The sequence below is a fragment of the Salvelinus fontinalis genome, chromosome 32 (genome assembly GCF_029448725.1).
Source record: "Salvelinus fontinalis isolate EN_2023a chromosome 32, ASM2944872v1, whole genome shotgun sequence".
NCBI lineage: Eukaryota > Metazoa > Chordata > Actinopteri > Salmoniformes > Salmonidae > Salvelinus > Salvelinus fontinalis.
Window position 1 is genome coordinate 36,936,664 of NC_074696.1, and position 121,896 is coordinate 37,058,559.

Genomic DNA, 121,896 nt, shown 5'->3' on the forward strand with positions numbered 1-121,896 from the left:
AAGTAACCCAGTAAAATACTACTTGAGTAGAAGTCTAAAAGTACCTGGTTTTAAATATACTTAAATATACTTATTGTTGTACTTATTAATTGTATGTAGTGTTTTTGTGGTGTGGTTTTCATACAAGCCTTTGGGCTTCCAACCACACCTGCACATCGTAGTATAATGTTTTATTTAATTAGTTTTTTTCTGTATTGTTGTCTATCACTTGTTTTCTTGAATAAAAAAAATAAAATTAAAATAAACATTAATTCCACCCAAAAACTATATTTTGGTATTTGTTTCATTAGTGTTCAAAATACAGAAATCATCACCGTATGATGCATTTTGCATTATATGCTGGGATGATTTCTGTATTTTGAATGTCTACACATGTGAAACGACGTGTTTCTATGATCTATGGCACAGGTGTCAAACTCATTCCACGGAGGGCCGAGTGTCTGCGGGTTTTCGTTCCTCCCTTGTACTTGATTGATGAATTAACATCACTAATTAGTTAGGAACTCCCCACACCTGGTTGTCTAGGGCTTTATTGAAAGGAAAAACCAAAAACCTGCAGACACAAGGCCCTCCGTGGAATGAGTTTGACACCCCTGATCTATGGTTAAAAAGATAAAAAGAAAGGTCCTAAAAAATGCTTTTCAATGAAAAGTGAAAAAAATTGTTATTTTCAAAACCTGAAATGAGTTTCTAGCCAGAGGCAGAAGTAGGTAGTAACGCACTGAAAGTAACACATTACATGTACTTAAGTACATTTTTGGAAGAACTATACTGAACAAAAATAAAAACGCAACATGCAACAATTTCAAAGATTTCAACGATTTTACTGCGTTGCAGTACATATAAGGAAATCAGTCAATTGAAATAAATAAATTAGGCCCTAATCTATGGATTTCATATGACTGGGCAGGGGTGCAGCCATGGGTTGGCATGGGAGGGCATAGGCCTACTCACTTGGGCGCCAGGCCCACCCACTGGGGAGCCAGGCCCAGGCAATCAGAATGAGTTTTTCCCCACAAAATGGCTTTATTACAGACAGAAATACTCCTTAGTTTAATAAGCTGTCTGGGTGGCAGGTCTCAGACAATCCCACAGGTGAGAAAGCTGGATGTGGAGGTCCTGGGCTAGCGTGGTTACACGTGGTCTGCGGTTGTGAGGCCGGTTGGCTGTACTGCCAAATTCTCTAAAACAACGTTTTTTTTGGTAGATAAATTAACATTAAATTCTCTGGCAACAGCTCTGGCGGACATTCCTACAGTCAGCATGCCAATTGCACGCTCCATCAAAACTTGAGACATCTGTGGCATTGTATTGTGTGACAAAATTGCACATTTAAGAGTAACCTTTTATTGTCCCCAGCACAAGGTGCACCTGTGTAATGATCATGCTGTTTAATCAGCTTCTTGATATGCAACACATGTCAGGTGGATGGATTATCTTGGCAAAGGTCAAATGCTCACTAACAGGGATGTAAACAAATTTGTGCACCACATTTGAGATAAAGCATTTTGTGCATATGGAAAAGTTCTGGGATCATGAAACATGGGACCAACACTTTACATGTTGTGTTTATATTTTTTTTAGTATTGTACTTTTCTAGTTACTCTCTGTAGTTACTCTCTGTATTCTTACTCAAGTAATTTCTGAAGGAAGTAACTTACTTTTTAACAGTTACATTTTACCAAATAACTTCAGTGACATAGAATTCTATTATTATATCTTCACTCTTGGGTGAAAACCTTGTAACTCCAAATGTGGAGATATTTTTTATTGGTCACATACACGTGTTTAGCAGATGTTATTGCGGGTGTAGCGAAATGCTTGTGTTTCTAGCTCCAACAGTGCAGTAAAATCTAACATGAATGGAATTTAATAATAAGTGATTTTAAGTCTATGTATATAGGGCATCAGCCTCTAAAGTGCTAGTGATGGCTATTTAACAGTCTGATGGCCTTGAGATAGAAGCTGTTTTTCAGTCTCTCGGTCCCAGCTTTGACAAACCTGTACTGACCTGTGAACAGGCATTGGCTCTGGTGTTTGTTGTCCTTGATGATCTTTTTGGCCTTCCTGTGACATCGGGTGCTATAGGTGTCCTGGAGGGCATGTAGTTTGCCCCCGGTGATGCGTTGGGCAGACCGCACCATCCTCTGGAGAGCCCTGCGGTTGCAGATGGTGCAGTTGCCGTACCAGGCGGTGATACAGCCCGACATGATGCTCTCAATTGTGCATCTGTAAAAGTTTGTGAGGGTTTTAGGTGCTAAGCCAAATTTCTTCAGCCTCTTGAGGTTGAAGAGGCGCCGTTGCACCTTCTTCACCACACTGTCTGTGTGGGTGGACCATTTCAGTGAGTCTGTGATGTGTACGTAGAGGAACTTTCCACCTTCTCCACTGTGGTCCCGTCGATGTGGATAGGGGGGCGCTCCCTTTGCTGTTTCCTGAAGTCCACGATCAACTCCTTTGTTTTGTTGACATTGAGTGAGGTTATTTTCCTGGCACTACACTCCCATGGCCCTCACTTCCTCCCTGTAGGCTGTCTCTTCATTGTTGTTAATCAAGCCTACTACTATTGTGTCATCTGCAAACTTGATGATTGTGTTGGAGGCGTGCGTGGCCACGCAGTCATTGGTGAACAGGGAGTACAGGATGGGGCCAAGCACGCACCCTTGTGGGGCTCCAGTGTTGATAATCAGCGAAGTGGTGGTGTTGTTTTCTACCGTCACCACCTGGAGGTGGCCCGTCAGGAAGTCCAGGACCCAATTGCATAGGGCGGGGTTCAGACCCAGGGCCTCGAGCTTAATGATGAGCTTGGATGGTACTATAGTGTTGAATGCTGAGCTATAGTCAATGAACAGCATTCTTACATAGGTATTCCTCTTGTCCAGATGGGATAGGGCAGTGTGCAGTGCGATGATGATTGCATCGTCTGTGGATCTATTGGGGCGGTAAGCAAATTGAAGTGAGTCTAGGGTGTCAGGTAAGGTAGAGATGGTTCCTAATCAGAGGCAGCTGTTTATCGTTGTCTCTGATTGGGGATCATATTTAGGTTGCCATTTCCCTTTTAGTTTTGTGGGTTCTTATTCTATGTTTAGTTGCCTGTCTGCACTAGCCATATTAGCTTCACGGTTTGTTTTGTTATTTTGTTTGTTTTGTTCAGTGTTCATTCTTTAAATAAAGAAGAATGTACGCTGATCACGCTGCGCCTTGGTCTCCTCCCTACGACGGCCGTGACAGATCAACAACCAATTTGAGAGAGCTCGAAGAATTCTGAAAAGAATAATGAGCAAATGTTGAACAATCCAGGTGCAGAATGCTCTTAGAGACTTACCCAGAAAGACTCACAGCTGCAATCGCTGCATATACAAAGTATTGACTCAGTGGTGTGAATACTTATGTAAATATTATATTTCTGTATTCCATTTTCAATACATTTGCCTAAATGTCTAAAAACAGGTTTACACATGGCCATTTTAGGGTATTGTGTGTAGATGGGTGAGATTACTATTTTTTAAATCCATTTTTAATTCAGACTGTACACAACAAAATGTGGAATAAACAAAGGGGTATGAATACTGAAGGCACGGTACACCCAAAAGTACTCATAAATGTTTTTATGCTTAGCAGGACATGCAAATGGTCTAATTCACTCACTTATCAAGAGAACACATGGTTGTCACTACTGCCTCTGATCTGGTGGACTCACTAAACAAAAAGGCTTTATATGTGAATGATGTCAAAAAAATGCTGGGTTAAAAACAAACAGATGAGGGTTTTTCATCATTATTCTTGTTCTGGAGGCAGCTCTGCAGTATGGTCACTAGCTGGCACAGCCACCAAGTCATACAATCTGTTATTAAACCTAACCCTAACCATAATAACTCATAATGACAAAGCGAAAACAGGTTTGTATAATTTTTTGCAAATGAATATAAAAAAACTGAAATATCACATTTACATAAGTATTCAGATCCTTTACTCAGTACTTTGTTGAAGGACCTTTGGCAGCGATTACAGCCTCAAGTCTTCTTGGGTGTGACGTTACTGTAACGGTCCTGACCTGTTTTATGTTGTTTTTTGTATGTGTTTAGGTCAGGGCATGTGTTTTGGGTGGGCAGTCTATGTTATCTGTTTCTATGTTGGTTTTGGTTGCCTGGTATGGCTCTTAATTAGAGGCAGGTGTTTTGCGTTCTCCTCTAATTAAGAGTCATATTTAGGTAGGGTGTTCTCACTGTTTGTTTGTGGGTGATTGTCTCCTGTGTCGTCGAATGTATGTACCATACGGGACTGTTTGGCTGTTCGTTTATTTTGATGTCGTCTGTTTCCTGTCCGTGAGTTTACGTTTAGTTATGTAAGATTATGTTCAGGTTTCGTCAACGTCGTTTTCTTGTTTTGTATATTTGAAAGTGTTTTGTTTTTCGTGTTGCCATCGTCGTTGTAAATAAAAAGATGGCTTATTTCCCGAAAGCTGCATTTTGGTCTGATGATCCTTCTCTCCTCTCCTCGTCCGAGGATGAGGAGAGAGACAGCCCTAACAGAATCACCCACCACGCTAAGACCAAGCGGCAAGGGAATGCTCAACAGAGCAACAAGGACTCCTGGACTTGGGAGGAGATCCTGGATGGTAGAGGACCTTGGGCTCAGCCAGGGGAATATCGCCGTCCCAAGGAGGAGTTGGAAGCAGCGAAGGCTGAGAGGCGCTGGTATGAGGAGGCAGCGCGGCGACGCGGTTGGGAGCCCGTGAGTCAGACCCAAAAATTTCTTGGGGGGAGGCACACGAGGAGTGTGGCAAAGCCGGGTAGGATACCCGAGCCAACTCCCCGTGCTTACCGTGGAGGTAGAAGGCGTCGTACTGGTAAGACACCGTGTTATGCGGTAAAGCGCACGGTGTCCCCAGTACGCGTGCTTAGCCCAGTGCGGGCTATTCCACCTTGCCGCACTGGGAGGGCTAAGTTGGGCATCGAGCCGGATGTCATGAAGCCGGCCCAACGTATCTGGCCTCCAGTACGTCTCCTCGGGCCGGCGTACATGGCACCAGCCTTACAGGTGGTGTCCCCGGTTCGCCTGCATAGCCCAGTGCGGGCTATTCCACCTCGCCGCACTGGCAGGGCTACGGGGACCATTCAACCTGGTGGGGTTGGGGAGGCTCGGTGCTCAAGAGCACGTGTCCTCCTTCACGGTCCGGTAGACCCGGTGCCACCTCCATGTACCAGTCCTCCGGTGGCAGCCCCCCGTACCAGGCTGTCTCTCCGGGTTCTCTCTCCTGCTGTTTCCTCCTCTCCAGCGCAGCCAGTGCCTAGACCACGCACCAGGCTGTCTCTCCTTCTCCTCCCTACAGAGCCGTCCTGCCATGACCAGCCAGAGCCGTCCTGCCATGACCAGCCAGAGCCGTCCTGCCAGGGCCTGCCAGAGCCGTCCAGCCAGGACCTGCCAGAGCCGTCCAGCCAGGACCTGCCAGAGCCGTCCAGCCAGGACCTGCCAGAGCCGTCCAGCCAGGACCTGCCAGAGCCGTCCAGCCAGGACCTGCCAGAGCCGTCCAGCCAGGACCTGCCAGAGCCGTCCAGCCAGGACCTGCCAGAGCCGTCCAGCCAGGATCTGCCAGAGTCCCTCAGCCAGGATCTGCCAGAGTCCCTCAGCCAGGATCTGCCAGAGTCCCTCAGCCAGGATCTGCCAGAGTCCCTCAGCCAGGATCTGCCAGAGTCCCTCAGCCAGGATCTGCCAGAGTCCCTCAGCCAGGATCTGCCAGAGTATATCAGCCGGGACCTGCCCCTTGTCCCGGTGTTGCCCCTTGTCCCGGTGCTGCCCCTTGTCCCGGTGCTGCCCCTTGTCCCGGTGCTGCCCCTTGTCCCGGTGCTGCCCCTTGTCCCGGTGCTGCCCCTTGTCCCGGTGCTGGCCATTCATTTAGGGGATGTTAGTTTTAGGGTGGTCATTGGGAGGGGAAGACAGAAGCGGGGAGTGACTATGGTGGTGTGGGGACAGCGTCCAGAGCCGGAGCCACCACCGTGGTCAACTGCCCACCCAGACCCTCCCCTGGACTTTGTGCTGGTGCGCCCGGCGTTCGCACCTTGAGGGGGGGGTTCTGTAACGGTCCTGACCTGTTTTATGTTGTTTTTTGTATGTGTTTAGGTCAGGGCATGTGTTTTGGGTGGGCAGTCTATGTTATCTGTTTCTATGTTGGTTTTGGTTGCCTGGTATGGCTCTTAATTAGAGGCAGGTGTTTTGCGTTCTCCTCTAAGAGTCATATTTAGGTAGGGTGTTCTCACTGTTTGTTTGTGGGTGATTGTCTCCTGTGTCGTCGAATGTATGTACCATACGGGACTGTTTGGCTGTTCGTTTATTTTGATGTCGTCTGTTTCCTGTCCGTGAGTTTACGTTTAGTTATGTAAGTTTATGTTCAGGTTTCGTCAACGTCGTTTTCTTGTTTTGTATATTTGAAAGTGTTTTGTTTTTCGTGTTGCCATCGTCGTTGTAAATAAAAAGATGGCTTATTTCCCGAAAGCTGCATTTTGGTCTGATGATCCTTCTCTCCTCTCCTCGTCCGAGGATGAGGAGAGAGACAGCCCTAACAGTTACTAGCTTGGCACACCTGTATTTGGGGAGTTTCTCCCATTCTTCTATGAAGATCCTCTTAAGCTCTGTCAGGTTGGATGGGAAGCATTGCTGCACAGCTATTTTCAGGTCTCTCTAGAGATGGTCCATCGGGTTCAAGTCCGGCCTCTGGCTGGGCCACTCAAGGACATTCAGAGACTTGTCCCGAAGCCATTCCTGCGCTGTCTTGGCTGTATGCTTAGGGTCGTTGTACCGTTGGAAGGTGAATCTTCACCCCCCCAGTCTGATGTCCTGGGTGCTCAGGAGCAGGTTTTCATCAAGAATCTCTCTGTACTTTGCTCCATTAATCTTTCCCTCGATCCTGACTAGTCTCCCAGTCTCTCCGGCTGAAAAACATATCCACAGCATGGTGCTGCCAACACCATGTTTTACTGTAGGGATGGTGCCAGGTTTCCTCCAGACAGAAGTAATGGCATTCAGGCCAAAGAGTTCAATCTTGGTTTCAATTTTTTTGTTGCCTTTTGGTAAACTCTAAGCGGGCTTTCATGTGCCTTTTACTGAGGAGTGGCTTCGGTCTGGCCACTCTACCATAAAGGCCTAATTGGTGGAGTGCTGCATAGATGGTTGTCCTTCTGGAAGGTTCTCTCCCGATTGCTCAGTTTGGCTGGGCTGCCAGCTCTAGGAAGAGTGTTGGTGGTTCCAAACTTCTTCCATTTAAGAATGATGGAGGCCACTGTGTTCTTGAGGACCTTCAATGCTGCAGAAATGTTTTGGTACCCTTCCCCAGATGTGTGCCTTGACACAATCCGGAGCTCTACCACAGGTGGACTCAGTTCAAGTTGTAGAAACATTTCAAGGATGATCAATGGAAACACGATGAATCTGAGCTCAATTTCGAGTCCCATAGCAAAGGGTCTGAATACTTCTGTAAATAAAGTATTTCAGTTTTTTATTTTGAATACATTTCAAACATTTCTAAACACCTGTTTTCCCTTTGTCATTTATGGGGTATTGTGTGTAGATTGATGAGGAAAAATGTGTATTTAATACATTTTCAATTAAGGCTGTGTACATATTTTTTTTGTTGAAAAAGTCAAGGAGTCTGAATACTTTCCGAATCCACTGCACTTACATGATATATAAATATGATATACATAAAAAAACATATTCCACCACTTGAATATTATTATTATTATTTTTTTTTTAATTTTATCCCCTTTTCTCCCCAATTTTCGTGGTATCCAATCGCTAGTAATTACTATCTTGTCTCATCGCTACAACTCCCGTACGGGCTCGGGAGAGACGAAGGTCGAAAGCCATGCGTCCTCCGAAGCACAACCCAACCTAGCCGCACTGCTTCTTTAACACAGCGCGCCTCCAACCCGGAAGCCAGCCGCACCAATGTGTCAGAGGAAACACTGTGCACCTGGCCCCCTTGGTTAGCGCGCACTGCGCCCAGCCCGCCACAGGAGGACGCTAGCCCAATTGTGCTTCGCCCCACGGACCTCCCGGTCGCGGCCGGCTGCGACAGAGCCTGGGCGCGAACCCAGAGACTCTGGTGGCGCAGTTAGCACTGCGATGCAGTGCCCTAGACCACTGCGCCACCCGGGAGGCCCCCACTTGAATATTGATGCCCCTATTAACATCGAGTAAAACTGAAAAGATTACCATACAACGAAATCTTAAATTAAATAAATTAAATTAGTGTTTGCAATTGCATTGACCTTTAAGATATGAAGGTAGGTTTTTAAATGCATGATAGTATCAAGTTTAGAAAATTAGTTACAAAGAACTCCAGCAAATTTTTCCTGCTCTGTTAAAATAAATTAACATTGCTACGGGTTATTCATAAGAAATAGAAAAGCAATGTGATCTGCTGTCACCAGCACAAACCATGTGTCATTTGTGTCTATGTCTTAAAATTGATAAATGTTTTACATACCGTGTATATCTATGTTTTTAGGGCTGCATTTTCCTAAAATCCCAACAGTTCTGTCTGTTGTATGTTGCTTTAACACACACTTTTGTATCATTCCCACCATTGAAAATTAATCGGTGAGATCCAAATTAGAATAAACATTTTTCTTCATCTGTGAAATCACTGAAAAAGAACCTCTGAAAATTATTTGGAGGTGAAAAGCTTCAATTTCAAGACAGTCATATCTAGTCCAAAGGGTGACAAAACTGTGAGAAGTGAAAAGAGCGGTGCATATTATTACGGGCAAGGGCAGGAATGGGCAGGCCGCAGACAGACAGAGAAAAGGACATTTACCTTGAACTCTGGCTGCTCTTTCTCTAGGGCGGGGTCAACAATTGTGCTAGGGTCTTACAGGGTCAGGGGGAGGGAGGAACCAGGGACAGAGGCCGCCCTGGGATCGTGGGGGCTACCCGGGGGTCAGGGGGGCTGGGGGGGGGGGGGGGGGGGGGGGTATTGGCAGATTTGAGGGACAGATGTCTAATCGAATTGTGGAATGTTAAATTGGTCCCCCTGATTTGCATCAATACAATAGGTTTCCCTTCGTGCCTTGGGCTTAGGGGTCAACCGTGTTCCCTTGTATTGAATAAGCATCATCTGAAAAGGTGTGAACTTTATATAGCAAGCAGACTGCATTGATGGGAATACACAAAATTATATATACAGTGCCTTTCGGAAAGTATTCAGACCCCTTGACTTTTTCCCCATTTGTTACTTTAATGCCTTATTCTAAAATGTATTACATTGTTTTTTCCCTCATCAATCTAGTTTCCTCATCAATCTACACACAATACCTCATAATGCCAAAGCAAAAACAGTTTTTTAAAAATGTTTTGCTCATTTATAAAACCAAAAAAAAGAAATTTCACATTTACATAAGTTATTCAGACTCTTTACTCAGTACTTTGTTGAAGCACCATTGGCATCGATTACAGCCTAGAGTCTTCTTGGGTATGATGCACAGCTGTATTTGCGCAGTTTCTCCCATTATTCTAGGCAGATCCTCTCAAGCTCTATCAGGTTGGATGTGGAGCGTTGCTGCCCCGCTATTTTTTGGTCTCTCCAGAGATGTTAGATCGGGTTCAAGTCCGGCCTCTGGCTGGGCCCCTCAAGGACATTCAGAGACTTGTCCCGAAGCCACTCCTGCATTGTCTTGGCTGTGTGCTTAGGGTCATTGTCATGTTGGAAGGTGAACCTTCACCCCAGTCTGAGGTCCTGAGCGCTCTGGAACAGGTTTTCATCAAGGATCTCCCTGTACTTTGCTCCATTAATCTTTGCCTCAATCCTGAATAGTCTCCCAGTCCCTGCCGCTGATAAACATCCTCACAGTATGATGCTGCCTCCACCATGCTTCACTGTAGGGATGGTGCCAGGTTTCCTCCAGGTGTGGCATTTGGCATTCAGGCCATTCAATCGTGGTTTTATCAGACCAGAGAATCTTGTTTCTCATGGTCTGAGAGTCTTTAGGTGCGTTTTGGCAAACTCCAAGCGGGCTGTCATGTGCCTTTTAGTGAGGAGTGGCTTCCGTATGGCCACTCTACCATAAAGGCCTGATTGGTGGAGTGCTGCAGAGATGTTTATCCTTCTGGAAGGTTCTCCCATCTCCACAGAGGAACTCTAGCGCTCTGTCAGAGTGACCATCGGGTTCTTGGTCACCTCCCTGACCAAGGCCCTTCACCCCCGATTGCTCAGTTTGGCCGGGAAGTCAGGTCAGAAATGTTTGCGTACCCTTCCCCAGATCTGTGCCTCGACACAATCCTGACTTGGAGCTCTACGGACAATTCCTTCAACCTCATTACTTGGTTTATAAACAGGTGTGTACCTTTCCAAATCATGTCCAATCAATTGAATTTACCACAGGTGGACTCCAATCATGTTGAAGAAACATCTCAAAGATGATCAATGGAATACTTATGTAAATCGGGTATTTCTGGTTTTTATTTTTAATACATTTGTAAATATTTCTAAAAACCTGTTTTCACTTTGTCATTATGGGGTATTGTGTGTAGATTGTTGAGGATTTTAGAAAATGTAATCAATTTTAGAATAAGGCTTTAACGTTAACAAAATGTGGAAAAGTTCAAGGGGTCTGAACACTTTCTGAAGGCACTGTACATGGGGATATACTTCCTATATATGTAATATCTGTATCTCTATTCTTATATATATTTCCACATTATGAGTTTGGAATAATATTATGAAATTGTAAAAATGATTTTACTGCCTTTTTAGTGTAAGAACTGCATGAAAAGACCGCCTGAATTGTCACCTAGACCACTCACAGACAGTCCTATCTAAATTATTTATTGAGAAATTGCTCTTTGCTAAGAAGCTATTTTTGTTTCTTTTTTTAACCATTTTAATTGAAAATAATTACAGTAAGGTGCTAAGAAATAATTTGATATTGAGATTTTTTTTAAACGGCTGCAATTGGCCTTTAAATTGTGCTGGAGATGGGTCATTCTGCCATTTCAGTGCCTTTTGATTGAGAAGTGTAACTTCATCTAATTTGAACACATTCTGTCATAAAGAGCACATGTTCAACTTCATAAAAAACAAGTTTTCCCATCTCAAGAGGTTAAATTTAAAAAAATACAATATTAAGTGTCTATTAAGCACCGAATGAAGTAACAGTGTTGACCATAACAGGTTTGACGATTTCATCTTAAATCAGCCATAAATCACCTTTTGATTGGGGGAATGGAAGCTTGTTGTGTGCAACAGGAAGTGACAATTTTGCTTCACAAAAAAAACATTTGTTTAAAGATTTCTATGGGTAACAGGGTTGACGTGTTATGCTCGACCAGCTCAGTTTCCCAACATAAAACACCAGAAAATTGCCAAAAAGTGTAGAACAAGCTCACCTGCTTTTACACAATGATTTGACTATTAGATGTTCAATGTTTCTTTTGAAAAATATTTTTAAAGGAATAGTTTCATCATATTAAAACGAGAGCTCCGTTCATGTAACAGGGTTGACCTTCAAATGAGGGACAGACATAAATGAATCACTAATCATACTAAATAAATAATAATCTTCAGCATTGACTTTATCGAAACAACAAAATATCTAGGGCTTTACAATGAAGGTGAAAACTTGGGAGAAATGTGAGGGTTAAGTGGGTTAAAATCTTTCTAGAAGTGACAGAGGGTGCACAGAGGGACATGTCAAAAGGATGGATTTTGGCACTTTAGCAAGTCTTCATTCATATAAAAAATCTGATTTGTTTAATTATCCATGTGGTCTATATTAAAGGGCACTTAACTTAATATAACAGGCTTTTAAAATGCAATATTGGTGCACAATTTCTACTTTAAATATCAAAGGGATGCAAAAGGGGCACTCTTTTAGTGGAACGACCCAGCTATCCGGAGCCAGACTCCTGCATCTTGGGTCAAAGGGAGAGCCAGGCAGAGCTGAGTTCCAGCACCTTATAGGTCCAAAGAAAAAAGTAGGATAAAAGTGTGACAAACCAAGATTAGGGTTAGGGTTGAACATAAGGCTAGGGCTAAGTTTAGGGTTATTGCTAGGGTTCAGGTTAGGGTTGAGCCAGGGTGTGGACATTAAACTAGGGTTAGGGTTATGGCTAGGGTCAGGGTTGAGCCAGGGTGTGGACATTAAACTAGGGTTAGGGTTATGGCTAGGGTCAGGGTTGAGCCAAGGTGTGGACATTAAACTAGGGTTAGGGTTATGGCTAGGGTCAGGGTTGAGCCAAGGTGTGGACATTCGGGGACAAGAGGAAAGTGTGTAGAGACATGGCAGATGACAGTGAGCATGGCTAACCCGCTTTTTCTCTGTCCCCGAATAGAGCAACACAGTATTTCCATCCCGTCTCACTATACGTTTTGTTAGTTGGAATTCCATTGCTTTTCATAGAGAAACTTCATCATCAAATTCAGTAGTCCTGTCCTGATCTTGTGAAATATAGTACATGTGTAAAAAGGTAGTCTAGAGCCCTTCATTTAATTAGGACTACATTTTTCCATTCTTTGTGTGGATTCTCTGAGAGCAATACATGGAAATACATTAAGACTTTAATAGTTTCCTAAACACCCACAACACACTCTCAGTTGAAAGTAAACCTCCCCTAAATGAGATAATTCCATTATTGGTCATTGCCTTTGCCAAAGTAATCTGTGCAATGATTTCCCTGAAAAGAATAGTAGTCAAAGAGAGTCCACCAGAGACGGAAGACGAAGCGAGACATCCCACTCCCTATTTTTTTCTGGTTCATATACAGTCAATGAACTAAGCAGAACAGACCCAGCTGCTAATGCATTGGTGTCTATGGAAGAGCCACCCCCTTAAGATGACCGGAATTTTGAACATTACTGCCACCAGCTGGACGAGGTACTGAACGAGAAAATAAAAATCCATTGTAGGAAAGGGGGGAAAACATAAAAAATACCCAAAAAAAGACACGTCAACAAACAAAACCCATCCCACTTATTCAATCACAGTCCATTCCAAAATACATTCCTACACAGGCTAAGGGGGAACATTCACCGACAGGATTTCTTGCAAGGCCTCGGCTGTGAAATCACGAAGACCCAATAAACGTTCAGCTGCATTCAGAATGATTCCAATGTTCTCAAACTTCTTTTCCGCTTGTGCTGTACAGTTTATGACCATTGCAATAAAAAATACAAAGTCCACTTTTTAATAACGCGACATTTCACAATCCCTCGGTTGATGAGAAACCTTCACTGGTCGTGGTACCTCGACTACCATCTTCCCCAACACTCATAGGACACGCCAGGAATTCTGGTGCATGTTTGCCTCCACAATTGCAGCATTTCACTTCACCTGTTCGGGCGGCGTTCAGCGGTCGAGGTCACCGGCTTTCTAGTCGCCACCGATCCATGTTTCATTTTCATTTGGTTTTGTCTTCATTATTACACACCTGATTTCTATTCCATTAATTATGTTCCTTATTTAACCCCTGGCTTCCCTCTCTGTTTAGTGCGTTATTGTTTGTCATGTGGGTTTGTGTTATTTGTGCTTTGGAGTTTGTGTTCCGTGTTGGAACATTGTTCTTCATTTATGAGTAAACTGTCGGACTATACTCATCTGTGTCCTGAGCCTGACTCCACCTTTCTCCATTCAACCAACACCCTCACACCCATCCCTCAGCTTTTTACCAAAACAGAGGCGGGGTGTCTGTTTTGTTATTGTTTCATCTGTGGATTTGCCCTTTAAACAGCTCAAGATATCAAAGTGTCACCAACTAAAAGGTAAACAATAGACCTATATAAAATGCAGCATATGGCATTCATTTTTCACATGTAAATAGCACTTTTCAGTAGTACTTAAAGCATACCATTCCGTGAACTCAGAATTTATTTTTCAACTAGAATCAATGAGGCCAATCAGTCCTCCGTGATAACAAAATCATAATCAACAGAATAGGGCTGGCTAATAAATCTTTCGTTTTGGGGTTATGCTCAGGTAAAACAATTTGGCTAACCTATACTTCTATATTTCAAAGTCCTATTCTTGAAGATCAAATCAAATCAAATCAAATTGATTTGTCACATACACATGGTTAGCAGATGTTAATGCGAGTGTAGCGAAATGCTTGTGCTTCTAGTTCCGACGATGCAGTAATAACCAACAAGTAATCTAACCTAACAATTCCACAACTACTACCTTATACACACAAGTGTAAAGGGATAAAGAATATATATATATGGCCCATAAAGATATATGAATGAGTGATGGTACAGAACGGCATAGGCAAGATGCAGTAGATGGTATAGTGTACAGTCTATACATATGAGATGAGTAATGTAGGGTATGTAAACATAAAGTGGCATAGTTTAAAGTGGCTAGTGATACATGTATTACATAAAGATGGCAAGATGCAGTAGATGATATAGAGTAGAGTATATACATATACATATGAGATGAGTAATCTAGGGTATGTAAACATTATATTAAGTGGCATTGTTTAAAGTGGCTAGTGATACATTTTTACATAATTTCCATCAATTCCCATTATTAAAGTGGCTGGAGTTGAGTCAGTATGTTGGCAGTGGCCACTAAATGTTAGTGGTAGCTGTTTAATAGTCTGATGGCCTTGAGATAGAAGCTGTTTTTCAGTCTCTCGGTCCCTGCTTTGATGCACCTGTACTGACCTCGCCTTCTGGATGATAGCGGGGTTAACAGGCAGTGGCATGGGTGGTTGGTGTCCTTGATGATCTTTATGGCCTTCCTGTGACATCGGGTGGTGTAGGTGTCCTGGAGGGCAGGTAGTTTGCCCCCGGGGGTGCGTTGTGCAGACCTCCCTACCCTCTGGAGAGCCTTACGGTTGTGGGCGGAGAAGATGCCGTACCAGGCGGTGATACAGCCCGACAGGATGCTCTCGATTGTGCATCTGTAGAAGTTTGTGAGTGCTTTTGGTGACAAGCCAAATTTCTTCAGCCTCCTGAGGTTGAAGAGGCGCTGCTGCGCCTTCTTCACAACGCTGTCTGTGTGGGTGGACCAATTCAGTTTGTCCGTGATGTGTACACCGAGGAACTTAAAACTTTCCACCTTCTCCACTACTGTCCCGTCGATGTGGATAGGGGGGTGCTCCCTCTGCTGTTTCCTGATCAAGGGGTATAACATTTATTTGAATGACTGGAATTCTGATAGACTTTGGTTTTTAACATAAATATATATTTTAATATTATTACTATTATAGAAGAAAGCGATTGGTTAGAAAAGTCTACATAACCAACCCATAAAGTAAAATGTTACATACATATATGGTCAGCTATGTAAACTTTAACATTGATTTATCCTGCAATAGATGTCGTTCAATTGGTGACATACATGTTGTCTTCTTCTAATGCCTCTTAAGGGGAAAGTAATCTAAAAGTAACAGAGTGTAATCAGATTACGTTCCTCAGTTTGGGTAATCCAAAAGTTACGTTACTGATTACAATTTTGGACAGGTAACTAGTAACTGTAACAGATTACATTTAGAAAGTGACCTACCCAACCCTGATTAAGAAGAACCAGTTCTTTCCCTTCAGACTAACAGAACACCGTTGGTCTCACCTGTCAGCTCTTGGCTGTGTCCCAAGAACATAATGGGACATATTTATGCTACACACACAAAACAGTTACAACAGGAATATACTAATGCACACACAATTCCATCTCATAGGATCTTGTTTCTTTAACAATCTCAACCTTAATGCCTAAGAAACTAGGCTTCAGGAAACATTTTCTAGCACACAAGCATCAGTAAGGTTTAACAGAAATTTCCCTCACAACTATCACACCTTTATTACTTTTTCTAATCTGTCAAACAGTCAATTTTAGAATAGATTTTAAAATTGTATCAAAATCCGTATAGGTTTGAAGAATACAAGCTACAACAATTGATCACACATGTCTGCACATGTATATTCGGATGGGATTCGTTTTTCTGGGGAGGTTGGTAAATGTAATTATGTGCACAAAACACCACATCTGTAATTTTAGTCACGTCCGAATCTGCCATGTCAGTAATTTATACATGGCATTAGAGTAACAATTCCAACCAGAATAACCTACTGTTTGCTCGCGGTTTGAGCAAAAAAAACAATAACTGATTGGATAAATTGAATGAAGTGGTGCGCATAAGCTATAAATGAATGGCCTACATGTACTGTATCAACTTTCACAGTGAATGTCTTTGTTCATGGTTGATTTTGAAAATACGGGCACTTTTGGATGTTAAAGGTTTTTGAAAATGGAACCTCTTGAAACTGCTTTTTACCTATCTGAATATTTTCACTAATAGTGGCTGAGAGCATACTATTTAAGAATATAAAGATTTTTATTGTTTTCCCCAAATACATGTAGGCCGTCATTGTAAATAAGAATTTGTTCTTAACTGACTTGCCTTATTAAATAAAGGTTAAATAAATAAAAATATATAACAATTACCCGAGGGGAAATGTCATTACCACCACATCATAAAATATGCTATTTTAGTGTAAAAGGAAATGACAGAAATTGTGCCTAAGGTATTTTATATAACATTTCACATAGATTTTTTTAAATCGTGTTTTTTTTTTTCTTCTTCTATTTGGAAGTTTATGTAATTATATGTATTCATCATTGTCATGTCTAAATGTCCATGTATGCCTTGATGAAACATGTATTGGCTGCAACACAGTCTCACATTCAATTCGTGCATATATGTACATAATGCAATTCGTGAGAAAAGACACACATTTAACCAATAGGCTACACACAAGCCTTTGCAACAACCATATAGACGTGATAGCCTATATTTCATTTTTGTTCTGCTTTATGGCTAATTCAACATTATGAATATACAGAAATGTTGTCTTTGTTTAAGCATTTTTTTAAATGTGTCGTTGTATGCTTATATGTACTGTTTTAGACTTGCTGAACAGAATTTTTGAGAAAAGACACATTTATTTCCGACTTAATTCGTGTGAACATATTGTTTTATTAATGCCAATGCTGTTTTCTGTGCTTAATTTCACTTAATACTTTGGGATACTGGTGCACTTGTAATCAGAAAGGCCTTTTTGTCGTGTAGGCAACAATACACGATTTTCTTCATAACCATTTCAGTCAATCACGGACTACAAAAGAAAAGCCAGCCCCGTCGCGGACCACGATGTCTTGCTCCCAGACAGACTAAACAACTTCTTTGCTCGCTTTGAGGACAATACAGTGCCACTGACATGGCCCGCTACCAAAGCCTGCAGGCTCTCCTTCACTGCAGCCAACGTGAGTAAAACATTTAAACGTGTAAACCCTCGCAAGGCTGCAGGCCCAGACGGCATCCCCAGCCGCGTCCTCAGCGCATGCGCAGACCAGCTGGCTGGTGTGTTTAAGCATATTCAATCAATCCTTATCCCAGTCTGCTGTTCCCACATGCTTCAAGAGGGCTACCATTGTTCCTGTTCCCAAGAAAGCTAAGGTAACTGAGCTAAATGACTACCACCCTGTAGCACTCACTTCCGTCATCATGAAGTGCTTTGAGAGACTAGTCAAGGACCATATCACCTCCACATTACCTGACACCCTTGACCCACTCCAATTTGCTTACCGCCCCAATAGGTCCACAGACGACGCAATCGCAATCACACTGCACACTGCCCTAACCCATCTGGACAAGAGGAATACCTATGTAAGAATGCTGTTCATCAACTACAGCTCAGCATTTAACACCATAGTACCCTCCAAACATGTCATCAAGCTCGAGACCCTGGGTCTCGACCCCGCCCTATGCAACTTGGTCCTGGACTTCCTGACGGGCTGCCCCCAGGTGGTGAGGGTAGGTAACAACATCGCCACCCCGCTGATCCTCAACACTGGGGCCCCACAAGGGTGTGTTCTCAGCCCTCTCCTGTACTCCCTGTTCACCCACGGCTGTGTGGCCATGCACGCCTCCAACTCAATCATCAAGTTTGCAGACGACACTACAGTGGTAGGCTTGATTACCAACAACGACGAGACGGCCTACAGGGAGGAGGTGAGGGCCCTCGGAGTGTGGTGTCAGGAAAATAACCTCACACTCAATGTCAACAAAACAAAGGAGATGATCGTGGACTTCAGGAAACAGCAGGGGGAGCAGCCCCCTATCCACATCGACGGGACAGTAGTGGAAAGGGTGGAAAGTTTTAAGTTCCTCGGCGTACACATCACGGACAAACTGAAATGGTCCACCCACACAGACAGCATGGTGAAGAAGGCGCAGCAGCGCCTCTTCAACCTCAGGAGGCTGAAGAAATTTGGCTTGTCACCAAAAACACTCACAAACTTTTACAGATGCACAATTGAGAGCATCATGTCGGCCTGTATCACCGCCTGGTACGGCAACTGCTCCACCCACAACCGTAAGGCTCTCCAGAGGGTAGTGAGGTCTGCACAACGCATCACCGGGGGCAAACTACCTGCCTTCCAGGACACCTACACCACCCGATGTCACAGGAAGGCCAAAAAGATCATCAAGGACAACACCCACCCATGCCACTGCCTGTTCACCCCGCTATCATCCAGAAGGCGAGGTCAGTACAGGTGCATCAAAGCGGGGACCGAGAGACTGAAAAACAGCTTCTATCTCAATGCCATCAGACTGTTAAACAGCCATCACTAACGTTGAGTGGCTGCTGCCATCATACTGACTCAACTCCAGCCACTTTAATAATGGAAAAATGGATGTAATAAATGTAACACTAGCCACTTTAAACAATGCCACTTTATATAATGTTTACATACCCTACATTACTCATCTCATATGTATATACTGTACTCTATACCATCAACTGTATCTTGCCATCTTGCCATCTTCCACCGAAGTCGGCCCTTCTCCTTGTTCGGGTGGTGTTCGGCGGTCGACGTCACCGGCTTTCTAGTCACCACCGATCCATTTTTCAGTTTCGTTTTGTTTTGTCTGTATTACACACACCTGGTTTCAATTCCCCTATCATGTTCCCTATTTACCCTCTGGCATACATTTCTGTTCTGTCCGTGATTGTTTGTTTCGTTAGTGGTTGTTGTTAGTGCTTGTGTGTTTGTTATATTCCCTATGAGGAATTTTTGCTTGTATTTTGAGTAAACGCCGTTGTTTTGCTCAACACCTGTGTCCTGCGCTTGACTCCGCTACATCTCTGCACACAACCCTGACATGATGTAATAAATGTATCACTAGCCACTTTAAACAATGCCACTTTATATAATGTTTACATACCCTACATTACCCATCTCATATATATATATACTGTACTCTATTTCATCTACTGCATCTTGCCTATGCCGTTCAACCATCACTCATTCATATATTTTTATGTACATATTCTTATTAATTCCTTTACACTTGTGTGTATAAGGTAGTTGTTGTGAAATCGTTAGGTTAGATTACTTGTTAGATATTACTGCATGGTCAGAACTAGAAGCACAATCATTTCGCTACACTCGCATTAACATCTGCTAACCATGTGTAAGTGACAAATAAAAGTTGATTTGATTTGAAGATAACAAACAGATTACCGACCATTTTGAATACCACCGTACCTTCTCCGCTATGCAATCTGGTTTCAGATTGCATAGCGAGGTGCACCTCAGCCACGCTCAAGGTCCTAAACGATATCATAACCGCCATCGATAAGAGACATTACTGTGCAGCCGTATTCATCGACCTGGCTAAGGCTTTCGACTCTGTCAATCACAACATTCTTATTGGCAGACTCAACAGCCTTGGTTTCTCAAATGATTGCCTCGCCTGGTTCACCAACTACTTCTCTGATAGAGTTCAGTATGTCAAATCGGAGGGCCTGTTGTCCGGACCTCTGGCAGTCTCTATGGGGGTGCCACGGGGTTCAATTCTCGGGCCGACTCTCTTCTCTGTATACATCAATGATGTCCCTCTTGCTGCTGGTGATTCTTTGATCCACCTCTACGCAGACGACACCATTCTGTATACCTCTGGCCCTTCTTTGGACACTGTGTTAACTAACCTCCAGATGAGCTTCAATGCCATATAACTCTCCTTCCCTGGCCTCCAACTGCTCTTAAATGCAAGTAAAACTAAATGCATGCTCTTCAACCGATCGCTGCCCACACCTGCCGCCCGTCCTGCATCACTACTCTGGACGGTTCTGACTTAGAATATGTGGACAACTACAAATACCTAGGTGTCTGGTTAGAGTGTAAACTCTCCTTCCAGACTCACATTAAACATCTCCAATCCAAAATTAAGTCTAGAATCAGCTTCCTATTCCGCAACAAAGCATCCTTCACTCATGCTGCCAAACATACCCTTGTAAAACTGACAATCCGACCGATCCTGGACTTCGGCGATGTCATTTACAAAATAGCCTCCAACACTCTACTCAACAAATTGGATGCAGTCTACCACAGTGTCATCCGTTTTGTCACCAAAGCCCCATACACTACCCACCACTGCGACCTGTACGCTCTCATTGGCTGGCCCTCGCTTCATACTCGTCGCCAAACCCACTGGCTCCAGGTCATCTACAAGTGACTGCTAGGTAATGCCCTGCCTTATCTCAGCTCATTGGCCATAGCAGCACCTACCCGTAGACCACGCTTCAGTAGGTATATCTCACTGGTCACCCCCAAAGCCAATTCTTCCTTCGGCCGCCTCTCCTTCCAGTTCTCTGCTGCCAATGACTGGAACGAACTGCAAAAATCACTAAAGCTGGAGACTCTTACCTCCCTCACTAGCTTTAAGCACCAGCTGTCAGAGCAGCTCACAGATCACTGCATCTGTACAAAGCTAATCGGTAAATAGCCCTTCCAATCTACCTCATCCCCATACTGTATTTATTTATTTATCTTGCTCCTTTGCATCCCAGTATCTCTACTTGCACATTCATCTCCTGCACATTTTACCATTCCAGTGTTTAATTGCTATATTGTAATTACTTCGCCACCACGGCCTATTTATTGCCTTACCTCTCTTATCCTACCTCATTTGCACATGCTATATATAGATTTTTCTACTGTATTATTGATTGTATGTTTGTTTATTCCATGTGTAACTCTGTGTTGTTGTATGTGTCGAACTGCTTTGCTTTATCTTGGTCAGGTCGCAGTTGCAAATGAGAACTTGTTCTCAACTAGCTTCCTGGTTAAATAAAGGTGAAATAAAAATTCATATAAATAAAAAATCTCATGAATCCTAACTTTATATGAAAAGGGAGAGACTCTTCATCAAATAACAGAAGCATGGAGTACGTTAATTTATTTTCTCCGTCCAATATACGGGTCAGTCAATGTGCACCAATGGTAAACGGCCTGAGTTGGACGCCTTCATCTATCCACCATCTTTGAGTCCGGATGAGAGATGACAAAAACATAAATCTCGCGATATTATGGCAGGTACTCTTTATTTACAACAGCGAATGAAATCACGCGAGGTTTCTAATGATTTGACTAAATGCCACGTCTGAGAATGAATAGACACCTTTGAGACACTTTGCTCTGTTTGGAAGAATTTGTTTGATTAACTATCATCGCTGCATAATTACAGCAGACACGTGAGTGTGTGGCAATTCGCTTATACTGCAACATTGTTGTCATCACCGCAAACGTTAGCCAACCGTTGTTTGCTATTGTACTTAACTTGGCTAATTATCCCGACAACACGTTGCATGCAAGATAAACTGCGACATCTGCATTCCTTTAATCGCATTCACATGCATCTTTGTCGATGTGGCTAGCTGCTAGCCAGACAGTTAGTGGCTAACGTTAGATAACTTGCTAGGTACAACAACAATCGCATCTCTTTCAATCCATCACTTTAAGGGCATCTAGCTACTTTAGCTACTCAGCAAGGCGACTTGCCCATTTCGGACCCTTTCCCTCTTCCTGAGTCAGTTTTATACGAGGAGTTAATGGAAAAGTGTAACGTTAGGCCTATTGCCTTAGCAGAAGGCCATCATGGGAATGCTGTTAGGTGTAACGTTAGCAGATGGGATGTCAATGGAATGTTTGATAATGTGTTATATGATAACTAACTAGCGTAACCCATCCAATGTAACTACCCACAATCATGATGAAATTAAGCTGTTGATATATGCAGTTAGTGTTGCTGTACTAAGGCAGGCAACTAACCATAGATGTTCCCTTTGTGTGTCTGTTCTAGGTGAGATGATGGCCCATGGACGTCTGCTAGCGTTAACACTGTTCTCAGGAGCAGTGCTGTTGCTAGCCGCCCAGCTAACTGTTGCTCATAGCCACTCTCATGACCATGGGCATGCACACGACCACCATGGGCATGCACACGACCACCATGGGCATGCACACGACCACCATGGGCATGCACACGACCACCATGGGCATGCACACGACCACCATGGGCATGCACACGACCACCATGGGCATGCACACGACCACCATGGGCATGCACACGACCACCATGGGCATGCACACGACCACCATGGGCATGCACACGACCACCATGGGCATGCACACTTGCACGGGGGTGGCGGTTCCGATGGTCACTCCCATGGCAGTCAGAAACTGCACCAAGGGGCGAGCAAGTGGAGTGCTGAGGCCAACCTTCCCCCAGCTGAGGAGTCGCACCACGGTCACGCACATGACCATGGACATAAGCACGAGGAGAGTGGACACGGGCACACCCACGGAGGAGAGAGGGTGATAAGGGAGGCAGAGGGAAAGAAGAGGGACATAGTGGAGCTCTGGATGCAGGTATTGTCAGTGGAGACCTTGGAGCCATTCATGAAGGGACATGAATGTGTTATTGTGGATATTTGAAACATGATTTTTGTCCAGGTCCCGTGCTACATTTAGATGTCCATTAGTGGTCAAGGCCTACCTTATATCAAATCATATGCAAAATGTCACATCTTTGTCAGTCGGTATCCCTCCTGTTCATTCAAACAACCTCTTGACTTTCCTACTGAGTCCCAGTGCAAACGCAGGCTGCCTATTACTTTTCTCCAAAAACATTTCCCTTTGCCAGTGAGTCTGTTGCTAAGTTTTGTCTAGAGTTCTATTGACTCATTTGGTTTTGACAACTGGCCCAGACAACCTCACTGCAGTGTACTGTCAATAACTTTCTGTCGATTTTCACTGCAGTCGAAATGCATCTCTGTTATAAAGTTAATATTTTTATTTGCCATGTTCAAAAGAATTAGGTTTGTTAGACACTATTTTACCATTATTTAAATGTCCTGGTCAGCACGACTCAACAGGTCAACTATTTAGGTACTGTCAATTGAATTGGACCTGAATTGGAATGTATTTATTTGGCATTCAATTATTGAATGGGTTGGAATGTAAGTACTTTTGTAGACAGGGAATAGCCTTTCCTTATTTGATGAAGTCGATTACATTGGTTTGATACCCTTGGAACTCAAAACAGCCATCCTTATCAAGTGTGAGATTATTTTACTACCCACAAGCACGCCTGCTCACACACTTTTAAATTGACCTCTTATGACCTCTGTCTGTTCTTCTCTCCTATTCTTACCATTAGGCCATCGGTGCCACCCTGCTGATCAGTGCTGCTCCCTTCTTCATCCTCTTCCTGATCCCAGTCCAGTCCAATACAGACCAGCACAAGAACCTCCTGAAGGTGCTGCTGAGCTTTGCCTCTGGTGGTCTGCTGGGAGATGCCTTCCTACACCTCATCCCTCACGCCCTGGGTTAGTGTCAGTATCACACAACTACTCGAAGTGAAGGGAGGACATTCCACACCTTTTCCATACATATTTATTGGTTTGTAGTTAAAAGGATGTTGTCATGCCAGTCTATCCATTGTATTTCTTTCTTATTATCTCTTGCTTGTTTACACAGTGCCTCACTCTCACCATGGAGACGAGGGACACGGCCACTCACATGACAGTGAAGAATCACAGGATCATGGCCACTCACATGGTATATCTACATTTACGAACACCATCATATTATCCAGCTGATCCATTACATATATTTTTTTATTTAACCTTTTATTTAACCAGGAAAAGCCCTCTTTTTCACGGGGGACCTGGCCAAGAAGGCAGCAACAATCAATACATTACAGAATTAATACATACATGATCCAGCCTAAAAAAAGCATTTACACTCCTCCGTAGCAGTCTCCCATCAATATTTTAAATTCATTCAGTGGCGCTAACATATATCTAGATGAAACATAGATTGTAGAATTTTCCATGCCTCTGGTGCACAAGAAGAGAATGCAGTCTTGTCTAATACTGTGAATGTCCTGGGGACCTATCAGACCGGGTATGGTAACTGCTGGTGGTGTAGGAGACCAGACTACAGAGGTAAAGAGGGAGTTTACCCAAAAGGGCTTTGTAGATGAAAACATACAAATGTAGCTTTCTGCGCATATAAAGTGTGGTCCAACCTACCATTTGGTACAAGGTGCAATAGTGGGTGAGTGACTTGGCTTTGTAATAAAGCGTAAGGATGCATGATAAATGGAGTCCAGTCTTTGTAAGACTAGTCACCATAATCAATTACAGAGAGAATAGTGGCCTGAACAAGCTTCTTTCTAGGCATAAGCGGGAAGCAAGCCTTATTACGAAAATAAAAACCAATTTTCAATTTAAGCTTCCTCACAAGATTATCCATATGAACTTTAAAGGACAACTTGTCATCTAACCATACACCTAGGTATTTGTAGGATGACACGTTTTCAATGGATAAGCCACCAGGTGTGACGATGCTAACCTTCTCTGGCAGAGTTCGAGCTCTGGTAAAGGTCATGAATTTAGTTTTTTTTGTACATTCAAGACCAGTTTGAAACCATAGCGGGAGGCCTGCAGTGACCGAAAAGCAGTCTAGAGCTCTTCAACAGCCTGAACCAGAGGAGCACATGAATATATGACTTTATCATCTGCATATAGATGTAACTGCTGGTTGCATCCCATTTCCCAAATCATTCATTAAAAGGGAGAACAACACAGGAGCTAAAATGGAACCCTGGAGCACACCTCTATTAATTGCAAGAAATCCAGACTTGTGATTGTCAGTATATACACATTGTGTTCAGTCAAAGTTCGTTTCTAAACCAATTTACTGCCCCTTCCCCGAGACCAATGTTACTGAGTCTAGCTAGCAACAATTCATTGTCAACTGAATCAAATGCCTTTGATAAATCCACAAACAGAGCAGCACAATGTTGCCTTTTATCAAGTGCATTAATGATGTCATTTGCCACTGCCATGGCTGTAGTTGTGGTGCTGTGCCCCGATCTAAAGACTGAACCCAGTTCAGTATGTTTTTATCAACTAAGATGTTTTTTTAACTGAGTTCACTAGGGATTCATAGACTTTGGATATAGGACGATAGTTATGAGCATCTGAGGGATCTCCACTCTTTAGCAGCGGGAGGACATAAGCTGACACCAGCTTCTATCTTTAAGAGGTAGGGGTCCAGGTTGTCTGGACCTGAAGACTTTTTAGTGTCTATTGCCTTTAGTGCTTTATAGACCTCAGCATAAGAAACAGGCTCAAAGTTAAAATGGTTGACATGAGGGCCTATATCATAGTTTACTGTAACAGCTTACGTTAGAGGCCTGGGCCCCACCATTATCAAACTGAAGCAGCAGATATGAAGTGCTTGTTAAAAAACCCTACAATATCGGCTTTATCCTTCACTTCATTAGAATCCATAATTAAATGGTCAGGAAGGCCAGAGGATACATTAGAACCTGACACTGATTTGATTAGCTTCCAGAACTTGGTAGGGTTGTTTAGGTTGTCTGTGACTGCATTTAAATAGTCATCTGATTTGAACTTCCTGATCAATCCTGTGCATTTGTTTCTTAGCGCTCTGAAGGAGGCCCAGTCAACAGGAGCATGTGCATGTCTGGCTTGAGCCCAAGAGACATCATTCTAATTCATTCTTAAGTTATCTGAAAACCAGGGATTGTCCCTTCCAGTGATTCTAAATGTCTTCACAGGAGCCTGCTTATCACAAATGGACACAAATTTCATACAAAAATAGTCCCAGGCAGTGTCAACATCGGGAATCAGACTTACACTGTCAATATTTTGATACAGATCATGTAAGAACCCTTGCTCATCAAACTGTCTAAAATGTCTTAAATATAACGGGGTTTGGCTTGGGTCATTTTTGTATTTCTAACACAAGCAATAGCACAGTTTTCACTGACATCATTACAGAATATCCCAGTCCATGTGTCTTTGTGAGGGGTATACGTTAGAATAATGTCCATCAGCGTTGATTTGTTAGGTGTTCTGGGATTCGGTCTTGTAAGCGCATGAATTAATTGAGCGGGATTCAGCGACATTACCAGAGATCAACAATAAAAAGCATAACAATGTATCTGTTGCCCAATGCGCGAGGACTTGGCGAAACCAGCACCATTGTCAATAGGCCGAGTCTTTCGATAGTTTTAGATGTTGGAGGTATGCCATCAAGTGTAGGTCCAGTTGTGTTTGAGAGTGGTAGAAATGCAATTGCAGAGAGAGACCAAGTGCCTGGTGGTATTGACATGATGGTCTCGTCGGAGTGTTTGCAAGTTGTAGGGCATAAGGTGAAGATGATTCACTCACCCATTGATCATTCAGCCTATTTAATCCAGGATGGCATTGAGTAACGAGCAGGCACAGTAACAGATAATGCCAGTTTTTAGAGGTATTTCAGGACGGGTGTGCAACGACCAGTAGACGTTGTGTAAAACAACGTAGATTTTTTTCCCCCCACAGTGCATCAGGTTTTCCAATCCAGTAACCGCTTCTCCGCTCCAAGCCTTCAGTGTGCGCCTGCGCTTGTGTAGCAGGCCTTGCGCGCAGACAGACTCCTTACTTGGTGAGCTCCAACTCCAGAAAGGTGTAGGCTATAGTTTACGAGCGGCCCGAGGCAGGAAAAAAAGGCCTTCTCAATCCGAAATCTTTGTACAAGTACATTTTGTGAAATAGAGAGTGAGATCTAAAAAAATGAGTTATATACAGTATCCACCTTCACATCAAAAGTGTTTGCTTCTCTAAACAGGTTCAGGCTAATTAAAACAACTTATCTCTGATCTCAAGGACCACACATACAAACGGACAGACTGACTTGCTACCATCTTGGATTGTGCAGTATGTCAATCACCAATGGTCACATACTAGTATTTTCCATGCTTTAAGAAATCTCTTCTACTCTTTATTTTTTTGGGGGGGGGGGGGGGGGGGGGCTGCACCTATTTTGGCAAACAGCATGTCCCTGACGGTGCTCTTTGTCATACCTGTAGGTGCCGCCCATGGTCACATGATGTCAGTAGGGCTGTGGGTCCTCGGAGGAATTGTAGCCTTCCTGGTGGTGGAAAAATTTGTTCGCCTCCTGAAGGAAGGACATGGACATGCACACTCTCACGGTAGGTAATCAATTTTAATTGGAGTTTGTAGCACGGGGGAAAACAAAAGGCCAATTTGAATTGATGCGTGTGCTTCTGCTATATCAATTCAACATGAGCTTTTTTTACTATAACTCGCATGCCTTGAAATGATCCCTCTGTGTTCAATGCATTTTTTTCTTCCTGTTAGTGCATTCGGAAGTATTCATACCCCTTGACTTTTTCTACATTTTGTTACGTTACAGCCTTATTCTAAAATGGATTCAATTGTTTTTTTACACATTCAAATTAGACACAATACCCCATAATGACGAATCAATACCCCATAATGATATAAAAAAAAATAAAAAACGGAAATATGACATTTACATAAATATTCAGACCATTTACTTAGTACTTTGTTGAAGCAACTTTGGAAGTGATTACAGCAAGTCTTCTTGGGTATGACGCTACAAGCTTGGCACACGTGTATTTGTGGAGTTTCCCGTAGGGATGGTGCCAGGTTTTCTCCAGATGTGACTCTTGGCATTCAGGCCAAAAAGTTAGATCTTGATTTCATCAGACCAGAGTGTTTCTTATGGTCAGAGTCCTTTAGGTGCCTTTTGGTATACTCCAAGCGGGCTGTCATGTGCCTTTTACTGAGTAGTGGCTTCCGTCTGGCTACTATACAATTAAAGGCCTGATTGGTTTACTATTGTAAAGTGGCTGTTCCACTGGATGTCATAAGGTGAATGCACCAATTTGTAAGTCGCTCTGGATAAGAGCGTCTGCTAAATGACTTAAATGTAAATGTAAATGGAGTGCTGCAGAGATGGTTGTCTTTCTGGAAGGTTCTCCCACCTCCAGAGGAACTCTGGAGCTCTGTCATTGACCATCGGGTTCTTGGTCACCTCCCTGACCTAGGCCCTTCTCCCCCGATTGCTCAGTTTGGCCGGGCGGCCAGCTCTAGGAAGAGTCTTGGTGGTTCTAGACTTCTTCCAACGATGGAGGCCACAGTGTTTTTGGGGACCTTCGATGCTGCACATATATTTTTTTTGGTACCCTTCCCCAGATCTCCAATCAAGTTGTAGAAACATGTCAAGGATGATCAATGGAAACAGGATGCACCTGAGCTCAATTTAGTCTCATAGTAAAGGGTCTGAATACTTATGTAAATAAGGTATTTAAAATTAAAATAAATACATTTGTGAAAATGTCTTAACCTGTGTTCACTTTGTCATTATGGTGTATTGTGTGTAGATTGATGAGGAAGAAATGTTATCCATTTTAGAATAAGGCTGTAATGTAACAAAATGTGGGAATATTTTCCAAATGAACTGGATGCATTGCATGTCTGTTATGGAATAGGTTAGGTAGTTTAACATTTCAGTCATTTAACAGATGCTCTTATCCAGATTGACTTACAGAACCAATTAGGTTTAAGTGCCTTGCTCAAGGGCATGTTGACAGATTTTTCATCTTGTCTGCTCAATGATTAGAACCAGCGACCTTTTGGTTACTGACCCAATGCTCTTAGTTTAGGGCTTAGGAGCATAGTTGCACTACACTACCACTTCCCACACTCCATCCCCAGAGGTCAGCAGCTCTGCCGTGAAGCCTTGTTAAGCACGCAGGTGTGAGTAATTAGGAAGGATCTGTAATCAGTGTGAGATGTTATCTTTAGTTTTGGTGTAGGCCTTTTTGTACTTTTGTTTTTCTAAATATTTATTTTGTCACCATGAACAAATGATAATCTGCTTGGGCTAGCCGACTCGTGTGTCAGGATTGAGCAGGCCCTGGAACCTGGTAAAGTGTCTCTCTTGGGCACATGCATACCACACGGTCCACATACTCTGTCCTATCAGATAAATTCACAGGTTAAATCAGGTTACAGATCATTTAGCTAGACCTAGGACCCCTAGACCTAGGACCCCTAGATCTAGCGAATGTAGCCACATCTTTAGGCTAGCAGCTAGTTGGTTTTGTAACATGACCTCTGGGTCCATTTTGAAATCTGAACATTGATTCATTGAGATTTCTCTTGCCGAGAGCTACTGTATGGTTAGGGGATATGATGCTGCTCTTCTAAGCCGTCTTGGTAAATAAGAATTTGTTCGTAACTGACTTGCCTAGTTAAATAAAGGGGGATGGTCAGTACACAAGAGTTATGCACATGTCTTTTCTTCTTCTATTTTCAGCTGCTCCTAAGGCAAAGGAGAGTGACGGGGAGGGAAAAAATAAGGAGGGTGAGAAAGATGGAAAAGAAAGCAAAGATGAGAAGACTCCAAAAGGAGTGGAGGAGAAAACTACAGGTAAGAAGAGTTGACTAATTGCCACTTAATTCCTTAGTGAAATTGCTTTTTGTTTTTAAATCTCAAAACCAATTTTGCTCAAAGAGAATATTCACTTTGACTTTATTTCATTTACCAGCCTCCAATCAATCCTGTTTCTCTGTTATTGCGTGTAACTGTTGTGATTATTGTCCATTCTCCCTTCTCAATATTAAGCAGGGCAAACACATTTTGGTGATTTCTGTTACATCGAAAAAAAATCAAACACAGCATGTTTTTGGACTCATTCATGAGTTTTTACCAGATTAAGTACAATACCATTTGAAATGAGTATTGAAAGTTACATTTACATTCCTGAAACGTATGTTTCCGGTGGCAAATCATGAGAATGATAGCCCAATGACAACAGTTTTAATGTGTCCCAATCAATAACCAATATGTAGAAACAGTTCCTGATGTATTGTAAACATAAAATGTACTATCTACACACACGTGCAAGAATAGTAATCAGATTACTTGTATTGTTTTTTTAAAGGACACCTTATAAACTGCACACACACCAAATTGATAGATCACTCATAATGATTAAGGGGGAAAGTAAGTTGTATGTGCTGTTGAAACTACCACAACTGGGAACCCCTGGGTCAGAGGACAACTTGTAGAAGACGCTTAGCTACATTTAGAAATGTTGCATTTTGATTCAAGTCGGTTGCCAACGTGGTAAGTGTAACGCCAATTTGTTTTGCTAATCACCTCCATCGATATCAAGTTGGAATCTACAATCGGGGTGTATGCGCTGTTTAATCTAACACGGTTCAAAATCATCTAAATTCTAGAATATCGGATGGAGATTCTGGGAAGCTGCCGAAACGGGGCAGAAACAAATGAGTTGCTTTGTTATTTAACTTCAACGAATCGCGACCCCCCCCCCCCCCCCCGGCGTAGGATATCAACACTGACAAGGGTTGGCTGTTATTTAGATGATCGTTTGGGTCTCACATCAGTGTGTTGGTGTGCGGCCATCAACTTTTCTACAGAGAGCCAAAAAATGTTCTGGGCCATTAGAACGCTGTTCTAAATCCTGTGACTGACAGGCGCGTATCACAAAATCAACGGTACCAAATCCGTTTAAAGCAATCCGTTTAATACATTTGTGATGACTGTTAACATGATCAATCTGAAGAAAAAAGGAAGCATATAATTCCACTATTGTATGTGGTGAAAATGCAAGCTTGTTTAATAAGGTAGTAACATGTTTTGTCCACCATAGGGAAATTAGCGTAATATAACAATTAAATATGTCAAAGTAATTCAATATTTTAATATGATAGTAAATGTAGTACACTCTCACATTTTTACAACAATTGACATCTATTTATTTGTACTTTAACCATGGAGGGAGTAAACAAATGCTCCTAAGCACAATTTAACCATGTGCTCTAGTTTCACAAAGGTTCTGTGCTGAATGTTTGACGTCCCTCTCAATATAGACATCAAGGTATCGGGCTACCTCAACCTGGCTGCTGACTTCACACACAACTTCACTGACGGGCTGGCCATCGGGGCATCGTTCCTGGTGGGCCCAGCAGTAGGCACAGTCACCACTCTCACCATCCTGCTGCACGAGGTGCCCCACGAGATTGGCGACTTTGCCATCCTGGTCCAGTCTGGCTGCACCAAGAAGAAGGTAATGCACAAGCTTCAGCTTTTCATAACAATTGATGTTACACATACTGATGTCACACAGGAAACGGAAATGTGCTTGACTATGTACTGAAACATGCTCAGTTGTCTGTCATGACTACAAACCAAAGCCTATTCACACATGGTGGCAGCTGTAAGATTTGTGTGTCTTTTCTGTTTGAACCAACTGCATCAGAAAGTCTCTGTAGGTAGAGATGTCCATTGACAACTTCCTCTTTCCCATCAGGCCATGTGTCTACAGCTGCTGACAGCCTTGGGGGCTCTTGCCGGCACAGCCTGCTCCCTATTGGCTGAGGGGGTGGGCGCGGCCGCCACAGCCTGGATCTTGCCATTCACCGCAGGTGGCTTTGTGTACATCGCCACGGTGACGGTCCTGCCCGAGCTGCTGGTTGGTCGCTCTAGTCTGGGCCAATCGGTGATGGAGATCCTGGCGATGCTGGTTGGAATTTACATGATGGTGCTAATCGCAGAGTACGAGTGAGAGATTGAGTCATCAATAAGAGAGGGTGGTAGCGCTTAAGGAGATGGAGGTATTTGGAGAGGGGAGGAGGAGAGACTGAACCAGAGAGATGGATTTATATCATTGTTGTGATTGGAAGGAAAGACTGATGAAGTTTAAAGGAGAGCGAGAGAGAGGTGAGAAGAAACCGACAAAGAGCTTTCACAGGATTGGACTATTTGTTCCAAAGAGGACCTGAATAGGGAGTTGCATTTCAACACCAACCAGCTGGAGAATTATGACTAAGAAGTTCTGAACTGTACAAAGTCCTCATCAGCAGGACTGTCACCATGTCGAAGTCCGATAGGTCATCAAACCGAGACTTAGAAAAGCAAGGCAGATCACTTGGGAGTTGTAGTCCGTTATAATTGCACAGTTCATTCCCTTTTTGGTCACAAAACGGCAACCGAAAACAATGTACTTTTAAGTTGCCGTTTAACTATTGAATTTGTCCATTTAGTTAACTAAAATCAAGAATGGCCTCCACACACAAATATTTGTAATGTTTATTTTACCTTTAATTGTACTGGCAGAGATCACAGATTGAACACAATAGAACTAGGCAGTTAAGTGGTTAGGGCATTTTCCAAGATTTTTTAGGATCAGAGTATATTAGTATATAACTGGAACATTCCAATTAAATTAAGAGCACTACATTGTAACGTATAGTCCATTAACCAGGTCCCCAAATAGCAGCCATCTTGGATATTTGACATCGATGAGGACAAGAGTGTCCTGAAATGTCATCAGTTTCCTGAATGGGACTTATTGGGAATGATTAAGCTGTTTTAGATGTCTACATTTACACAGCAGTTACTGACCAATTTAGCTAGGGAGATATACTTGTTTAAAGGTTTTCATACCTGCATAATGTGGAAGTACAGTAATATGTATTTAGGGTGGGCTATCCATGTGGAAATTTAACCCGATTATCCAGTGACAGGATTCGGGGGAAGTAGACGCAGTCCTTCAAAACCTAATTTCTTCAACCCTACTTCATTGTAATGTCTTGACCAAGTGATGTTTGCCCTTCTTTTGAACAACTGAATAATGAATGCTCTTCCACTTTTGTTTAGTGTTTATAAGCCACTGCTGCAGCAAGTTTTTTGTTGAATTGTAACATGTATTATTTTTGGGTATTCACACACATTCTCTTGCGTACTGTACTCAAACCTGCACTGAGTGCGTCTGCTCTCCCTCCGCTCTTGACGAATACAGAAAGCCTTGTGTCATTAAGGCAATCAATGCTGTAGCTGTTATGTGTTTAGCAATAACTCCCTTACCCTGGACCCTTCTGTATGTACAAGACCGCATCTCTGGCCTGATTCCATGTCCCTATCCACAGGACCTTGACTTCTTTCTTGTGGATCTGAAACTGTATTGCCAATATTGTATAGTAAGCTGCTTTACCTAGGTATTTGTGATAAGTATGTTTCCATCGATTGTATTCCTTACATCAAAAGTCTTATCAGATGCTTCAGGTAGTCAACATTGGCCTATATATGGGTGCAATGGCTTGATTTGGAGTCATACTTTTTAATCAGAGGGACCAAGTAAAGGACTAATGTTAAAGTGGTGGATGGGATATTTGTTAAGCGTGGGGGTGAAGACTGGTGGAATTTTTGTTACTTTGTTATCTTGAGTTTTCATTAAACAATTTAAGTTTCTCTCACAATGTTTCACACGATCTTTACTGGGATACCTGTTTCTAATTATATAATTGATTCAAGAGAATATGAAAAATACAAGCAATCCAATTCTTGATTAGCCTGTAATCCAACCTAGGTTAAATATTGGGGGGGGGGGGGGGGAAGTAACAATTGATCACAAACCATAGACACAGGCTAAATATGGCCATATTCTTATATACACTGCTCAAAAAAATAAAGGGAACACTTAAACAACACAATGTAACTTCAAGTCAATCACACTTCTGTGAAATCAAACTGTCCACTTAGGAAGCAACACTGATTGACAATAAATTTCACATGCTGTTGTGCAAATGGAATAGACAACAGGTGGAAATTATAGGCAACTAGCAAGACACCCCCAATAAAGGAGTGGTTCTGCAGGTGGTGACCACAGACCACTTCTCAGTTCCTATGCTTCCTGGCTGATGTTTTGGTCACTTTTGAATGCTGGCGGTGCTCTCACTCTAGTGGTAGCATGAGACGGAGTCAACAACCCACACAAGTGGCTCAGGTAGTGTAGTTCATCCAGGATGGCACATCAATGCGAGCTGTGGCAAAAAGGTTTGCTATGTCTGTCAGCGTAGTGTCCAGAGCATGGAGGCGCTACCAGGAGACAGGCCAGTACATCAGGAGACGTGGAGGAGGGCGTAGGAGGGCAACAACCCAGCAGCAGGACCGCTACCTCCGCCTTTGTGCAAGGAGGTGCACTGCTAGAGCCCTGCAAAATGACCTCCAGCAGGCCACAAATGTGCAGGAACTCGCAATGAAGCATCAAAAGTATGGACACAGAATGATTGAAGTGTTTATTGTATTTTATTATGCTGACCCAATTATGACCCATGACATCTTTTGGGAAGAATAATGCATAGCCCTTGTGTGTTAATTAAGCCACAAACTTGAAATTGTTCCTATTGAAATGGAGGTTGTCCCATCCTGAACAGGCCAGTTGCAAGTGACATACTCTTAACGCTACTATTAGCGACAGCGTATTATTATTAAAATTAGATGAAAAAAAATTGCAATTATGCAGGCAGGTCTGACATAGTGGGAGAATTGTGAACATGCACGTATATAAATCTGTGTTGTTACAGCGTTTGGCCACGTCTTCGGTTTGGTCCTGCATCGCAATGCCCGTGACGTAATATACTATGTTTCTGAATTGATTATATTTTTAAACTATTCTTAAATTATTGTTCCACAATGTTTCTTTCATTTGAATGTCGTTAACATTGTCGGATTATATTAAATAATTGATGTAACAGATAAATTCGTATGTTACAGAAACCGGAAAAGTTGTGAACTACAAATGTGGCGCCATTTTGTAGTTTTTACCTAACCCTAACCGGTTTGTTCTTTATCAATATCTTCGCCAATATCATTCTAATTGATGTGTAAAATGACATGTACATTCATTAGAACATATATAACGCTGTACTGCATCAGCACATGCCAATTCAATGTCTGAAGTACTGCACTTTTTGAAATGTGTTTTTTGTCATAACTATTTAAGCTTGACATGTGTGATTCTTCCGATTTAATAAGGTTCCTTTACTAAACCTTCATGTCAAATAACGTTCGGATATGTTAATCTATTCTTGATTAAATCATAAAGTTTGGGGAAAAGTCAACTGTTGGTGGCGCTACTGAGCACCCCATGGCCACCAGGGGTATGGGATTGCATAATTATATCTAATTCATGCAAAGGATTATTTGTGCCAAGCCATTAAACTGAGCTACAAAAAACAACAAAAACATATTTTGGGGGATTCTATGACCAGACCTAACCTCTTACAAAGGTTTCCTACGGTTGTATAAAGGTTCATGGCAGAAAACAGGTGTATGTATAGAAATGCTTATATAAACGTTGTTACATCGATATTGACGCTTCTAGAAGTTCAAAAATAGACATTCAACAGTCTATATGTGGCCTTTCAACCCCTATACCCATTACCCACATGGCCTTATAACCGCACCTCTATTGCCATTGTCCTCGGCACATCATATTCCTGATAAGCAACAATGATGAAAATTAATTCTCACTGCCTATTCAAAAAAAGCAGTTGTGGAATGATTTGACTTTCCCCTTCATTAAATATTTTCCGCGGACAGCTAGCCTAGAGCCCAAGCAGATAGACGGTCTGCCTCTATGCGCTAAACATGCTGCGTGTCAATATGACTCAGAGGTAGGTCTATAATCCAACAGAAAAAATGCAGGTAAAGTAATATAGGTAATAGCATTATATATACTGTATATATAATCCATATATATGTAAGCTATGTTGATATACACGTAGGCCTATGTATTATAATATATAGCCTAGCTGCGCCTAGCCTATGGGCCTATAATAAACGTGGATATGAATTGCGAAGTTCAAGGTCAAAATGCAGCATTCTCATCACTTTTGATGATTATTTTCTCATTACTGAGACATTCACTAAGAACTCAAGTTGATCAGCCCAATCCACTGCTCATAACTAATATATCAACATTGTACTATGTGCCTAGGCATCTGGTCAAAAGTAGTGCACTTTCAAGAGAATAGGGTGGCATTTGGAAAGAAATGATCCAGTACAAAGGGTTATTGAACTCCATTGAACTAACATTCTTCCAGTAGAAAGACAGAAGGAAACAAGTGACCTTTCAAATCTCTGATTTGCATTAATTTGTTCCAAATAGAATGTTGTAGCTTTACTATATTGGAAAAGGCCCAGGTAACATGAAGAACTGTGTATGTTAACCCGTGCGCCTTTTCTAATAGTGCGCCGGCGTTTTATTTCAGGACCACCGACAGCTCGTGCGGGAGAAATGCAAGGCATGCCGTGGCGAGTTCAGAACCACGGCAGTGGAGACTGGAGAGCGTCACTAACAACAAAAACGAAGACCACAAGTTGATTTTTGCATACTGTAAACATTGTCATTTCAAATCACGATATGAATCTGTGATTTTCAACCATCTGACCTACTGTCTGATTCATATAGCCTGATTTTTTATGTTTGTTCTTTATTATATCAACTGATTGCTTCTGTATGGGGTGCTTTGGCTGAAAGACCAACACGTTTGATCTGCAGCCCATAGACTATTAAACTTGCAAATGAACTGGCTCTTTAGTAAATATAATTGTATCTACTCCATAAGGTAATCAGCTATGTGCATTGTGTTGTAGAAATAGGCTAAAGGTAAAAAATGGACAGAGTGAAATGAAATGTATATATTTAATAACATAGTAAAATGAATCAATGCAAACATAAAAGACAAAAATACTCAACTGACTATTTTAATACACATATAGTGAATTTATCACAATACTTTTGGTCCCCTAAAATGGGGGGGCTATGTACAAAACGTGCTGTAATTTCTAAACGGTTCATCAGATATGGATTAAAATACCCTCAAATTAAAGCTGACAGTCTGCACTTTAACCTCATAGTCATTGTATAATTACAAATACAAAGGTCTGGAGTACACATCCAAAACAACAAAAAATGTGTCACTGTTGCAATACTTTTGTAGCTCACTTTATATCAACAATATCTAAATGAATATTCTCATGAAACTGATTGAGATCAAATGGTTGGCATGCTGATGCTTCATGAATGTTTCAATGGTAAATCGTGGTGAAATTGGCCAACCATTTATGATTGACAGGGATACATGTGAAGGGAGAGTGAGGAATACATTTGTGCATAAAGTAGGTTAAAACTGGAGAAACCCGGTCCTCGGCCTTGATCCAGTCATCATTCAATTTCTTGCCACTGTAAGACAAGAAAGAAAACATAAGGAATGTCATGTTTTTAAGCAGAAATAGAAAATAAATCATTCACTGTATAATCGTGAGCAAGGGTTGCACCTATTTCTTTAAAAGGGTTTTATGATTTTTGAATTGTATTGTATTTGTATTGTATAGAATTGTATTTCACCGCTGTATATGTAGGATACTTATTTTAATAAAACTTTTTTTTAAACATTTTATCCCCTTTTCTCCCCAATTTTCGTGGTATCCAGTCTCTAGTAATTACTATCTTGTCTCATCGCTACAACTCCCGTACGGGCTCAGGAGAGACGAAGGTCGAAAGCCATGCGTCCAAGCCGCACTGCTTCTTTAACACAGCGCGCCTCCAACCCGGAAGCCAGCCGCACCAATGTGTCGGGGGAAACACCGTGCACCTGGCCCCCTTGGTTAGCGCGCACTGCGCCCAGCCCGCCACAGGAGTCGCTGGAGCGCGATGAGACAAGGAAATCCCTACCGGCCAAACCCTCCCTAACCCGGACGACGCTAGCCCAATTGTGCGTCGCCCCACGGACCTCCCGGTCGCGGCCGGCTGCGACAGAGCCTGGGGGCGAACCCAGAGACTCTGCGCCACCCGGGAGGCCCCAATAAAAATTTTAACTGAGCATTAAGATGTAATCCACTGTGGAAGGACCACCAGAGGGCAGGCTGGGCTCACGGATGGTAGCCCAACAAGGCATGGGAGACAAGGTAACCAGAGGCAATTAAGCACAGCTGACACTACTAATGAGATATTCTCCTTCCCCTATAAGAGAGAGTATGGAACCAGCAGAGAGGGGAACTATCTCTGGAAGATGGCCACCGAGACAGAGGAGCTATCTATGAAGAACCATTAAGACGGTGACAATGCCGTGACTTTTTGTTGTATTTTAAAGACAATCATATTGTGTTCCTGTTTTGATCTGGAGAAGAAGATATGTTTTCTTTTTCCTTTGGGAGAATTTCGTTGATTACGTTGGAGTGTTTGTGTTGACCAAATGCCCTCAATATAGAACTATGTTCAATCAAGAAAACCTACTCCTGACTCATTTGTTCCACCTTCCTGCTTTTGAGTGACGCCCAATTACTTGGTCCGCTCACACCACTTACAAATGAAGTACATCACAAACACTACAGGTGGTGTACAAAAATGTAAAGAATGTGAATGATGGATAATAAGATGACCATTGGATAGACACACATTCATTGTGGATGGGAACATTGCTGTCTGGTGGTCCCAACTCATCCATTGTTTGGAATTGTTTTCTCCACGAGATCTAAAACTGTCTTTGGAAAGGCTTTGCCAAGACAAGTTGAACTATCTCTTAAAATGCCTACCTTTTGAATATCCTCTTCTCTGCAGCATATAAATGAATCGGATGAGGGGAGTGGAAGATTAAATACATTTCTTTCAATGGAAAGAACACTCATAAAATGCATCTGAAGACAGATGTAGGCTATGTACTGTATGTAGGCTAAACATTGGAACCGCTCCAATATTATTGTGTAGATATACCGACACTCGTCGGATGTGGCAGGGCCTGCAAACTATTACAGACTGCAAAGGGAAGCACAGCTGCCAGCTGCCCAGTGACACGAGCCTACCAGACGAGCTAAATCACTTCTATGCTCACTTCGAGGCAAGCAACACTGAGGCATGCATGAGAGCATCAGCTGTTCCGGACGACTGTGTGATCACGCTCTCCGTAGCCGACGTGAGTAAGACGTTTAAATAGGTCAACATACACAAGGCTGCGGGGCCAGACGGATTACCAGGACGTGTGCTCCGGGCATGTGCTGACCAACTGGCAGGTGTCTTCACTGACATTTTCAACATGTCCCTGATTAAGTCTGTAATACCAACATGTTTCAAGCAGACCACCATAGTCCCTGTGCCCAAGAACACAATGGCAACCTGCCTAAATGACTACAGACCCGTAGCACTCACGTCTGTAGCCATGAAGTGCTTTGAAAGGCTGGTAATGGCTCACATCAACACCATTATCCCAGAAACCCTAGACCCACTCCAATTTGCATACCACCCAAACAGATCCACAGATGATGCAATCTCTATCTATTGGATATAACCCCACCCACTTTGCCAAAGCACAGCCCCCACACCACTAGAGGGATATCTTCAACCACCAACTTACCAGCGTCTACCAGGAGATCTATCGCACAATCCCCCCGTCGATGGGGTGGTAATTGAGTCGCCTTCTTTTTACAGAAGGCGAGTGCCAAATCGGCATATTCGGGGGGAATGCGCGCGGTGGAGACCTGGTCTGGACTTTCCACCGTAGTAGCACCAACGGAAACCCCTAAACACCTACCTGAGCACTCTTGCGACCACCCCGTGAGAGCCCTCTGTGGCCTAGAAACAGTGGGGTTATGATAAGCTAACCAGGAGAAGTGACACACACAAATATATGTGCGACAGAGGGCGCTGGGTGAGAATGGTGCTGACTCACCTGGGGTGACGCAAGAGCGCCCTGTCTGCTGCCTTGATTCCCAGAGAAACCAACCTGGCACCGACCAGCAGTGTGCCCTCTGCGGCCACAGATGGTGCACGAGCGGGAACCCCCTCCGGTCTCCCTGCGCACCGTCCCTCCCGGCTCCATGGATATCGGAGAGGGGGTGCGGGAGGATGGAACCACCAGGCCCCGATCTGGATGTCCGCGAGTAGCCAGCATGTTGTCCAGCCGGATGGACAGGTCCACCAGCTGGTCGAAGGAGAGGGTGATGTCCGTGCAGGCCAGCTCCTGACGGACGTCCTCGCGTAGACTGCAGTGGTAATGGTCAATCAGGGCCCTGTTGTTCCATCCCGTGCCGGCAGCCTGGGTCCTAAACTCCAGGGCAAGCTCCTGGGCGCTCCTCGTCTCCTGCCTCAGATGATAGAGACACTCACCCGCCACTCTGCCCTCGGGTGGGTGGTCGAAGACTGCCCGGAAACTACGGGTGAACTCCTCAAAATGGTCCAACGCCGCATCTTCCCCTCCACACACAGCGTTGGCCCACTCCAGTGCTCTCCCGGTGAGACACAAGACGAGGGCGAAAAACTTCTCAACGTCCAATGAAGCTGGTTGGACCGTGGCCAGATAAAGGTTTAATTGGAGGAGGAAACCCTGGCAGTTGGCAGCACTTCCGTCGTAACCCCGTGCCATGGCAAGACGGATCCCATTGGGTTCAGGCGGAAAAGGGGCACTCAAGAGAGACCCCGGTTGTGCTGGTGGAGGCACTGGAAGAACTCCCTGTCTCTCCCAGCGGTCCATTGTCTGGACAACGCGATCCATGGCGACGCCCAGATGGTAAAGCTTCTCCGTATGCTCCTGGACGCGTTCCTCCACCTCCATGTCCGGGGGTATTTTCTCCTGCTGACTTCATATTTTGGGTCAGAGATTCTGTCATGACGTGTGTGTAGGTGGCAGGGTAGTTAGGCGCAGGAGAATCAAACTTGGTATAAATGGAGTATTTTAATAACTTAAGACAAAAACTCCAAAACCAAAGTCCATAATAAAATAAACGTGGGTACAAGAACCCGTCGCACACCAATCCATGAAACACGAACATAACAATAAACAATCTCTGACAAGTACATGAGTGGAAACAGAGGGTTAAATACACAACAAATAATGAATGGGATTGGAACCAGGTGTGTAGGAAGACAAGACAAAACCAATGGAAAATGAAACATAGATCAATGATGGCTAGAAGACCGGTGACGTCGACCGCCGAGCACCGCCCGAACAAGGAGAGGCATCGACTTCGGAAGAAGTCGTGACAAATAATTTGCTTTAGTCTACAGTACACAGCAGTTACTGACTAAGCTAACTAGGGAGCTAGGGAGATATACTTGATAAAAGGTTTTCATAAATGTGGCAGCTTTCAATTTGTATATAAATCATGAGTTGTGCAATCAAAGTGGTGTAAGCTAGGACCATTGGTGTATGAATTGCTGTAAAGTAGTGCATGCATTGCATTAAATGTGCCCCCCCCCCCCCCCCCCCATCCATGTGGAATCCATGTGGAAACTGAAAGGATTATCCAGAGTGACAGGAATCAAGAAATAGACACGGTCTACTTCATAATAATGTGACTGGACTATGTGATGTTTGCCCTTCTTTTGAACAACTGAATAATGAATGCTCTTCCACTTTTGTTTAGTGTTTATAAGCCACTGCTGCAGCAAGTTTTGTTGAATTGTAACATTTATTATTTTTTGTACCTCACACATGTACAGTACTCAGAGTGTGTCTGCTCTCCCTCCGCTCTTGAAGAATACAGAAGGCCTTATGTGTCATTAAGACAATCAAAGCTGTAGCTGTTGCGTGTTTAGAAATAACTCCCTCACCCTGGACCCTTCTGTATGTACAAGACTGCGTCTCTTGCCTGATTCCAAACCGATTCCATGCCCCTATCCACAGGACCTTGTTGACATGTGTTGGAATTTGAGATATTTTGTGTTTTCTTGACTTTTCCTTTAACAATTAAGATTCTCTCACAAAGTTTCACACTATCTTTTACTGGGTACCTGTTTCTAATCAGTTAATTGATGCAAAAGAAGATGGAAAAATCCAAGCAATCCAATACTTGAGTAGCCTGAAATCCAACCTAGGCTAGATATTGTGTGGAAAATGAACAATTGATTACAAACCATATAAGACACAGGCTAAGCGTGGCCATATTCTTAACATGAGTGCTATTTTAGACAAATATAAACTTATATTTGATGCGTTACGTGTCACGCGGAGCGGAACAGGTGAACCCAAGAGCAGTTTCAGACAAGGAGACTGGAATGAGGTAACCAAGGTATTTATTGAAACACGGGAGGAAGATTGAGTGCAGGCCAGGGGAAGCTCAGGCGGGTTGCTGGAAACCAGGTGCGAAGGCTGAGGCTGGAGCGAGAGGTGTGGGGACAGGGTAAGCAGGTCCGGAGGGGAATCCAAGGGAGTGTAGAGTGGGGAATCCAGGACAGAGTAGCAGGACTGACGAGAAGTCGGACTGGAGACAGGGACCAGAGTCAGAGCGGGCAGAACTGTAGCGGAGAGGAAAACTGCATCAGGCAAGGGAAAACAGGCACAACAGGACAACAGGAACAAACGGCTAGAAACATGGACTGACTGAGCAGAGATTACGATCTGGCAGTGTGGAAATAGCAGGACTGAGTATTTGTAGAGGTCTTGATTATGGAACAGGTTGCAGCTGGTGGGGATGTGCTCTGTCTCCGACCACACACACACACACACACACACACACACACACACACACACACACACACACACACACACACACACACACACACACACACAGAGGGAGGGAGAGGGAGAGGGAGAGAGCACTGGGGGAGTGGCGGCAGGTCAAGGAGACACCGGATGAGCATTAGAGGGCGTGGCAGGAGCAGATGTGACTTTATGAAAGTATACAGCCTAATATTTCCAAAACCGTATAGCAATCGACAATCAATTCACTTTTGGATGGAACCTTGGATTTCTTTGGCTGCTTGAGCCAATTTCGCCTCTGGAGTTCGTCTAGGGCTAGTCACATTGCTGCATACCTTAGGGGTGAGCATGCCTATAATGTATGTGTAACTAATGGGGGTGTGCTCTTACTTGGAAGACATGTAATGTCATGGCATGCGAGGGTTTCTGTGGGGAAATCCTCACCTCTCTTTATTTCCTTATTATTTATCACTGCCTACCTTTTGAGTTAAGTGGATATAATAGTAATAATAACAACTTATTAGACGATGGAGTGATTTCTGACTGAGATATAAGGTATAAAACGAGTTACAGTAATCTAGGCGTGAGGAAATAAAAGCATGTAAACTCAGCAAAAAAAGAAAAGTCCTCTCACTGTCAACTGCGTTTGTTTTCAGCAAACTTAACATGTGCAAATATTTGTATATACAACATATATAAATATATAACAAGATTTAGCAACTGAGACATAAACTGAACAAGTTCCACAGACATGTGACTAACATAAATGGACTAATGTGTCCCTGAACACAGGGGGATCAAAATCAAAAGTAACAGTCAGTATCTGGTGTGGCCACCAGCTGCATCCTCCTCATGGACTGCACCATATTTGCCAGTTCTTGCTGTGAGATGTTACCCCACTCTTCCACCAAGGCACCTGCAAGTTCACAGACATTTCTGGGGGGGAAGGGCCCTAGCCCTTACCCTCCAATCCAACAGGTCCCAGACGTGCTCAATGGGATTGAGATCCAGGCTCTTCGCTGGCCATGGCAGAACACTGACATTCCTGTCTTGCAGGAAATCATGCACAGAACGAGCAGTATGGCTGGTGGCACTGTTATGCTGGAGGGTCATGTCAGGATGAGCCTGCAGGAAGGGTACCACATGAGGGAGGAGGATGTCTTCCCTGTAACGCACAGCGATGAGATTGCCTGCAATAACAACAAGCTCAGTCCGATGATGCTGTTACACACCGACCCAAACCATGATGGAACCTCCACCTCCAAATCGATCTCGCTCCAGAGTACAGGTCTCGGTGTAACCCTCATTCCTTTGACGATAAACATGAATCCGACCATCACCCCTGGTGAGACAAAACCGCAACTCGTCAGTGAAGAACACTTTTTGCCAGTCCTGTCTGGTCCAGCGACGGTGGGGTTGTGCCCATAGGTGACGTTGTTGCCGGTGATGTCTGGTGAGGACCTGCCTTAGAACAGGCCTACAAGCCCTCAGTCCAGCCTCTCTCAGCCTATTGCGGACAGTATGAGCACTGATGGAGGGATTGTGCGTTCCTGGTGTAACTCGGGCAGTTGTTGTTGCCATCCTGTACCTGTCCCGCAGGTGTGATGTTCGGATGCACCGATCCTGTGCAGGTGTTGTAACACGTGGTTTGCCACTGCGAGGACGATCAGCTGTCTGTCCTGTCTCCCTGTAGCGCTGTCTTAGGCGTCTGACAGTACGGACATTGCAATTTATTGCCCTGGCCACATCTGCAGTCCTCATGCCTCCTTGCAGCATGCCTAAGGCACGTTCACGCAGATGAGCAGGGACCCTGGGCATCTTTATTTTGTGGGTGTTTTCAGAGTCAGTAGAAAGGCCTCTTTAGTGTCCTAAGTTTTCATAACTGTGACCTTAATTGCCTACCTTATGTAAGCTGTTAGTGTCTTAACGACCGTTCCACGGGTGTGTGTTCATTAATTGTTTATGGTTCATTGAACAAGCACGGGGAACAGTGTTTAAACCCTTTACAATGAAGATCTGTGAAGTTATTTGGACTTTTATGAAATATCTTTGAAAAATATATTTATTTTTGCTGAGATTAGAAGTTTCTCCAGATCAGTGACTGAGATAACAGACTTGACTTTAGCTATATTTCTTGGATAATTAAAGCAGGACTGGAAAACCTTTTTTACATGCAGCTTTTGGTCAGGGTCAAAGAAGACAATACGGTTTCTGCCCATAGGCTTTACATTTGTGGAGAAATTACCAAGGTTATTTACAATCTGAGTTTTAGCAAGGTGGGGGCCAAACACAACAACCCCAGATTTTTATCATTGAGCTAGAGAGAATTGTCAGACATCCAACATTTGATGTCAGAAAGACACTTGTGAAGGGCAGCTACGCTAGCTTGGTCACTGGGTCTGATTGGAAACAGAGCTGTGTTATCCGCATAGCAGTGAACCTGAAAGTTATGGTTGCGGATGACGTCACCAAGGTGAAGCATATACAGAGAAAAAAGTCACATTGCTGCATACTTTAGGGTTAGGCATGCCAATAATGCATTTGTAATTGATGGGTGTGTGCTCCTACCTGGAAGACATGTAATGTCCTGCCATGGGAGGGTTTCTGGGGAAAATCCTCACCTCTCTTTTTTCCTTAATATTTATCACTGCCTACCTTTTGAGTTGGGTGGATGTAATAATAATAATAATAATAATAACTTTACTTGTATAGCGCTTTTCAATACAAGTAACAAAGTGAATCACATCATAAAATAACCTACAAGTACTAACAAAGAAACAAAAACAAGAGGAAGGGGAAAATAAAAAAAGATGGCTAAATAAAACCATACATTGACATCATACATTAAATGCATCTTTATAAAAGTGTGAAAAAGTCTGAAGCCTGCAGTCTGCTTTACACCAGACACTGGGTTGAGGAATTCACATTTCAGCAGGACAGGTGGCCTAGATACAGTTCTGTCTTAAATGTGCTTACAAATGTATGGCAAGACTTGAAAGTTGCTGTCTAGCAATTCTCCCCAACATCTTGACAGAGCTTGAAGTATTATGAAAATGATTAATGGGCTAATATTGCTCAATCCAGGTGTGTAAATCTCTTAGAGACTTACCCAAGAAGACTCATGGCTGTAACACAATACAATTTGAAGAAATCTCTGTAAGTTTCTCAGCCCCCTTTATAAATTAGACTGGCCTACAATGTGTGATTAGTATCAATACCATGTCTACAATTAATCAACGTAATATTTTTTTTATTTGGATTGTTTCTTTTACATTAAAAAAATGTATACATTTTTTAGGTGTGCTTAAGAATGGGATGCGTTCAGTTCGCAAAAAAATGTGCTACGTTGCGTGACGGTTTGGACTGAACGACACGTTTCAACAAAACGTTCTTCAACGTTCCTGAACAGATCTTGGGGTACGTTTGCTCCATTAGGTAGGGGGTGGCGGGGTATGGCTTGAAGTAACAAGTGGCGTATTTAAATGGCAGTGGTACATTTTGAACCCACAATCCAACCCTTCCCTGTATTTCAACTGGTCGTTCAGAACAGCTATATTTCCTTTAATTGAATGTTGCACACAGTTTTTTTGTACGGAACGCAGCCATGTTTTTGCATATTTCCAATAGGGAACATCTACCCTGAAGTGTACATGTGCAAGAACTTGAAATTTGCCATTTCACTTTAGATAGGCTAACATTCGGTGTTCGAATGAGGTAAATAACAGTCGGTCTAGCAGTGTGTTCAGCTGCACACCTGTCCACCTTTTTAATCGTCACGTCACTGTGTTGTAAAATTCTATGTGACCATTGAGTCACGGTAATCTCCTTTTATGCACTGGATACGTGTTAGTAGTACCCAACTCGCTAATGACCATCAGGTCGCTAATGGCCTGGTACTCAGGGCTCTATTGTCCCTCTAACCACTCTGACATCAATGCTGATGCAATCGAAAATCACATCAGACACTTATCATCAAAACAGTATGTGCTTCTAAAACTCACCTCACTGTGATTGATCTATTTTGAAACAGGTTGAAACTGAGTGGGAAACAAAGTAGTTGTGGATGTTGTTTCAAAGCCTAACACAACTAAATGGACAGTGCTTTCTAAGGTGATGATTAATTCATAACCCCCATATGCATATTAGAGCTTATGCACAGGCCTATACAGTTGAAGTCGGAAGTTTACATACACTTAGGTTGGAGTCATTAAAACTCGTTTTTCAACCACTCCACAAATTTCTTGTTAACAAACTATAGTTTTGGCAAGTCGGTTAGGACATCTACTTTGTGCATGACACAAGTCATTTTTCCAGCAATTTTTTACAGACAGATTATTTCACTTATAATTCACTGTATCACAATTCCAATGGGTCAGAAGTTTACATACACTAAGTTGACTGTGCCTTTAAACAGCTTGGAAAATTCCAGAAAAAGATGTCATGGCTTTAGAAGCTTCTGATTAGCTAATTGACATTATTTGAGTCAATTGGAGGTGTACCTGTTGATGTATTTCAAGGCCTACCTTCAAACTCAGTGCCTCTTTGCTTGACATCATGGGAAAATCAAAAGAAATCAGCCAAGTCGTCAATTTTTTTTTTTTGTAGACCTCCACAAGTCTGGTTCATCCTTGGGAGCAATCTCCAAATGCCTGAAGGTACCACGTTCATCTGTACAAACAATAGTACGCAAGTATAAACACCATGGGACCACGCATCCATCAAACCGCTCAGGAAAGAGACGCGTTCTGTCTCCTAGAGATGAACATACGTTGGTGTGAAAAGTGCAAATCAATCCCAGAACAACAGCAAAGGACCTTGTGAAGATGCTGGAGGAAACAGGTACAAAAGTATCTATATCCACAGTAAAACGAGTCCTATATCGACATAACCTGAAAGGCCGCTCAGCAAGGAAGAAGTCACTGCTCCAAAACCGCAATAAAAAAGCCAGACTACAGTTTGCAACTGCACATGGGGACAAAGATCGTACTTTTTTGAGAAATGTCCTCTGGTCTGATGAAACAAAAATAGAACTGTTTGGCCATAATGACCATCATTATGTTTGGAGGAAAAAGGGGGAGGCTTGCAAGCCGAAGAACACCATCCCAACCGTGAAGCACAGGGGGGTGGCAGCATCATGATGTGGGGGTTCTTTGCTGCAGGAGGGACTGGTGCACTTCACAAAATAGATGGAATCATTAGGGAGAGAAATTATGTGGATATATTGAAGCAACATCTCAAGACATCAGTTAGGAAGTTGGTCGCAAATGGGTCTTCCAAATGGACAATGACCCCAAGCAACCTTCCAAAGTTGTGGCAAAATGGCTTAAGGACAACAAAGTCAAGGTATTGGAGTGGCCATCACAAAGCCCTGACCTCAATCCTATAGAAAAGTTGTGGCCAGACCTGAAAAAGTGTGTGCGAGCAAGGAGGCCTACAAACCTGACTCAGTTACACCAGCTCTGTCAGGAGGAATGGGCCAAAATTCACCCAACTTATTGTGGAAAGCTTGTGGAAGGCTACCCGAAATGTTTGACCCAAGTTAAACAATTTAAAGGCAATGCTACCAAATACTAATTGACTTCTTACCCACTGGGAATGTGATGAAAGCAATAAAAGCTGAAATAAATCATTCTCTCTACTATTATTCTGACAATTCACATTCTTAAAATAAAGTGGTGATCCTAACTGACCTAAAACAGGGAATTGTTACTTGGATTAAATGTCAGGAATTGTGAAAAACTGAGTTTAAATGTATTTGGCTAAGGTGTATGTAAACTTCCGACTTCAACTTTATTTGAACCAAAGCCCAAGAAATAAAACCTGAATTAATATAATGAGTTGAATTATATTCTTCTTACTATAAAATTATATAATATAAAATAATGGTACAGGACTTAAAAGCATATCTTGTCTTTAAAAAAAAAGTGCCTTTATTTAACTAGTCAAGTCAGTTAAGAACAAATTCTTATTTACCATGACGGCCTACCCCGGACTACGCTGGACCAATTGTGCGCCGCCCTATGGGACTCCCAATCACAGATGGTTGTGATTCAGCCTGGAATCGAACCAGGGTCTGTAGTGACACCTCTAGCACTGAGATGCAGTGCCTTAGACCGCTGCGCCACTCGGGAGCCCAAAATATTGTCTTGTTAATTAACGGTGAATTACCGTGAGCAGGAAGGGTACATGAACAGGAATGGTATTTGTGTGTGACGAGGGTATTTATTGGAAAGAAGCATCAAGCTCATCACGTGCACTTTCACCACCCTCTATAGCCTAATAAACCGTGCATGCTTTTCCACACAACATAGCATCGCAACTGCAAGTTTTCAACATTATTATATCAATATTGTCTGAGGACAAATATGAAATTGTACCGACATCACATGTTTCCATTACACCTGTCGTGAGTTCTCTTTTAATATGGCATGACTTTGCTAGCGTAAAAAGGTTGGATGGGAACATGTTTAAACACATTGATTACTATACCTACCACAATGGGGAAACCACAATTTAAACGTTGTTTCCTGCCACATATACAATACTAGGAATTGTCGATGAGACATTCCACTCATTCCACTCTTCTGTGTTAAGTACTGGGATACGGACCGCACCTGTCGTTACTCACCCACTAATGTTCTACTCAGTGGAATGATGTGGTTGTCAAGGAAGATTATGAGCATGTATGATGATGATACTGATCGGGGTTTATAGAGAAGCTGCTTCATCTGTTATCAAGAAATACTCATTTGGTTTATTTATCCTAAATCCTCCCATTGAGATTAAAAACTCTATTTATGAGAGACGTGACAAGATAGCATCACATCTTTACAATAAGCAATGGTGCAAAAACAATTGTGGTGGTGCCCTCTAATGGGTAAAAACTGTGAGGCCATGGAGACATGGTAGCTCCTTAAAAAGGGTAGGCTATGACTGTCAGAAAATAGACAAATGACTACCAAACAAACACCAATGCATTTCGGCTGGGGGGAAAGGTTTGATACAATCTTTATGCCCTGTTATAGGCAGATACCAGCCAAAACATGTTGGTGTTTGTTTTCCATGTTGTTTAGATTTCTACCGAAATGACAGGACAAACAAAGGCTTTTTAAATCAACAAGTTTATCCCTCCATTTTCTTCAAGAGTGCATTGATACGAAAAAATAAGCCCCACGATAAATTGTTCTACTTGTTTCGATAGAAAAATGCTGGCCATCATCCCTTTTGTTTTAAATGTTGGCCATCATCCCTTTTGTTTTAAATGTTGGCCATCATCCCTTTTGTTTTAAATGTTGGCCATCATCCCTTTTGTTTTAAATGTTGGCCTTCATCCCTTTCGTTTAAATGTTGGCCTTCATCCCTTTTGTTTTAAATATTGGCCATCATCCCTTTTGTTTTAAATGTTGGCTATCATCCCTTTCGTTTAAATGTTGGCCTTCATCCCGTTCGTTTAAATGTTGGCCTTCATCCCTTTTGTTTTAAATGTTGGCCATCATCCCTTTCGTTTAAATGTTGGCCTTCATCCCTTTCGTTTAAATGTTGGCCATCATCCCTTTCGTTTAAATGTTGGCCATCATCCCTTTCGTTTAAATGTTGGCCTTCATCCCTTTTGTTTTAAATTTTGGCCTTTATTCTTTTTTATTTTAAATGGTAGCTAACCCTACCACTAAACTCTCCCCACACTCTACCACTTAACCCCATGCACCTGACTCATTACCTAACCTTAACTAACCCTCTCCCCGGAAATAATTAACAACGAAGTTGGCAAAGTTCAGCTGAAACTTCCTTCAACTTGATAATATGCAGATTTTCACCCACACCCAGACTGCACTATAAATATAAGCCAGCAGGGTTCTACTGTATGCATGCATACAAACAGCACAAATATGGATGAGATGAATGTGGATGAAGAACATGTTCTCAGGTAATTCACCATAGTACCAATTGTTTTACTCTGCTAAATTGATGCTCTATCTAAATGTAATTTGTGATTTTAAGAAAGTATCAAGTTTGAGTAGGCTAAATTTTGAGTTAAATAATTAGTCCATCACCACAGTTAATTTTCACCATTCACTTTTCTCTCTGCCTTTTAGGAGATCTTGGGACGTGGGAAAAGATGTCCCTGTCATCCAGGATGAACAGACTTCTCGAAAACTAGTGAAACTTCTGCAATGGCTTTCCTTCTTTATTGTTGCCCTTCTTGTATTTGCTCTTGCCATATTTAGTAAGGTAAGATGTTTTGGTTTAAGGAAGGATATTTGTTTGCAACTACAAAACTATTGGTAAAACTTTACATTTAAGGAGCCTTTAAGAGGTTTGCAAAGGATTTAGAAGTAGTTAGAACAGTTACTTTTTACATAATATGTAGTTCATATATCATTGAAAACTCATAACTCATAAACACGTAAATTGATTGATTGATTTTATTTGCCAGTAATAAAAATACATATACACACAGAACATGCATTTTAAAAACATGACAGTGATAGCACAGTGCTTGTTACAAAATGTATTACATACATACTTTAAATAGATACATTACATAGATACAGATATGAAAATGGTTCTATTGTTCAATCATAGCCAGCTTTTGACATTCTTTTTAAATTAAGTTATGGTCAGAAAAGCTTTAAGTTGCTTTGGAAGTTTGTGCCACTCAAAAGCACCGGTATATAAAAAATGTGTTTTTACCAGTCATTATCAGTCTCTGGCTCTGGTGTTGAATTGGTGGACATCTCTAATAAAAGTAGTTAGATAGGTACCTGGGCGCTGAGTCAGTAATGATTGTGTACCATACCAAGTTGGATTAATACATCCCTTATCTCTACAGACAGCCAGCCTAGATGATTAAAACGACAGACCTGCGGATGATGGAATTGTTATTTGGGGTGTTTGTCAAGAGTGAGCTGGGATGTGCTAAAGCATCACTTTTTGTAAATTATTCATAAACTACGTATTAACTAAATAATAACTGGCTATACTTATAAAGCGGTGTCACGGAGATATGTCTACACACCACACACACACGGAATCTATCCACCTTATTTAATTGAACCTTGATTTCACAGGGAAGTCCCCATTGAGATCATGTCTCTTTTGCAGTGGAGCCCTGCTTCACACAATCTTGTCAGATCACAAAGCTGTGTATTTATTATCTTTGTACATGTTTTTTTAACAACTAATTTGAGTCGTAAATATCAAGTCTTGAAGACTTACCAATATTATCCCAATTTCATATCTCTATTATATTTGCAGGGATCCTTTCTGCTCCTGGTAACACTGTCAAGTAACGCCACCTATACAGTCTCAGCTGACCAAAAGCCATGCGCCCTCCTCAGTGTCAGCTGTGCAGTGATTGCACCAAGTGTCTTGCTCCTCATCAAAAGCCTGTGGAAAATATTCTTCAAAGACTCAGAGAAACCATCAAAGAAGACAATTGTGTGGGTAAGCACCTGTTCAAAAGTTACATTATTTATTATTGTTCCCCTAGATGACGTATCAGGGACAGATCTGCTAAATTGTTTTGTCTAGGTGAGCAGTGCCAGTAGATTGAGCCAGGTTCACGTCATTTAGTTTGGGAATGAGGATTAGATGCTGCAGGGGAGTGGGGGAGCGTAGGGAAATGTTGCCCTTTTAAAGCTAAAGGGATAGTGTGCTGGGTTTTTACCGCTATCTTAATCATTTTCTTACCTTGAGAGAAGTTTTGTTTGTCCGTGTGCTTTTGTAAATGGCTTTAGGATTACATTTGTATGTTAAAATACCAAAACTTTGTAAAAACACTGTCGTCAATGAAGTTAATGCTTAAAATTACAATTCATTGTATGTTATGAAAGAGGAACAGCATCGGAGGAGTAACATCTCCAGCCCAGTAATAAAAAAATGTAAGAGTCTAAGCTGTTTTAAGATGGTCATACCATGGATCATTTAGCTATTTGATTTTGATTTTTAGGACCCCTTTAGGCATAATATATATATATATATATATATATAAATGATTTGATAAAATATTAAATTTGGCTACTACAATAGCCCATATAAACACATTGAATAACATATTCCTAAATGGCAAAAAAAAAATGCAAAAAATGAATCACAAGGAACAAGGTTTTGAAGTGTCTGACCTATATCTAGACAATACATATAAGAAAGCACCAGTATCTGAAATATCGGGGACACCAGGCCTGGTTTTCATAGCTGATTTTGAAAAGGCTTTTGATAAAGTACGACTGGAGTTTATATATAAATGACTAGAATATTTCAATTTTGGGGAATCTCTTATAAAATGGGTTAAAGCTATGTATAGTAACCCTAGGCGTAAAATAGTAAATAATGTCTACATCTCAGAAAGTTTTAAACAATCTAGAGGAGTGAAACAATGTTGTCCACTATCGGCATATCTATTTATTATTGCCAACTAAATGTTAGCTGTTAAAATTAGATCAAACAATAATATTAAGGGATTAGAAATCCGTGGCTTAAAACGAAGGTGTCATTGTACACTGATGATTCATGTTTTCTTTTAAAACCACAATTATAATCTCTCCACGGCCTCAGAGGATCTAGATACTTTTGCTATCCTCTCTGGATTAAAACTAAATTATGAGAAGTGTACTATATTACTTATTGGATCACAAAAAAAATGCACATTTTACATTACCGTGTAGTTTACCAATTAAATGGTCTGACGGAGATGTGGACATACTCGGTATAAAAATCCCAAAAGAAAGAAATGATCTCGCTCCAATAAATTTTTATCGAAAGTTAGCAAAAATAGGTAAGATCTTGCTACCATGGAAAGGAAAATACTTGTCTATTTGTGGAAAAATCACCCGTATTAACTCTTTAGTCATATCACAGTTGACCTATTTGCTTATGGTTTTGCCTACACCTAGTGACCTGCTTTTTAAATTATATGAACAAAAAATATTCAATTATTTTGGAACAGCAAGCCAGACAAAATTAAAAGGGCCTATTTGTATAACGAATATGAATTCGGAGTGCAGAAATGATTAAATATTAAAGCATTAGACCTCTCACTAAAGACATCAGTCATACAAAAGTTATACTTAAATCCAAACTGGTTCTCTAGTAGATTGGTACGAATGTCTCATCCAATGTTCAAGAATGGCCTTTTCCCTTTATTCAGATTACACCTGCTCACTTTCGGTTGTTTGAAAAGGTAATAATCTCCAAAATATCGTTATTTTTTAAACAAGCCTTAGAAAGTTGGTTGCAATTTCAGTTTAATCCACTTGAAAAGACAACAAATATTGTGGTATAACTCAAATATACTAATAATACACTAAGAAATGTTGAAAAAATTTATAATTTTAGTGAATGATATCATAAATAGGACTTGTGGAGTTGTCACACATGCAGCTAACACAGACATATGGAAATGTCTGCTCTACCCAAAATCACAATCAATTAATTGCAGCATTACCACAAAAAGTATAAGGGGGAAAAAGTAAGGAACTTGTATGTCGGCCCTGTATTAAAGAACATAAATGGTTAAAGAAAAGTGTGATAAATAAAAACATATACCAATTTCATTTAAGGACCAAAAAACTGACAGCTGTGCCATATAAATTGCAAAATAGTTGGGAAGAGATTTTCGATGTACCCATTCCATGGCACATGGTTTATGAATTGATACGCAAAACACCAGATTCAAAACTTCAAAATGTTAATTTTAAATTACTATACAAAATTCTTGCAACCAATAGAATGGTATATATATGGGGGATACAATCTTCCCAGCTCTGCAGATTTTCCTGTGAGGAGGCAGAGTCATTAGATCATTTTTTTGGTATTGTCCGTATGTAGCTTGTTTTTGGTCACAGGTCTAGGAATGGCTGAAGAATTGCAACATTTGCCTAGAACTAACGCTGCAGATAGCAGTACTGGGTGATTTGAAAAGCCATAGTCAATCAATAATATAATAATTATTTTAGCAAAAATATTTATTTTTAATTTACAATCTGTTGAAGCTATGAGAATAGAAAGGTTCAATTATTTTGTGAAGCATCACAGCACAGTTGAAAAATATATGGCATGTAAGGGCTGTCGTTCTCCTCATCCTCGGACGAGGAGAGGAGAGAAGGATCATCAGACCAAAATGCAGCATTCGGGAAATAAGCCATCTTTTATTTAAACACGACGATGGCAACACAAAAAAACGAAACACTTTCAAAATTACAAAACAAGAAAACGACGTAGACGAAAAAAACCTGAACATGAACTTACTTAACTAAAACGTAAAACTCACGGACAGGAACAGACTACATCGAAACGAACAACCGAACAGTCCCGTATGGTGCAAGACATAACACAGATACGGAAGACAATCACCCACAAACAAACAGTGAGAACACCCTACCTAAATATGACTCTTAATTAGAGGAGAACGCAAAACACCTGCCTCTAATTAGGAGCCATACCAGGCAACCAAAACCAACATAGAAACAGAAAACATAGACTGCCCACCCAAAACACACGCCCTGACCATAAACACATACAAAAACAACATAAAACAGGTCAGGACCGTTACATGGCAAATAGAAATCCAAAATGGATGATGTTGAGAGATAGATGGGATGGAGCTGAAGGGTGGGACTAATAACAAGATAACCAATGTAGAACATACAGGGTCTGTAAAATGTATATAGGTTCAGAAATGTTGTGAAATAGCACAGTCACAAATAGAAATCAAACTGGATGGACATCAGAAATAGAGGAAGGACTAAAAACAAACAAAGTATAACTATTGTAAAATAGATTATGTCTGTAAAATGTGTATAAGATGTATAAACTGAAGGTAGAAGCCTAAGTGTTTATTAGTTTACTCCAATTGGGGGAAGGGTGGTAAGGTTTGCAGGGAATAATAAAGGTATATTCTTTAAAAAGTATGTATATCTATATAGGTATGTGTATGTACAGTGGGGCAAAAAAGTATTTAGTCAGCCACCAATTGTGCAAGTTCTCCCCCTTAAAAAGATGAGAGAGGCCTGTAATTTCCATCATAGGTACACTTCAACTATGACAGACAAAATGAGAAAACAAATCCAGAAAATCACATTGTAGGATTTTTAATGAATTTATTTGCAAATGATGGTGAAAAAAAAAGCTCTCTCTACTATTATTCTGACATTTCACATTCTTAAAATAAAGTGGTGATCCTAACTGACCTAAAACAGGGAATTTTTACTAGGATTCAATGTCAGGAATTGTAAAAAACTGAGTTTAAATGTATTTGGCTGAGGTGTATGTAAACTTCTGACTTCAACTGTATATGTTACACATATTTAACCTACTTATTTTGGGTAGGCATAAAACTTCCTCCATACTTCCATAAATGTTTTATTCCAGTACCAGTTACCTTCAGACGAGTCTCTAGATTTTGGGGATGTCTAATGGTCTGCCAAACACCGCTCTAGCTCTGCCGCCTTTCACTGCAGATGCGTAAGAGCGATATCGGTGGATGCGGTGGATTGAGACGCATCCAATGCAAAAAAACAGAACTGTATCTTTAGTTTAAACTGACAGATTTTTATGAGAATTGTTTTATTATGCTAATTTGATTTCCGCGGGGCGTGGACATCGACCTTAGGGGGTTAAGGCCAGATCGTTGTATTTCAGGAACATTATGGGTTATATTATATTAGTTTCCCTCAGAATGTTTTTCATTCTTTAGCATTACATTTGCTCGCGTTTAATGATACTATTGTAATTATGATCATGTACAATTTTCCAGGTGCTGTGTGTCGAACTCCTGGTGTCGCTGGGGACAGCGGTTCTCACCATTGTTGCCATGCCATTCTTCGGCATCGTGACCAATGCGATGATGCTGAACAGCATCAGCATCCTGTCCTCAATCTTCCAGGTGTGCGCTCAGTGCATTGCGAGGGAGAGGAAGCGATTCATAGTGCCCCCAATCATCTCATTAGTCCTCATACTGTCAGGCTACGTGCTCTTCATCCTCAGTTACCTGCTGTTGAAGGAAGATAGGGGGATGAACGTCTGGATCGGACTGGCAATTGTGGGGACCATCTTTGTCTCGCTGAACTGGTGGGAGAACTACAGCACCCTCTTCAAAAGCTCCTTCCTGAACAGTATATGCGAAGACATAGCGAGATCCAGGAATGTGGTGAGCATCCTCTCCAGTCTGGTCCGGATTCTTGTCACTGCAGCCGTGGTGGGGGCATACGTCCCTCTGTCTGGCAGAGTCTGGTCATCGGTGACATCAGTTCCAGGGGATGTGGGGTTGGTGATCCTGATCTTGGTGGCCATCCAGATAGTGTCCTCCGCTCTGTGCCATTGGTTTGTGGTGGTGGCTTGCAAAATGCACGCCATGCGGCGAAGCTTCCTGTTACCCATGTACCTGGCCTCGTTAGGTGTTCTGGCAGCGTTCGTCGCTCCTGTCATTATCTTCTTCCAGAATTCAAGTGACCCCAGAGGTGCTAACTACACCATCACAGAGTACTGCAATGATATCACATATGGCAGGGGCCTAAGCGGCGATACTGTCTGGTTTGAGAGGCTAGTCAGGGACATCACCCATACCCTCTGTCCCCAGGACATGACCGACCTAACAGAAATGGGCCTCTTGGGAGGCTCTGCACTCTGCTGGTGGTTGGGTTGGATGCTGTGTACTATGTACATCTGGTTCCTCCAGCTTCAGCGCATCGAGAGGACACAGAATCTGTTTGTGCGGAGGATGTACGAGGGGGCCTTTCTGGAACAATCCATACTGCTCAACACGCGTTTTGAGATTCAGAGGAAGAAAAAATTGTAAGAATATTGCAAATTCTGTGGAGGGTGGGAGAGTTTTGTATGTATGTGCATGAGAGAGAGTGCCAAATTACGATTCTAACGTTTTCTCCAGCCACAGGCAAACTGACCCAGTCACAGTGTACCTGTGTGCAACAATGTGGCATGAGAACTATGACGAAATGATGAAAATGATCATCTCAATGTTCAGGTACAGTCTGACGTGTTTACATGATTGAGAACGACACAATTGGCAGAGTTAACAGCTTTTTAACGCAAATCATGTGTTTTTTATTTCTTTCTTTACCAGGCTGGACAAATACAGGCCAAGGAATAACTCCAACAATGATGTGAGCTTCGAGTCTCACATTTACTTTGATGATGCTTTTAAAGACGTGAATGGTAGTAAAGAACGGCATGTGAACGAATACGCAGAGAACCTGGTGGAGGTTATCCGAGAGGTTTACAAGTAAGCATTGTAACAAATGTTAAAATAAATGATGATCCAATATGCACAGAATTAACTGCATATATACTTTATGTAATGTTTAATCTGTAAAGAAATTAATACATGATATCATAATGTCGATGTACAAGAAAAAACAAGAGACATTTATCAAGAATAAGTTTTTAAAAAAGCAACCACATATTCCTCTGAAAACCACCAGGGGGTGATCTACCCACATTCTCCTCCATTTGTAACAAATCCCAAACCAATGTCATTGTTTGTTGAAGTGTGTGCCTGATACAAAAAATCTGAAGAACTGGAATGATGGCCAAATTAATGATTTTAATAACTCTTACGCAATCAGGAATGTCATTTTTGTCCAAGTAGAAAACAAACTCAGACAGTAGGGAAAAACATGTTTAAAAAAGGGTAAAAAGTTGAGTCTAAAGTAAGCATAAAAACCTAATGGGACTTTCCATGACAATGTCATCAGGGTAAATTGTCACATCTCCTCTGACAGCAGACAGGTGCTGGATTGAGGCCAAAGGGCATTTGGTGTAGTGAAAAATACCTGCATGCGTCAAAGCAGTGAGTTTGGTCCCTACTGCTGTGGTGATCAGTGTGCTAATGTAACTCAATCCCAGCACTGCTAACCCAGTGTACACTGCAGATTTAACAGTACGGGTGAGAATAATAATGTACATAAACTTTCCCTCATTTCATCCTTTAAACCTCAGTATCTTCAATGAGGCGGATTCATGCATCTTCAGAGAGAGCCCACCCCTTCCATGCCAGAGGATCCTGCGCACCCCTTACGGAGGTCGACTGGAGTACACCCTCCCTAATGGCAACCTGCTGATGGTGCACTTTAAGGACAAGCTACTGATCCGCCACAAGAAGAGATGGTCTCAGGTGAGACAATGCTGTCAATATACAGTTTACCATGTCTCTGTGAAAGGTCTAACACTATTTCTATTTTGATTGTACAATCACGAAGCTATGCTTTCATTGAAAGTGATATACTTGAATTAAAGTTGGATGAGGGAGTTAAATTAGACATGAAACCACAGACTTGATTAGTTCACTCACTGTTTCAGATTATGTACTTGTACTACATTCTCGGCTGGCGACTCACCAGGAAGTATTTCAAGAAGTTTGAGCAGGGTGAAGATGAGAGCGAGCTAAGGGAAAAGATGATGGTAAACAGCATAAACAATCATTTTTTATAATTTTAGCATCTTTACTTGGATAAATTGTTAAATTACTCTTGTAAAGGAAATGGGACTGATACTCGTGTATTCTGTTAGAAAGAGAAGGACAATACCTATCTACTGGCTTTGGATGGAGACACCGACTTCCAGCCCTCTGCTGTAATGCTCCTAATAGATCGACTGAACCTTTATCCACGTGTGGGTGCGGCATGTGGGAGGATTCACCCAACAGGCACAGGTAGGTAAATCTTTCGTGTGAATCGTAATAAGAATCAAATGATTGTTAGGGAGATGTCATATCTGATAGACAGCCACAACTGAGCAATGTTCCCGGATCATCTTTTTGGTTAAATTGTTTATTGGATGTATTCACCAACCAATACTATTTAAGTTAAAGTTTGAGTGCAATGGTACCTGCTTTTTTTACTATATGTACCCGGTCCTAAAACAATATTGTATGTGAACACTATATGTACAGTTAGGGTATAATATACATCATCTATCATACAGATATCTACTCAGGTCCTATGGTCAAATGGAATAAAAATGTGTTTAAAGTACATTCATAACACTTTTTACAATATAACACTAGAGATTAAAGGCAAGAATATATCCTATGGTGTGCTAACACACGTCGGATCATTCTGTTATATTGCCCCAGGTCCTATGGTATGGTATCAGAAGTTTGAGTACGCGGTGGCCCACTGGCTTCAGAAGACTGCAGAGCACGTGTTTGGTAGTGTGCTCTGCAGCCCCGGCTGCTTCAGTTTGTTCAGGGGCGCAGCCCTCATGGACGACAACGTCATGAAGAGATACACCACTAAGGCCACGGAGGCTTGCCACTACGTACAGTATGATCAAGGTAAATCTTTATTGCTGGACAACACTCATTCGAAGAACACAGCTGCTTGTCTGTGTAGTCCTCTCTCGTCTACAGTTCCTCCCTCTGCTCTGTCACAGGTGAAGACCGCTGGCTGTGCACTCTCCTGCTGCAACAGGGCTGGAGGGTGGAGTACAACGCTGCGTCTGACGCCTACACCAACGCCCCCCAGGACTTCAAGGAGTTCTATAACCAGCGGCGGCGCTGGGGGCCCTCCACCATGGCCAACACCATCGATCTGCTTGGCTCAGGGTCTCTGACCTCCCAGAGGAACAGCTCCATCTCCAAACCCTTCATCCTCTACCAGATTCTCAGCATGGCCGCCTCCATCCTAGGCCCGGCTACAATCTGCCTAATGATCTCAGGTATCCATGGCATCCTGCCTGTCAGGGGCCTCATACAGCTCTAGCTTTGGGGTAGTTTGTTGTTGGAATGTAACAGGATACAAACATTTTGTAAACTGAAGGAAGATGAATATCGTTCATAATAATTCTGGTCCTTTCTCTTTTTCAGGAAGCTTGTCATTCATCCTAGACATCGATCCCAACGTTGCTTTGGTCCTTGCAACAGTGCCCCCTGTGGTGTACCTGTTGCTCTGCTTCAAGCTGAAATCGGACACACAGATCACCATAGCAGCCGTCATGACTGTCTTGTACGCTTTCCTCATGATAGGAACGGCATTGTCCATCGTAGGTAAATGATGACACTAGACTTCATCGCCATCAACATAAATTAGAACCTCAAGAATACAAACCTCAGATTTACGGACTAACCGGTCAACGTAATGGGCAATATCAAACTGGGACTTTCATTAAATACAAAACGTCAATTCTTTGTCATTATGTTAACTATCTCTGTTCATCTCAGGTGCTATGGTTGAGCAGCAAACCATTTGGACTCCTAGCGGCCTGTTTATCATAGGCCTGGTGCTGATGAACATCATCACAGCAGCGCTCCACCCCAAGGAGTTCCATCTGGTCGTCTACGGCCTCCTCTACTTCATCTCTATCCCCAGTGGCTACCTCCTGCTGACCATCTACTCCATGGTCAACATGAACAACGTGTCCTGGGGCACTCGGGAGACAGGTGTCCAAGTCGCTGCGCCACCAACCAAGGCCATCACACAGCGCATCCTACAGGCCAAGTGCTGCAAGTTTCTCTGCTGGGACAGTGGCAAAGTGGCAGACCAGAATAGTCAGGCGCCAGAAACTGTTGTGTTGGCTAATGAGCCAAAGGTGAAACCTAATCTGACCTCTCAAGACAATAACAGGTATTTACATTTTGAGTGTCTGGAGTGTTTACATGATCCCACCACTTCTGTGTAAAAGCTAAGCATAGTATTTGGATCTGTATTTTTTTTTAAGCATAACTCCAATATGTACTACATTCTAAGTGAAATACTTGACAGGTACCAATTTGTGCACCTCAATGATAAGTCCTTATTCTCCAAGGCTATATGTGGTATTCCGCAAGGCTCTGGTTCGGGAGTGTTTCATTATTTGCATATACAATATTTTTCTATCTAACGTCTTCAAATCGTTCTCTTAAAGTGTGTATTTTAATTTTCTCCTATTTTGATGTGTGTATTGAGAAAGTTGTGTGGAATGCACACCAAATAATGTTTGATTTATTTCGTTCTCATCAGTTCTCATCAGTCTACTGAACAAAGTGAGTATATGTTTTAATAGATCTATTACAAGGATGTATATAAGGATGTATATACGGATGTATATAAGGATAAGGATGTATATAAGGATAAGGATGTATATAAGGATGTATATAAGGATGTATATAAGGATAAGGATGTATATAAGGATAAGGATGTGTATAAGGATGTATATAAGGATGTATATAAGGATGTGTATAAGGATGTATATAAGGATAAGGATGTATATAAGGATGTATATAAGGATGCATATAAGGATAAGGATGTGTATAAGGATGTGTATAAGGATGTGTATAAGGATGTGTATAAGGATGTGTATAAGGATGTATATAAGGATGTATACAAGGATGTATACAAGGATGTATACAAGGATGTGTATAAGGATGTGTATAAGGATGTATATAAGGATAAGGATGTATATAAGGATGTGTATAAGGATGTGTATAAGGATGTGTATAAGGATGTATATAAGGATGTATATAAGGATGTGTATAAGGATAAGGATGTATATAAGGATGTATATAAGGATGTATATACGGATGTATATAAGGATGTGTATAAGGATGTATATAAGGATGTATATAAGGATAAGGATGTATATAAGGATGTGTATAAGGATGTGTATAAGGATGTGTATAAGGATGTATATAAGGATGTATATAAGGATGTGTATAAGGATGTGTATAAGGATGTATATAAGGATAAGGATGTATATAAGGATGTGTATAAGGATGTGTATAAGGATGTGTATAAGGATGTGTATAAGGATGTATATAAGGATGTGTATAAGGATGTATATAAGGATGTATATAAGGATGTGTATAAGGATGTGTATAAGGATAAGGATGTATATAAGGATGTATATACGGATGTATATAAGGATGTATATACGGATGTATATAAGGATGTATATAAGGATGTGTATAAGGATAAGGATGTATATAAGGATGTATATAAGGATGTATATACGGATGTATATAAGGATGTGTATAAGGATGTATATAAGGATGTATATAAGGATGTATATAAGGATGTATATAAGGATGTATATAAGGATACGGATGTGTATAAGGATGTATATAAGGATGTGTATAAGGATGTATATAAGGATGTGTATAAGGATGTATATAAGGATAAGGATGTATATAAGGATGTGTATAAGGATAAGGATGTATATACCGATGTATATAAGGATGTATATAAGGATGTGTATAAGGATGTATATAAGGATAAGGATGTATATAAGGATGTGTATAAGGATGTATATAAGGATAAGGATGTATATAAGGATGTGTATAAGGATGTATATAAGGATGTATATAAGGATGTATATAAGGATGTATATAAGGATGTGTATAAGGATGTATATAAGGATAAGGATGTATATAAGGATGTGTATAAGGATGTATATAAGGATGTATATAAGGATAAGGATGTATATAAGGATAAGGATGTATATAAGGATGTGTATAAGGATGTATATAAGGATAAGGATGTGTATAAGGATGTATATACGGATGTATATAAGAATGTGTATAAGGATGTATATAAGGATGTATATAAGGATAAGGATGTATATAAGGATGAGGATGTATATAAGGATGTATATAAGGATAAGGATGTATATAAGGATGTGTATAAGGATGTATATAAGGATAAGGATGTATATAAGGATGAGGATGTATATAAGGATGTATATAAGGATGTATATAAGGATGTATATAAGGATGTATAGAAGGATGTATAGAAGGATGTATATAAGGATGTATATAAGGATGTATAGAAGGATGTATAGAAGGAGAAGGATGTATAGAAGGATGTATATAAGGATGTCTATAAGGATGTATATAAGGATGTATATAAGGAGAAGGATGTATATAAGGAGAAGGATGTATATAAGGATGTATATAAGGATGTATAGAAGGATAAGGATGTATATAAGGATAAGGATGTATATAAGGATGTGTATAAGGATGTATATAAGGATAAGGATGTATATAAGGATAAGGATGTGTATAAGGATATGTCACACCCTGGCCTTAGTTATCTTTGTTTCCTTTATTATTTTTGTTAGGTCAGGGTGTGACATGGGGGAGGTTGGTGTTTGGGTGATTATATGGTTAAGGGGTTGTTGGGTTTTGTGTGTGTGGTTTTGTGTTGAGTGAGTATGTCTAGGTATCTCTATGGTTTAGTGAGGGTTTCTAGGTATGTCTATGGTTGCCTGAGTGGTTTCTCAATCAGAGACAGGTGTCTTTCATTTGTCTCTGATTGGGAGCCATATTTTAGGCGGCCATAGGCATCATGTGTTTGTTGGGTCATTGACTTAGTCGGTGTCTAGGTCTGTGTCTAGGTCTGTGTCTAGGTCTGTGTCTAGGTCTGTGTCTAGGTCTGTGTCTAGGTCTGTGTCTAGGTCTGTGTCTAGGTCTGTGTCTAGGTCTGTGTCTAGGTCTGTGTCTAGGTCTGTGTCTAGGTCTGTGTCTAGGTCTGTGTCTAGGTCTGTGTCTAGGTCTGTGTCAAGTTTGCATGTTTTGCATTTAGTCGGTTTTTGGTTTCACGGTCTTCGATTTGTTGTTTTGCTTCGTTTGGTCATCTTCTTAATAAAGAGAAGATGCATTTTTTACACGCTGCGCCTTGGTCTTTTCTCTCTCCCATGGACGATCGTGACAGGATAAGGATGTATATAAGGATAAGGATGTATATAAGGATAAGGATGTATATAAGGATGTGTATAAGGATGTATATAAGGATAAGGATGTATATAAGGATAAGGATGTGTATAAGGATGTGTATAAGGATGTATATAAGGATAAGGATGTATATAAGGATGTATATGATGAGGACATTAAGATACTTTCTCACATTTATAAGATAATAACACGCACATTTAGACTTCACCTAGTAACCGTTACTCTGCACACTGTGCTAACTATGTCCCCTCTTCATTATACTGATACTCCCTGTATATAGCTACATTTTAGTGTATTTTATTTTGTTCCTCTTGTGTAAGTTACTAGTTTATTTTATATCTTTTTAAACTGCATCGTTGGGAAAGGTTCATAACAAAGCATTTCTCTGTAAAGTTTACACCAGTTGTATTCGGCGCATGTGATAACTACGATTTGATTTGATTCTTTGTATCTACAGACTGGGTAACACAACTGCAGACTAAGTCCTTTGACTTCCCTCTAAATGAAGATTTTCTTGTCAAGGTAGATTTCCTATATTATTACCAACATAATATTATGAATGACATAATGTATGAATGACATAATGTGACATAATGTACAAGATACATATAAAGTTGTCTAACCGCTTCACGTTGTTGGTATGTCACTATATCCAGAATCACATATGTTTCACTATACACTGTAGATATCTGACTTGACTATTTAATAAGTGTCTCTTGGTGTGCTTCAGGAAGAGGAGGACTTTTGGAGAGAGCTCCAGAAGCTCTATTTGGAACCTCTGGCTGAGGATAAAGAAAAACAGAAGAAAATCACAAATGACCTAAAGGAACTGAGAAACAAGGTATGCTGTATGCATAGCTCCTGTTTTGAGTGGGCGGTTCTGGGGGGTGGGGGGGGGGGGGGGGGGAATACTTATTTTCCACCATAGTTTGCAAATAAATTCATTAAAAATCCTCCAATGTGATTTTCTGAATTTTTTTCTCCTTTTGTCTGTCATAGTTGAAGTGTACCTATGATGAAAATTACAGGCCTCTCTCATCTTTTTAAGTGGGAGAACTTGCACAATTGGTGGCTGACTAAATACTTTTTTTGCCCCACTGTATACACTTCAACTGTAGTTTCCTGAAACGAGTCACATTTTGGGATTTTTTTAAATATTATTTTAGCAACATTATTTCAATTTATCAGGGGGTGCTGCAACACTCCTACTTCCCTGCAGCCATGGCTGTATGCTGTCTTTTCATTTCAATGTACATGATATTAGCATCAAGTAGAAGATGTAGAACTTTATGTCTGTCTCTGGTATTAAAGAGATTGTTTCAATAGCACTAAACTATCACTAGTCGGAGAAATCCACTGTTTGTGCATGCTTGCCTGTCTTGTTCATATCCCTTTAAATGAAACTCATCTCCTCTTCATACAGGCGACTTTTCTCTTTTTCATCTGCAATGCCATGTGGCTGGTGGCAACGTTCACTCTTCAGGCCATTGGAACCTCACTTACCATCAGAATCCCAAAATCCAATCTCAATCTGACTCAGACTAGGGAGTATCTATTTATCGATCCAGTAGGACTGATGTTCCTTTTGGGATTTGCATCCTTACTGCTGATCCAGTTCTTTGCCATGTTCTACCACAGGTGATTATTTACATTATTTATGTATGTATTTATAGGCAGGATCACCAAATTCTAACCCACATTTTCAAAATACTATTTTCTTAATGTAATTTAGTTTACCTTTTATATTATGATAAATTCACCCATGAAATCGTACCCATTTTATAGCTATTACATTATTATTATTTTGTTTTTGTTCCTTTAGAATTTACACTCTGATCCATTTTGTGGCATTTGTGAACACGGAGTCTAAGACTGAAAGAAGACAATCAGACGATGACATGGTAAATTAACATAATCTTGTTGACGATGAAGATGAACATCTCGAGGGCACAAAAGGGTCTAACACTTTGTTTGCATTTTATATCATATCAATGACATTCCTGATGTGGATAACTAACGATACCTTCTGACTCCAACTTCACAGATTCCTGTCATGCTGGAGATGGAGCTCCAAGACAACAAATTCTTTGACACATTTCTGTCTATAGAGAATCCAGCAGCAATCCAGCAACATAGCTAAGAAACTCTAGTGTGAGGTCTTACTACTGAGTGTCTCTTAATAGTAGCAGTTGCAGCTAAAATAGTAGTAGGAGTCGGATAGGGGTACTGCAGTTTTGTGTTAGATGTTGCACAGTTAGATATAGTAATATTGAGGGAGAATGTTCCAAGTAGTATAGATTATAGAGAGTATTTATTGGATTTGATATAGTTAACCTTTGTTTAACCAGGAAAAGACCCTTGATGAACCTCTTTTGCGAGGGCAGTGTGAACATACAATACAAGAGCAAAGACGGGGACAAAACAAAACAATTGCAGCGGTCAACATCATGTATTATAGCATAACGGAGTATAACAATTGAATGTGAGTTAAATCTCAGAGAAATGTGATATAATGTTATCATATTGTGCTATTTCATGTGTGATCAATTGTTGTAGCTTGTAATCTTTGTATGCTCTGTGTGCTTTTCCTTTTTTTTATCAAATGCTTTGTTGTGAATCACTTCCTATTAGTATTTTGGTTAGCAGTTATACTTTTCCCTTTTGAGGATGTGGAGATATTTAATTAACTTTTAGTGGAGTTATGTTTGCTATGTATTTATTATGTAACTGAATAGAACGTATAATTTCTTTTTTTTAACTAGGCTAAGTCAGTTAAGAACAAATTCTTATTTACAATTTATAAGCCCTCTATACCGATAACAAATGGTGCTTTGTTTCATTCTGCTATCTGTATTCTAATCAATGCGTAATAAAACTATATACATACTGTATTTCTCTCATAGTTTCTGTGTACGTCTGATTCAACTTATCAAAGTTTTGATTGAAGACAGATAACACCTGTGATGAGGGCGAATAGAATCGGATGCATGCTGGGGAGTAAGAGGGTCACTTAAAGGGGAATTTAAAAATGTAAAAATAAATGTAGTCCTGCTTTGTGGCATTTCGTGAAGGCTCTATGTTAACTGATCGGACTATACGTTTTTATGGGTGTAGATATGGTTGTTCTTGTTCGATAAAGCCATTGGACGTCTTTCAACGATGTTCCTATCACTGGATTCATTGCTAAATATACAAGCAGACACATTTTTTTTCCAGTTTCTGAAACACTACAATCTGGGATGGGCCTTGTTCTCTGGCCCCCGTCCGTCCCCCAAGGCGGGCTTTTTTGAAAAGGAGGTGGACACTAATAACAATCCTTTGGGCACAACTGAAAGAACTGACTGCACGCAATGGCTTCAAGTGATTCCTCTCATCAACACAAATTAGACGATGGAACATCTATTAGCTATATAGTGACATCCATGTTTCAACCGGAATATAGCGATGAGGATTCGAAACAAAGAGTTGGATTTAGCTAACGTTAGTAGCTCAGCTACAGCCGATGTCAGCACTAAGAGGGCAGATGACAAATACGGTGCCTAGCTAAGTAATTCTTTTTTTCGTGCAAGCCACCTAGCTAACTTTAGTTTATCTACTGAAACCCATATGGTGTACTGCTGGCTAACATACTACTGACTTACGGTGGGGGGAAATCAAATAATTTTACTGTTTGCTAACTTAGCTAAGTAACTATATACATATACATTGTTATGCTGATGAATGAGGACCCAAAAGCGACGTAATAGAAACAGAGTCTTTATTCCAGTCTTAAACAAACAATGATTCTCAATCCTCTCGTCAGTAGAGATGAACGACTGGAGACGCGACCACAGACTGCAGGTCGCTTCAGGAAGGCACAGGCCGTAGCTGACATAGACACCTGCTCACACGCAGCATCTGAAGAAGGCAAAAACACGACAGGGCGGAACAAGGACACGGAACAGCAAACATCAAACAAGAATCCGACAAGGACAGAAGCGGAAAACAGAGGGAGAAATAGGGACTCTAATCAGAGGGCAAAATAGGGGACAGGTGTGAAAGAGTAAAAGAGGTAGTTAGGAGAACGAGAAACAGCTGGGAGCAGGAACGGAACGATAGAGAGAGAGAGCGAGAGAGGAAGAGAGGGAGGGGGAGAGAGAGGGATAGAAAGAGGGAAAGAACCAAATAAGACCAGCAGAGGGAAGCACAGGGACAAGACATGATGATCAAAGACAAAACATGACAGTACCCCCCCACTCACCGAGCGCCTCCTGGCGCACTCGAGGAGGAACCCTGGCGGCAACGAAGGAAATCATCAATCAACGAACGGTCCAGCACGTCCCGAGATGGAACCCAACTCCTCTCCTCAGGACCGTAACCCTCCCAATCCACTAAGTACTGGTGACCACGTCCCCGAGAACGCATGTCCATGATCTTCCGTACCTTGTAAATAGGTGCGCCCTCGACAAGGACGGGGGGGGGGAGGGAAAACGAACGGGGGCGCGAAGAAAAGGCTTGACACAAGAGACATGGAAGACAGGGTGGACGCGACGAAGATGTCGCGGAAGAAGCAGTCGCACAGCGACAGGATTGACGACCTGAGAGACACGGAACGGACCAATGAACCGCGGAGTCAACTTGCGAGAAGCTGTCGTAAGGGGAAGGTTACGAGTGGAAAGCCACACTCTCTGACCGCGACAATACCTAGGACTCTTAATCCTACGTTTATTGGCGGCTCTCACAGTCTGCGCCCTGTACCGGCAAAGTGCAGACCTGACCCTCCTCCAGGTGCGCTCACATCGTTGGACAAAAGCCTGAGCGGAGGGAACGCTGGACTCGGCGAGCTGGGACGAGAACAGAGGAGGCTGGTAACCAAGACTACTCTGAAACGGAGATAGCCCGGTAGCAGACGAAGGAAGCGAGTTGTGAGCGTACTCAGCCCAGGGGAGCTGTTCTGCCCAAGACGCAGGGTTTCGAAACGAAAGGCTGCGTAATATGCGACCAATCGACTGATTGGCCCTTTCTGCTTGACCGTTAGACTGGGGATGAAACCCGGAAGAGAGACTGACGGAAGCACCAATCAATCGACAGAACTCCCTCCAAAACTGTGACGTGAATTGCGGGCCTCTGTCTGAAACGGCGTCTAACGGGAGGCCATGAATTCTGAACACATTCTCAATGATGATTTGTGCCGTCTCCTTAGCGGAAGGAAGCTTAGCGAGGGGAATGAAATGTGCCGCCTTAGAGAACCTATCGATAACCGTAAGAATCACAGTCTTCCCCGCAGACGAAGGCAGACCGGTAATAAAGTCTAAGGCGATGTGAGACCATGGTCGAGAAGGAATGGGAAGCGGTCTGAGACGACTGGCAGGAGGAGAGTTACCTGACTTAGTCTGCGCGCAGTCCGAACAAGCAGCCACGAAACGGCGCGTGTCCCGCTCCTGAGTAGGCCACCAAAACCGCTGGCGAATAGAAGCAAGCGTACCCCGAACGCCGGGGTGGCCAGCTAACTTGGCAGAATGAGCCCACTGAAGAACAGCCAGACGAGTAGAGACAGGAACGAACAGAAGGTTACTAGGACAAGCGCGCGGCGACGCAGTGTGAGTGAGTGCTTGCTTTACCTGTCTCTCAATTCCCCAGACAGTCAACCCGACAACACGCCCTTCAGGGAGAATCCCCTCGGGGTCGGTAGAAGCCACAGGAGAACTAAAGAGACGGGATAAGGCATCAGGCTTGGTGTTCTTATTTCCCGGGCGATAGGAAATCACGAACTCGAAACGAGCGAAAAACAACGCCCAACGAGCTTGACGTGCATTAAGTCGTTTGACAGAACGGATGTACTCAAGGTTCTTATGGTCAGTCCAAACGACAAAAGGAACGGTCGCCCCCTCCAACCACTGTCGCCATTCGCCTATGGCTAAGCGGATGGCGAGCAGTTCGCGGTTACCCACATCATAGTTGCGTTCCGATGGCGACAGGCGATGAGAAAAGTAAGCGCAAGGATGGACCTTGTCGTCAGACTGGAAGCACTGGGACAGAATGGCTCCCACGCCCACCTCTGAAGCGTCAACCTCGACAATGAATTGTTTAGTGACGTCAGGAGTAACAAGGTTAGGGGCGGATGTAAAACGCTTCTTGAGGAGATCAAAAGCTCCCTGGGCGGAACCGGACCACTTAAAGCAAGTCTTGACAGAAGTCAAAGCTGTGAGAGGGGCAGCCACTTGACCGAAATTACGAATGAAACGCCGATAGAAATTAGCGAAACCGAGAAAGCGCTGTAACTCGACACGTGACTTAGGAACGGGCCAATCGCTGACAGACTGGACCTTAGCGGGATCCATCTGAATGCCCTCAGCGGAAATAACAGAACGGAGAAATGTGACAGAGGAGACATGAAAGGCGCACTTCTCAGCCTTCACGTAGAGACAATTCTCTAAAAGGCGCTGGAGTACACGTCGAATGTGCTGAACATGAATCTCGAGTGACGGTGAAAAAATCAGGATATCGTCAAGGTAAACGAAAACAAAGATGTTCAGCATGTCTCTCAGTACATCATTAACTAATGCCTGAAAAACAGCTGGAGCATTAGCGAGACCGAACGGCAGAACCCGTTATTCAAAATGCCCTAACGGAGTGTTAAACGCCGTTTTCCACTCGTCCCCCTCTCTGATGCGTACGAGATGGTAAGCGTTACGAAGGTCCAACTTAGTAAAGAACCTGGCTCCCTGCAGAATCTCGAAGGCTGACGACATAAGGGGAAGCGGAGAACGATTCTTAACCGTTATGTCATTCAGCCCTCGATAATCCACGCAGGGGCGCAGAGTACCGTCCTTCTTCTTAACAAAGAAAAACCCCGCTCCGGCGGGAGAGGAAGAAGGCACCACGGTACCGGCGTCGAGAGAAACAGACAGATAATCCTCGAGAGCCTTACGTTCGGGAGCCGACAGAGAGAATAGTCTACCCCGAGGGGGAGTGGTCCCCGGAAGGAGATCAATACAACAATCATACGACCGGTGAGGAGGAAGAGAGCTGGCTCTGGACCGACTGAAGACCGTGCGTAGATCATGATATTCCTCCGGCACTCCTGTCAAATCACCAGGTTCCTCCTGAGTAGAGGGGACAGAAGAAACAGGAGGGATAGCAGACATTAAACACTTCACATGACAAGAAACGTTCCAGGATAGGATAGAATTACTAGACCAATTAATAGAAGGATTATGACATACTAGCCAGGGATGACCCAAAACGACAGGTGTAAAAGGTGAACGAAAAATCAAAAAGGAAATGGTCTCACTGTGGTTACCAGATACTGTGAGGGTTAAAGGTAGTGTCTCACATCTGATACTGGGGAGAGGACTACCATCTAAGGCGAACATGAGCGTGGCCTTCCCTAACTGTCTGAGAGGAATGTCATGTTTCCGAGCCCATGCTTCGTCCATAAAACAACCCTCAGCCCCAGAGTCTATCAAGGCACTGCAGGAAGCAGCCGAACCGGTCCAGCGTAGATGGACCGACAAGGTAGTACAGGATCTTGATGGAGAGACCTGAGTAGTAGCGCTCACCAGCAGCCCTCCGCTTACTGATGAGCCCTGGCCCTTTACTGGACATGACATGACAAAATGTCCAGCAGAACCGCAATAGAGGCAAAGGCGGTTGGTGATTCTCCGTTCCCTCTCCTTAGTCGAGACGCGAATACCTCCCAGCTGCATGGGCTCAGTCTCTGAGCCGATGGGAGGAGATGGTTGAGATGCGGAGAGGGGAAACACCGTTAACGCGAGCTCTCTTCCACGAGCTCGGTGACGAAGATCTACCCGTCGTTCTATGCGGATGGCGAGTGCAATCAAAGAGTCCACGCTGGAAGGAACCTCCCGGGAGAGAATCTCATCCTTAACCTCAGCGTGGAGTCCCTCCAGAAAACGAGCGAGCAACGCCGGCTCGTTCCAGTCACTGGATGCAGCAAGAGTGCGAAACTCTATAGAGTAATCCGTTATGGATCGATCACCTTGACATAGGGAAGCCAGGGCCCTGGAAGCCTCCTTCCCAAAAACTGAACGATCAAAAACCCGTATCATCTCCTCCTTAAAGTTCTGATAAACGTTAGAACACTCAGCCCTTGCCTCCCAGATAGCTGTGCCCCACTCCCGAGCCCGACCAGTAAGGAGTGATATGACGTAAGCGATCCGAGCTCTCTCTCCTGAGTATGTGTTGGGCTGGAGAGAGAACACAATATCACACTGGGTGAGAAAGGAGCGACACTCAGTGGGCTGCCCAGAGTAACATGGTGGGTTATTAACCCTAGGTTCCGGAGACTCGGATGACCAGGAAGTAGCTGGTGGCACGAGACGAAGACTCTGAAACTGTCCTGAGAGATCGGAGACATGAGCGGCCAGGGTCTCAACGGCATGACGAGCAGCAGACAATTCCTGCTCGTGTCTGCCGAGCATTGCTCCCTGGATCTCGACGGCAGTGTTGCGAGAATCCGTAGTCGCTGGGTCCATTCTTGGTCGGATTCTTCTGTTATGCTGATGAATGAGGACCCAAAAGCGACGTAATAGAAACAGAGTCTTTATTCCAGTCTTAAACAAACAATGATTCTCAATCCTCTCGTCAGTAGAGATGAACGACTGGAGACGCGACCACAGACTGCAGGTCGCTTCAGGAAGGCACAGGCCGTAGCTGACATAGACGCCTGCTCACACGCAGCATCTGAAGAAGGCAAAAACACGACAGGGCGGAACAAGGACACGGAACAGCAAACATCAAACAAGAATCCGACAAGGACAGAAGCGGAAAACAGAGGGAGAAATAGGGACTCTAATCAGAGGGCAAAATAGGGGACAGGTGTGAAAGAGTAAAAGAGGTAGTTAGGAGAACGAGAAACAGCTGGGAGCAGGAACGGAACGATAGAGAGAGAGAGCGAGAGAGGAAGAGAGGGAGGGGGAGAGAGAGGGATAGAAAGAGGGAAAGAACCAAATAAGACCAGCAGAGGGAAGCACAGGGACAAGACATGATGATCAAAGACAAAACATGACATACATGCTGTAGGTGTGTGTATTTTGGCTTTTTTACCTTCACCTTGTGTATGTTGGTGGAATCAGATTCTGGATCACATACAACCAGGGCTCAAATTTTTTATCGTCCCGGGGACGTTAAAAAATATGTCTGGGACGCTTCAAAACAGACTTTGGGACAGTTGCGGGACAATAGGCCAGAAAAATGTCAAATGCATACAACAGTGGTTCCATAATAAAATGTTTAAACACAAAGATGAGGCTGATGAAACAAATCACAACATTCAGCTTGATAAACTATGAATAATTCCCATTCCAAGCTCAACAATGTGTTCACTCGTCTCGGCCATATGCGTGGACATTCCAAAATGCTATTACGTGAGAACACCATTCTCAAACGCGCACCTGATGCGAGCGGTTTTATACTTTGACAGAGATGGATATACATTTCTATGCTCAGATTTTGGCTGTACACTTACATTATTTAATATTTTTTTATTTAACCTTTATTTAACTAGGCAAGTCAGTTAAGAACAAATTATTATTATTTTACGTCCTGCTCCCTAAAAAATCCAAGATGGCTTAGTAGTCAGACGTCTTTGTCTTGTCGTGTCCCTTGTATATATATTTTTCTTCGCATATCTTTAAAAAAATATTTTCCTAAACCTCAACTTCTAAATACTCTCCTGCAACCCGCCTCACCCAATGTGGCGTGGATCAGTTTTTTTCCCCTAAAGTATTTCTATTTACTTCGGATCTGGAATCCCTCAACTGAAGCTAGCCAGCTAACTAGCTACCAGCTATCAGTCAGCAAACCACTGCTAGTCGTCATCAGCTAACCTTTAGCTCGGAAAGCTCTCGCCAGTTCGTAAAACGTGACTCAAACCAGAGCATAACGGACCTACAATAAGCATTTCTCTATGGCTGGCCATGCCCCGGTCAACCCTCCACAGCAACCCGCCAAAGCCCCCACCATTTCTCCTTCACCCAAATCCAGATAGCTGATGTTCTGAAAGAGCTGCAAAATCTGGACCTCTACAAATCAGCCGGGCTAGACAATCTGGACCCTCTCTTTCTAAAATTATCTGCTGAAATTGTTGCAACCCCTATTACTAGCCTGTTCAACCTCCCTTTCGTATCGTCTGAGATTCCCAAAGATTGGAAAGCTGCCACGGTCATCCCCGTCTTCAAAGGGGGTGACACTCTAGACCCAAACTGCTACAGACCTATATTTATCCTACCCTGTCTTTCTAAGGTCTTCGAAAGCCAAGTTAACAAACATATTACCGACCATTTCGAATCCCACCGTACCTTCTCCGCTATGCAATCTGGTTTCAGAGCTGGTCATGGGTGCACCTCAGCCACGCTCAAGGTCCTAAACGACATCATAACCACCGTCGATAAGACACATTACTGTGCAGCCGTATTCATCTACCTGGCCAAGCCTTTCGACTCTGTCAATCCCCACATTCTTATTGGCAGACTCAACAGCCTTGGTTTCTCAAATGATTGCCTCGCCTGGCTTACTACTTCTCAGATAGAGTTCAGTGTGTCAAATCGGAGGTCCTGTTGTCCGGACCTCTGGCAGTCTCTATGGGGGTGCCACGGGGTTTAATTCTCGGGCCGACTCTCTTCTCTGTAAACATCAATGATGTCGCTCTTGCTGCTGGTGATTCTCTGATCCACCTCTACGCAGACGACACCATTCTGTATACTCTGGCCCCTCCTTGGACACTGTGTTAACTAACCTCCAGATGAGCTTCAATGCCATACAACTCTCCTTCCGTGGCCTCCAACTGCTCTTAAATGCAAGTAAACCTAAATGCATGCTATTCAATCGATCACTGCTCGCACCTGCCCGCCCGTCCAGCGTCACTATTCTGGACAGCTTTGACTTAGAATGCGTGGACAACTACAAATACCTTGGTGTCTGGTTAGACTGTAAACTCTCCTTCCAGACTCACATTAAGCATCTCCAATCCAAAATTAAATCGGCTTCCTATATCACAACAAAGCATCCTTCACTCATGCTGCCAAACATACCCTAGTAAAACTGACCATCCTACCGATCCTCGACTTGGGCGATGTCATCTATAAAATAGCCTCCAACACTCTACTCAACATATTGGATGCAGGCTATCACAGTTGGATGCAGGCTATCACAGGCTACACTACCCACCACTGCGACCTGTACGCTCTCGTTGGTTGGCCCTCGCTTCATACTCGTCGCCAAACCCACTGGCTACAGGTTATCTACAAGTCTCTGCTAGGTAAAGCACCGCCTTATCTCAGCTCACTTGTCACCATAGCAGCACCCACTCGTAGCACGCGCTCCAGCAGGTATATCTCACTGGTCACCCCCAAAGCCAATTCCTCCTTTGGGCGCCTTTCCTTCCAATTCTCTGCTGCCAATGACTGGAACAAACTACAAAAATCACTGAAGCTGGAGACTCATATCTCCCTCACAAGATTTAAGCACCAGCTGTCAGAGCAGCACGATCAGCTCCTTTATCTTGCTCACATTGAGGGAGAGGTTGTTGTCCTGGCACCACACTGCCAGTTCTCTGACCTCCTCCATATAGGCCGTCTCATCTATAGGCCGTCTCATCAGGTCGAAAGCCATGCGTCCTCCGAAGCACAACCCAACCAAGCCGCACTGCTTCTTAACACAGCGCGCCTCCAACCCGGAAGCCAGCCGCACCAATGTGTCGGAGGAAACACCGTGCTCCTGGCCTCCTTGGTTAGCGCGCACTGCGCCCGCCCGCCACAGGAGTCGCTGGAGCGCGATGAGACAAGGATATCCCAAACCCTCCCTAACCCGGACAACGCTAGGCCAATTGTGCGTCGCCCCACGGACCTCCCGGTCGAGGCCGGCTGCGACAGAGTGCGAACCGAGAGACTCTGGTGGCGCAGCTAGCACTGCGAGGCAGTTCCCTAGACCACTGCGCCACCCGGGAGGCCCCCTACCGAATATACTTTAAGTATTTTTATTTAACATAAGCAATAAATGGTAAATGCAATTTTCGTATATACGTGTTCACTGTATCACCACGCAGGGTAAAGCAGAGAACTGATCAAATGTGTACAAACAACAGTTATTATACTTTGACAGAAGTAATTCCAACCCGTCTGTTGGCCTATCACAGTAGAGGCTGAGCGTGGTTTAAACTTGCTCAGCCTATCGCCGGCGCTCAGGCTGGTCCCAGCCTCTCTGGTCTCACCTTGGTGTCCGGCGCTGTTGCTGTGTAGATTACGCTCCCACACCCTAGAGACTGAGGTCAGACAGTTTTGTAACACTGTTGGGCTATTTGCACCTGCATAAAAAGCATACTGTTCTCGCTCAAGGTTAACCACAGCTTCTCAGCACACTATCTGGGGAAAAATGTTACTTCCAGCACACACACACAGGCACTCATGCACAAAGCAGATACAGCATACAATATTCAATCACAAATGATGTGGTGGCGGGCTATCGTGCATAAAACACAGATCCTCACAATAGTCACTTTGCCCCAGACTACGACTAGGGTGGCTGAAGTCTGACACTTTTTAGGGCCTTCCTCTATGTTGAGCGTCAAAGTGATCATTTGAAACAGGTCCTATACACATTATTTAGAGTTACATGGCAACTTTAGTTGATACAAACCTTAGTATGTCTTAGAAATCAAAACATAAATGGGCTGCATGATGCGACTATAGGCTATTGATGATTTGAGAAAGTCGGGAAAAAGCGTCCTTGACTCAAACTGTTCTCTCATCAAATTATCACATTTTCACCCATCAGACTATTCTAAATTGAATCTAGTCTTTAGTAATATGTCAAATTAGTTTCGATTTAGAATGGCCCATTATTAAATAGGCAGGAACAGAGGCAGGGGAAAAAATACTTCATCAGTATGCACTTGAAAAGCGAATGAAGGCCGCACGCTTCTCCGCTGGTCCATGTTTTAATGACCGAGGTAAAACAGTTTCAGGTTGGTTATTCGCCTGTAGTTTGACTTCCATCCATCAACAGCAGTTAGGGACCGTCAACATAGTGACAAATCAAATTTTTCACATTTCAATAGCTATTACGCCTAAAACTGGTTCTAGCTAACCCGATGGCATAGACACACATTGCACACGTTTATTTTTTGTCAATTTACATCTCTCACTATTTTAAATGATTTACAATTTTTAATTCCAATAGCTCATTGATCATATGACCTACTGGACTCAAACAAGGTTCAGAATGTCCACTGACTACCCTTCTATATTGCACACCTTTTAGTTTGTCCATTTTCATCTCACAAGATTTTACATGAATTTTTCTAAATGTAAAATTTCAGTAGCTCCTTGGTCATGTGACCTAGTGACTTCAATCAAGGTTCAGAATGTCCACTCAGTGGGTCTACATATTGCACACCCTTTAGTTTGTAAATTTTCATCTCACAAGATTTTACATGAATTTTTCAACATTTAGAATTTCAATAGCTCATTGATCATGTGACCTAGTGACTTCAAACATGGTGCAGAATGTACCCTTCTATATTGCACACTCTTGTTTGTGTACTGTAAAATCATGTGGTGTAACGTACATTTTTCATAATTTTACATATTAATAGCTCCTTGGTCATGTCAATGGGGTGGCAGCGTAGCCTAGTGGTTAGAGCATTGGACTAGTAACCGAAAGGTTGCAAGTTCAAATCCCCGAGCTAACAAGGTACAAATCTGTCGTTCTGCCCCTGAACAAGGCAGTTAACCCACTGTTCCTAGGCTGTTATTGAAAATAATAATTTGTTCTTAACTGACTTGCCTAGTTAAATAAATGTAAAAATAAATTACACACCTAAGAAGTGTGCAGTGGATATACACCCATTTTGCATAACCTCTAGTTATGTCTCTTCTATATTGTTGTACATTAATATTAGTTTGACAATTAGGGGGTTCAGTCCAGTGTTTTGTTTACCCTTTTCTTTAATATTTATCTATAATAATTGGTAGTTCTAAGTACTTATTTTCCCGTTTTTTTATTTTTCCACAGTATTTAACAACGGTACACAATAGTAGAGAGACAGATCATTTCTCCTTTCGTCGTTAATATCAACCATAAAGGGCAAAGTATGAGAGTCATGCTATTAATTGTCCAAAGCAGGGATGGAGAGTGAGCTAGTGAGGTAGGCTGCAGTGGGTTTGCTGGTCAATACATATACTGAACATGTAACCATAGTAATTGTGGCCAGTAAATCAATGAAAAAAAATGTAATAGACAAATTAAACAGAAATTGGAGACCTTTAATCTTTTCCAAAATGTCAACAAACAGTTAACTTCAAATAAGTATGAAACATATCACAGTGTTAACTTTCTCTTTATCCCTGGTTGATGTACATCTCAGACTGCACTTCCAGTTTGTGTTCATTACTCTGTTGAACTCTTTTGTCTTCATTCCTAGTTACGGCACATGGAACCACCGTTGGCATGCAAAAAAATCTAAAACAAAACAAAGCGTAACACGTTATAAATAATATCAATGCAGTACGATGAATGACGGATTAGCCATCCATTGTGTTATATCATAAATTGTCTTACTGTTAAGACAACTGTTAATAAGAGATTATTAACATGTTAAATAAAGTTACTAACCCAGTCAGTCTTTGGGCCACATCCAGGTTCTTTATCAGTGGCACACATGAAGCAGGTGTTGGCTTCGTTGAACTCTGAAATCATAGGCATGAACTGAACATATGGCTGTCCCACACAACTACATAACAATAAAGAATTTACATTTACTTTGAATTAAATGCCATTACCAGACATTTTTAGTATATCCTCAGGCATTTCTTTTCGCAGTTGCTCCATGTGTTTTTGAAGGTTCTACATCAATTTGGGAGGGGATGTTGGGGAAGTTCTGTGCAACTTCCTTGGCCATCTACACCAAAAAATAAAATAGAGCTTTTGATCTAATTGTCACATAATAGCTAACCATTCATTATTGAAAATATAACTATCAAACCTGCATTACAAAGACAACACGGCTGAAGGTGTCCTGCTGCATGGTGTGAGTTATTTCCCCTCCTTTACACTTTATGTCCAACCTGTTGTCTTTTCCATGGCAGGATCTTCTCATTTTGAAGTATTCTCGTTTTTATGTAAACATAATGGAATTATGATTAGTTATAGGCAAATGAATACACAAGCCAAATTTGTATGCTGTTTTCCTTATCACTATAATCTAGTAGTAGAGGTAATTTCCTTTATGCCCCATTCTACACACAGCCTAAATTATAGGCACTGAACCATTTACAGGACAACAATAAAACATTTAACTCTTTAACCGTTCAAACTAGACACCAAACCAACTTTCACATATTCAGGCTATCCTATCTACCTACCTTTTGAACTATAACCAGTCACCAAATCACATTAAAAAAAACAAGCTAGCAAGCGCACCACATTTTCTTCATGAAATGTACTTTTCAGTAATCATTGTTAGCCTAATGAGTTTATTAATTAGACTTACAGCTAGCTAGCAGTAGGTCTACATACAAACCTATTCTACATAGTTGTCACGTTCCTGACCTGTTGTCTGTTATTTTTGTATGTGTTTAGTTGGTCAGGGCGTGAGTTGGGGTGGGCATTCTATGTTTTGTGTTTCTATGTTTAGGCCATTGGTAATTAGCCTTATATGGTTCTCAATCAGAGACAGGTGTTTGTCGTTTCCTCTGATTGGGAACCATATAAAGGTAGGGTGTTCACACTGTTTGTTTGTGGGTGGTTGTCTTCCGTGTCTGTATTGAATGTTCATACCACACGGGACTGTAGCGTTTTGTTTGTAGTCATTACCTGTTTGTGCGTTCTTCGTGTTATATGTAAGTACTCTATTTCAGGTCTGTCTTCGTTCGTTTTGTTATTTTGTAATTATTCCAAGTGTTTCGTCTTCGTGGTTGAATAAATTCATTATGTTCTCAAAACCCGCTGCATTTTGGTCGGATCCCTACTCCTCCTCTTCGGACGAAGAGGAGGAGAACAAGCGTTACAGAACCACCCACCAACGAAGGATCAAGCAGCGGGTTAACGGACAGCAGCAGGTGTACAAGGAGGAATGGACATGGGAGGAAATCCTAGACGGAGAAGGACCCTGGGCAGAACCAGAGGAGTGTCGCCGCCCCAAAGCGGAGCTGGAGGCAGCGAAAGCGGAGAGGCGGCGATATGAGGAAGCAGCACGGAAACAAGGCTGGAAGCCCACAAGTCAAACCCAAAAATTTCTTGGGGGGGGCGGGGGCTCTCGGGGTATATAGTTGGGTCAGTCAGGGGACTTGAGCCAACTCCTCCTGCTTTACATAAGGAGCCGGTGAGGGCGGATTTGGAGGTGAGTAACGCAGAGACAGTAAAAGAGCTAATGGAGAAATTGAAGGAGAAAGATATGAGGGATGTACTGGTTTGGTGCATGAGGCACGGCATCCGTCCGAATGAACGTATTGGTGAGTTAATGTCACTGGGAACAGCTCTCCATACTCGTCCTGAGGTGCGTGCTAGCCGTCTGGTTAAGACAGTGCCTACACCACGCACCAAGCCTCCTGTGCGTCTCCAGACTCCTGTGCGTCCTGTTACTGCTCCCCGCACTAGCCCTGAGATACGTGTCTCCAGCCTAGTACCACCAGTGCTGGCACCACGCACTAAGCCTCATGTGCGTCTCCAGAGCCCTGTACGCACTGTTCCTTCTCCCCGTACTCGCCATGATGTGCGTGCCCTCAGCCCGGTACCACCAGTGCCGGTATCAGGCACCAGGCCTATAGTACGCCTTGAGAGTCCAGTGTGCCCTGTTGTTGTTCCCCGCACTAGCCTGAAGGTGCGTGTCCTTAGCCCGGTGCCTCCAGTTCCGGCACCACACACCAGGCCTACAGTGCGTCTCAGCCGGCCAGAGTCTGCCGTCTGCCCAACGGCGCCTGAACTGCCCGTCTGCCCAACGGCGCCTGAACTGCCCGTCTGTCCAACGGCGCTTGACCTGTCCGTCTGCAAAGCGTCGCATGAACTGCCCGTCTGTACTGAGCCTTCAAAGCCGCCCGTCTGTACTGAGCCTGCAAAGCCGCCCGTCTGCCATGAGCCGTCCGCCAGACAGGAGCCGCCAGAGCCTTCCGCCAGACAGGAGCCGCCAGAGCCTTCCCCCAGACAGGAGCCGCCAGAGCCTTCCCCCAGACAGGAGCCGCCAGAGCCTTCCGCCAGACAGGAGCCGCCAGAGCCTTCCGCCAGACAGGATCAGCCAGAGCCGTCAGCCAGCCATGAGCAGCCAGAGCCGTCAGCCAGCCATGAGCAGCCAGAGCCGTCAGCCAGCCATGAGCAGCCAGAGCCGTCAGCCAGCCATGAGCAGACAGAGCCGTCAGCCAGCCATGAGCAGCCAGATCCGTCAGCCAGCCATGAGCAGCCAGATGCGTCAGCCAGCCATGAGCAGCCAGATGCGTCAGCCAGCCATGAGCAGCCAGATGCGTCAGCCAGCCATGAGCAGCCAGATGCGTCAGCCAGCCATGAGCAGCCAGATGCGTCAGCCAGCCATGAGCAGCCAGATCCGTCAGCCAGCCATGAGCAGCCAGATCCGTCAGCCAGCCATGAGCAGCCAGATCCGTCAGCCAGCCATGAACAGCCAGATCCGTCAGCCAGCCATGAGCAGCAAGAGCCCGCCGGCCAGGATCCGCCAGAGCCCGCCGGCCAGGATCCGCCAGAGTCGCCTTCCAGTCATGAGTCGCCTTCCAGTCATGAGTCGCCTTCCAGTCATGAGTCGCCTTCCAGTCATGAGTCGCCTTCCAGTCATGAGTCGCCTTCCAGTCATGAGTCGCCTTCCAGTCATGAGTCGCCTTCCAGTCATGAGTCGCCTTCCAGTCATGAGTCGCCTTCCAGTCATGAGTCGCCTTCCAGTCATGAGTCGCCTTCCAGTCATGAGTCGCCTTCCAGTCATGAGCTGCCTTCCAGTCATGAGCTGCCCTCCAGCCCGGAGTTGCTGCCCTCCAGCCCGGAGTTGCTGCCCTCCAGCCCGGAGTTGCTGCCCTCCAGCCCGGAGTTGCTGCCCTCCAGCCCGGAGTTGCTGCCCTCCAGCCCGGAGTTGCTGCCCTCCAGCCCGGAGTTGCTGCCCTCCAGCCCGGAGTTGCTGCCCTCCAGCCCGGAGTTGCCACCCAGCCCGGAGTTGCCACCCAGCCCGGAGTTGCCACCCAGCCCGGAGTTGCCACCCAGCCCGGAGTTGCCACCCAGCCCGGAGTTGCCACCCAGCCCGGAGTTGCCACCCAGCCCGGAGTTGCCACCCCTCTGTCCTGAGCTACCTCTCTGTCCTGAGCTACCTCTCTGTCCTGAGCTACCTCTCTGTCCTGAGCTATCTAGGGGGACCGGTGTGAAGGTTCCTAGACCAGGGTTGGGGGCGAGGATCGCCACTCGGAGGACGCTAAGGAGGAGGACAAAGACAATGGTGGAGTGGTGTTCTCGTCCTGCGCCGGAGCCGCCACCGCGGACAGATGCCCACCCAGACCCTCCCCTTGAGTTTTAGGGGTGCGCCCGGAGTTCGCACCTTGAGGGGGGGGTTCTGTCACGTTCCTGACCTGTTGTCTGTTATTTTTGTATGTGTTTAGTTGGTCAGGGCGTGAGTTGGGGTGGGCATTCTATGTTTTGTGTTTCTATGTTTAGGCCATTGGTAATTAGCCTTATATGGTTCTCAATCAGACAGGTGTTTGTCGTTTCCTCTGATTGGGAACCATATAAAGGTAGGGTGTTCACACTGTTTGTTTGTGGGTGGTTGTCTTCCGTGTCTGTATTGAATGTTCGTACCACACGGGACTGTAGCGTTTTGTTTGTAGTCATTACCTGTTTGTGCGTTCTTCGTGTTATATGTAAGTATATTTCAGGTCTGTCTTCGTACGTTTTGTTATTTTGTAATTATTCCAAGTGTTGTTTCGTGTTCGTCTTCGTGGTTGAATAAATTCATTATGTTCTCAAAACCCGCTGCATTTTGGTCGGATCCCTACTCCTCCTCTTCGGACGAAGAGGAGGAGAACAAGCGTTACAATAGTTCAACTTACCACAAAAATACTTTTAAAAGAGATGTCATCACTAGATGCACCATAATATTTCTCTCCCCAAATAATAACCTAAAACATTCTAATCATTACATCATACAACTAAAATCAACCTTCATTTACACAAATGTTTTACAAAAGTAAATCGTGCATTTATTTAAAAAAAAACATTGATTCAGAGTTGCTTTGTTTTCCTGAGATTGTTGTCCTTCTGATCATGCCTTTTATTCCCATCTTCTGACAGAAGATCATTTTGTCTCGTGTCAGCTTTCACACGCAACCGTAGTTTTGACATTTTTGTGATCCAACTTCCCCACAATCCAAAGTAATAAGGTTGACACACTCAAACTGGTGCACCTGTCACCTACTACCATACCCCATTCAAAGTTTTAAAACGTAAATCTTCTGTCTTGCCCATTCACCCTCTGAATGGCACAAATACACAATCCATGTTTCAATTGTCTCAAGGCTTAAAAATCCTTCTTTAACCTGTCTCCTCCCCTTCCTCTACACTGATTGAAGTGGATTTAGCAGGTGACATCAGTAAGGGATCATAGCTTTCACCTGGTCAGTCTATGTCATGGAAAGAGCAGTTCCTAATGTTTTGTACACTCAGTGTATGTAACTGCTTTGCTTTAAATAGTATAGTAAAACTTTTAACTTATTCCATTATCACAAAAATAATTGAAAGAGTTCAAACAAGCTCCACAACTTTACTTGTAAAGTTATCATCTAGTTTGGTCTTGATACTGTAATGACCTGGCTAGATGATCCATAAATTAGCAAATGTCCAGACAGATTATCGCGTTTACGAATTCCCGGTTTATTAACCAAATTCAACACAGGCTACTGTTTGGCCGTAGCCCACACCAAATAAACCAAGGAAAACAGTATCAAACAGCAGTGACCCATCTCTTGTTAAGACCAGACGTAAAGAGCGAGAACAATGCCTAAGCATGGTCCAGGCTGTATCACATCCGGCCGTGATTTGGAGTCCCATCCGGCGGCGAACAATTGGCCCAGCGTCGTCCGGGTTTGGCCGTCATTGTAAATAAGAAATTGTTCTTAACTGACTTGCCTAGCTAAATAAAAGGTTACATAAAAAATATAATAATCATAATTTAACTCTTGCGATGCTCCAACCACCTTCCAAACCCCTCGCTGCTCCACCAACCACAAGGATGCCCGGCACCGGAACATTCCAGGCATTCCCGTGGTTGGCAGATAGTAAATTGACTGGCATGTCGGACCCCGCGAACACTGGGTACTGAGAAGTACAACACAACACAAATATATGGTAAATAGAAATCAAACTGGATGGACATCAGAAATAGAGGAAGGCCAGGACAAAAAATAAACAAAATATAACCATTGTAAAATAGATTGTGTCTGTAAAATGTATATAGTATGTATAAGCTGGAAGTAGAAGCCTAAGTGTTATTGTTTATGAATATATATATTTACCCCCCCAAAATATATGGGGGATTGGAAATGATGCAGACATTTACATTGATTTAAGCGACAATCTATCCACAATACTAAAGCTGATCCACCCCCTAAAAAAAATGAAAGTACAACACAAATGAACAGCATAACTCATAACACACAGCTGTCTGTGAAAGGTCACTACAATCCCATGACTTGTTTTGAGGTGTTGACTGATGTCAAGTCTATGCTAATATGGTTAGAATTGTAACAATGTATTTGAGAGACTAGTGCTCATTGTTCATTTATTTATGTTTTCAATAAACATTGGAGATGAAATATGCTGTCAACAATCTAAGCCACCCCGTCTATTCTGCCCCATTTACACACGTCAGTTTTGTTGCTAAACAACCAACCACTGTATTGGAGAAGCAGTATATATTTAGAGTTTGGCCAACTTTTCTAGACATTCAGTTACATACCATTGTTTAAATCAAATCAAACTTTATTTGCCACATGCGCTGAATACAACAAGTGTAGACTTTACCGTGAAACGCTTACTTACAAGCCCTTAACCAACAGTGCATTTCAAGAAGAGGAAAATATTTACCAAGTAGGCTAAAATAAAAAGTAATAATAAAAAGTAACACAATAAGCATAACGAGGCTATATACAGGGGGCACCGGTACCGAGTCAGTGTGCAGGAGTACAGGCTAGTTGAGGTAATCTGTACATGTAGGTGGGGGCAAAGTGACTATGCATAGGTAACAAGCAAACAGCGGGTAGCAGTAGTGTACAAGAGGGGAGGAGGGGTGGGTCAACGTAAATTGTCTGGTGGCAATTTTTATGAATTGTTCAGCAGTCGAATGGCTTGGGGGTACAAGCTGTTGATGAGCCTTTTGGTCCTAGACTTGGTGCTCCGGTACCGATTGCAGTGCGGTAGCAGAGAAAACAGTCTATGACTTGGGTGACTGGAGTCTCTGACAATTTTATGGGCTTTCCTCTGACACCGCCTATTATATATAGGTCCTAGATGGCAGGAAGCTTGGCCCTAGTGATGTACTGGGCCGTTTGCACTACTCTCTGTAGCACCTTACGGTCAGGGGCCGAGCAGTTGCCATACCAGGCAGTGATACAACCGGTCAGGATGCTCTCGATGGTGCAGCTGTAGAACCTTTTGAGGATCTGGGGACCCATGCCAAATCTTTTCAGTCTCCTGAGGAGGAAAAGGTTTTGTCGTGCCCTCTTCACGACTGTCTTGGTATGTTTGGACCATGATAGTTTGTTGGTGATGTTTACACCAAGGAACTTGAAACTCTCGACCCGCTCCACTACAGCCCCGTCGATGTTAATGGGGGCCTGATCGGACAGCCTTTTCCTGTAGTCCACGATCAGCTCCTTTGTCTTGCTCATATTGAGGGAGAGGTTGTTGTCTTGGCACCGCACTGCCAGTTCTCTGACCTCCTCCCTATACCATCTCATCGTTGTCTGTGACCAGGCCTACCACTGTTGTGTCGTCAGCAAACTTAATGATGGTGTTGGAGTCATGTTAGGCCACGCAGTCGTGGGTGAACAGAGAATACAGGAGGCGACTAAGTACACACCCTTGAGAGGCCCCAGTGTTAATATTCCCCATGTAATGTTAATGGGGAACCTGGCTGCATGTTATTAAAGTGTCATGTAAATGTATCATAATGCTCATTACAGACGTTCAGATTTATAGTATTTTCTTCAGACTGTACTGTCAATGGTACAGTAGCTAACGTTACTCAGTCAACCACAGGCAGCAGGGCAGGGGAAGGGAGGACTGACGACGAGGGAAAGTGGGGAGAGAGGAAGAACTCGTGGCCTGCCTGACCTACCACCATATATTTTCATGCGAAGAAACTGCACGATCAATAACGTTAGTAGCTGGTTATAATTATTGTTGATGCATAGCATAGTTTGTTTTACCATTAACGTTATATCTTACTGTTGAGGAAATGAATAGCTAATATGAATTGTTTCCAAACTGACCAACTAACGTTATCACCTGCGAGTTCTCTGGTTGGTTGTTGCACTACGCTAGCCAGCTAGCTGTACCAATGATACAAAACGCTCATTCCTTTATGGCTGCACTGTCTACAGGCTAATATTTTGTCGACTCAGCGTTTTTAGCAATCTAGTTAGATAGTAATTGTAGATAGCTGACGTTAGCTAGCTAAGTGGTTTGTTATTAGCTTGTTCTGTTACCCAGTCAGGCTAGTTAGCCAGCAAACGATATGCTTCTTGGCCAAAATGCACACATACACTAATGAGAATGGGACCTCATGGCTCATGTTAGGGAAGACTTAACTGTCAACGCACGGGTCTGATGCCAAATGTAGACATTTGCGGCTGTTATTTCATGATTTTGTTTTGGATTTTTTTCAGCCCTGTTTTTGGTCCGCCAAAAACAACTCTGGCCCGGGCCTCACTCAGTCCGCGGTCTTGAGTTGGGCAGGGTGATTGAAGCACGTCTATCGGTGTCGCAGCGCGTCTTTTCCACCAAGGAGGCAGTCATGGGCGACAGCAGAGGTAAGAAGGCCATCGGTGTTTTCGAATGAAGTTCGCTAGCTGTCAAGCCACGTTTACACTTTGTCTTTATGTTCCAGTGGTTAACTATACTAGTTAGCTTGTTAACAATATTTGACTTGCCTAGTTAAATAAATAAAACATTGGCTCAAGGCATAAGTTACTAACTTAAGTTACTAAGCTAACGTTACCTTGCTGAATAGCTTAGTTAGCTATAGCTACCAGGATGCTCTCACAAACTACACAAAAAAACATATCACCCCAATTGTCTGATTATTTAGCATCGAATACACAATTATTGGTATATACTGCTTGAAAATAATGACCGCTAAATTGTGTAAATGTTCCTTTCAAGCCAGAATGTTGAATAAAATTATATTTGAATTTGCCGGTTGTCTGTGGTGTAAGTCCTTCAGATGATCGAAATTTAATAGGAAAGTATTGTTTACCAAACTGTTTAGAGTGCTGGTACTGAATTAGAAATGTCTATCACCTGGCACATGCTAAAACCATGTAAACACCTGCTGACACAAGTATCAAATCAAATCAAATTAATTTATATAGCCCTTCTTACATCAGCTGATATCTCAAAGTGATGTACAGAAACCCAGCCTAAAACCTCAAACAGCAAGCAATGCAGGTGTAGAAGCATGGTGGCTAGGAAAAACTCCCTAGAAAGGCAAAAACCTAGGAAGAAACCTAGAGAGGAACCAGGCTATGAGGGGTGGCCAGTCTTCTTCTGGCTGTGCCGGGTGGAGATTATAACAGAACATGGCCAAGATGTTCAAATGTTCATAAATGACCAGCATGGTCAAATAATAATAATCACAGTGGTTGTCAAGGGTGTAACAGGTCAGCACCTCAGGAGTAAATGTCAGTTGGCTTTTCATAGCCGATCATTGAGAGTATCTCTACTGCTCCTGCTGTCTCTAGAGAGTTGAAAACAGCAGGTCTGGGACAGGTAGCACGTCCGGTGAACAGGTCAGGGTTCCATAGCCGCAGGCAGAACAGTTGAAACTGGAGCAGCAGCACAGCCAGGTGGACTGGGGACAGCAAGGAGTCATCATGCCAGGTAGTCCTGAGGCATGGTCCTAGGGCTCAGGTCCCCCGAGAGAGAGAGCACACTTAAATTCACACAGGACACTGGAGAAGTACTCCAGATATAACAGACTGACCCTAGCCCCCCGACACAAACTACTGCAGCATAAATACTGGAGTCTGAGACAGGAGAGGTCAGGAGACATAAGTACATAATTGGGACCGTGCTCCCACCCATGCAGGACGTCTGCTCAAAATGGTGCCTGAGGAAAGCCATCAGCATCAAGGACCACAGCCCCGAAGTGTTCACTCCCCTATCGTCGGGCAGACAGTATTGGAGTATGTCTGATATCAACAGGCTCCGAGACAGTTTCTTTCTACAAGCCATGAGACTGCTGAACGGGATGGACCACCTGCACTGACTCTACGCACACATGCACTCACACACAGATATCCACTCATACAACACAACTGCTGCTACCAGACTCTTATTATGAGTATTAAATACTGCACAATTTAAACACTTGCCCCCAAATCTCCCTTCCCCTAAACACGTGGAAATATTGGGCTATACATTGTGTTTTCATGTATTAACTATTCTACTGAGCCTTTGACTCTGTATTCTTATATTTTATTATTTCTTATTGTTGCATTGTCGAGAAGGAACCTGCAAGTATGTGTTTAGTTGGACTGTGTATCCCGTACATACGACTAATATAACTTGACTTCAGTAAGTATGCGGGCTTTGCGTGCATGTACTTCCATCTTGTGCACATGCCTTCGGTCATGAGCAAACGATGCATGCATACGAACTGAAGTCATCAGGTATTTACATGGTTTTGCACGTGCCAGGTGATAATAGAAACTTCACTACAGGCGCTCTTAACAATAAACAATACTTTCCTGTTGATATTTTGTCTTGTATTTCGACCATCTGAAGGACCAACACCACAGACAACTGGTAGATTAAGTTCAAATGTAATTTTATTCAACATTCTGGCTGGTAAGGAACATTTACACGATTTTACAGTCATTTGTTTCAGGCTGTATATACCAATTGTTTAAATACAGCCTGATTAATCAAACTACTCTGCTTTATTCAACCTCCATTGGCTTCCTGTTCAATACAGGCCCTCAAGGGTGATGCACTTAAATACATATGCCAACGTATAGAGAACTATTCTCCTGCACGCACACTACGATTGTCAGACTCAAAAACAGGCTGGTCACACCAGCTACAAGCCTGTGCATCATGGGTGACCTACACATGTCAAGGAGGCAGCTTCAATTTCCTTTTTTACAACACAATTAAAGACCTACCTATTCGAGCTAGCTTTTTATGTTTTATGATGGTGTAGGCCGTCATTGTAAATAAGAATTTATTCTTAACTGACTTGCCTAGTTAAATAAAGGTTAAATAAATGCTAAATGAATTGCGTAATCTCTTGTTTTGTATTAGTAGGCAATGGTTTGATGTATTGTGATTTGTTTTCTGTACATCTTACTCTATTGTTGCTGAATTTTGTTTTCTAACAGTGCTTTCAAAAAGTACCCCACCTCCCCTTGACTTTTTCCACATTATGTGTTACAGCCTGAATTTAAAATGTATTACATTTAGATTTTGTCACTGATCTACACATAATACCTTATGTCACAGTGGAATTTTGTTTTTTGAAATGATTACAAATTAATAAAAAATGAAAAGCTGAAATGTCTTGAGTTAAGTATTCAACCCTGTTATTATGGCAAACCTAAATTATTTCAGGAGTAGAAATGTGCTTAATAAGTTGCGTAGACTCAATCTGTGTACAATAATAGTGTTTAACTTGATTTTTCAATGACTACCCCATTGCTGTACCCCACACATGCAATTATCTGTAAGGTCCCTCAGTCGAGCAGTGAATTTCAAGCACCGATTCAACTATAAAGACGAGGGAAGTTTTCCAATGGTTTCCAAAGAAGGGCACCTATTGGTAGGTGGGTAAAAAAATAGAAGCAGACATTGAATATCCCTTCAAGTATTTATTAATTACACTTTGGACAGTGTGTCACTACAAAGATACAGGCGCCCTTCCTAATTCGAGTTGCCAAAGAGGGAAAAAACGCTCAGGGATTTCACCATGAGGCCAATGGTGATTTTAAATCAGAGTTTAATGGCTGTGATAGGAGAAGCAGAGTAGCAGAATATAAATAATCCAAAACATGCATCCTGTTTGCAATAAGGCACTAAAGTAATACTGCAAAAAAGTTGTATTCAGGACAGAAAGTTATGTACGGGGCAAATCAAACACATCACTAAGTACCACTCTTCATATTTTCAAGCATGGTGGTAGTTGCATCATTTTATGAGTTTTCTTGTCACCGGCAAGGACTAGGGAGTTTTTTAGGGTACAAAGAAACGGAATAGAGCTAAGCACAAGCAAAATCCTAGAGGAAAACCTGGTTCAGTCTATTCCACCAGACACTTGGAGATACCCTAGTCATGGACTGTTCTCTCTGCTACTGCACGGCAAGCGATACCGGAGCGCCAAGTCTAGGTCCAAAAGGCTTCTCAACAGCTTCTACCCCCAAGCCATAAGACTCCTGAACAGCTAATCAAAGGGCTACCCAGACCCCTCTTTTACGCTGCTGCTAATCTGTTTATGGTCTATGCATAGTCACTTTAACTCTACCTACATGTACATATTACCTCGAATAACCGGTGCCCCCACACATTGACTCTGTACCGGTACCCCTTGTATATAGCCTCGCTATTGTTATTTTACTGCTGCTGTTGAATTATTTGTTACATTTATTTTCTATTTCTTATCTATTTTTTTTAGTTCACTTTTTTTCTTAACTTCTTAGAAGCATGGTTGGTTAAGGGCTTATAAGTAAGCGTTGTATTCGGCGCATGTGACAAATAAAGTTTGAATTGATTTAAACAATGTTATGTAACTTTCAGGAACAATTACCTGAAACACAAGGCCTAATATAGACTGGCGTTACTTACCAAGACTATATTGACTGTTCTTGAGTGGCCTAGATACAGTTTTGACTTAAATCTGCCCTGGAAATCTATGGCAAGACTTAAATGGTAGTCTATCAGTGATCAACAACCGATTTGACAGAGCTTGAATATTTTCTTAAAATATTGTGCAATCCAGGTGTGCAAAGATCTTCGATTTAGAAAGACTCACAGCTGTAATAGCTGCCAAAGGTTATTCTATCATGTATTGACTCGGGGTTGAATACTTATCTAATCAAGATATATCAAGATATATTTGTTTTATTTTCCAATGATAAAAACAAAGTTACTTTTTCTTCAACTTTGACATTACAGAGTTTTTTGTGTAGATCGTTGACAAAAAAATGACAAATAAATACATTTTTATCCCACTTTGTAACACAACATTGTGGAAAATGTCAAGGGGTGTGTATACTTGTTGATGTGCAATGAACGTCGGAAATGCACTTTACAAAATGAATTATTATTACTAGCTAGGTTTCCATCCAATTTGTGACAGATTTTCATGCAAATAATCTAAATTCTGCATAAAACAATATGTGCATTTTACCCACCAGAGATGTTTCCATCAAACTTAGTTTTGTGGCTAAAAGCCTGTGCATGATGACGTAGTGCACATGAAAATAACTTTTGCCGTCAAATTCCCATGTACAAGTAAAAAAAGACAAGTTAAATTTGTTTCAATCGCATTTTCAACTGATGGTTTTGTCACGAAAACCCTTATATAGCAAATGTGCCCTCTCTGGTCTTTGTACATGCGCTCTAGCCAACAGCTCGCAGATACAGTGCGGGTAGGCTACCTATATTATGAGATTATTATGGATAAGAGCGACATTATTTGTATATATCAAACGGCAGCCAAGCATCGATCATCATGTCATCAGAATAAGACCCTCGATATTTATTCAAAAGGAGCATCAAGCTCATCATCACCTTTCACATTCACCACCTTGTGAATGTATTTAATCTGTAGCCTAATAAACTGCATGCTTTCCCGAGTCGTAGTGGGAACACCACACGGCATGACTTCGATATGATGGTTATGATATCAATATTTGCACATTATATTTGCACACAAAAAGATCCCACCATGTTAAACGAACAAATTGTCTGTCGGCATTTTAAATTTGTACCAACATTTCATGTTTCCATCAGCCCGGTCATTACTTTTTTCATGTTAGGTAATTCATCCGCATTAAATGGTTGGATGGAAACGTGGTTGTTGTTATTAATTATTGCTTATACATAATTATTCCCAGAGATATATAAGGCCTAGCTTCATTTCAGCTAAACCTAGGGTATGGCAAAGTGGGTTGGGGGGGGTGGGGGGGTTATTATAAAGTTGAAGCTCATTTATTGTATTTCTACACAGTAAAAACTCCAAATGCAAAAAAAAAAAAAGATAATAAATTGACTCCAACCATTATCACATTGGCTGCTGTAACTTCATTCACCTCAGTCGATAGGGAACTTAACATTCTACAACACACGTCATATAGAAATTAGCTGCTATATGTTAACAGCAGTTAACTAGCCATCTTCTGCTATCTTCACCTCTGCACTGTTTTGAGACAAGTTGCACTGTTCAATGCAGAACTGCATCTATGCGCTGTCCTAAAGCCAGCCAGCCGGGCAAACAGCCTTCCTGCCATGCTCTGAGCCGTCTGCACGGTCCTGAAGCCAGCCATGGGCCTCCTGGGTGACGCAGCGATCTAAGGCACTGCAGTGCTAGAGGCGCCACTACAGGTCCGTGTTTGATCCCGGGCTGTGTCGCAGCCGGCCGCGACCGGGAGACCTATCAGGCGGCGCAGAATTGGCCCAGCGGCGTCCGGGTTAGGGGAGGGTTTGGCCGGCTGGGATGTCCTTGTCCCATCTCGCTCTAGCAACTCCTTGTGGCGGCCGGGCGCATGCACACTGATTTCGGTCGCCAGCTGTACGGAGGAGACGCATTGGTGCAGCTGGCTTCTGAGTTAAGAAAGCATGTGTCAAGAAGCAGTGCGGCTTGGCGGGGTCGTGTTTCGGAGGACGCATGGCTTTCGACCTTCGCCTCTCCGGAGTCCGTACGGGAGTTGCAGCGATGGGACAATACTGTATATTGGATATCACGAAATTGGGGAGAAAAGGGGTAAAAGTACCAAAAATAAAAAGCAAGCCGAGATCTATCGCTCAGATTCGTTTCTTTAAAAATGTAATATTAACCTAATAAAAACAGTTCTGTAAGAATGAGGTTTGTGCAGTAGGCCTAATACATTATCACAGCATGTTGTCTATTTACCTGGCCTGCCAATATTGTTCTTCTCAGACCATATTATATTTCAAAACTCAAGCTTTGATAACAAAATAGATCAGTTGGTGTAGCACTTGTGAGCCACAGCTGAGCATGAATTGAAATAATTCGCAAATAATTTGCTTTTCTATTTTACTGGACTGATGGTACCTGCATCTGATGGTCATGGTGCTTTCAAGACAACTGGGAACTCGACTGAGAACTGAGTTCCCAGTTGTCTTGAACACACGTAAGTCTGAGTTGTATTGAACATGGCATTAGTCTCAGCAGAGGAAGGGAGAGAGCAGCAGTCCCCGCTCTCTCCTTTTTTGTATGGCTCCTATCACATCCGGCCGTGATTGGGAGTCCCATAGGGCGGCGCACAATTGGCACAGCGTCGTCCGGGTTTGGCCGGGGTAGGCCGTCATAGTAAATAAGAATTTGTTCTTAGCTGACTTGCCTAGTTAAATAAAGGTGAGACTGACCAGAGAGAGGGGATATCATCTTCCACCTAATGGCTAAACTTGAGTCGCACCTCATCTTCCTTCTGCACAAATTCCTGTTATTCCTATGACCAGAGAAAGTGAAATATTTATTAATATTAAAATAGACATGACGAGCCACTAATAATAATAAAAACGCAGGGTTATCGGATACACTTGGCTACTTATAGTAGTGTTTTATGTTTTGTAATAGTGTTGACAGTGCTGAATAACCTTCGACATGAACTCGCTCATAGAAACAAATGCTCTTTGCTGTATTCACAGTCTCTCTCTGGTCATGATTTTAAAGTTATGAAATCTCACGTAGGCTTGTATCAAACTTTGCTGTGGCCAGGGTCGTGGAAGCCGTACGCGGTGTTGTGAGCTATCCGATTGGCCAGCGCAGAAGGCACACTCGATTTAGCCACGGATCTGCCGGCTAGGCAGAGTTTGCCTTTTCAGACAAATGAAATGGTTGAAAATGGGAACACTTTGCCTACCCGTTGCGCAGGGCTTTTGAATCAAGTGCACCCACCGCCAACACCGCAAAAAATAAAAGGAGCGTAAGCCTTTATTTTGGACTTTTCTACAGAAATGTTTGTTGATCCACTAGGAATGCATTGAAGATCTACCAGTTGGTGACCACTGCGCTACACTGTATTTGTCTTTTAATCGGGATTGGAAGTATTTTGGTTGCCTGTTTTAAATTGTTGGTGTTGAGCTAGGGTATGGCGACTAACTTCATTGTAGCTAGGGAAACTATCAATAATGATATTTTCTTAAACTTGAGTTGTATGTAGGGTATCATCACTCTCTGCCATGTAATCCCTGTCCTTTTCACCAGATTCCCGCAGCCCAGACAGCTCCTCTGTGTCCTCCCCTCCCTCGGGCCAGCGCTCACCCCCTCTGACCCCCACAGCTGCCGCCATGACGTCTCTGCCGCCCTTCACCTCGGACATCAACAGCCCCATCAGCAGCATGGGCTCGCCCTTCTCTGTCATCAGCTCCTCTTTGGGGTCGCCAAGCCTGCCCGGGACACCCTCGGTGGGCTACGGCCCCATTAGCAGCCCCCAGGTGAGCCCTGAGTTCCAGACAGGTAGCTAACACTTCTATTCTACCACTCCTCTCCTTCTGCCTTACCTTTCATCCATCACCTCTCAGGGCCATTCAGAGATGGAAAGTTAGCATTATGGGTCAATAAATGCTGCTTTACACTAGTGGCCTGTGAGAACCAAGTGTGACTTTATAGGCTGCAGTCAACATGTGCGTCTCTGCCAGCATCATCAGCCTCTTTGGTGATTGGTTGAGAAGAATATCACTTGTTGAGGGCACTTCTTATGGTAAATAAACCTTGGCTGCTATTTTATGGCGCCCAAAATTTGCTATATACTGTGATTTATGTTATAGGGCAATGGTGATGGGGGAAAAATTGATACAGTTACATATCGGGATATTATTTGTGACGATATATTGTATCGTTTTGGCAATATCGCTATATTATTTGTGCACTAGTTGGCTATACCTGCACCAAAACTCCAGTATTCCATATTTTTGTTTTCAGCACTTTTATTTCCATGACTGATCGTATTATCATGGCTCTGTCTTGTCTCTCTGCAGCAGAAATATGCTGAGCAATATGTTTGGAACATTGAATCACAATAAAATCAAAGTATCTCATTTAAATTCGTATTGAATCGTGAGAATTGCAATACATGTCGTATCGACAGCTTAGCGTCGTGATAATATCGTGAGGTCCCTGGCAATTCCCAGCCCTGTAGGTCAAGTGAAATTGCGGAGAACTACCAAAGGCTAACGTGAAACAATACATATCTACACTGAACAAAAATATAAACGCAACATGCAACAATTTCAATCAGTCCATTAAAATAAATTAATTAGGCCCTAATCTATGAATTTCACATGACTGGGAATACAGATATGCGTCTGTTGGTCACAGATACCTTTAAAATAAGTAGGGGCGTATATCAGAAAACCAGTCAGTATCTGGTGTAACCAACATTTGACTCATGGAGCGCGACATAGATTTGACCTTCGCATAGATTTGATCAGGCTGTTTGTGGCCTGTGGGATGTTGTCCCACTCCTTCAATGGCTGTTGCGAAGTTGCAGGATATTGGTGGGAACTGGAACAAACTGTCGTACATGTCGATCCAAAGCTTCCCAAACATGCTCAATGGGTCTGGTGAGTATGCAGGCCATGGAAAAACTGGGACATTTTCCGCTTCTAGGAATTGTGTACAGATCCTTGCGACATAGGGCCGTGCATTATCATGCTGCAACAGGAGGTGGGTAGGGATTAAAAATAAAATACAAATATAGGACAAAACACATCACGACAAGAGACACCACAACTCTACATAAAGAGAGACCTAAGACAACAACAGCTTGGCAGCAACACATGACAACACAGCATGATAGCAACACAACATGACAACAACATGGTAGAAACACAACATGGTAGCAGCACAAAACACGGTACAAACGTTATTGGGCACAGACAACAGCACAAAGGGCAAGAAGGTAGAGACAACAATCTGACAGTAAAACGCTCATCCAGAGGCGGCGCTCCTACTGGCCGGGGACTTAAATGCAGAAAAACTTAAATCTGTTTTACCAAATTTCTATCAGCATGTTACTCCACACACAGAGACGCGTACAAAGCTCTCCCTCACCCTCCATTTGAAAATCTGACCATAATTCTATCCTCCTGATTCCGGCTTACACGCAAAAATTAAGGCAGGATGCACCAGTGACTCGATCAATAAAAAAGTGGTAAAATGATGGCATTGAGGAGTACACCACATCAGTCATTGGCTTCATCAATAAGTGCATCGATGACGTCCCCACCACAGTGACTGTACGTACATACCCCAACCAGAAGACATGGATTATAGGCAACATCCGCACTGAGCTAAAGGCTAGAGCTTCCGCTTTCAAGGAGCGGGACTCTAACCCGGAAGCTGATAAGAAATCCTGTTATGCCCTCCGACAAACCATCAAACAGGCAAAGTGTCAATACAGGACTAAGATTGAATCGTACTACACTGGCTCCGACGGTCGTCGGATGTGGCAGGGCTTGCAAACCATTACAGACTACGAAGAGAAGCACAGCCGAGAGCTGCCCAGTGACACGAGTCTACCAGACAAGCTAAACTACTTCTATGCTCGCTTCGAGGCAAATAACACAGAAACATGCAGGAGAGCACCAGCTGTTCCCGGGCAACTGTGTGATTGCGCTCTCCGCAGCCGATGTGAGTAAGATCTTTAAACAAGTCAACATTCACAAGGCCGCTGGGCCAGACGGATTACCAGGACGTGTAGTACGAGCATGCGCTGACCAACTGGCAAGTGTCTTCACTGACATTTTCAACCTCTTCCTGTCCGAGTCTGTAATACCAACATGTTTTAAGCAGACCACCATAGTCCCTGTGCCCAAGAACACTAAGATAACCTGCCTAAATGACTACCGACCCATAGCACTCACGTCTGTAGCCATGAAGTGCTTTGAAAGTCTGGTCATGGCTCACATCAACACCATTATCCCAGAAACCCTAGACCCACTCCAATTTGCATACCGCCCTAACAGCTCCACAGATGATGCAATCTGTATTGCACTCCACACTGCCCTTTCCCACCTGGACAAAGAAACACCTATGTGAGCATGCTATTCATTGACTACAGCTCAGCGTTCAACACCATAGTGCACTCAAAGCTCATCGATAAGGGACTAAACATCTTCCTCTGCAACTGGATCCTGGACTTCCTGACGGGCCGCCCCACAGGCAGTAAGGGTAGGTAACAACACATCCGCCACGCTGATCCTCAACACAGGGGCCCCTCAGTGGTGCGTGCTCAGTCCCTTCCTGTACTCCCTGTTCACTCATATGACTACACGGCCAGGCACGACTCCAACACCATCATTACATTTGCAGATGACACAACAGTGGTAGGCCTGATCACCAACAACAACGAGACAGCCTATAGGGAGGAGGTCCGAGACCTGGCCGTGTGGTGCCAGGACAACAACCTCTCCCTCAACGTGATCAAGACTAAGGAGATGATTGTGGACTACACGAAAAAGAGGACCGAGCACACCCCCATTCTCATCGACGGGGTTGTAGTGGAGCAGGTTGAGAGCTTCAAGTTCCTTGGTGTACACATCACCAACAAACTAACATGGTCCAAGCACACCAAGACAGTCGTGAAGAGGGCACGACAAAACCTATTCCCCCTCAGGAGACTGAAAAGATTTGGCATGGGTCATCAGATCCTCAAAAGGTTCTACAGCTGCACCATTGAGAGCATCCTGACTGGTTGCATCAACGCTTGGTATGGCAACTGCTCAGCCTCTGACCGCATGGCACTACAGAGGGTAGTGAGTAGAGCCCAGTACATCACTGGGGCCAAGCATCCTGCCATCCAGGACCTCTACCAGGTGGTGTCAGAGGAAGGCCCTAAAAATTGTCAGACTCCAGCCAACCCAGTCATAGACTAGGCAAGCGGTACCGGAGCGCCAAGTCTAGTTCCAAGAGGCTTCTAAGCAGCTTCTACCCCCAAGCCATAAGACTCCTGAACATCTAATCATTACGCCGCTGCTAATCTCTGTTATTATCTATGCATATTCACTTTAACTTTAACAATACATCACGTGAAGCAGCCACAACTGTCAGTAAGAGTGTCCACGATTGAGTCTTTGAATGAAGAGATGGAGATAAAATTGTCCAGTTGGAGTGTTTGTTACAGCTCGTTCCAGTCGCTAGCTGCAGCGAACTGAAACGAGGAGCGACCTAGGGATGTGTGTGCTTTGGGGACCTTTAACAGAATGTGACTGGTAGAACAGGTGTTGTATGTGGAGGATGAGGGCTGCAGTAGGCATCTCAGATAGGGGGGAGTGAGGCCTAAGAGGGTTTTATAAATAAGCATCAACCAGTGGGTCTTGCGACGGGTATACAGAGATGACCAATTTACAGAGGAGTATAGAGTGCAGTGATGTGTCCTATAAGGAGTATTGGTGGCAAATCTGATGGCCGAATGGTAAAGACCATTTAGCCTCTCGAGAGCACCCTTTCCTGCCGATCTAGCATGGGTATGATGGTCATCTGAATCAGGGTTAGTTTGGCAGCTGGGGTAAAAGAGGAACGATTACGATAGAGGAAACCAAGTCTAGATTTAATCTTAGTCTGCAGCTTTGATATGTGCTGAGAAGGACAGTGTACCATCTAGCCATACTCCCAAGTACTTGTATGAGGTGACTACCTCAAGCTCTATACCTTCAGAGGTCACACCTGTGGGGAGAGGGGCATTCTTCTTACCAAACCACATGACCTTTGTTTTGGAAGTGTTCAGAACAAGGTTAAGGGCGGAGAAACCTTGTTGGACACTAAGATAGCTTTGTTGTAGAACGTTTAACACAAAATCCAGGGAGGGGCCAGCTGAGTAAAAGACTGTATCATCTGCATATAAATGGATGAGAGAGCTTCCTACTGCCAGAGCTATGTTGTTGATGTAAATTGAAAAGAGTGTGGGGCCTAGGATCGAGCCTTGGGGTACACTCTTGGTGACAGACAGTGGCTGAGACAGTAGATGTTCTGACTTTATACACTGCACTCTTTGAGAGAGGTAGTTTGCAAACCAGGCCAAAGACCCCTCAGAGACACCAATACTCCTTAGCCGGCCCACAGGAATGGAATGCTCAACTGTATCAAAAGCTTTGGCCAAGTCAATAAAAATAGCAGCACAACATTGCTTAGAATGAAGGGCAATGGTGACACATCCATAACCTGAGCAGAAACCAGATTGCATACCAGAGAGAATACTATAGACATCAAGAAAGACAGTCAGTTGATTATTGACAAGTTTTTCCAACGCTTTTGATAAACAGGGCAAAATAGAAGGTGAGCATTTAATTCTCCCCAGCACAAGGTGCACCTGTGTAATGATCATGCTGTTTAATCAGCTTCTTGATTTTCCACACCTGTCAGTTTGATGGAGTATCTTGGCAAAGGAGAAATGCTCACTAACAGGGATGTAAACAAATTTGTGCGCAACATTTTAGAGAAATACGTCTTTTGTGGTTATGGAGAATTTCTAGAATCTTTTATTTCAGCTCATGAAACATGTGACCAACACTTTACATGTTGCATTTTATATTTTTTGTTCAGTATAGATATTGTAATTCTTAAAAATCCAGGTAACAATTCAGTTTTTGTCTGCAAAACCAACCATGAAACAGCATTATCTTGGTCCTTTTTTAACACGTTGCCCTGCTCTTAGTTGTATGGTAGAAGTAGGCTATTTGTCTCTCGGTCGTACACTTTGAACGTGTTCATACTTTTAAAACCTCCAAAAATATTAAATGAATTCAGTAATGATTCATTTCTGACATTTTAGATGAAGGGTGCCAGTGGATGAATCATTGGTTGCCCTCAAAATCACACATCAAAAGGTCAAACTCTCCCTGTCCTCCTGTGTATGTCTAGAAAATAGAGAACGTATTCTGCAATATTTCAATGAAAGATATACATAAAAAGCATAAATTCACATGCACAAAGTACAGTTTTTAAATCTACTTTGAATGTATGTGCATCTGTGAACATTGTAATTATTATTTTTTTTCATCTAGGTACAATATTATTTGTCCAAGGGGCTCGCAGTGGCAACACTGTAGTGAATATCCAAACAAATTTGTTTTATTCCCTCTATCTTCTCTCATGTCAGATGGTCCTTCTCAGTGTTTTTTCCCCTCATATCCCTCCCTGGCATTGTCGCTTTCATTCTCCTCCCCTCATTTCACTTTTTCCCTCTGATTCTACTCAAACGTCCTCATGATTTAATCAGGCTATGAGGATGCCCTGAGACTTAACCTGCTTAAAACTTCTTATGACTGAAGTCCCGTTAACGGGATCGATATGAAAACAGCCAGTCGAAGTGCAGGGCGCCAAATTCAAAAAACAGAAATCTCATAATTAAAATTCCTCAGACATTCATGTGTCTTATATCATTTTAAAGGTAATCTTGTTGTTAATCCCACCAAAGTGTTCGATTTCAAATAGGCTTTTCAGCGAAAGCACTACAAACGATAATGTTAGGTCACCACAAAACCACAATAATCACAGCCATTTTTCCCAGCTAAAGATAGTTTCACAAAAGCCAGAATAGAGATAAAATTAATCACTAACCTTCGATTATTTTCATCAGATGACACTCATAGGACTTCATGTTACACAATACATGCATGTTTTCATGGCAAACGATGTACTGAATCAATCTTTAGAATGTAGTTAACATACATCTTGAATAACGTTCCAACCGGAGAACTACATCGACTTCAATTGAGAGATGGAACAGAGCTGCCTCTCACGTGAACGCGCGTGTTGAATGCATGGTCACCTCATGGCACCTCATACTAAATTCTGTCTCCTTCGACCCCCCTTCACATTAGAGTCATCAGACTTAGTTCTGTTGACTGCTGATATCTAGTGGAAGCCGTAGGAAGTGAAAACTCATCCATATGTCTCTGTATTTTGAATAAGAGCTTGGTTGAAAATATGGCACCCCCAGAAAAAATACAAACAGGAAGTGGAACTTCTCAGGTTTTTGCCTGCCATTTGAGTTCTGTTAATCTCACAGACATAATTCAAACAGTTTTAGAAACTTTAGAGTGTTTTCTATCCAATACTAATACTAATATGCATATATTAGCAACTGAGACTGAGGAGCTGGCCGTTTACAATGGGCACCTTTCATCCAAGCTACTCAATACTGCCCCTTCAGCCATAAGAAGTTAAGCTGGTGTTGGTGAGAAGTGCTCTGTAATCTCTACTGCATTGAGGGCGAGGGAGGCGAGGCCCAGATGCTCCTTTCTCAGCCGATGATGCCTGGGCATGCGAACAGGAAATTTAATGTTGCTTTAATACTGATCAATCAGCCCACTCAAAGAGAGAACTGGCAGTATGTATGTCATTGTTAAATGCATGAAGGTAAATTATGTTTTTTGATGACAACTCTGTATCGATGACTCCAAGTAATCGAACTAATGACTGATGTGCTGCCAGTAAGTCACACATAAGTGACTTTTCCTCCCACCCCCTTCAATTCAGTAGTTCCCCTCTCACTTCTGCCCCTATCCTCCTCCTTTCTCTCGGCCTCCAGATCAACTCCACAGTGTCCATGTCGGGACTGCACGCGGTCAGCAGCTCGGACGACGTGAAGCCTCCGTTCGGGCTGGGGGGCCATAGCCCAGGGGGCCCCATGATCTCCCAGAAGCGCCTGTGTGCCATCTGCGGCGACCGCTCCTCCGGTGAGTCCCAAATCGGCCCCTAGACCATATGCACTTGTGGTGGAGATCGGAGAGAAATTGAATGGTGTAAGTAATATGGCAAAAAATCCCACCCAGCCTGTGAGAAGACAAGTTGAACTGTTTACTCTTCCATCTTTAGGACAGGCTGGGGTGGGATTTTGATTTGGGATTGAGGGTCTGTGTCAGAGAGAGACGCACTTGTGGTGCGATATGCTTTGTTTATTAAAGGATTGTTCTGCCCGAAATTTGACAGGCGTTGAATGAAATTTAGTTAGGTGGTGTGTGTCGATTTTCTTTTCCCATGAATTTGGGATTGACACCCACAGATTTCTGCTGTGCATAGTGGGATCTACACAACAGATGGCATTGGCTACATGGACTTATACCACTTGAGGTATGGAAACATCAGATAACCCTTGATTTTGGGGTGAACTACTCCTTTCCTCTTCATAGAACATTTTTAAAAAGCTGCATAAAATAAAAAACCCAGCAGGGAATTGTTTTTCATATCTCCCTTGTCTGTGCGAAGCATTTACTCAGTTTATTTACGAGTTCAGTTCTACTAAAACGGACCGAAACACTTCATGTACACACCTGAAGAACTATGTGCTGTAGGCTTTGTGCCTGAATTATTGAAAGTGGTTTGTTACTGAAGTTACCTTCCCTCCTTTTTCTATCCCCCTCTTCCCTCTCTTTCTGTCATGTCTTTTTACATTCCTCTTTTTTGTCTTTCTCTCTTCCTCTTTGTTTCTCTCTCTCTCTCTATAGGTAAGCACTACGGAGTGTACAGCTGCGAAGGCTGCAAGGGTTTCTTCAAGCGCACGGTGCGCAAGGACCTGAGCTACACCTGCCGGGACAGCAAGGACTGCCTGGTGGACAAGCGCCAGCGCAACCGCTGCCAGTACTGCCGCTACCAGAAGTGCCTGGCCTGTGGCATGAAGAGGGAAGGTAGGGGGGCCTGGCAGTCTGCTGTCCTCAACTCGCGTTCAATATATCTTATTAAAGGGCAACGCTATCACCAGGTAGGGTAAAGGCTTGACATGGAGGGAGAGACTGAGAGGGATGCAATGGGAGATCTAAAGAGCGAGACCAAGCAAGGGAGAGGAGAGGCTGATGAAAGCGGGAGGGAGAGCTAGGATCCCTATTGAAATTGGGTCTGACTTGCTACAGTAAGAAAGTAGAAAGAAGATTGATGGGACAACTTGTGTGTGGTCAGGTGTACCCTAACCGGAAAACCTCCACTCACCAACCGTCCTGCTGTAATAACATTGACATTGTTGACAAAAATATTGTATAGCCTACTTGCTATGAAACTATTTCAAATATCTGTCTTAAATCCACTGAAATAATTTATGCATAATAAAGATGTCTAAGAGCCGTTAAGATTTTATTAGAATATTGTAATATACATTTCTAAGGGGAGAGTATTGATTGTACTCAAAGGGGATGGAAAGAGCGAGAAAAGGAGGTGGAGAGAGGGGGATGGAGAGCCTTGTAAACACTAACCCCTGTCCCCCTCTCTCCCCTCTTGTTTCCTCTCATTTTCTCTCCTTTCTTCTGTAGTGGTCCAAGATGAACGACAGAGATGTAAGGAGAAAAGAGGGAGGGAAGGAGTGATGTGGGAGTGTGTGAGAAACAATATTTTATGTTGTTTTGTTCTGATGGCCCATTTCTGTGTGAGGTACGTTGCAGAATGTATTGGTATGAAACGGGTCTGAGACAAAGTAAGTCTTATGGCCCTGCTACACTATAGCCATCAGGTGTCCGGCATTGCCGTCAGCCGCTGAGGAAATGGTTCCTTTTAAATCAATGAAAGCTGCTTCACTGCGTGTGTTGCACTCACGTTGCATCACATCCAATGTCAGCGTCCAAGCTCAAGAATCGGTGCAATACTTGACGCGCGCGTTCATTCTATCTTGTGATTTGGAGTAATGAGAAATAAAGTTGATTTTGGTTGCATATGGCCTCGACTATACACCACTGGTTATTGTACAAAGATTTATGAAGTCAAGAAGCTAATAAACTCAGCAAAAAAAGAAACGTCCCTTTTGCAGGACCCTGTCTTTCAAAGATAATTCGTAAAAATGCAAATAACTTCACAGATCTTCATTGTAAAGAGTTTAAACACTGTTTCCCATGCTTGTTCAATGAACCATTAACAGGTGGAACGGTCGTTAAGACACTAATAGCTTACAGACGGTAGGCAATTAAGGTCACAGTTATGAAAACTTAGGACACTAAAGAGGCCTTTCTACTGACTCTGAAAAACACCAAAAGTAAGATGCCCATGGTCCCTGCTCATTTGTGTGAACATGCCTTAGGCATGCTGCAAGGAGGCATGAGGACTGCAGATATGGCCAGGGCAATAAATTGCCATGTCCGTACTGTCAGACGCCTAAGAGAGCGCTACAGAGATACAGGACGGACAGCTGATCGTCCTGGTAGTGGCAGACCACGTGTAACAACGCCTGCACAGAATCGGTACATCCGAATATCACACCTGCGGGACAGGTACAGGATGGCAACAACAACTGCCCGAGTTACGCCAGGAACGCACAATCCCTCCATCAGTGCTCAGACTGTCTTCAATTGGCTGAGAGAGGCTGGACTGAGGGCTTATAGGCTTGTTGTAAGGCAGGTCCTCACCAGACATCACCGGCAACAACGTCACCTATTGGCACAAACCCACCGTCGCTGGACCAGACAGAACTGGCAAAAAGTGCTCTTCACTGACGAGTCGCGGTTTTGTCTCACCAGGGGTGATGGTCGGATTCGCGTTTATCGTTGAAGGAATGAGAGTTACACCGAGGCCTGTACTCTGGAGCAGGATTGATTTGGAGGTGGAGGGTTCGTCATGGTCTGGGGCGATGTGTCACAGCATCATCGGACTGAGCTTGTTGTCACTGGAGGCAATCTCAACGCTGTGCGTTACAGGGAAGACATCCTCCTCCCTCATGTGGTACCCTTCCTGGAGGCTCATCCTGACATGACCCTCCAGGATGACAATGCCAAGGAGCCATACTGCTCGTTCTGTGTGTGATTTCGTGCAAGACAGGAATGTCAGTGTTCTGGCATGGCCAGCGAAGAGCCCGGATCTTTCATATTGAGCACGTCTGGGACCTGTTGGATCGGAGGGTGAGGACTAGGGCCATTCCGGGTAGCCTAGTGCGGCAGGGTAGCCTAGTGGTTAGAGCGTTGGACTAGTAACCGAAAGGTTGTAAGTTCGAATCCCCGAGCTGACAAGGTACAATCTGTCGTTCTGCCCTTGAACAGGCAATTTAGTACAACCACTAGCAACAATGTGCTTGTAGCAGGAAAAACATCACATTGCCACAACGCTAATGGCAACGGGACGCTTCTAGTGGGGCGGAAGTGTTAGTGTTGTCAGTATCACTGACATTGTGGATAATCGTATTGCAATCATATATTACTGTGGTGTCAGGGTCTGATTAACATATTTCCCTGCCTTCTCTGATAGTAGTGCACCGATGATTGGTATTGTTGTGCCAGTTTATGTGGTCTGGGGTGACTCCAAAGATATATATAACCTGTAATGTGCCATAGTGAGAAACCTTATTGTGGGTTGATTCTAATAGGAAAATCCTCTTGAGGGCTGATGGGAATCAGATATCAGTCTTGGGGCCACAAGAAAGCAGCTTGCGAGCCTGATGTGGCCCCCAGGCCTTGAGTTTGAGACCCCTGGTGTGAAAGGTAAAGAAAGCATTGTTGTTTGAACTAACCGGGAAATGTACATATCTGTGTATCTCGCTCTCTTTTTCTCTACCTGTCATTCTTTACTCTCTGCTTTACTTACATTCCTCTCTTTATCCACTTTTTTCTTGGTCTCTTTATTTTTTCCCTATTCCTCTTCCCTTTTTATTTCCCCTCCTTTATCTCTCACCTTTCTCTTTTTTTCTTCACTTTGCTTCCCGTTTGCTCTCCCCCCTCTCACTCTGCCTTTTCCTGCCCTTTCTTTCTCTTTTCACCATCTGTCCTACTCCCTCCCTTTCCCCTCTCACCCTCCCTCCCCTCCTGTGCCTTTCTCCTTCTCGCTCCCCCGACTCTCTTCCCCTCCGCCTCACTCTCCCGCTCCTTCCCTCGGCCCTTCCTGTGCCCTTGTAGCTGTACAGGAAGAGCGCCAGAGGAACAAGGAGCGGGAGAGTGAGGCGGAGTCGACCAGCGCCGTCAACGAGGAGATGCCCGTGGAAAAGATCCTGGAGGCCGAGATGGCCGTAGAGCAGAAGACCGAGGTGCATGCCGACGGGACCTCCGAGGGCAGCTCGGTAAATGTGTGTGTGTGTGTTTCTGTGTGTGACCCACCATCTGGCACTGCGATGCACACATACCAATTTCTCTTACTCCGTTCCTCACACTGTCTATTATTATTCCTAGACATGGGATTGTGCGACTGCACCAACAATTTATTGTGATACAGTAGATTCTGAGACCACAGACCCACTTAAAAAAAAAAAAAGGATCCAAAGGCCTGTAGTCTCTATTTTGTACCCTATGTTGAAGCCAGTCTCTCTCCCTCTGTTTCTCTCTCCAGCCCAATGACCCGGTCACCAACATTTGCCAGGCTGCAGACAAGCAGCTGTTTACCCTGGTAGAGTGGGCCAAGAGGGTCCCCCACTTCTCTGAGCTGGCCCTGGACGACCAGGTCATCCTGCTACGCGCCGGTACGTTCAAAAAGCCTTCGCCTTTCATGTTCATTGCCACCAAATGGAAGAAAGCAAACTGAAGCAGGGAGGAATACCTGGACATATCCAATAAAACGTTTGTTTTCTATTTAAAAAGTTTATTTCATGCACCCTTATGAGCACGGCCCTGCTCAGCTTTGACTTCATTAAAACACAGCCGTACACAGCCCTACATGGATAGGCTGATAACCCTGACTCTCCTCGTGGACTATCTTTTATAATACAGTTGCCTCACATTTTGACCAGATACAATGCTTTTTTACAGTAAACAAATTGACAACAGACTTTCAGCACACTTATAGGGAAGGACGGCACATGCACGGCACTTACACAAATGACTGATGATTGGCTGAGAGAAATTGATGCTGATCAAATTGTGGGAGCTGTTTTGCTAGACTTCAGTGCAGCTTTTGACATTATTGATCATAGTTTGCTGCTGGATAAATGTATGTGTTATGGCTTTACACTCCCTTCTATATTGTGGATAAAGAGTTACCTGTCTAACAGAACAGAGGGTGCTCTTTAATGGAAGCCTCTCCAACATAATCCAGGTAGAATCAGGATTTCCCCATGGCAGCTGTCTAGGCCCCTTACTGGCCTTGAGTAAGGTTAGTGTCTTTGTATGCGGATGACTCAACACTTTACACGTCAGCTACTACAGTGAGGGAAATATACTGCAACACTTAACAAAGAGCTGCAGTCAGTTTCAGAATGGGTGGCAAGAAATAAGTCCGTCCTAAATATTTAAAAAAACTAAAAGCGTTGTATTTGGGACAAATCATTCACTAAACCAATCAACTAAATCTTCTAATTAATAATGATGAAATTGAGCAAGTCAAAACATGTTGATGCAACAGTAGCTAAGATGGGGAGAAGTCTGCCCATGATAAAGCGCTACTCTGCCTTCTTAACAACACTATAAACAAGGAAGGTCCTCAGAGTTGTGGACTCAGTCACATGACTTGGACTCGAGTCTGATTTGATGACTTGAGACTCAACTTGATAGAAAATAAAATAACTCGAGACTTGACTTGGAGCCTCAAGACTCGGGACTCAACTTTGACTGATGACTTGATATTATCTGGCCAGGTTTTGTAATGTTTTGTCACTAATTTTGTGGCACAGAGTCTCTGTGGATTACTCACGCAGCCAGAGACAGTAGTCGCCGCATCGCCTTTGTAAAAGAACATGTTGTCTAGTGTTTACAACAGATTGTTTAGTGAAATGCAAACTCTGCACTCTGATTACACCAGCATACTGTCAATCAACACAGGTCGGATGAGCTGGCGAGCAGATTGCTGATTTTCTGTACAGCTATAGGATCGGTGCAACGCAAACGTCAAATGATAGGGAGAGAGAATTGTCATAATAAATAAATATGCAACTTCAAAAAAAAATTGCCATCAATAATATTAACTGTTTACTTTGCAAGCTCCCCAGCAATGGGGCAACAATTACTAGCATAGGCGCAACAATAACTAGCATAGGCCTATTGGTCTTTTAGTATGTGGGCCTAACAATTGCTTGAAATTGATCATTTACTTATGAAGCGTGCATTTGCCTTTTCTCTTGCTGAAATGTTTCCTGCTGCTCTCACACTTTTAAATGCATAGGCCCTATGTGGTAAATGTACAGTGCCTTCGGAAAGAATTCAGACCCCTTGACTTTTAACACTTTTAACTACAAACATTTTGTTACGTTACGGCCTTATTCTAATATATATATTTTTTAATGGCCCTTATTAATTTACACACAATACCCCATAATGTCAAAAAAAACTTTTTTTTGTTGCTAAAATGTAAAAAAATAAAATGAAATATTACATTTACATGAGTATTCAGAGCCTTTACTCAGTACTTTGTTGAAGCACCTTTGGCAGCGATTACAGCATCAAGTCTTCTTAGGTATGACGCTACAAGTTTGGCACACCTGTTTTTGGGGAGTTTCTCCCATTCTTCTCTGCAGATCCTCTTAAGCTCTGTCAGGTTGGATGGGAAGCGTTACTGTTCAGTTATTTTCAGGTCTCTCCAGAGATGTTCGATCGGGTTCAAGTCCAGCTCAGGCTGGGCCACTCAAGGACATTCAGAGACTTGTCCCGAAGCCACTCCTGCATTGTTTTGGCTGTGTGCTTAGGGTCGTTGTCCTGTTGGAAGGTGAACCTTCGTGCCCAGTCTGAGGTCCTGAGCTCTCTGGAGTAGGTTTTCATCAAGGATCTCTCTGTACTTTGCTCCGTTCATCTTTCTCTCAATCCTGACTAGTCGCCCAGTCCCTGCCGCTGAAAAACCTCCCCACAGCATGATGTTGCCACCACCATGCTTCCCGATTGCTCAGTTTGGCCGGGCGGCCAGTTCTAGGAAGAATCTTGGTGGTTCAAACTTCTGCCATTTAAGAATGATGGAGCCCGCTGTGTATTTGGGGACCTTCAATGCAGTAGACCTTTTTTGGTACCCTTCCCCAGATCTGTGCCTCAACACTATCCTACGGACAATTCTTTTGACCTCATCCCTTGGTTTTTGCTCTGACATGCACTGTCAACTGTGGGACCTTATATAGACAGGTGGGGGCCTTTCCAAATCGTGTCCAATCAATTGAATTTACCACAGGTGGACTCCAATCAAGTTGTAGAAACATCTCAAGGATGATCAATGGAAACAGGATGCACCTGAGCTCAATTTGGAGTCTCATAGCAAAGGGTCTGAATACTTATGTGAATAGGTATTTCTTTATTTTTTTTTAAATAACAACCTGTTTTCCCTTTGTCATTATTGTATTGTGTGTAGATTGCTGAGTTTTTATTTTTTATTTAATCCATTTTAGAATAAGGCTGTAACGTTTCAACATGTGGAAAAAGTCTGAATACTTTTGGAAGGCACCGTATATTCCATTTAATAGTAAAGTCACTAATAGCGTTTCATCATTCCATCCCGTACCATTTATTGCAACACGTAGACATTTCTGTTTCATGTTTGATAGGCCTACAACACATGTTCATTTAGCCAACCATTTCTTACCCTGCTCTGAGGAGGCAGTGCACTTTATAGTGCGCATGAACGTTCGCAAGACTCATGAGGTAGAAGTTCTGTTTGTTTAATTAAATATAGGGTTTCCTTTGTTCATATTTTCCGGGTCATGTCAGAGTTCGGTGTGTTTGTGTCCTATATTTCTGTCACTTCTGTTGTGCGTAATTGGAGCGCTCGCGCCTCAGTGTGCATAGAACGCACTGATTGTTCCATGTATGCGTGGGTTTGAAAAATTATTAAATCCGATTAAGACGATTGTAACAATTGATGTGAAAATTGCCTTTTACATTGTAGAATCAGTTGATTGGTTGTAATTGCCAGTTGGGTAATTGTATGGTCCTGGGAGCCAAGTTGGTATATAAATGTAGGCCTACCTGTTTGAGCTCCTGTTAGACAGATTCCATGTGGTTTCTCCAGGAGAGGCTGAACAGTCTTGCCCTCTACCTGTGTCTGTTAAGATAGAGCCGGTTAAGCCTGATACAGGAACAGAGGCTATTTCTTTTGGGCTATTGCCCGTGTATATTTGGTCAATCTACTTGTATATTTGGTATGATATGGCGCTTTCACCATTGGATCATCAAGACCTGTAAATAAATCTACACTCTGAGCAGTCAAACTGCCTTGCCTTCTGCTGATTTCATGCCTGCTACAAGTAGACAAAATAATGAAAATGGCTGTCTGGTAGCCTCAATAAATAGACAAAGTTGTTGCTTGTATATATTTTTTTTTCTACTTGACTTGAAAAACGTGACTCAACTTGATTTGCTCTTAGAATGCACGACTTGGACTTGACTCGAGTCTTGACTTGAGACTCACACCTTGAGACTTGCTCGGGACTCGAATAATAGTGACTTGGTCCCAACTCTGCAGGTCCTACGGGCCCTGGTTTTGTCGCACCTGGACTTACTGTCCAGTCGTGTGAGTAGCTGCTGCCTTGGCAGAAGCTTATGGGGATCCTTAATAAATACAAATACATGGCTGACCCGGTCTCTCTCTTCTCTCCAGGTTGGAACGAGCTGCTGATTGCCTCCTTCTCTCACCGCTCCATCAGCGTGAAAGATGGCATCCTACTGGCCACTGGCCTGCATGTGCACAGGAACAGCGCCCACAGCGCTGGCGTGGGAGCCATCTTCGACAGGTAACAGGCACACACACACACACACACACACACACACACACACACACACACACACACACACACACACACACACACACACACACACACACACACACACACACGTGCCATGGACCTCGGTGAAGCACATAGAAGCAACCTTTTGCATGTTAATTTTCAAAGAGAAGGTCATAAACTGCAGGGAGAAAGATTGAAAAAAGGTGCCTCTGAATGATTAAAGCATTCTTCATTGGTTTAAACAATAAATGTCTAGTGTTTTTGTAATGGCCGTTTGTTTTATTTGATCATACACGCCGTCATATATACACTGTCTGTCATAGTCATCCGTTGAATCATTGAAATGGTGGCCAATTATGCCTGTTCCAGTTTACTGTTCATTTAAATGTCCGTTTCTCTTTGGAGTCATGATGATTTGTTGAAATGAGCTGAATCATTTTCCTGACTGAAGGGAGATTCATCTATTCTGTTTTACATTGGCAGATGTCAGTATTTTATTCAGTAGCATGGCACCTGTCTTGAGTAAAATCCTGCGCTCATCGCAGCTCTCAAGAAACAAGTGTGCCCACCCCAACTCAGTAGGGTCGCCACATCACATGGTGTGAATTCATTGTTTATTACACAGTAACTACATTTTTATGAATAGTTCATAAGCTGCAAGACTCCCAATTCCCACAGGAATTTAAGCATATCTTGGATTAACCGGTCGCAGGCTTTTGTTTCAGATTCATCACAATCTAGACATCCTTGTGGTCCAGTGAATGTTTTTATTTTATTTTTATTGACATTTCTCAATTCTCATGTTTTTATCCTCACTTCTCTTTTTTTGTTTGATTCATACAATATTATTTTCTTTGCATTCTTTTATGATTTATGCCAAATGGGTTGAATTTACATGATTAAACAGCCCTGATCATATTACTGCATTGTTCCTTTGATGCCTATTTATTATGCTCTTCTATTTGCCTATTCTTCTGTTCTACTGTCATTGGCTCATGCTAATACACATAACCCTTTTTGTGCTGATTTGGATAAACCAGTTACATTTATAATTTTTTAAATGATGCGTACTTACCAAGGAAGTTGTATATGATAATTATCGAGGGTACAATGAATGAACACTACAGTAGTTAAGTTAAGCAGAGGTCTTGGGTAATACTGCATAGAACTATTTATCTTGTTTCAATCTGACCCAATATGAACGTTTTCTCCTCTAGATCTTGTCTCTGCTCAAACGTCTCAGATCTATTTGTTGCTGTGTTACATTGTCATATCTTTTGTATTTTTGTCATTCCTCAAGCTTTACTTCCTGTAGTCTTGGTGCTTTACTTCCTGTAGTTTTAGTGCCTTACTTCCTTTAGTTTTAGTGCTATCTAAAACCTTTTCATCAGGTCAAGTCTCCATCAACAAGAGCCTGTAGCCTGTTACTCCCATAAGTGGAACTGGGCACCAAAATGCACTGCAGAGTCTAACTTACCTGTTCCTCTGGGCCCAAACCAACGCAGGGGGGACAATGTAATAACATTGTAACTGTGTAATAACATTGTAATAACACATTGTAATTGCATACACAGGGAGAGTGCGCACAATGCAGAGGTTGGGGCCATATTTGACAGGTAATGACATCACTACACACCCACCTTCCCCTATCAACAATGAACAAAACAGATAACGCCACCCCCCCCCCAAAAAACAAATCTTGGCCCAGTTGTTGAGAATGAGCGAATCTGGCAAAGAGAGTGCTGTAATATGCCCAGGAATAAAAGCGGGTCATGTGTATCTTGTCCGCACGTGTTTCAGTGAGTGTTGTGTTCTGTTTCTCTTTTCTGTCGGACCTTAGGCTCGACTGGTCGCTGGCGCAGTGTCGACAAAACACAGGCTGCTTACTTTCCTCCCTTTGTGTTCTTTCTGTCCTTATTGAATTATTACATTACCCAACATTATTGCGATGTGCCGTAGTCTATAAATACATGGTGGTTTGGGCTATTGCTTTGTTGCAATTTCTATCATTTATAAGGTTATGTGTAGATTGTGTGTAAAGTGTAAATACAAAGTGTAAAGAGGATGTAAGACTTGTATCCCAGCCCCCCTGCCCTTGTTAATTTCTCTATATAACTGCTGCATCGTTGAGTGGAACTGTGGTGAACGCTAGAGAAGATGCTAACCCATCTCCTCCCGCTCTCTCGTCCCTCTGTCACACCTCCTTCTCCTCGACCCCGGTTGTAGAGTTCTCACTGAGCTGGTCAGTAAGATGAGAGACATGCAGATGGACAAGACCGAGCTCGGGTGCCTCCGAGCCATCATCCTCTTCAACCCAGGTAATTATTTCAGCTCGAATAATAATTTGAGACAATATAAGCCATTTCGTCCCAAATATAGCATGATGTCAGGAAGAATCACACGTTAATTAATCTCAGTGCTATAATGCCGGTGTTTGTTCCTGCGTTCAGATGCCAAGGGCCTTTCCAGCTCCAGTGAAGTGGAATTGCTGAGGGAGAAGGTATACGCATCGCTGGAGTCCTATTGTAAACAGAGATACCCCGACCAGCAGGGCAGGTACAAGAGAAACACACAGACATACTATAGCACTTATCCACACAATACTCCCACGTCACCGCCATGATTGACCTCACTCATTCTCCCCCATCGCCCCAGGTTCGCTAAGCTCCTCCTCCGGCTGCCAGCGCTACGCTCCATTGGCCTGAAGTGCCTGGAGCACCTGTTCTTCTTCAAGCTGATTGGCGACACCCCTATCGACACGTTCCTCATGGAGATGCTGGAGGCGCCCCACCAGCTGACCTAGGAACCAGGTTCTGCTCTGGTCCATCAGGGGTTCTAGTTCTGGCACCCTGGTTCTGGGACTTCACCATGTCTGCTGGTTTTGACGTCCCGCTCACACAAACCCCACCAACCTTCTTCACTCATTAAATCCCCCCAAGCTGATACAGCTCCAAAAGACCATATGCTGTTAAAAACAAACACTTTTTCCAGAAACACATACTTTTTCACAGTAGTGGTTAAGACACATGGATATATCTCATTTTTAACCACATATACAAGTTTTATCATGAGTTAGCTATCAGTTTGTAGCCTTCAGCTTTGAGTGTAAACGCTTCTGCGATATCCGGTAGACCTCTCAGCTTCTTGTGGGGTTCGTAGGTTATTCAGATACATTGCTGCACGCATAGATATGACGAGTGGCTCACTCTGTCTTTGGTTTTACTCTTGGGTTTACCCCAAACCCGTCATAATCAGGTGCGTAATATTTCAATCAAGTCTCCCAACTTTTCCAGCTTCTATTGGTCGGGACACAACCAACGGAGGCAGACGCGCCCCTCTCAGTTCACCAATCCGAATGTGATTTGAATACTATGCTTTATTCACGCTGAAATGCGCTGAATTTGTTTTGAAGTACTGTACTCATAAAATGAGACCTTTTTAAGGCCTTGAAATCCAAGGAGGGGGACTTTGATTGGCCCTTCTTAAAGCTCACACCAGGCTTTCAAAGAAAGAAGGTGACTTATAGGATGTTTTCTTTTGTTTCTTTGTGGCGTTTGGTCTTCAAGTCCCAACAAGGGCCATTGGGCACAGAAAGTGCAACCTTGTTCAAGAGCACTGCGTTCATTGGTGCTGTTGTAGATCTTTCTTTTGTTTCATACCCTATCCTTGCTAATGGTCATTTTTGCATTCTGTGAAACGTTACTGTGTAAGTAAACATTTAGCAGAAACCCTTCTGCCCATCTTTCAGAAACTGGGGGCGACCACAACACACACGTCATTGAATGAACCTCTGCCCATCTTTCATCATATGTCTTCTTAAGAACCAATATGTTCACGAGGGTGCTTCGTTCGGTGAAATGGCCGTCCGTTCTAAGAAAGCCAGGATATCATTGGATATCTTGTTCTATTGGCTTACAATACCCCTACAAACCCCCCTTCTGAATCCTCCGCTTGTTTCATTCCGTGCTTGCAGCCTCTTTCCGTTAACTTTTTACCATCTGTAAATAAGATGACACATCTACTCCTTCACTCGAGTACGATTGGGTAATCCCAATCTATGCATACAGTAGGGAAGACACAGGCGTTAGCGAGCATATTAATACCCACACACAACAAAAAGTATGCACCGATAGCACGAGCTACAGTGTGAACAGCTATTGTACACATTCAACATGTACTGTAAAAAAACTTGAAGGGTTTTACCAATAGACTGGATTTAAAGCTTGAAAAACCCACCTAATTGTCACTGACTAGTAGGTTGCTAGTAGTTGTACTAGTAGTTGTGATGGTATTCTTTCGGGCCACTGTCGGCAGTGTTACGGGCAGGGCGATAGACCCCGCCCCCTTAGGCTGACCAGCTTCAGACGATACTTCCTGTTTAGCAGGCTTCAGCGGATGTAATGTGTGGTCTGCTTACACAAAGCTATGCACCAGGGGCTGATTCAGCTCCCCATAACAGAAATGGATGTCAACACATTAGATACAAACTATGAACAGAAATATAAAAAGAGCATCATTACACACAACGTAAGCAGTATCGGTGGAATAAATAAAGAATGAGACCATATACAGTGGCTTGCGAAAGTATTCACCACCCTTGGCATTTTTCCTATTTTGTTGCCTTACAACCTGGAATTAAAATTGATTTTTGGGGGGGGTTGTATCATTTGATTTACACAACATGCCTACCACTTTGAAGATTAAAATATTTTTTCTAGTGAAACAAACAAGAAATAAGACAAAAAAACAGAAAGGTTGAGCGTGCATAACTATTCACCCCCCCAAAGTCAATACTTTGTAAATCCACCTTTTGCAGCAATTACAGCTGCAAGTCTCTTGGGGTATGTCTCTATAAGTTTGGCACATCTAGCCCCTGGGATTTTTGCCCATTCTTCAAGGCAAAATTGCTCCAGCTCCTTCAAGTTGGATGGGTTCAGCTGGTGTACGGCAATCTTTAAGACATACCACAGATTCTCTATTGGACTGAGGTCTGGGCTTTGACTAGGCCATTCCAAGACATTTAAATGTTTCCCCTTAAACCACTCTTTGGTCTTCATGGTACCGCTTGCTTGGTGGTGCCCCTTGCTTAGTGGTGTTGCAGACTCTGTGGCCTTTCAGAACAGGTGTATATATATTGAGATCATATGACACTTAGATTGCACACAGGTGGACTTTATTTAACTAATTATGTGTCTTCTGAAGGTAATTGGTTGCACTAGATCTTATTTAGGGGCTTCATAGCAAAGGGAGTGAATACGTATGTACCCACCACTTTTCCATTTATAATTTTTTGAAACAAGTAAAAAAAAAAAATCATTTCACTTCACCAATTTGGACTATTTTGTGTATGTCCATTACATGAAATTAAATTACAGGTTGTAATGCAACAAAATAGAAAAAACGCCAAGGGGAATGAATACTTTTGCAAGGCACTGTAGGTATCCCTTTCCATATTGTGGCCATAAAAACATTTAGATGGGTGATTTCTGAAGTGTATTTAGAGATTGGTATGATTTACCATTCAGAAATGATGATGAAGAATAGAAGTTGCTGTATCACCTTACTGGACAGTAGTTCAGCTGTCCTAAACTGGGTGCTACTCATATGGTCTTACAATTATAGACATGCTTGTTTGCACCAGAGGAGGCTGGTGGGAGGAGCTATAGGAGGATGGGCTCATTGTAATGGCTGGAACGGAATAAATGGAACGGAGTCAAGCATATTTGGTACCATTCCATGAATTCCATTCCAGCCATTGCAATGAGCCTGTCCTCCTATAGCACCTCCCACCAGCCTCCTCTGGTTTACACCAACGCAGACACAGTACAAACACAAGGCTAAGCGTGTGCAAGTACACACACACTCCACCTTTTTCGGTCTTGAAACCGATGGCTACCTAAAATTGGATTCCCACTCAGCTGTACTCTTTTCTGCCGATCCCCTAGATTTACTTGCTATCAGTCCTTTCTGGCGAGAGGAACACCTCCTCCATGTAATATATGGATATGGAGGATTATACCTGTGTCCTACTCCAAGCCTGTGAACAAGCAATAGGAGCACTGTAGAGTATTTACATACCTGTTGGTTTATGCATGTCTGTACATGTGAAAATGCTCTGTTCCTCAGTGTCCAGATTGTGAATGTACAGAGGAGAGGTGCGGTTGCTTGTTGTTGCACCACGGTTTCAGAGTGGAACCTCAGGGTAGACTATCTTATGTGTGCATCCCCAGTGTGAACCATGATCTTGTCACACCTCCACGATGCTGGCAACAGCCCTTTCTGCAATTCCCTCATGTTTTTATGGAGCTTCCTCAGTTTAATGTGATCTCCCATTTCTTTAACACTAGAAAATCCTGGCCTCGAGGGACCAAACGAGTCATTTTGACTCCAACATTCTAAGTCTAACAAGTACATTTCATATATGCTATCGGATAAATAATATTTTGGTTGTGTTTATGTATGTCTTGTGTAACATCAGAATACGAAAAAAAAATAATTTCAAAGAACAAAATAGAATTTTCATTCGTTTATGTTACTGTAGGCTATCTGTTGCCTAATGTTCAAGTGTGGAGCTCATGGAACAGTGGTTGTTATTGGGAAACGTGATATTTGGAAATGGAGCTAATTCTGGATACTATATCGAAAACAAAACGTCTGTGTGACTGTAGGAGGATTTGAAAAAGTCACTTTTTGGCACTCTGAAAAAGACATGTCCTCTTAAAACTGCTTATAACACGCATTCTGTTTGTGATATCGAAATGATAAAATATGTGTGTTAAACAGACTTATTTAGGAAAAGTCAAGGACAGACTTAAAAAATGGCAGAGATATTTCAATTTAAAATTCATATTAAGTCAAAATTACTCACTTGCCTCTTCTAGTGCTAAAACAGTGCATTTAAAGTGAATCCCTTGCTATGCTGTGTTTTATCCTATAAAATGCAGTTTTGCTATGAGCAGAGATTATTTAGTACAGTATACATATAACAGCTCTATGCAAATTCTACAGGTTTTATAAGCTAAGCATTTTCAAGTTGTTCAGGCAGACAGTTTATCAGAAGATGGTCCAAGTAATTTTTAATTTTTTTTATGTATTCTGATATGTCACTGTGTTGATATGTAGCTATGTTGATATGTCATGATGTTGACTGCGTACAATGAAGCCTTGTTCTGGTTATACCAGCAAGCTCGGGTCTGCTGCAGCATGGAGAGAGGTTTTCAACAAAACAGCGAGATGCACAGAATAGCAAGGCGCAAGCGAAGGGGTGTAAATTGGCAAACACGTTGCCCGGCCCCTTCCTCTTCCCTTGCCAACGGAGTGCAATGGCCATTTGGTATTACTTGATGGCAGTGCGGCTGCGGTCGTCGCCCTTGGAGACAGACCGCCGGCGTGCGGCCCAAAGATGCGTGTCCTTCGTGACCGCGTGCACTCAAGGCAGACGCCTGGACCTTTGATTACGTTTAGTATCTCCAACTTACTTTTGAAATCACTTGCTTTAAATAAATAAAAAACGCTTCTTTATTAAAACTGGGGCTGTGAAGCTGTCATCTATTGGTATGTAGCGGGGCGCAATACTTATTTACATAGGCACTCTGGAGCAAAGGCCCTCTGCAATGATCTAAACACCCCATGCGGTTGGCTGGTTTGCGCCACCCATGTGATGATGCAACACTGCCAAACAGGTGCGAAGGCCAGTGTTGATGCTGTGCCATGCTGAGGGGTGTGCTTTGTCACTAAAGGCCCCTTTATAAGAAGGGTGTCACAGCAAGGGGGAGGGCCAGTGGCCCCTATGGTGCTAATGCTGTACATTGGTGCTTTTTTTTAAGGGTCAACCTTGCTTTGATTGCCAAGAAGGCAGAGTTACAAGCTAGGAACGTGCACAGATCATTCGGCTTTTTGGATCACGGTTCTATCTTCCATGTCCAGCGCAAACAGGAGTGTTTACGTCGAAAAATATGTGTTGGGACACTGCAGCAAACCTTGGCTTCGGCTGAGAAAAAAAGTGGAGCCAATGCATGGACTCCAAAGGTGCGCGCTGAAATCACGCCTCTGGATAGTGTCCCATTACATGGAATGAACTTGAGGGGAGGGCCAACTCAACATGGTAGACGCCACTCTTTATAGGAGGGAGGTCGTGCTCTCCAGTTGAAAGAATGCTTTCAAAGTTGGAGAGGTGTTTAGGGTGGGGCACTTTGACTTGATCAGATGATGATTTGTTGATCAAGAAAAGCTGTTTTCTTTTTAATTAGATCTAGAGATGTCCTGTCATTGACTCCCACCACAATACACTGCTTCTTTGTCTGTGTTTGACTCTTTCCCATGACCGCGCTGTTCATCTTTCTGTATTCAGGAGTATTAAACAAATGCAAAAACTTCATCACCTGGGGTTCCTTTTTCTCATGTTAATTCTTTGTCTAGTTTTTATCTCTGACTCCAGCACACATGTGCAAATTATAGACTTTTGTGTGTTTTGGGGAAGGAAAGCAACAACAACAAATTGTCATTCGGAATCTGTTTCTGTTTGTTGTATCATTTCCAAGTAGAGGTTTTAATACTGTACCATGCTTTTCAGTACATGTTTTAAAAGAAGCATTCAAAGAACAATGTGGAACATTTGACTTGTTGGAAGCTTGACAACCATGTACTATTAGACTACATTTTTATTGTATTTAGATAAATTATACATTCTGATCTTCTGAGTTGATATAAATCAGTGTAAGCATTTTCCCCAACCTTCATACATAAAACAACTTGTTGTCCAATAAATGTAATGTCCCGAATGGCCTTTGTATTCCCCATGCCAAGAAATCGGATGGTATGGTCCTCAGTCCAGCAGGACCCCCGGGCCTCGAGTGACCAGTGGCGCTGTAGTTTATTGATGAACCCAGCAGAGGGAGCGCCGACCTATGTCCGCCCATTCATTCAACTATATGGTGTCCATTCTACCCCGGCCTGTAACCAACTGCCCAGCCGCGGAGTGTGTCAGTCGCTCGTCGCTGTTTGGCTATGACCGCTTCTCTGTACAGGTTTATTTTTTGTTCTCTCCCCCCGCCCCTGTCTCCTCCCTCAATTTTGACTCATTGGTTTAAATTTCTTCTCGGTCAATAATTGTTTGCCTTTCCCCTCAAAATTACAAAACACTTCTAAAACGATATGCACAATTAACCCGAGGATTTGGGCCCATTGACAGTACATTTCGAGTCGGTAAAATGCCGAACATAAATCACAAGCCACGTCAATAGCCTAAATAGCAGACTATACAATATAATTGAAAACAAGTCCTTGGACTATACAACTTTCTATAACACATTTTCAGTAATGGTCCCCATTTATTGAGGCTACAGTCCCTCAGATGTAACTACCGTGTTACAATTGAATTCCCCATTATTTTTTAAATAGTTTCAAACATGTCTTGTTCAAAGTCACGTTTTGCAGGTTTGGTCAGTGTAAAGTAGCCTTGTGGCAAATGGCGGTATGCTAGTCTAAACGTCTTAGTCAATAACTCACGCAGCAGCTATGACTGAAATTGAAAAGGCTTTTTGCTATGTACTCGCGTTATTTCGGCTCCATATCGAGTCAAACGTTACGTTACACACGCAATACAAATGTCCAACTTTATTGTGATTCGGTGGCATTTGACTGAAGTGGAGCCTGTCCTCATTTAGTAGTAGGTCTACTCAGGAAGCTGCGTCTGTTGTTCCAATTGTGTCCGGCAGAGGGAGCACGTACAATAAATAACCTCTGACACAGAGACATGATGAGCTTGATGTCAAGCAGTGGTTCAATTGTATTCTAGGCCTATGTGTGGACCCCCATGTACAGTTGAAGTCGGAAGTTTACATACACTTAGGTTGGAGTCATTAAAACTCGTTTTTCAAACACTCCACAAATTTCTTGTTAACAAACTATAGTTTTGGTAAGTCGGTTAGGACATCTACTTTGTGCATGACACAAGTCATTTTTCCAAAAATAGTTTACAGACAGATTATTTAATTTATAATTCACTGTATCACAATTCCAGTGGGTCAGAAGTTTACATACACTAAGTTGACTGTGCCTTTAAACAGCTTGGAAAATTCCAGAAAATTATGTCATGGCTTTAGAAGCTTCTGATAGAGTAATTGACATAATTTAAGTCAATAGGAGGTGTACCTGTGGATGTATTTCAAGGCCTACCTTCAAACTCAGTGCCTCTTTGGGAAAATCTAAAGAAATCAACCAAGACCTCAGAAAAAAAATTGTAGACCGCCACAAGTCTGGTTCATTCTTGGGAGCAATTTCCAAATGCCTGAAGGTACCACGTTCATCTGTACAAACAATAGTATGCAAGTATAAACACCATGGGACCACGCAGCCATCATAACGCTCAGGAAGGAGACGCGTTCTGTCTCCTAGAGATGAACGTACTTTGGTGTGAAAGGTGCAAATCAATCCCAGAACAACAGCAAAGGACCTTGTGAAGATGCTGGAGGAAACAGGTACAAAAGTATCTATATCCACAGTAAAACAAGTCCTATATCGACATAACCTGAAAGGCCGCTCAGCAAAGAGGGAGCCACCGCTCCAAAACCGCAATAGAAAATCAAGACTACGGTTTGCAACTGCACATGGGGACAAAGATCGTACTTTCTAGAGAAATGTCCTCTGGTCTGATGAAACAAAAATAGAACTGTTTGGCCATAATGACCATCGTTATGTTTGGAAGACTAGGGGGGGGCTTGCAAGGCGAAGAACACCATCCCAACCGTGAAGCACGGGGATGGCAGCATCATGTTGTGGGGGTGCTTAGC

The 121,896-nt window shown here is 42.9% G+C and overlaps 3 protein-coding genes across 3 annotated transcripts; all 3 read left to right on the forward strand.

The window, feature by feature from the left end:
• The first annotated feature begins 21,403 nt into the window (after positions 1 to 21,403).
• Positions 21,404 to 33,478, forward strand: LOC129831227 (zinc transporter Slc39a7-like). Its single transcript, XM_055894401.1, has 8 exons — positions 21,404 to 21,535; positions 22,144 to 22,709; positions 23,500 to 23,668; positions 23,820 to 23,900; positions 27,229 to 27,351; positions 29,508 to 29,621; positions 31,091 to 31,287; positions 31,531 to 33,478. Exons 2-8 carry the CDS (start codon positions 22,149 to 22,151, stop codon positions 31,783 to 31,785), a joined length of 1,500 nt encoding a protein of 499 aa, XP_055750376.1. The 5' UTR covers positions 21,404 to 21,535; positions 22,144 to 22,148; the 3' UTR covers positions 31,786 to 33,478.
• A 6,576-nt stretch (positions 33,479 to 40,054) lies between these two features.
• LOC129830593 (chitin synthase chs-1-like) lies at positions 40,055 to 82,412 on the forward strand. Its single transcript, XM_055893154.1, is given in 15 exon segments — positions 40,055 to 40,185; positions 51,865 to 51,922; positions 56,232 to 57,268; positions 57,363 to 57,458; positions 57,558 to 57,716; positions 58,433 to 58,607; positions 58,793 to 58,848; positions 58,882 to 59,144; positions 59,568 to 59,768; positions 59,867 to 60,151; positions 60,300 to 60,479; positions 60,654 to 61,021; positions 61,643 to 62,299; positions 64,870 to 64,980; positions 82,113 to 82,412. Coding segments are annotated over 15 exon segments (4,077 nt in total).
• A 3,818-nt stretch (positions 82,413 to 86,230) lies between these two features.
• Positions 86,231 to 119,483, forward strand: LOC129831229 (retinoic acid receptor RXR-beta-A-like). Its single transcript, XM_055894402.1, has 13 exons — positions 86,231 to 86,492; positions 87,002 to 87,145; positions 94,780 to 95,009; positions 102,107 to 102,254; positions 103,023 to 103,202; positions 103,818 to 103,841; positions 106,377 to 106,537; positions 106,804 to 106,933; positions 110,980 to 111,112; positions 112,681 to 112,722; positions 113,333 to 113,424; positions 113,557 to 113,662; positions 113,762 to 119,483. The coding sequence occupies exons 2-13, from the start codon at positions 87,130 to 87,132 to the stop codon at positions 113,907 to 113,909; spliced, it is 1,410 nt and encodes a 469-aa protein (XP_055750377.1). The 5' UTR covers positions 86,231 to 86,492; positions 87,002 to 87,129; the 3' UTR covers positions 113,910 to 119,483.
• The last annotated feature ends 2,413 nt before the right edge of the window (positions 119,484 to 121,896 follow it).

Excerpts from the sequence above, each read along its gene's own strand:
- LOC129831227 (XM_055894401.1), top strand. The coding sequence starts at position 22,149 with ATGATGGCCCATGGACGTCTGCTAGCGTTAACACTGTTCTCAGGAGCA. Across the intron at positions 23,901-27,228 it reads GGATCATGGCCACTCACATG|GTGCCGCCCATGGTCACATG; the intron begins GTATATCTACAT and ends TCATACCTGTAG. Across the intron at positions 31,288-31,530 it reads CTGGCTGCACCAAGAAGAAG|GCCATGTGTCTACAGCTGCT; the intron begins GTAATGCACAAG and ends CTTTCCCATCAG.
- LOC129831229 (XM_055894402.1), top strand. Across the intron at positions 102,255-103,022 it reads CTGCGGCGACCGCTCCTCCG|GTAAGCACTACGGAGTGTAC; the intron begins GTGAGTCCCAAA and ends CTCTCTCTATAG. Across the intron at positions 106,934-110,979 it reads GGTCATCCTGCTACGCGCCG|GTTGGAACGAGCTGCTGATT; the intron begins GTACGTTCAAAA and ends TCTTCTCTCCAG.